The sequence below is a fragment of the Labrus mixtus genome, chromosome 19 (assembly GCF_963584025.1).
Source record: "Labrus mixtus chromosome 19, fLabMix1.1, whole genome shotgun sequence".
Classification (NCBI taxonomy): domain Eukaryota; kingdom Metazoa; phylum Chordata; class Actinopteri; order Labriformes; family Labridae; genus Labrus; species Labrus mixtus.
Window position 1 is genome coordinate 8,205,001 of NC_083630.1, and position 114,630 is coordinate 8,319,630.

The window sequence follows — 114,630 nt, forward strand, 5'->3', positions numbered from 1 at the left end:
GCCAACAAAGGGCCAATTAGCTAATTCAAAATTAACACATTAACAATTTTATTGCCCAGAGATTTCAAACACTTTTGTTGTGTAAAATTAGAAATAGGTGATATGTATGTGTTATGAACTACGGCTAATTTTCCTTCACTTCTCTTTCTTCTTTGGCTATGGTTAAAGCACACAGACAGTGTGTTGGCTGATCACGACAGTCAGGAGACTCAGTGAGGTTGAACCCATGAGAAGCAGCAGCAGCCCTCGTGAACTCACTTGTGACAGCCACAATTCTGTTGTTTTTGCCTACATCTATGGCGTCCATGACCTCGTCGGGACTGCACACGAAACGCTCGGTACAACCCTGAGGGCACACACAATCACAAGGAAACACTGTGTTTAAACGACCTGCAGCAGGAGGGACTTACAGAGAGACAGTTATAAGAAGAGGAGACGATGACATGCTGCATCAGAGTAAGCGTATTACTTCATTTTCTATATACTTTTAGTATCTCTCTACAATCCTCTTATATTTCAGATCAAGATGAAGGATCAATCTTTAAATGCAAAGATTGAAAAGTCTTTATAGAGAAGCTTTTGTGAAGTAAAGCCTTATCTCACCCAGCAAATGATTATATCAGTCTCTGATGTTATTTTTGGCTAATGCATTACAAATGTCTGGGACAAACTTGTGACTGTGTGATTGCGCAACTGAATCAAATACAATCATTGTTGCACATTCAAAACATTTAAAAAAAATAAAAACGACTCACCTTCACATAGGGCACCCTGTTTTTATCCTCATGTACAGAAAGGTTGGTCTTTGTTACTGCGGAGGAGACCGAAATAAACATTGTGTCTGAATGGATCACGTTCTTTGCATCATGAATAATTAAAGTTATACAGCATTTGTTCTAAAAACATACAAAGTGCTTTACAGATTACATGTCCTCATATATACACAATATATATTTAAAGAAAACATGCAAATACATTGAAATTAAAAGAAACAATACATTGAAAAAGGAAAACAATTACAATTACAAAGAGATCTTTCAATAAGAATATTTTAAGAAGAGATTTTAATAAAGAGTAAGCAAACAGGATTTCAACACGTAGGTCATTCCAGTGGAAAGAGAGTCTGGACTGCAAAAGCCCGATAGGCCTTCATCTTCAAATGTTCTCTGGGTACAACCAGTAAATCTCGATAAGCCGATCTGAGGGGGGGGGGGCAGGCTCATAAGGGGTTAGTAAAGTTAATGATATGTCTAGGGGCCTGGCCTTGTAGAGCTTTAAAAGTTAGTAATATCATTTTAGAATCAATACAGTAGTTCACAGGAAGCCAATGTAACATGGGGTTATGTGATCATGTTTTCTTGAACCGGTTATCAGTCCAGCAGTAGCTTTTTGAACTTATTGAAGGCAGTGAATGGAAGACTGAGAAATCCCTGAGTAGAGGCCATTTCAAAAGTCCAAATGGGACCAAATAAATACATGGACAACCTTGTGTTAAGTCATTAAAAGATATATAAAAAAATGATTATTTTACCATCCAACAAGTCCCTGATTTTGTCCAAATAGACTTCAAAATATGACACCTGCAAAGGGAAAAAATGAGTTATAAAAAAGCTGTTTGATCATTACTTATTGATATTTAAGAGCATTCGAGCAGCTGATTGACATGTTGACATACTTTGATGTGAAACTCCAGGTTCTCATCCATGGAATAAATGTAGTTGAAGATGTCTTGAACAATTCTTGGGGTGACTCCCATCATGTCTCGGTCGTGGAGTCTCCCCTTTAGTAGACAAAAAGATGAAAAAGTAACAACAATTCGGTTTCAAGTCGATTTGTTGCAGTTTTTTTAAAATGTTTTTTTTATCTCAGGTCAACAGCTGGTTCTTTACATTACCTCCATCGTGTGTGTTTTCCCCGATGAAGTCTGCCCATATGCAAATATTGTCCCATTGTAGCCATCCAAAACATCTGTACACATTCAGACAAAGACCAACAAATCCCATCATATTGAGGATTCAATGAGTAGTTTTAGGTTTCTAATGTTTCAGCCACTCTCACTGCTTCTGTAATTCACTATATATTTTTTTTTTTACCCTTGACGATCTTCTGGGCCACAGCGTTGTAGAACTGCTCCTGAGTTGTGTTGGACTGGAACACACGGTCGAAGTGGTACGGCTTACCCTGTTCAAACGAGTCAGCAGTGATCAGCATCAAACAGAGTAACAGAGGCTAACATCAAACTCCACAACTTAACACATCATCATCATAACTCTACATCATGACTAAAGCTCGATCGATTAATCGGCCAGCCGATAATATCGTCCGATATCAGCATATCAAGAGACCATCGGCTTATGTTATCGCAGATATGCGCCGATATTACCAGATTTATTCACTAGTCAAATAGCATTAAATTTGAGTTTCATTGAATTCATTCATTGCACTACTGGCTTGAGTGTAGAGGTTTGCAAATGATTTCTTATATCAACCATAGGAGTGGCCACAGGGCCTCTTCTACAGGAAGAGTTATCAGCCTGTGACGGTCCATAGACCATGTCAGATAATAAAACTACTGTAAAACTACTTTTAAAAGATTCAGAGTTCTCACTGTCAGAATTTCTCAGCAGCAATTTAAAATATGAAATGTCTAACTAAGTTTTACAACCATGCACTTGATTGACAAACACCAAGTCATGGTTGTGATTGTTTAAGGCTGTACAGATGAGGAATAGAATAGAATATGAACTGCTGCTGCTTCATCCCTTTCATAGACAGTAAGAAGAAATATGCACAACACAGAGACAACTCAACAATGTCAATCTGAACGAGGGGGCTTCATATTTATCTCCCACTGGCAGCATAACATCCAGTAACATCGGCCAATTTGACCCTGTTGACTGACATCGGCACATCAGAAAATAATGTGGCATGAGTCTATGTCAGTAGCCGATGTTTATTTGTTGTGCCAAATTAATTTAATGCTGACATCTAGTACATATGACTACTGATTCAGAGAAGAGTGTACAAGGTCATCAGTGTAAAACGAAGGAAATATTTCAAAAACACTTAATTTTGCGCAAGGAAAAACCCTGTATTGATGCCATTAGCTCTGCAGCATTTGTCTGCGGGTTTCTTTAATTGAAATAAGTTATTCAGTGTGTCACAATGCAGTCCAGATATTTAGTGCATCAGTATGAATATATTACAGAATGTCAGATTATGGAGAAAGCTAGAGCTTTCCCCTAATCTCCAAAGCTTGTCCATCAGAGGTTATGAGTCATTCATAATAAATATGATATATGTTGATAATAAAGAAATATGGGCTGCCTCATGTTTGAAACACTTATGACTTTAATTCACGTGAATCATGAGTCACACAGAGAAAATAACTTGACTCCCTGAGGTTGTGACATGGCACATTAACAAAGATCAAATATTTCATTCACTAACTTTTACAAGTAAAAAAAGACATAAAGAACCCCTTGAACATTTTTTTTACCCCCAAGCCAGGAAAAGTACCTTTCCAATTGCATACTTAAAGGTCCCATATTATGCTTTTTCTGGTTTTATATGCCCTTTAGTGTGTTTTCCAAGTGTCCTGTGCATGTTTAGGCACATCTATGTGCAAAAATTCAAAGTCTTCTCCTACCTCCTCCTGTTAGCTGTAGCATTAGCTGCATGTAACACTCGGTTCTAGCCGCCCTCGATAAAAATGTGTCAGTGTGGCGTCATTGTCAGTGTGAGATCACTGATCTAAGCCCATTAGCTCATTGTGGCAAGCCCTGCAGCTCATGTTGAAATATCTGAGACGCGTGCTGAGCAACTGACCAATAACGACAGAGCGGATCGGCAGACCAATCAGAGCAGACTTGGCCCACGTGGGGTCTAACAGTGGGGGCTCAGCAGAGCGTAGCTGACGGACTCAGAGCGTAGAGGGAGCAAGGAGGAGCAGTACATGAAAACAGACACTTTTTATCGAACTTTAGCTATTGTGAACGTACAAAAGTAGGTACATAGATTAAATATACAAACCCCAAAAAGGGCATAATATGACCTCTTTAATTTATCTTCATTACAAAAAAAAGAGGCAGAGACCCGCTGAAACACTCTCTTTGATATGATCTGAACAGAGTCAGTGCTGAAGGACGTTCACACAAATTCTCATTAAGCAAATGATCATCGGGCGGCCTGTAACTGGGAGTCTGTACCTCTAAACAAAGCAGCCGTTCATGTGTTACATGTTTTCAGTGGTCATGAACATCAGGGGATGTAGTTTGCCATGAAAATGGATCATTTCTACTAATCTGTAAAGCCATTATATCCAACAGGATAAGGCTGATGTAACGCCTTGGAAATTGCATCTATAATTATAAAGACATTTAGCTCATGATAAAAACAGATGGGTGACAGTTTGAAGTTATTAAGGATGCTAAGTGGTAATAATCTGACGAAACATTATGTAACTAAATACAGTGTTAATTTATACCCACCCCAGATGTAGGCTAAAGGCTGTGCTTCCCACCTGGGATTGCAGTAATATCACACCTCACACCAGACCTTGTAATTTGGTCTGCCTCACTCCAGCTCGTGTACATCATCGAGCTTACAGTGTACGAGGTCGTACAAGCAAAATAAACTGAAGTACACTGAGCTGGCAGCCAACGTTCAAGAACGAGGCTGGAAGGCAAAGGTCTGACCGGTTGAAGAAGGCTGCAGAGGGTTTATAGCCACATCAACATCAACATCAAGGCTACTTCTGTTGATGCTAGTGCGAGGAAAGGCCACCAGCCTCCACCTGGGCCCTCAGGTGAGTAGATGGCATAGGGAGTGAGCTCGGGACGCCAGGATTCACTGCTGAACCCTCTGGGACCGGTGTGGGACCTATCAGCGAAACACCGAGGAAGGAGGCACCCACTTCTCAACCCACAGGATGCCATCTCTCACTTCCCCTTGGGGTCCTACGCCCCTCTGTGAGAATCACTGTCTATACACATACGATCATGACACTGTAAACTAGGCTGTATATTGTGATTATATAAAAAAAAAAAATAACATTTGGAATCTGTAACTGTTCATAAATAGTCAGCTAGATATCCTGCCAGTTTCATATTGGAGTAAAAGAGTCAAATAACTGCAGACGCTGCATGAATATAAAGCTGACTGTGATTAAAAAATTACCATAGCCTGTGGGCTTGAAAAGTGAAACCAATGCAGAAGTGCCTTAATCCTGCCTTTTTCATAATAGCCAGCAGAGGACGACTTGCCAAAGAAGGCTGACTGACGAGAAATGAACCTTACATTTTTCATTTAATGACCTCGGTTATATTTTTCTAATGTGTTTACAATCTCAATCTCCGGTTTCAAGTCTGCTTAGATATGATGCATGATGTTAATTATGAAAATGATGGTTCATTTTAGAGTTAAATAGATGATAATGCAGGGTGTGCTTTCAGTGGCTACAGACACACATCACAGCAAGGTGTGAACCAGGACAGAAGCATACATCTGTATCTCATGACCACAGATGTGCTCAAATATTGCTAAAAAAAAAAAAAAACACAAAAAACATTGCGCAGCCAAAGGCCAAACCTGATCTTTTAAAACAGTAATCCATAAACTGATGAGTGACTTCACTGTACATCTACTTCTAAAGTCTATAATTTAAACATACCCAAAAATGATTCACTGCCATAGATCTTTGCTTCTAATGTTTATCAATTACTGATACAGCATTAGAAAGTATCGCGATATCGAGTGTAAGCTTAGCTATCTCCTGATGACCATGAAGGCCGTATCATACGGGTTACAGAATAGCCTGCTCATCAATCATAACATCAGCTGTGTTTCAACAAATAAGCTGCTTTTGTGGTTTTTCTCTTCATTTTTAGACAACTGTTGCTTTTCATTTCGCACCCTTTTCAGGTCTCGCTGGCAAACCTCCTCCCTAATCTTTCAGTTAATGTGCTTTACAGTGGCAATTTTTGTAAGACATCGACTATCGTTTCAGACTCACCCCAGAGCGTTCATCTGTCGTCAAAATGAGCGTTCACTATTAAGATTCAGCATCCAGCCAAAAGAGTTTAACTTCAGCTATCCCCATTACTAAAATATAACATGCTAACCTGTTAGCATGTTATATTTGGTTGGCATTAACATCCATGTCCTGTCGAGGTTAATAAAGTTCAGGGGAAGTTGTTGCAGTAAAAGTTCATTTGAAACAGGTGAAATTTACTCCAAACCAACAGTTTTCGGCCTGACTGATTCGAGTGAAGACGGATTTGATTTTAGTCTTACAATTTTAGCTGATCTTGACAAACTGAGACTGAGATTGAAATAAAACTTTGGTCGGCATTCGAGAGAAGTCCGCGCGTAAAAGCGCACAGGCATGCCGGATAAACTTCGTTACGCACGACTTTATCATACACAAAATTGAGCTAATCAACTACAAATTGAATTTTACTCAAGCAAACAAACGAGGCAAGGAAAATAGTCAAAAGCCAACCTGTTTTGACTCCAATAAGATGCAAAAGCAATACGTTTTTACGGCTTAATTGTTCGTGAAATTGTATATATTTCCTTCGCCTCCTTTATGTGGCGTACTGTTGCAAATTCACATTGATTAAAAAAATAATGATTAAACACATTAAATCATTAAATTTGTATAGATATTTTACTAACTTTCACTTGTTAGAAGAAGTGTCGCGCTGAGTTCAGTTTATCCTCTGTGCTGCTAATGCAGAAACACACTCACCGACATCAGCACGCAATCATCCCCTTGAAACTTGGGGATGTACTTGTCTCCCCGGGCCACTTCCGAGCTGTTTAGCGGCCTAAACCGGCACACCACCTTGATGCAGGTCTCCGCAGGGTCCGCCATCTCTGCGGGAGTGGATGGATGGAGAGCTCCGTCCACCCGTTACAGTCTGAGAAATACAGAAAGCCAAGCAGCAGGGAGCCGAGGGGGAGGGCGCGCCGCTCACTGAGACCTTTCAGCTGACTGGAAACTGTGATAAAGAAGTCCTAAAATATGATTACGGCGAAATTCAATCATTTCCAAGAAATGATTTGGGTGCTTCAGCTTCCAAATGAGTTTCATTAAACGTCAGACCCTTTTAGCTTTACCAGATGAAGTAAAAAATAAAACTTTTATATAACACTGTCTTAGAAATATGTAGGAGCTCTATAGGTGTAATCAAAGACGATGAAGAGCTAGAAAATCATTATTTATGAAGCAAACTACAGAAAGTTGCACTTTGATGCTCAGAATAATAACAAAAAAATCATGATAGGATCTGTGCGGGACTTAACAGCTGTTTGGAGCACATGTCATATGGAGAGGATAGTCACATGATGGGATTTCAGGGCCTGAGAATCAGTATGATAGTGTACTGATGACTGTAGAGGGAGTACTCTTTGCTTGTGGTGTCGAAACCAGCTATGAACTAATTTAATGGAGATTGTATTTATAGACTGATTGTGTGGTTTGTTCTATTTAATGGATAGTCTCAGGAGATAATTGCAGTGATCATTGTTAATTCCACTGAAGGAGAGCAAATGTTTTTGAGGGTAAAATGTGATTGACCCTGCATAGCCAGACTGTATGACGGTGTGGCTTCTTGGAAATTAAAGGTTTATTAAACTTGTGTTAATATTGTGGACATATGAAGATCAAATATTGGAATGAAATAAAACAGTCCCAGGAAAATACATTTTTCTACAGCATTTGTTAAAAGAATGACTTTAAAAAGCCTAATAAAGCTGTCACTTACTTTCTGGATAGACAGAACAAAGTCTTGTCGTTTTCTATAATCCAGGCTGTGGCGCCCCCTTGTGGCTGTAGATTCTTGAACCATTCTGTCAGGTACTTCTCTTTTCTTTTGAGGTTGAGAAAATGACCAAAGCCACTTCACGATCATAGTTTTTGCTATAACACGTCATCAGTGAGCATATTGAAGACTAAATGTATAAAATTATACTGAAATGAAAAATCACAGTTTGTAAGGACGTTACTATAAAGATTTAAATCAGTGGTTAAATTATTACAATAATTATACTTTGACATGAGTGCACTTCTTTGTTGTTATTCAGTCAATGAATCTAATTTGTCATCCATTCTTCTTACATCAGATCTCTATTTGATTCATCAGAAACATGACTATGCATTGTGTAAATAATCACATTTTAATCCACAGGAGGGTGTGAGGATGTGAAGTCTAGCTATTATAGCCTGAGGGAAGCAAAATGCAGTAGAAGGATTTAATTTGCAGTTTCTAGAACAGCCAGCAGGGGGCAGCAGAACCCTTTGAAGATCCTTTTTGCAGCCAAGGAGGCGCTAGGGGAACCTGCAAAGCCTGCAGGAATAAAGTCAAATAACATGAAGCAAAACATCTCTGTACAATAGTATTTAGATGTCTTTCATGACGTTCTTTTTAAATAAATTCATGCAGAGAGATATACCAGACATTGGGATGCAAAAATTGTTATTATAATTCTGTAAAATATCAGCAAAAGGCATTTAATAAACTTCACATAAGAAGAGTCCTTATGGATGAACATGTTTTTTATTCTGACACATGCAGAAGCTGTAATCCATGTAGTAGACACACACACACACACACACACACACACACACACACACACACACACACACACCGTCATCCACACACATCCAATCAATGCTGAGCTCTGCATCGGCAGCGAAACAGCTGAGGCAGGAGAAACAGTCAATCAAAGAAACAAAAATGAAGGGGGTGTTCAACTGAGGCACACCATCACACTTTCCAGCATTAAGAGAACTCAGAGGGGCTTGGCTTTTATTTCTGCATGTTGTCCTCATCAGGCAGAGAATATGTTAGTTATTCCTACAGCGGGCACAGTTTCTAGATTCAGACCCATAAATAGGCATCTGAGAAATCAAGTTACAGTATGTACAGAGGCCCATGAGAAGAGAAGAGAAGAGAAGAGAAGAGACGAGAAGAGACGAGAAGAGAATAGAAGAGAAGAGGAGAGGAGAGAAGAGGAGAGAAGAGGAGAGGAGAGAAGAGAAGAGAAGAGGAGAGGAGAGAAGATGAGAGGAGAGAAGAGGAGAGGAGAGAATAGAAGAGAAGAGGAGAGGAGAGGAGAGAAGAGGAGAGAAGAGAAGAGAAGATGAGAGAAGAGGAGATGAGAGGAGAGAAGAGAAGAGGAGAGGAGAGAATAGAAGAGAAGAGGAGAGAAGAGGAGAGAAGAGAAGAGGAGAGAAGAGGAGAGGAGAGAATAGAAGATGAGAGGAGAGGAGAGGAGAGGAGAGGAGAGGAGAGAAGAGAAGAGGAGAGGAGAGGAGAGGAGAGAAGAGGAGATGAGAGGAGAGGAGAGGAGAGAAGAGGAGAGGAGAGAAGAGAAGAGAAGAGAAGAGGAGAGGAGAGAAGAGGAGAGGAGAGGAGAGAAGAGAAGATGAGAGGAGAGGAGAGGAGAGGATAGAAGAGAAGAGAAGAGAAGAGGAGAGGAGAGAAGAGAAGAGGAGAGGAGAGAAGAGGAGAGAAGAGAAGAGAAGAGGAGAGAAGAGAAGAGGAGAGAATAGAAGAGCAGAGGAGAGAATAGAAGAGAAGAGAAGAGGAGAGGAGAGAAGAGGAGAGGAGAGAAGAGAAGAGCAGAGAAGAGAAGAGGAGAGGAGAGAAGAGCAGAGCAGAGCAGAGGAGAGGAGAGAATAGAAGAGAAGAGAAGGTAGATTTGAGGATGGAGAGATAACATAATGAGAAACTCATCTGGAGAATAACACCAAGAAAAGTGTGAACAGCAGATGAAAAACTACCTTTCTCAACACTGTGAGTAAAACCTCCCAGTTAAGAGTTGACGATTTGGCCAGTCAGTCAGTGAGAGAGAGGCGGGGACATGAAGGAAAAAAATGTGTGAAAAAACAGACGTTGTAGAGGAGTGAGGTTAGTGTGTTACTGTGTGAGTGAGACTCAAAAAAAAAAGAAAAAGACAAGACCTAGTTTTGGCAGCGTGGCTTCCTGTTTCTAAGTAACGGTCTCCGGGGGCAGAAGAAGCGCCTCTCTGAGGACTCCAAAATGAGCAATTTTCAGCCCACCTCCTCTTCCTCCTCCTCCACCTCGACCTCCACCCGAGTCTCTCTCATCCTTTCCTGAGCAGTTTGTTAATGCTGCCAAAGTGAGAACAAGCAATTCATAGTCCCTTCTGTCAGCAAACAACGAAGTCAGAGTGCAGAGCTGGAATACCTCCTGTGTTATTTTTAATGCAGTGAGCTTCTTTTTCCTTTACAGTCCACGAGCAGCACAAATATCAGGATCAGTGGGTCACTCGAGCACACATCTGAAATACATGAAACATGAGTAAACCTACTTCATTGTTCAGAGGCCACTAGTATCACCTGAATACCTTTTAAATAAACAGAAAATATTCAAAAAATAACAGAAAATCAGCCTGAAGAACATTAATTTGTTCTGGACTATTTTTTCAAAATGCATGATGTCTTCATTCATCTCATTAAATATTCAGTGCTTCAGATATTTTCTCATGAGGTTCAGGCTTCTGCAACTCCATGCAGAACAAAATGCTTTCCTTATAAACACTAAAGAATCTTAAGCAGCCTGCCGTCTCCGCCTATAGTTGAATTCCTGCAGCTGCAAAGTCATTCCAATTATCTACACCGTATGGAATGAAAGTCTTGTGGCCTTGTGATGTTGCTTAATTAGAATCAGATGCTAATGACACAGTTAGCCCATGGTCAGCTGGCTGAGGATGTGTCTGCCGAGCTGCTCAATTGTATCTCCATGGAGGAGGGGTGGAGTTAGACAAACCTCCAGTTAGCATAGCTGCACAAACTGAGAGTAAATCCACGTCTCAGAAAGAGGCTGCTTAAGCTTCTGTTATGAGTCACTGTTGGTTCTTAAGCATCTTGCCTCCCCTGGGACACTAAATATAGTTTTTTTAATCTCAGCATGAGACCCAGGGCTGATTTGAAAACACACTGGCTCCGTAGTGAGGATCCTCACACACAAGGGCCAAAAACCTGTGCAGTGCAGCCCTGTGACATAAAACAAGTGCAGTGTTCCAGCCAAAAACATATTCTAGATTATGAAACGAAAAGAGAAGAAACAAGTGCAGGGAATATCATTCAAATATGATGTCATTAAAGGTGAGTTGTTTCCATTAACACTTTACTTTTAGAGTGTTGCTGATGTCTTTCTTTGGGCTGCATGGACTCACTTTCTTATGACGGGGAAAAACAACTCAGACCGTCTAAACACCCAGCAGAACTCATCCAATCATTCCTTATGAAGCATGAGAGCAGAAATGATGCAACAACTATGCATGACAGGGACTTCAGTCATCGCTGCATCGCTACTTCTCTTTGAAAATGTAAAGCACAGAGTGACATATTTTTTAGAATTTCAAAAATGTGTAACCATTTCCAACTTTTGTGAGTTGTTTCCCCAAAACAACCTTGGCACAATTTGGCACTAATGACATATAAAGAGATGTGCTGTTAACCCGGGATAGGGACAAAGTATCCAAAGGGTGTGACGTTTCTCTGCAGCAAACATATCATAGAACACAGAGAAAGAAATCATTTCCAAGTTAAATCATAATTAATGTTACAATTAAAGGTAGCAGTCATTTGAACTTCCAAGTAATTTATTACAAAGGTAAATAAGCTCTTTAAAGGAATGTGCGACTTTTTGATCCAGTAGATGTCGCCCTTGAGCACTAGAATTAAAACCAAAACAAACTGCTGTTTGGAGACACCTCTGTCACAATGAAGCCTCCGCTCTCCTGCAGCGACACACCGCCAACACCTCTACACTCGCGTTGCACGAAGGACTTATCAAATTGGAATGCACCATAATTAAACACTAAGCGCCAGCAGCGGACAGAACTGCCCTCGTCTCGAGCTGCAATGTTGTGTTAGCAGGCTAAAGGTAGCGCTCTTTAGTTAGCTCGTAGCTTCACATAGCATGTACATTTACACGGGATGACCATGACCAAAAAACGCTCAAATAAGCAGTGAGTACAGTATGTTATTCTTATTTTCTCTACACAAACGTGATGCAAATACGGCTCAGACAGCAGTGGATATTCTGGATTGCTATATTTATTTGTAAAATGTTGCACATTCTTCCTTTAAATAAACTACTTCTTCAGAGCTGCCCCATTTCTTCACTGTAGTTTGAATGAACCACATGCTGCTTTCATGGAAACTTAAAAACAAGATATGGTTAAATGAGTGATTTTTTCTGTGCTACCCAGTACATTAAGATGGTATGACCTGTTCTCTGTTCACCACATGGGATTATGCCCGTGGACTAAACCAATCTAAGAGTTTAAAGGGGGATTATTCCTGACAAGCTTTAGAACTCAGCTTTGCATGATATTATCACTGGTATCTATTGAACACATGAGGTAATACACTCACTCTTTATGATATAAACCTTGCCTTATCATATATTCCCTTGATGTGACATTTAGACTGCTACGTGAGATTTAACAGCTAAGGCTAGTCCTGCACAGAGCCATAAATCAGACAGTGATAATACAACTTTTACAGGCCTGGTGGAGGAAGAAAAAAACAATTTAAGATGATTAAACTTAAAAAAACATTTCTTCTCCATCTGTTCTGCAGTGTCTGCCTACATCCAGCGTCTTCTCTGTGTCCTGTGACCGAGGTGTCTTAGAGCTGCCTGCAAATTTGAATCTTGACAATTATTTAGGACCCAACTAAGAAACTTTATCTGAAGCATGTGAAAATAATTACAGAAAAAAACAAATATGAAGTAAATAAGAATAATGGGATGCTAGGAAGCATATCTTCTAGGTGGAAATGAGGAAATTAAATTGTGGAAACATTTAGAGACAGAGGGGGGAAAGTCTATATGCAGATTTGATAAGGCGCTTTGTAAACAAGGGGTCATCATATAACTGGAGTTATCTTAAGAGTCATAGCTTATCTATGCTTACTGCAGCTTATTAAGGCAACACAAGCTGGAGTTTAGATTGTTTTGAAAATGTCCTATTTCTAAACCATGCTGTGACAGATCCAAACAAAAATGAACAATAAAAAAAAAAAGGTTTTCCGACATTACTTTTTATGGGCTGTGAACTGTTGATTTTCATAACCAGAGTTTGCACAAGATGACACTGTTATCTTGGATTGATGATTTATGATGCATCTCAAAAGCAAACAGAAAGCTTTTCATAACAGTGATACAACAAGACCGTTTTTGGTCAGTCATTCAGAATCAGGGAACTAGACGCAGCTACAGTCTGCTGCTTAATCTCTCAAACACACAGCAGCTCAGTCCACAAAACCTCAACAAGCAAACACATAGAATAATAAATACATAAAAACACTCCCTTGGTTTGTACAAATAAAAAGCATACAGCACTGGTTTATTTCTTGAGACAAACGCATGTTGTTGTTTTATAATATTTCCATATGTACATTTTCAGTAGTCGTTACATAGATAGTATTTCAGCACAGTTTAAGAACTTGGAACCACACAGGGGAACAGAGATGCATTTAAAAAAAAAAAAAAAAATCAATTTTTTGGCTTGTAGGTCAGCGCTGTTCTTTCACCCGTGTTCAGTGATAGTAAAGTTCACGTCGAGCTTTGTTTGCAAATACTTTCTGACGGTTTGTTGGAGATTTGCATTGTGAACAACAGGTAATAAAATACAATGCCGAGTTGGACTTTCTGCATCTGTTGACTTTAGACGTAAAATAATATTAACACTGTGCATTACACATCATCAATTATCTCTAAATACACTGTAAAAAAAACCCTCAACTCTAAGCAAGTGTAAGTGTCTCATTTCTAGTCAAAAACTTATACATACACTTATACAGGTCACATTTACCTGACGAGTCCTCTTAAACACCTTACTTCAAGAAATAACCACAAACAAATCAAAACAACAAACATGATCAGGATTTGCTATTCATGAATAAAAGACATCTGCCCAATGGAGAAGGCAAATTTGACTTGTTAAGTTTCTTAAAATGAGATGTTGTATAATTTACTGCAAAAGCCAAAGTATCATCATTAGGTCCTATATTCAAATGTGGAGTTTTACAGCAGAAATAAACATGTTTACTGGGTGGGACGGGCTTCAAGATGTCTTCAAAACAGCTTCAAAATGCTTTCAGAGTGATGTCACAGATAGTGCATCTGTGTTTTATACTGGCACTGATCGAAATTAGGTTTGCTAGCATGTAAGTATGAGTGTTTCCACTTACAGGATACAGTCCTGACTGCTTGTCATTGAAAAGAGAAAGAAACCCACCATGCACCACTCTTTATCAATGGTTAGGAAGTGAATGATTCCTGAATATCGACATCTGAGTCAACTGAGAAATATGTCATTCATGTTACTTATTTGAAGAAACTAAAGTAGTATCTAATAGATACGGTGTTTATCAGGACTTGTCAGGGAAGTATTGATTATAATACGTAAATATGAGATAAATACATGTGCTAAGATTTGAGTTTTTGCAGTGTATCACGATTAAGCTTTCAACATTTTAAACTGTGATGCTTTTGAAAATCCCCTCTTTTGTTCTCAGTTTTGCTCCTGTTGTTCTGCATTGACTTTCTTAAATAATATTTTGTCCTATTTAAAATCCTGTTGCATGTGAGTTAGGCCCTTAAAAGATAAAGGTGGTGATTTTCTATGGTTTTCTTACTTCGGCTTCAAATGTGAATCAGTCCACAGTTTAGAGATGAACTTTTCTGTCTAAGTAGCAAAAGATACTAGTGACAGAGCATTGGTGTGTTTTTAGAATCGATATATTTGTGTTTGTGTTGATGAATAGACATCCAATGATTTTGCTCTTGGAACTCTGTACTGAACGTCTACTGACTCGCTAGGATTGTCTGTTTGTCTTTGTTACTGTGAAGAAGCATTCTGTGGATGTATCACATATTTTATCCTCAAAGGAGCAGCCTGCCTTAGTTTGAAACAAAGTAAACAACATTGGTCTGAGTGAAGAAACATGCACAAACCTGCAGTCCATTAAACCAAAACAATCTGCTGAAATGTGTTAAAATTCTACATCGTTGAGAATTCTCTGCAAATTTCAACCTTTTAGATCCCTTATCATTAAAAACCTTCAATAAGTTACACTTGGCTTGGGGTCAATCAGAATTATTTTTCTTTTTTTGGGCTTTTTGTGCCTTTAAGGGAGAGATAGGACAGTGGATAGAATCAGAAATCAGGGAGAGAGAGAGAGAGAGAGAGTGGGGAATGACATGCAGGAAAGGAGCCACAGGCTGGATTTGAACCTGGGCCGCCCGCTTGGAGCTCAGTGCGCCACCAGCGCCACGGTGTCAATCAGTATTAAGAGATGGATTGCTGTGTTAGCTTTGGTCTTCAGGTGGGTAAATGGGTTTTGGTCACAGTAAGAAAAACATAGAAAAACACTAGCCTTAATATCGCTTACAGAAACGGAAAGGTGTGCTAGTTTATTCCATCACGTACCACACTGCGCAATGAATTTACTGCAGTTTCATAGTCTTACGGTGTGTGTGTGTGTGTGTGTGTGTGTGTGTGAACTGTGACGTGTACTGATAAGCCTGCATTACGGTGCTGCTTAATGTTAAATCAAAAGATGTGACTCTATGAATTGCAACATGCAGATAAAACCTCCACACTGCTCAGCATTTCTTTGCAAATTATTGCACGACTGTATAAATATCCGGACTCAAATGCATCAAATAAATAAGGAACAATCAAGTATTTAGTGCAGCTGATACTGGACTTGGAAGTTGTTGCACAGGCTACTGTTACTGCATAAAGGCATACCTTACTCTCTTTCAACCTTTTACTCCAAGCTGGAAGAGAGACGTACTGCAACCTGGATTATTGCATACATAAACCAGAAGGTTAAACCCTCCAGAAAACCCAAACTGAAGCCAAACTATTGATTTTTTTTCTCTCTCTGGATTCACACATACAGGAAAAAAAAAGCATATTGACCAGACAATACTGGAGCTATCAAGCACACTTAATTCTTTAAACATTCACTTGATAAAAGTAACAAGGATTTCAGATTATAGCAACAATACAGCGGCACAGTTTTAGCTGCGAGGACCGGCGCTCTTCCTCGGCTGTCCTCGTTTGGACCCACAGTGTGAGGTGCTGCCTTCCAGACCAAGTTACACGAGAGAGACGCAGGTAGGAGAGGTGCAATACCGTTTAGATCAAGCAGAACACAGGAGTCATCGCTTCACTCACCGATCTGCTTCAACTGCATGACTAATGTCTTTGTTTAGTATGAATCAGTTTGATTTACCAGTGCATCGACATGAAAGGACGCACGTCTTCAAGAAAAGCTTCCTTATAAATTAAGGTTTCATTATTCATCACTTTGCTTTTTTTTTAGAAACTGAAAGCAGGGTATCAAGAAGTTAGTGGAGTAACCTCTCAGCCTGTAACAGCAACATTAAATATTGAATAGTACTAAATGGAAACAGTGATGAATTGAAGAGCTAAAACTTGTAGCTGCATGAATAAATATCCAACAATACCATGGCCTTTCCAATGCAAACCTCTAGTTTTAAAGGTAACACAGGCCATCAATGAGGTCATCATATCAGCTAGATGCTAACAGTATAGCGACATCCGACTCCGCCTCATGGCCTCGCTGATTAAATAAGCCGGGCTGATCTCCGGTTCCTCTGTCATCACCACAATGTTCTGCCACTCTCCACAATGGTTGGATTTCTTGATGGTATCCACCACGCAGAGAGCGTAAAGACAATCCTCAAAGGTAGCCGCCATCGTCAGAGGCCTCCCGTCCCACGTCCGCCTGTCGTCCTGGTCCTCGAAGGCCTGACGCACAGCCTGGATCATGCGGATGGTTCCCGTTAGATAAGGAGAGGGAATGTCACTGAAGGCCTTCTCCGGTAGGGAAGCCTTTTCCAGAGGTGTGGTGTCCTTGAGCAGGAGTTCAGGACCTCCACCGCTTCCTCCGCCCCCGCTGTTCTTCTGTCCGTAAAGGTCCGTCCCAATGACCGTTAACCTCCCCACCGTCCCCACAACGATTACCTCCTGCCGAAACTCCCCGGGCACGTTGAAGTTGAGTGTGACAGTGCAGCAGGCGCCTCCTTCCAAGACCATCTGGAAGGTGCAGAAGTCGTCACTGGTGATCTGCCGGATGCCTCGGATGTGATCAGTTTGTTTGACAAATGTTTTGAGGAAGCCGTGGACTTTTGCCGCTCGCTGACCGGTCAGGAACGTAAGCAGGTCGATGATGTAGCTGCCGACTGAATGCAGGCCACCGCCTCCCATTAAGTCATCACAGCTCCAGTTGTACTTCTTCCCCAGGAGACTTCCACTGTGGACCTGTAGGACAGAGACAGGTTCAACAAGTTTGGTACTGAATGTGTCTTTTCCTTGACCGATCAAGTCCCTGATTCCAGCTTGCTCTGTAGATGTTGCTTTATTTAAAATAAAAACACCTCAATATTGTTTTTAGTCAACGTAGCTAAAAAGCAGCCGACGTCTCCATTAAAACTTGACAATCATTCATAGTGTTTCTCATACCTGGGCCTCACAGACCAGAAGCTCCCCGACGTACCCTTCCTCCAACAACTCCTTCATTCTAACAAAGGCGGGCAAGAAACGCAGCACATTTCCCATAATGCTCAGCAGCTTTGGGTAATACTGGGCCGCTGACATCATTCTGAAGGCATCCAGAGGCGTCGCTGTCCGATCACAGATGACGTTCTTTCCAATACCTTAGAAGAAAAAAGAGAAGAGATGGATGAGAGTTAGCCAAATGAGCTGCACTGTTTCTGTTTATTTAAGATAAAAAGAGGCGGTAGGGAAGAAAGGAGTCCGAGAAAGAGAAGTAATGTGGTCCGCCTTAGCAACACTCGCAGACATAATATCCTCTTGAGCATGAAAACATCCCCTGAAGAAACAATGCAAAATGTGGCAACTCCCACAGAAGCTGACTCAAGAAGGCCTTTTCTCTGAAGCTTATGCAACAACATAAATGTACTATAGACACCAATGTGCGTAGACTTAAGCTATCAGGGAACATGCACAAGTATGAAACTATTAGGGAGACATCCTATTTATGTCCCTGCAGAGCACATACATTTGAAAACTCTTTCAGGCACAGAATTTGAATTTGGAAGGACCAGAATGTTGGCAGGCAAACAATAAGTTGCAGTAAGACATATGTGATGTCCGGTAAGACTGAGCTTTAGACAAGCTTTACTGCTACTAAAAGAGGCCTGATGGTGAGTAGATAAAAGAGGAACACAGAAGGCAGAGCGGAGACAGAGCCATCAGACACAGTGTGAAACCTAATTAAAATCACTTCCAGCGCAACAAAAGCTCCACTGGTGCCAGAAACACCCAAACACAACAGTGATTAGAGCCTGGACAGTGATGTGAAGAGAGAAGAACAGGAATAGTTTCTTTTCTTTATAGCATTTTCTCTTCACTGGACAGTTGAATGGAAAGAGTCCAACAGGGATAAGTGAATGTCATGCAAATTATTGTTTAATCGATTAGAATCATCATATCATCTTATGTCGCAGTAATTATGTATACTCCTTGGAGTAACATTGATCTAATTACTGATTTATCTGCTGCTTATCATTTTAGTTAAATGATTATTCAGGCTGCATGGATGTGCAATGGTTAGTGCTGTTGCCTCACAGCAAGAAGATCTCTGGTTCAAATCCCAAATCAGGACACCTCCTTTCTGTGTGCAGTTTCTCGCATTGCATGCGTGGGTTTCCTCCGGGCATTATGGCCTCCTCCCACAGTCAAAGTGCATGCTCGTTAGGTTAATTGGAGAGTCTAAAATTGCCGGTTGCCGTGAGTGTGCCTCGTGTGTGCGTGTCTCTGTACGTCAGCACTGTGATTGAATGGTGACCAATCCAGAGCGTACCCCACCTCTCGCCCCAATGACAGCTGGGATCGGCTCCAGCCACCCGTGACCCCAAAAGAATGAGTGGTATAGGTAATGGACAGATTTTTCATTAGAGCAGTAGATTGTGGAAAAGCCCAATCCAATCAGAAGAAAGTTATAGTGTAGGCAACTGAATCAGTAACGGCCTTAAAACGGGGGCATCTCCATCAAGTGGCAACCTCCAGTGTTGGAAATGAAGTGAAAAAAACTGCTGTTCATTAAAGTGTGAACTTGAGGCTGGCTGTAATAGCCAAAGAATCCCAATTTCCCAATTAAAATGCCAATTTTGAAGTGAAGTGTGTGAAGTTATTTCTTAAAAATATTACATATCCAAATCACAAAAAAACAGACTAAGTAGAGAGAATTGATGTGACCACACCTCGCCTCTATGTAAGGAAGTAACCAAGCACTTATTCTCACCACTGATACATGTAAGTATTCTTGTGGCCACTTCCTCCACTGTGAGCTCACAATGTCCACTAATCCCTTTTATGGTCACACATGGCAACAAAAAGTAAATCTGCGCACAGAGTAGGGGCATCACTGCACACACACATTCCTTGAGCCCCTGGAGTGTGAGAAGCAGCATGCTGCTACACTTGCAGCCCAGACTCAGGGTTGTGGTGGGTGGAGGGGCTGTTTTGGAAGTTAAACTTCCCATGCTAATCTGCCATTAGCTTCAATCGACCAAGGCCAGGAAATTAATCCCTCTGACCCAGTTCTGAGGAGCGCCATGGGAGCCCCCACCACCCACCCAACCAACCCGACCCCTGCAGACACAAAGCCATTTTTGCCCCCGTCCCCGTCTTTTTGGCAGAGACATTTACAAACAGATAATGGAAATGTGAATTGTCTTGGGTGAAGCCCCTCTGGGTAAATGCTAAATTCTCTTGAATTAGTTTTTGGCACTAACATTGTGCTCAGTGTCTTTATAGAACAATAGCTTGGCTAGCTAGAATGGCTAAAGGCAGATTTCACTTTCCCACACAATTTTTCTTTATGATTTGGCCAAAATACATAAACGACTCCCCAGCAGGGTCCGACATCAAAATTCAACACTCATACAACATTTAAGCCAGATATAACTGAACTTGAAGTTTCTTTTGCTGTCTATCCAACTCCTGACAGTACTGACATGTCACCTCAGGATCTGAGAGTGACCTTCAAAGACATAAAAAGCAGGACCTCTTAAGATCAATAATGACCTTTAGCTCCTCGCATTCAATGCTTTGAAGGTCGACGCGCAGCCTGTTGACTCATCACAGCTCACAGACTCCGCCTCTCTTAGACGAGGCGAGAGGTTGGATTGTGTTGCCGTGTTTCCAAAAGATTATGGATGCACCTGAGCAGGACTGAAAAACACAACAGCTGCTGAAGCGAGCCTTGGAATCTACACAACGTGGACGTAGTATCAGTGACATCACCCATTGGTCACTGAAGGGGAGTTTTGATGCCCATTGATGGTTGAAGCCACATTGGAAATGCTCACAGGCAAACGGGGGGAGCTAAGTCCGGCTGTAAGCCGCCTGACTAAAGCACCTAATGAACGAGTTAAAGATAATGTACCTTCCATACGATGTGTGCCTATAAAGACAGCACAAGTCAGCTAGTCAGACCAAAACAGTTTTTTGTATCAGGCTGTTAACGTGTTTATTCCTGCTTTTAAAATGTGTTCTTTTTAGGGCGGGGGGCTATTTATGCCTTTATCAGAAAAGACAGGACAGTTGCTAGAGACTGAGATCAAGCAGGAAGAGATTGGGAAATGACATGCAGCAGCGAAGCCACAGGTCGGAAATCGAATCCAGGCTGCCCACTTACGGACGGAACCCTCTGTACATGTGGCGCGCAAACTTACCACAAGGCCACCGGCGCCCCAGAAACGAGCATATTCGAATAGATACGTGTAAAGCCAGTTTCAAGTGGACACTCGAGGAACTGCAGTTTGAAGAAGACAATTTAGCATTTCTCTTTGTCGAGCAATATAAAACCTTAAAGGACAAAAAACATCATATTGAGGATAAATGATCACACCAATATTAAGACTCGTGAGGTTTAATGAGGTGTGAACACATATAGCTTCACAGTTAAAGCCTCACAGTGAGAATGTTGGTTCTACGATCTCTGTGAAAGTTGGGGCAAAGCTGAATCAACTCAAAGGTCCACTTCTCTGCTCCAGTGGGAGAACATTAATGGAGCAGAATAAACCTCCAGCAAAGCAGCTCACTCCTCCAAACATCAATTATTCATGTACAGAAGATATCTAACCAGGAGACGTTAAAGACGAAGAGAGAGAGAAAGATCCTGTGGAAGAAGTGAAATCAATCCTTTATCTATAATGAAAGATGTTACACGGAGATGGAGGTAAAACTGTTCAGCTTAAAAACTTGGCATAGTTTGGTACACGAGTTAGAAAGGTCACTGTTGAGCCCATGATGGGGACAGTAAATGGAAATTTTAATCCAGAAAATTAAGCAGGCAGTTAGCAAAACGGCTCACACACACACTCTGCTCTGCTTTTCAAGAAGATTAGAAGAAGTGCTTCCCTCAGCAGCAGTGATGGCAGCAGCCTGCTCCTCCTCAGGTGCCTCCAGGTGTCTTTGATGCGCAGAATACTGACATCCTGTCGGAGACAATCAGCTCATCTCACAGACTGAAATCACATCTTGTCGTCTCACAGACATACCGCCCCAAAACTCTCTCAAACAAACCCCACTGAGAGGGGTAGACACACGGCTGTGGACCATCACTAACACGAGGCATCATTTCTTAGAAGCAAAAACACTAAGCAGCAGCGGGGTAACATCAACATCTCATCCCTCACTAATACTGTGTGATGTCGTCGAACACACATCCAGCTCATGATCACCTGCTGAAGGGAAAATTCCTTTATCTCATTTAAGAGACCGGAGAATGAGGCGACAACGATAGAGGCAATATAAGTAATTGGATGGAACCGATGATTCACTGAATCTTCACTGAATGTGTCTGCATAGCATTGTGACTTCATCCACAGCATTACGTAATAGCAACTGAACTGTGTATTTATTTCTGCAGCAAGGTCAGATTTATCAGAAAATCTGCTGAATGATGATAGTACAAAACATCCAGGGGGCGCTGTTCTTCAGAGGAAATCAGGTTTAGAAATGGAAAACAGCTACATAAAAAGTCCAATTTGTAAGATATCTACTGAGTTAAATCACAAAATGAGCTTACTATGTGATCAGACATTAAGGAAACATGCTATGTTGAAGTGCTGGCTTCTCTGACGACAATGCAGCAGCCAGTATGTCCTCCTTATGAGTTTAGATTCCAGTGTGGAATGGTTTGTAACCAACATTGTGCAACTTTAAATAAAACATATAAATAATGACAATCTGTGACCTGAAGGGCGGTGAGCACAAGGTGCTCTGACGTTAGCAGTCGCCTCCAGGGACTTAAGGAAACACGTGCTTCTATTTTAGACATTTTCATTATTTCCTGAAGAACAGGTAACACTTCTTCTGAAATAACTCAGAGAAAGGAACAAAGAGAAAGAGGGCGAGAAATATGCGGAGGCAAAGAGAGGCAGAGCGAAAAAGAGCAGCTGCATCTTCACGAGCGAATAAGGCCACCTCTCCCCAGTCCTGCACTCCTCGGGCTCGCTGCCACACACATCATCTGTGCCTCGCTGCATGGCTCCTGTGTACTCTACTGAAAACCAATATTCACTGCAACACAAACACAGGAGGCCCTGCGTTAAAGGAGCGAGATAAGGCTTCAAATGTGTGTGTGTGTGTGTGGCAGAGGGAATGAAATCACTGCAGGAGATTTTGTGTGTTTATTTCTCCAGACGGAGCACAGGAGCAGTAAAACACAGAGGAAGGAAAAAGAGGGAAGAGGCAGCTGTGCAGGAAGGTCGAGTAAGGTGTGAGAGATCGGAGGGCTGACAGACTTCTTCTTGATAGCAAAGCTAACGCGTGACGCATCGTGTAATTACTAATTGTTTATTGTTGCACAGATTTTGACAGGGTGGAAACATGGCATGGTAACCTTGATGCAATAGACCACGCTTGTCTGTCAGATCATAACACAGTTGTTTCCCCACATTTGATGGCCTGCAAGAAATACAACTTGAGCTTTTCAGCCACCTTCTCTATTCGTTTTTCGTTCAGAAGCTACATCATGAATTTCCACATCAGCAAACAACCCCCACGCTTTTCCATGCTACAATTGAGGGAAATCCATAATATTTAATGTGGCGCAACAGCTGGAAATCAGCAGAGTGAACAAAAACAGGTGGATTACGGAGGATGCTGGATGCGTTATCATGACAGCCAACACAATAGGACCTACGCTTAAAGGCGCCAGAAATAGAAAAGCCAGAGGAACCAGTCGGGAGAGATAACCATCTGCCACGCTCCACGCTGTGCACATGCTCCTGCAGGGCGAGGGTCAGGAGGAGGAAGAGTCAAGTCAGGGAGGAGTTTTTTTTTACATTCCTTCATACTGATGACAATGATATGAGAGAGACTGTAAAAACATGATTCGCCTGCAATCATTGAATGGTATCATGCTGTTTTAAAGTACATTGTGACATCTTGTGAGAAAGCAACAAAAACCTGAAACCAAAGCTGGATCAAGCTCCTGTGTCGGGGTTTAATATATTCATATTCAAGCCTTTTAAATACATCCACAACTGTGGATGTATCTGTGCATGTTAAGCTGATGTAATACGTTTTGCCTTGATATGGTTGGTAGATTCTGAGTGATTAATGGGGTCAGGGGGTGAAGTCATTTTGAAAGATTTAGTTTAAAGCTGGACTGAATCCAAACTTTTACATCAATGATGAGCGTGGGAGGACACACACACACACACACAAGGACAGCGGACCTCGAGACCACACGCCTGCCATTTGTAAAGGCGATTGGTGAAGCTATTGCAGGTATTCCGTCAGAGGTATCCCGATCTGGAGTCCTGCTTGGGGAAGTAGCGGTAAAATAATCTTTTTGACACTGCACACTTTAGTGTATTACGACAAATTATTGGTTGCGCAAGCCACCACGCCCCGATTTCTGGGGAAATCGGGCCCAAAATCAGACCTAACATCGTCTTGTGTAGCCAGCCTAAACTGCTACAGCCACAAAGACTTCTCTCTGTGCATTGTTCCCATCAACTCTCTGCAGCATTTCGCATCTTGAAGCTAATTGTTTTGGTTCAACAGGCTGCATCTTTAATGTTTAGGTTCAGCCTAACTGCTTCATCAATCCTCTTCTCAGCAGCATTAAGCGGATGTTTCCAGCTCTCTGCTCACAAACCTGCCAAGACTCAAACAGGAGACACATCAGCTGATGAACACAGTGGAACATTCAGCACCTAAAGAGACTGATATTTTTTTCTCAGGAGTCGGTCGAGACTAAAATATTACAAGCTTGTCCAAATGCTGATAAAAGTTGAATTAATCCTGCTTTAGCCAGATCAAGATCATTTTATGGTTTTTTCAATATATTGAAAACCATAAGATGAGGTTGAAGAACCTTACAGCCAATATGTTTTCATTGCATACAACCTTAAAAATTCCCTTTCACAGGGCCATATTTGAAAAAGGCAGTGCTGACGTTTTTTGACTGTAGACACATACAGTAGTACAGTATGCATGGATGCACCTTCATGTACTTTATGTAATGTTTTCCTGCAGTTGTAAATGAATGAAATCGTTGAAATAGCTCTCTCTCTCTTTCTCTCTCTCTCTCTCTCTGACTGTTTCTCTATGAATAATTGAATATAATACTTTCCACTCCCGCCTTGCAGTGGCTGGAGACAAATGTGCAACAAATCTGTCCATACATTTCCAGGAGATACAAGAAGGAGCACAACAGGCATCAAGTCAATCAGCTGTTCGTTCTAAAGTAGAAAACACTTGCTGTGTCTCCCTAACTAGTATGTCTGTGTTCTTGTTTGTGTATGCTTGGACGTGTGCATGATTTTGTTACACTAGTAATAATCCTGCGTGTGGCAGGGCTGTGACCGGACAAACAGTGAGGCAAGTTGGCCTGAAAGATCACAAAGCATCCCCCATCACTGGAGAACTGAAAAAAAGAAAATTAGCTTTGGTCTATTCGGCCTGTGGAAGAGAATCACACACAAAAGCACACGGGTGCAGTAAAGGTGCAATCAAGAAAGACATTCACACAAAAACTAGAAATGAGGCTGAAACATTCTAACATTGAGAAACAGAATATCCCAAAATAAAAAAATCACAGTGTTTGGTATTTGAATGTCAAATATTGCTTTTGATATACTCTTCAATGAAGGGTTTTTGGTATTAAAATAGAAACACTGGCTATAACGTATACATGCACTGGCTTCAGTGCAGAGGAGCAGACATTTGGAGAGACAGGCCAGGCTCATGTTTCTGATGATTATCCCAAATTAAATTCAGCTTAAAGCAATTACAAAGAGAGACGGGGGTAAAAACAAGGAGACAGACATGTAGAGCTATACGTTCACATCAGCATATATACCTCTTACGCTGGATGTCAATCTGGGAAAACAAGCTTCCTGCTGACTAATTTGCGCTTATTGTGTGCCTTGCATGCATTTCCAGTCTGGAATTAGCATGTAAATAGAAACCTTGATCGCAGTGATTGATGAGCACAGACATGTTTGCCTTTCTCCTGTAGCTGAAGCAAACGCTGTTGTGAAGCAGGAACACACAGTCAGCAGCTGGCCATGTCAGATCAGGACGTTGCAAACCAAACAGGAATATTGTAAAAATTAGGAAGGAAATACACAAATGGCCTTTGTTGTAATGGCTACATTATTTGGTACAGCCCATTTTGAGAGCTCTCAAACGGATGAGGTCGTGGTAATGTGTTTCCTAGCTCTAATATTGCAGTACACAGTCTTCCAAGGTTGCATTTAGGGTTAGTATTTTCTGGAGCAGCTTCAGATCCATTAGTGCACATCATAACTAAGAATGATGTCGAGCATTACTCTCACTCAGCGCTGGGCTTTCCCCGTCTGCTAATGCCCTTGAGTTGTGCGGAGTTTAGCATTCTTAAATGTGTTAAAGTGCTACCATTAACCCCTGCACCAGAGAGGCTCATTGGCCACCATGGAGATGAATCGTAACCAGAGGAGTATCTTTTTGACCATGAGGTTCCTAATGCGTGCACTAAGAGCACATGTTGATGATGTGCATGCACCTGGGAGCTGCTACGTCAGCAAGACACACTGTGAGGAACAATAACACAGAAATAGAAAAATCACTTTAACAGGATTTACTTTGAACACAAAATGTTTGATTTTAGTTAACAACTGTGTTAAGAATAAGTCAATAAAAACTGAAATCTATTCAATGAGTCTTCCTAGAGTAGAGACAGGGCTTTAGGGACAAGCTGCAGGCGGTTTTATCATGACATCATGTTTACTTAAGCCCCAATCACAAGAGACTTGTATTGAGTGGGGACCCCTGGTTACATTTGCGGATGATGTTAATCTTTTGCAAATCTGCCATTTCTGTCATGTGTAATGGATAAATGTCATGATTTGTTCTTTCTTCCGCTTCACCTGTCAGGGTATTACGGAGACAAAATCACAACATGTCAGGGCTTTAAGGCAAGTGTTGCAGTCAGGAACATTTCCTTCTCTATCTCTAAGGTCTACAGTTGTAATGTGGTAGCCTATTTTCATTGTAAAAAAGAAAAAGAATGCAGAGCTCGGACATCAAGTCCTGAAAACAACATCAGTATATTTGAGTAAAACACAGACCTATCTTATCACCCGCAAATGTGCGTCACAAAAAAACACAGACATGAGGGTCAACAACTGGTGTGAGTATGCATGTGTTTGAGTGTGTGTCGGTGAGATGTAAATTAGCTTTAAGCCAACCCTGGTGAAATGTATCAAATGTCACGGTTATGTTTAATATAGCACACAGATTCTGCCTGTAATGAAAAATAAGTAAACAGGGTTATATTGAAAACACATTTTATTGGTCAAAACGAACAAACTACATATAAATCTCCCTCACTTCGAGTGTTACAAAGAAATAAAGACGATTTGGGTTTATTTGTACAGCAGGGTTTCCTCCATAAAATGTCCTCATACTCAAAGTAGAAGTCCAACCAGATTGTGATTGTGTCATATTTCTTATTAGAGGCGCTTTGAGTTGTCAGAAGACAAGAAAAACACTCTTTAACTTATTCCACTTTAAATTTTCAAAATGGAGCCTGCAGCTCTTTTCTACAAACCTCATGCAAACGAGAAGTGTGTGTGTGTGTGTGTGTGTGTGTGTGTGTGTGTGTGTGTGTGTGTGTGTGTGTGTGTGTGTGTGTGTGTGTGTGTGTGTGTGTGTGTGTGTGTGTGTGATCAGACCTCCACCTGCCAACACCAGGATCCTCCAGGAGCTAATTAACTGCAGAGCTGAACTGCTACCCTCCTTTCTTTCTGATCACACTGACACACAAAGCACCCTGATCAGCACACTTCCACTCAGAGCTCTTATGCTAACACACACACACACAAATGAGACTAAAACGTAAGACTCAGACTTTTCCTGTGACATTTGCAATTTAATCTCTGAAGAGTCCGAATCTGTCCCAGTCAGGTAAAAGTTCATACCAAAAAAAAAAGAAGGCTGTCCAGACACACTTCATGTTTTCGTTCCTCTAATCACCAAACGAAGGTGATTTAAAGGGCAGCTCAGCTTGTTCACATTTGAACAAATTTGTTGGTGTTTGTTCTCATGGCTGTGCAAACAGCTGCCAATGCTTCCTCCTGAGTCACAATTATTTCATCAGCGCTGCGGAATACATTTCAGAGCATTACAAGCTGTTTTGAATAGTCCAAAATTAACAGAGCCCGCTTTGTGTGAGCAACTGACCACAAGACTGCTTACATGCCTGAGAGAGCTGCAGTGAATGACACCTACTGAGACTGCCAGCAGTCATCAATAATGTATGGGTAAGTGATTCTTTGCTCCATAGTAACAGAGCTGTGACTGCTCCTAATGATCGGGGGACAGAGTTTGGCCACAGTAAGCTGTATTTTTAGCAGCAGCGAGGGGAGACAGTACTTTCATTTAATCTATTAAGAAAGACGTATAGCTGCTCCTACTGCATGTTTCAATCTCTACAAGTGACCTGGCTTACATGTGATTCTTAACGGTACACAGAAATTAAATTATATATAAGAATGTTAGAATTCCAGGTCTTTTAATTGAATACACTTTCAAAAGGTATTCGTAAAAAGTGTTCATTCTTTTATATGGAAAATCCATTGAGACTGAATTAAAATTCAAGGCAATACGAAAGTGCTTAAGCCTGTAATTCTCTTAATGGCCAATAGAGGGCGACTCCACTTGTTGTGTAATGCAATCTGAAGATCACCTCTCTTCAGCCTCTTCAGGTGATAACGGTCAGAGAGGAAGAGGTTCACGTCTCCCAAAAAAAACAAAGCAAAGTTCGAGCCTCTGGGTGACACATTCCCAAGCTGCAAGGAACTAGTCTTCTGTCAGAGGGCTGTAAACACAGTGCTGAGAACAACAAACCAAGAGGGAGTTTGACTTCACTCACTACTTGGAACGTCATTACTTCATGAAACATTTACATAAGGTTTACCTGAGTTTTGTTAAATGGATTTAAAAAAATGTCCCGTATGTATACCTTTAATACAACACGATGTTCATTTAGCAAACCCTGATCAAATTAAGAGTAGGATGGATGTGAAAGTCGAGCATGCAGGGGGTGGCTACCAACTGTGGTTCTAAGGTTGCCACCACTGTGACTGTGAACCCCGATGCAAGCATCAGTAAGGTCACTACTGGCTTTAAAGAAATGGGGACTGCAGGATTTTTAACTCGAGTAGTCTACAAATCAGTGGTTGATTGCACATTGGCTATGTCCATTATTCACATTATGATATGAATCCTGTATGTTTCACATCTAAAGAGACATGTGAAAAGTCTGCATCCTGACCCTCCCTTTGTAACTTCTTCTGTTTGGGGCGGTGAAGGGCACCTTTGTGTCGCCAAGGCTGCAGAGGAGTGGAAGAAGGAGATGATGGGATGAAGCTCTGCAAGCTAATGAGCAGCACAGAGCTAATAGTTACTGACCTCTCGAGAGCAACGGACTCTTTCCACACACGCAGCTGTGAGCACTAATGCACATCTACACACTGCTCTCGTGACTCCCTGCAACGTGATCATTATTCAGTTGACTCCTAAGCTTATTACCTCGTCACAATGAGCTACCAGAGTGGTTCAGGCAAGTTCAGTTTTCAAGAGCACAGAGACACTAAAGGCGGCTAGGAGATTCAAAAGGATGAGATGATCATGAAGAACCAACACAGACATGAACAGGAGCTGTGCTAACAGACAGCAAGTGTTCATTAATAACCATTAATGATCAGCCGTGTGACTGCAGGCACAAACTAATGTACAGAGACATCTTCAGTAAATTAAGAGGGGGGGGGGGTCCCTCTGAACAGCTGTGAGCCAGTGAGGCTCCATGATTCTCCTACTCACTGTCAGGGACAGAGAGGAGATGGATGAGCATCCCTTTATATTTGATAAAAAGGGAGGAAGAGGGAAGAAAACAAAACGCACTGATGGTTGGTTATAGACTGTTGATGAAACTCCCTGAAAACCCTTTTTATTTAAGGTTGCAGAGTTCAAGAAGTTCATGGAGGGAAACGGATGACCGACTGAATTTGGTGACAGAGCAGAAAGACTTAAGACTTGAGGATTTGGCTGTCGCAGATATTTCTAAACTTAAAGTGTTTGTGTTTAAAAGCAGTTTTCAGCCGTTAGTATTTCTTTCAAACTAGTGATTTATAAAATCAGGTCGCTCTGCTAAAACTTAAAACTTCTCTCGGCGAGAAAAAGTTTACATGGATCTGTTTTGAGCAAAGAATGCTAGCACAAGAAATCAACCATAAACATAAATCACGAGTGTAACTTTATTTTAAACCTTTTTAAATGTGGGTATAAAACTGTCATACATTTAGAAATATGAAGAATTTGAGTTGGTTGTATATCTATTAGGGATGGGTCATGTTTTTTGACAATTTGAATAGTCATCAATTCATATTAAAAATTAAGAACTTCATGCGACTATAATATCATCTTTTAAAAATATGTTTTTAATTGATTTTTTGGATGTAATGAGGTACTAACACCTGGTGGTGGCTGTAGTGTATCTGGAGGCTTTTTGTTTACCGACATTTCATTAAAAACAACAAAAAACACTTGTGCCAGATGTTGGTAAAACAGCTGCTGTGCACTAACCCCTCACCTCAATAAATTATATTTGAGTCAGTTTAACAGAAAAAGTAGCATTTCTATTTTCGACATTAAAAGTCATACCATCGGGATTTATAAATACCCTGGTATGGTAAATACTGTGATACCGCCTAAGCCTGATTCAGAAGCAGAGAAAGATGCAGAGACTATTGCATTCTCTATCTCCTTACGTCTTAATGTGTTTGCGTGCCTGGGGGTGTGTGGGTTGGGGTCAAACAGTCCCTAGTGATTATCAAATAGTGATTCTGCTGGAAATGCCCATCCTCAGTTTGCATGTTAGGAAAAAGTATTTCACTTTAGCTGAATGCATCCAGGTCAGATTACACCTGAGATAGGCTCCATGATTCTCCTACTCACAATTAGTTTTTGGTCTTTGATGTGTCTTCAGCCATTAAACTTAAAAATGACAGTATGGATAAAATGTGTTGATGAAAGATCGTTCTGCAGACATCACGATCCACACACTTCCTCCCAACAAGAATATCTCATAAAAATGTCAAACGTATTCTTGTCAGTCACTGATATCATAGCTGAGGGAAAACAGAGTTTCCTGTCCGCATGCCGCTGCTGGAAACTCTGCTTATTTACAATGTGACACACAACAGTCTGAGGCTCTGAATCACCAACATGAGGCTCAGAGCCACAGAGCTGTCGAATAAGTCAACTGAGATGACCTCAAACAACCACTGACAACGTCCTGTCCTTTGAGACAGCATGACCAGTTGATACCCTGCCTTTTGTTGCTTTTTTTGGCCGTTTGTTTCCTCTACAATTGGATTCTGGAGGCTGTCTCCTGGCTGCTTTGGCTCACTGACAGCAGACAGAGAACAGATACAATGGTGCATTAAGTGCAGCTCTTCTGGAGTGTGAGATAAACAAGGTGGAAAATGCAATGCACGAGCAATGAAGGCAGGAAACCAAAAACCAAGAATCCACAAAAATATCTATAGACATGAAAAGTCAATGAGAGGTATTTCTCTGCAGGACTCAAACCCTGATAGTCTATTATGTGTTATTCTTAGAAGTTTAAGGGTGGTTTATAATAACTGATATGACATAGGGACTTCAACTGTATGCAAAGTCTTCCATTTGCATCTCTCCATGATGATATAACCTTACTCCTCATTATCATTCTGTGACAGAGGCAACATGAACTCAGCTTCATTTCAAGGCTTCTTTTCATAGTGAACTATTTAATTATGAGAAGTCGTTTTTGATCAACATTTTTGCCAATAAAATGCAAGTTCCTGGTTCCTGCAGCGTTGTAAAGAAATAGCCGATGCAGGCCTGCTGAAATCCTCTCATTGAGAACTGTGAAAAATGTATATTTATGGATATGTATGTGTTCAATAATGAGCTGGAGTCAGGACGTGGATAATCTGAGATTAAGCATTAAGGCTGGAAGCAGAGAGAAACTGTTTTAAAAAAGAAGTACTAACACCTCACTTGCTAACATGTTGTACCTCCTTGTGTTTAATCTGTACTCCAGCAGAGATTAAAAAAGACTATTGAAAGAAAGAAGCTGTTTTAAATTCCATGTCATGCTGGTATCTTTTCATTTTCTGCGATGGCTTGCGTTGACAGCGGCAGATCACAGATTTTGATCCCCTGTCTGTGAAGTAAAGGTTGCGCTACACCTTGCAAAATAACTGTGGAGACATCAGGAAGTAGTGCACAGTCATTGCAGTGTACTGGTATTTAACCCTTAGATGCAGCCAAAAATGACCCCGAGAGGATGTTTATTTTGTAATATTTGTAAAAAAAAATATATATATATCAGTTACTTTCCAATGTTAAAAAGTGAAAAATAAAAATAATTCACACATTAAATCTTCTGGTGTGGACCAAAATATAATACTGAATACAATTCAATTCATATTGTCAACCAAAACGACAAACATTGCATATTGACCAATGATTCTAATTTGGGTCATTTTTGACCCACTGTGCCAAAAATGACTTGTGCATCTTTAGAAAAAAAACCTTGCACGTAACAAGGAAACACTAGTAAATACTTATTCCTTTAGTCCGTCTCTATACTGAGATCAGCTAACTGTCTGGACTCCAGCGCAACACTTAAAACTGCACAAATCCATGGCAAAACACTGCTTATGGCAACTCTGAAACTCTAACTCTCACAAGCAGGCAGACAAAGTGGGTGGCTCGCTGGTGAACATACTGTAGTATTTAGCAGCTAAAGAGAGAGAACTTCCTCTCAGGAGTGAGCCACCAAATGCAAAATATGGGTTGAATCTTGATCTCGAAAGATGCAGCTTTTCCTAAAGGTGCTGTTCTATTTAAATATCTTAAAGTCATAATGAGATAAATATTGACCCTCTTATTGCATTAAAAAAAGGAAGCTAATATTCATGTGTCCTGATGTAATCGCAAATATCAGATATTTTCAAATTGGTTCTTTTGCACCTTCTGTGGGAGATAAGTTCTATTAAAAACACAATATTATTCATTTCAGCTGGGAGACGCGACTGCTTTCCTGCTGTTGGCGTTCTTCATCATACCCCTGTTTGTGGTTCGATGACGGGAGTTGAGTCAGTGGAAAACTGCAGGAATATACTCAGCGCTATGATACACAATAACTGAGTCATGTATGAAAACAAGCTGGACACTCTGTGTGGCAAAAAAAAAAAAAAAAAAAGAAGGATGGAAAGAGATCTGAGAGAGTTTGTAACCGGGGACATGAAACCAAGATGATATTTTAGAGAGGTCGAGAGAATGGTGTGTTTGTGTTTTCCTTCTTTCCATTGCTCCATCTTTCACTCAGATGGCAGATTAAATTCCACCGCTGAGCTCTGAGAGAAAGATAAATGTGAAACAGGACTTTTCTGCTGTTGTTGTTAACAGGAAGTGATTGAGTAGAACCCTCAGTGTCACAGAAACACAGTTTTCTAACTTTGACATGCATAACAGGAAGCAGGACACACTTCACTGCGGTGCACTGAAATATATCACTTCCTTTTGAAGCTGCGTGGCTGCAGATCTGTATAACGGCTACATTTTCCGCCTTAAACTTTGATAAAAAGGCTAAAACCTTAGACAATAAGTCCAAATCACACTGTACTACTGTAACAGTGTCGATGCTCTCAGAGGCCCTGACAGACGGCAGCATCGCCCCCCCCCCCCCCCCTGCTCTCAGACCAGCAGCTGCCTCTTGTCCTCAGTCCCTGATGGCCAATTACGGAGCACAGACAAGCCTATTCCCGAACAGTGCACATAAAGGACATCTGAGCGAGCCTATAATGGAACTGCCTCACCTGGGGAATACACAGGAAAAACTGAGGACAGACAATGAAGAGTGAGGTAAAGTTCAGGACACAGCGCACCAGAGGCAGTAACACGCTGGAGAAAATGATCACAAGTGTGTGGCTGCATCGAGAACACAGGAAACACACAGCGTACTGCTTTTTGCACCTGAAAATACTTGACTGATGAGACTGTTGAAACACACCCAATCACTGTCTGTGTGTCTGTTCTGGGTGAGCTCACCGCGGCATGCCAAAACACAAGTACCTGCGTAATCAGCTGTGGTGTTGGGAAATCACTTGAGAAATATTTTCATCTTGCTCGAACACATTAAGGATTTAAGTTACCTCAGCCGCAAGTAAAAACAAGATTTAAAAAAAAAACTGATTATGAAAAGAGGCAACAAAGCTGGCCAACATGAGAACATCTACTACAATACTTTAAAGTAAAAGGCTGAAAAGGAGATTCGGTGTTTGGGCTTTCACGGGCAACCCAGAGAATATAGGTACTGCCTGGGTCTCATATGGATTACATTCATACATTATAAAGCCAGCATGGGGCCCATTAACCCATCTTTGACCATGTGGGGCATCCATGGAAACTGAGAACTAAATTGTCAGCTTGGTGTCCCAGCTGAGGCCCCTTTATGAGTCCAGATGCTAATCATGTGGGCCCCACATGAGCGTGATGGCTGGGATCATGATGATATAAAGTTCACACTGGGTCACTGTTTCGACTAGCACTGTCTTATGCACTGCTTACTAGCGGACTATTTTAGTACGAATAGGAACATGTGATTTTGTACAAGGATGCACTGTCTCTTTTGAACATCAGTATCTGCCAATACTTGCCCTGCCATTCATGGATCCTGTAAAATTTGCCTATCCAGGCTAATCCTGATGAAACTGAGTGCTATTTTTGAACCGTTTTGACTGAGCGCTCATAAAAGGTGTCTTTTGAAAGCTAACTTTTTGCAAAATCATTATAGTGTGCGTACTACTGTCGAATAAGGCAGGCATTCATCACAGACCACAGTCTGTTTGGCCTTAGAAACGCTCTCAGTTTCTGATTGAAGAAGCATATCCAAGTGTTCAGAATTGAATTGGCTACTAGAAATGTCAGTCATCGGCAAAGTCTTGTGCAAATAGCTGGGTTTAGATCAGGTTTAGATACATCAGCATAGGGGCTGACACCTTTCACCTCAGGCTCCCATTGGCCGTTGTAGACTGGGAACAGTGAATGGACGGAACTTATAGGCCAAATGAAGTGTAAATCTAAAGGTCAGAGTGCAGACACATAGAATTAAGGAGTAATGAAAGAAACATTGGTATCAGTAACGGCCCAGTTTTTCACATGACATGGACTTACAGGCAGATAACAGATTAATGTAATATCTCAAAATACAGACGTGGATGCTTCAAAGATTTGGATCTGATAAGCTTAAAAGTATCTGCAATGAATGTTTTTTATAACACACCCTCCCACCAGATCTCAACTTAATTGAAGCAGGACACTTTGGAATAAGTCAGAGGTGGATCAGACTACAAACTAGTAGAGATAGTTACTGTTTCAGAGAGTGATATCATAGAGTCATAAATACTTGATGTGACTTGGCTGAGAGATGAGCTCATCTTTATATTAAACCCAAATTATTCATAGCTTATATTCTTCAAAGGGAGGGTGCAGGGACCATTGGAAATACAGCGCCAACAACTGATGCTCATGCTTCTTATGCCTACGTTATTATCATTTCCCAAACAGATGTGAAGCTCAAACATTTCATTGTCACTCAAAAGCAAAGGTTAACTTTCTTTCCACTTCCCAGTGGCGACACAAAGGCTGAGCAGGTGTAACTCTTGCTATCGGGCTCCTAACATTAAAGGAGTTAGTCACTGGTACAGGTTTACAAATAAAAAATAAATCTGCTAGTTTACAGATAGGCAAGAAAGTCTGTATATTGCTTCTACTGATGAAATGGCTGAAAACATGGTGGACATTGTGGAACCAGCAAATAAAGCCGAAACACTTTGAACACGTTTTCTTTCAGTCGACATTCGGAGGTTTATTAGCTGCTGTGTTGGTTCTTGGTCAAAATGACAAGATGTACCAACAAATAAGAGTCTCAAAGATTGATTTCAGCATTGCACAACACAAAATGAGGTCACGTATATTTAACAGATTAGTGTTCATCCATGCAGACGTGCACTGACGCTGGTGTGGAGGCCTGTGGTGAACCAACACCTCAAACAGTTATTCAAACTCCATGTTGTTGTTTTTTTCATTTTACCTTTTCAACCCTTTTCAATTCATGTGAAAGCATCCACGTTAATATCATGATACGATGAATTCAGTCGTCATTTTGATATTGATGCAGGTTTAGGTTAAGAGCTTTTGTAAATAGCTGGATGATACATTTATTCTGAAAAACAAAAAGCACTTCTGTTAATCAATCAATCTTTATTTGTATAGCGCCAATTCATAACAAAGTGTTAACTTTTCAAAAAGCAGGTAAAAGACCTTACTCATGAGACCCAGCTTAATCCGTCATGAGCTTATATAGCACTTAAGCAAAAGTTACAGTGGCAAGAAAAAACGTCCTTTCAACAGGCAGAAATCTTGGGCTCATGATGAAACAGCCATCTACCACAACTGTGCCGGGCTTACAAATGTAATACATTTTAAGTTATGAGAACTCTATAGTAGAGCATTTTCTGAAAAAAAAAAATAATAATAATAATAATAATGTCCTTTGTTTTCTATTTAAACTATGTTATACAATGTGGATACTTGGAGTTAAAAATCAAAATACATGTTGGATGATTTCATTTTTGTTTCATTTTTGAGTCTATTAATGCGCCCTTATTCTGAAAATGTATTTGCTTTCTAAATGTTTCTTCATTTGAATTATGATGACAATTTAGAAGTGCTATTTTCCAAATTTAGAAGAAAATGTCATCATTGTTTTAATTACGTCATAATATGTCATAATATGTTCATTTGTGCAGATGAAAACTAAAATGCAAGTTAGATGATCTAATATTAATTATATTTATCAGTCAAATAAAGCGCCCTTATTCTGAAAAAGCAATTCTGTTAATGCGTTGTGTTTTGTAAGGTGCTCGTTTACGAACACGTTTGAAGTTTAATTTTCAAATGTGCTTTTTCATTTGAGTCCTGATCACCAGTCGCCTCCATACCTTCGAGCTTCTATGTGGCTGACTGTTTAATCTTAACCTCCCCAGTTAAGGTCAGGCTGGGAACCGTCCATGCATGTCATCCTCTCTTTCTTTCCTCTACTCTACTTTCACCTCTCTCATGTGCACTTCAGAGGTACCATGCAGGAAATGCAGGGGAAAAAAAACTCCTGCACATTTTACAGATTCATCAGAGGAACGACAAAGTCGACATTCCTCTGCTCAAATTTAATAAGAAAAATAAAATCCCTCATAAAGACTCCAATTAAACGATGCAGAAGTATTCTTTATTTAAAGCTGTGACAATCCCTCCCTTTAGATTTATTGGGAAGAACTCCATATGAAAGGCTTGCCCTCTCTCTTGCCCCTGGATTTACTACCACAATGTGATCCCTCATCCAAAGCCTGCACCCCAAGTTCACAGTCGCACAACACTCCCTTATGGGTCCATGTGAATGAAAAGCATCACTTTGAAGGGGCGTGGAGGGGGAGGTCTTCTACTTTTCCCTGTTCTCTCCAGGAATGCTCACTTGTCAGCGCAGCATGGCGGCATGCTGAAAGAGCCCCCACCGTCCACCGTCCATCCATTCATGTGACGCACAAAGGCAATTTCACAGGAAGACAAGCTTTCTCTCTGCTATTCTTCCTCCCCGCTCCTTGTCTTCTCTCCATCCCTTCCTCTCTGTCTCGCTCACTTATTCACTCACACGCTCCCAGGCTGCCATTAGCATACTAATGGACATCCAGGAGAACATGAATGTGCAGACACTGAGAGGGGAAGTCCTGGGAATGGAAGTGTACCTCTCTGTCTGTAAGACTCTTTTCTGGCTGACTGTCTGTCTGAAGCTCTTGTCAGTTTGTCTGAAACAAACCTGCTCGGAAACACAGCTCGACCTGACGGCACCAATCTGTCAGACTGACGCACACAAGGGAAGCCAAATGCAGCTTTCTGTTCAGCTCTGAAAAGTCTGGTTACATGGAGTTGGGTAAATTGGAGTTTAATTGTGGCTGCTCTTCAGGTGTTAAGTGAATGTATTGGGCAAAAGTTGGCTGAGCACTCTTCACTTTAGAAACAGTACCGTGCTTTACAGTTGTGTCACAAAAAAATCTAATGATATTACTTCTTTAAGCAAAAAGGTGCTTTGCAGTAGTTTGCCTATTTCTGCATACTCTAAGAACATCTTATTGTAAGCTGATAATTGTTTATATGTCTTATTTAAGACATGCTATAAAACTTCTGCTTACAAAAAAAATTAAAAGTTTTATTTAAATGTTTTGAATGATCTACATACAGAGGTGAATAAAGAAACAAATATGATACCCATATGGCACAGTATTTAAACATGTTTTAATGGTGATTGTACAATTACTACTTCTACCTGCTGGTGTACTGTCCCTTTAAAAAAAAGTTGAGTGGGCAGCCAGAGAGCTCATCACTGAGTTGCATAAGAGCATCAGTGGTGGGGACATGTATTTATGATGACGTCCGCTTGCCCTTTGCAGGCAGGTTATAATTAGCTCTGCGCCTTTAGGGTGGCCGTGCAGAGCAGGTGTCTGAAAGCTCATCAGAGTGAAGGTGAACCATCGCTACCACCATACATAAAGCCTGCAGAAGTAATGCTGTATATCAAGACCAGTTAGCTTATCTGGGGGATTCTAAAATGTATTTTCCCATAACGACTTCTTGTGAATATATCTTTGGACTTATAAGACATTTTAAAAAAGCTAAATTGTGTTTTTTTCCCCCTTTGGACTAAGTTTTTCTTAGTTTCTTAGCCTTCTATAAAAACTTGTTTCACAGGTTCTGAAGCTGTTGAGACAGACACAGTTCACCTTGTATCGATGTGACCGTTCATCACAGGAGGTTTAATTATGGTGAAGATTAAGTGCTGGGTGTCATAACCTCATTTAAAAGTTTCCATGATGCTCCAGCAGTCAAGATAATGAACTCATACTGAGAAAGCCCTGCCATGAATCAGCCTCTTGACATCTCAACCTATTTTATCTGCTCCATCCATTTAATACCGGCACCAGTTTAATGACATTCTTTGATATTATCTTTCATGTTCCATAACTTAGCGAGGAACCAAGTACGCTGGGTAATACACAATGAATCCACAGCCAGCCGTGAGACAACTTAATGACCTGTTACCTGACTGTGTTCCAGCTATATCCAACATTATCAAGGTAAAGAGAAGTGCTGGTGCTTAAATATTTAGAGCATAAGTTATCCTTGATGCTAACGTAGCTAATGAAAGTGCGGTCCTCCAAAAGGTGCTTGTTTTTTTACCATGGACGGGCTGAAAAGGTTCTTCTGAGGTCACCTGATAAAACGCAACATATGACATAACAAATCACAATGCTGTCATCAATTACACAAGGCGTACTGAGTGAAAAAGTCACATTTTCAGTCTTATATCGGCTCTGCATGTGTTAAGTCCATTTCCCAAATAAACTGTGCTTAACTAAAAGATTAACTATTAGCCTAGCTTGTTGCTAGTTCTGTCTGTTTTTTGTTTTTGGGGGCAAATAGTAAACAGATGGCTTCTCAAAAACAGCTTCCTGATGCCTCTGAAAACCCAGTGGATGAGACAGTGAGAAAAAAATCAGCAAGATAATGTTCATACAGGTTGGAGCGCCAATTGAGGAAGTGCTGCTGCAGGATAGAACAAAAAAAAGAAAACGGTATAAAAAGGTGTTGACGTTCTTCTTGGCGAATTTGGGAGCACGCGTGACAACTTGTGAAGCAATCCAGGGGGTGTAATTCCCCCGATCTGTTCATCTCCTTCGCTCCAAAATATCATTGGACTGTGATGCATAAGATGCTATTTTTAGACTGCACGGTGTGTTTTCACTCGGCAGGGATGAGCAGGCGTTTGGTCGTGCAGCTTTAGTAAATGCTATGATATCTGAGCTGATTCATTTTAGGGCGCACTCACGCTGGGCCCGGTTACCCCCTACCATATGATCCCCCCCCCCCCCCCCCCTCACCAGTCCCATGCCGGCCTGTGCACTCACATTGCTCCAGGCATGAGCAAGGTTACCTCTTGTGCAAACATCACGCCACGATATGACACCCCCATGAGCTTTACGTCACCGTGAAGCGTCTTTAAGTTTACAAGTTGGGCGGTCTCAGACTCAGCACGATGGAGAACAAGAGAGCGAGGACATGACTGCGACTTCACAGACATTGTGTGCCTTTTCTTTTCAGATGTTTCGGTCAGATACGGTTCTCTGACACCTCTGGATTTCTCGATAGTGAAAGGCGCCATCCCGTCCGTGTTGCATTCCCGTGTGTCTGTGCTCGTGGAAGTACACCCGGCATGAGCATGGCTCAGAGCACTCACACAAGTCAAACAAAGTGGAGTTTGGGGTTCAAACATGCTTGGGCACTGTACAGGTTGCCTAGAGTGAGTGCTACCTCTGATAAACTCTCAGGGTTTGGGAAAGCCTTCAGATGTCTCTCTTGGTATCACTTTGTATTTGGTCTATAACTATTTACCCTTCAATATTCCCCCAAAATGTCTGCTCATTAACATTACTCTAAAAAAATACACTAAAACGGAGTGGAATGCAGTCAGACTTCATGTGGGATGAGTCATTATTGTAGTGATGTTTGACCTTCTCTTGCCCTCTGTGGTTTATGATACATTTCTACTGTATGTAAGACCAGAATTGATCTAATTTCCCAATCTCATACATCATTGAACAGAGTGTTGAAGGGGACTTTTACACAACCGTCATGAGCTGTCACTAACTGCTATAAAAAGATTCACTTCCATGCCTGTTGCTCATCACCGTGCAGCTCGCACAGAGCCGCGCTGAAGGCCACCTCCTCCTCCCACCACTTCCTCCTCGCACCGTCAAAACAAACCCCCCCCCCCCCTCCGCACAGGGACTCAGAGTGCACCTGAAACTCTTCAGCGTGTTACGTTTCAGTTCAGCTCTCAGTTTCCCTCCCGGCATCTGGCACAAACACACACATTGCTGCCCTCCCAGCAATGCAGAGAAAAAAACAACACGATGAAAACATATAGAATGATGCCATACAAAATAAAGAGTCTAATTGGTTAACGGGTTGATGGATGGATTTGTTTTAACCAATAATTATCTTTCTTCTCATATGTGATTCTAAGCTGAGTCTTTTTTCCATGTTGATGTCTCGTCTAACTTTATTGTTTTTTTATTAAACATAATATTTTATGATATAATTATGAAAGCTATACCAAGAATGGTCCAAAAATAATCACTTGTGCCAAATATCACAGGAAGTGGAAGTGTCATAAAGGGGACTTCTGGAGTTGTGAGATATGTATATGTAATTCTCCATGTTATTTCTGTATTAGGAGACATGTTCACTTGCTTTAGCATTAAAGATAGACACTTTGGACTTGTGTTTATATGTTGATACCTGAGAGCCTTTTCACTCCCATTCGAGTATAGCCCAAAAACACAAAAACAATACCGTCATCCAATATGTTTGTAAACCAGGGCACTGACGTTCTTGTTTTTCATGTTGTCCACTTTTCTCACATGAATGAGGTGTTATTTTACAAGCCAGAAACTACAGTTTGGATACAATTTGAAAGCAACTCATTTAAGAAACAGAAAATAAAGATGAATAAATATTCAAAACACACTATAATTTGGCAAAGTAGAATCTGCTCTGTTAAAACACAAACTATTTTTAGCTCTGATTAAGTCATCAGTGTGTCTGAATTCCTCAGGCTGCAGTATTTCAGAAAAGCTGATTGAAATGGATACAACAAAAAAACACAACAAGGGAGAATGAATCTCTTTTGGTTAAAAAAAAAAAAAAAAACTGTCTCAAGCTGGAGGCCAAGAAAGCTTCAGGCTGCTCACACAGAGTCTGTCTTTTAAAGCAAAGGGTGTTTGTGTGTTCATGTGTGTGTTTGTGTGTGTGTGTGTGTGTGTGTGTGTGTGTGTGTGTGTGTGTGTGTGTGTGTGTGTGTGTGTGTGTGTGTGTGTGTGTGTGTGTGTGTGTGTGTGTGTGTTTAGCAGCAGACAGTGTGAGTTTCCCTCTGCAGAGAAAGCCTGAGTGACATCAGATGCCTGAGGAATGCCACCGTAATAAGAAAGAGAAAGCAGAAGGAGAGAGACAGAGAGAGAGACTCAGTAAGAAAAGAAGGAGGGATGTGGCAGGACGGGACGGACTGGTTTTGTGTGTAATGAGAACATCCTGGATGGAGGAGACGAGCCCGCTCGGGTTAAACCTGAACAACACACTGAGCATCTCGTTGACCTCTACCAGTGATTCTCCACTTTGTCTTTCTCCTGAATCCCTGTCGTTCACTAAAGCGTTTAGTTAGACTCCCATCAGACCTTTATAGCCTCTTTCAATATATTATACCTCAATTTAGTTTATTAACATATCTTGGCCCTTTAAGTCCACTGACATCTCCTAAGTAATTTGACTACTTTTAAAAAGGTAGTTTGTTTTTTTAGAGGTAGTTTTTTGGTGCCTTTATTTTAGAGACACGATAGTGGATATAGTCAGAAATCTGGGGAGTGGGAGAGTGTGGGACAGAAGCCACAGGTTGGATTCAAACCTGCCCGCATGGAGGACTATGGCCTCCGTACATGGGGAGCGCACACTAACCACTAGGCTACCAGCGCCCCTAGTTGGACTTCTTTGAAGTCATTGAAAATCTCTTTTTCTGGCTTTCTGGTCTATTTTAATCACTTTATACTGTACATCTTTGAAGCTTACTTACACCTCCTTCTTTATTTTTGGATGAATGTTTCAGGTTATGTTTATGAATCCTTCTTTTTTTAAAACCCCTTTTACCGGCATTGTACATCTTTTTTTTTTTGGTCTTCTGACTTCTCTACACAGTTGTTTAACATCTCTTTAAGTCATATGCCAACAGTTTTATGTGAATTGACTTCTATTTTTGGTTATCTTTATTTTCCCTTGAGTCTCTAATTTGATGTCTTTTCATTTATTTGACATCTTAAAGTCCTTTGAAGTCTCCTTTTTGTCATCTCTTTTAAGCTGTTTGACATTTCTTTATGTTTGTGTTATCTTTAGAGTCATTAAAATTCAGTTTTTTAAATCATGCTTTTTATTTAGTAGTTCTTTGTCTCTTTGTGGTTCATTTTGAAATATGTACATGTTCATGCAGTACATTACTTTTTGGCTACCTCACAGGTAAGATGTCAGAATCTTCAAAGTTCCCTGAGACAGTTACATTTCCCCTGCACATTATAAATAGCACTGACTTCAAGGCAGATGATGTACTCAGTTTAACTCAAATTAAGACGGAACAATAAATAACACAATGCAAACTGCTGCTGAATGTGTTTCACATTCCTCTGTTGTAGAAGTCGATCACACTTATCATCTTACAGCTCATGAGGTCAGCAGTCAGCGGGGGAAGATTACAATCAGCCCACACAGCCGACAACAGAAGAGGAAGTCAGCTCTGCATTCTCACACAGCCGGCCGCTCAGTGACCAGTCAGTCCATGGTTGCATAAGACTTCGTCAAGATGTCATACATTATAGTGATGCAACATGCTGAAACATTAGGCTGACGTCAAACAGGGGATAATCCCAGTGGTCATTTCAGCTGATGCTGATTCATTCAATTTATAAAAAAAATACGCCCAAGTGTCCACTCTCAGACAGTTAACCTTTATTAAACTTCCACTGAAAGGTTTCAGAAACATGTACAGATGTAAAAGAGACTCTATGTAACTACTCTATTAAATGTGGATGCATTGTGGCTGTCCTGCGACAACAATATCCCCAAATACCAACTCAGACCCGACTGATGTGGGATTTTTGGGGCCGATACCGAAACCGATATTGGGGAGAAAAAATAATGGGATATAGATATATTGGCCGATATCTTTCTTAGAGCTGTGTTCTATCAGCAGAGACAGATCGATTTAGATAAACACAATGATTGCGTTGAAGTAACAGCGCATGTATGTGCATCACAGCCTGACACTCTGAAGAGTGATAATAACGCTTGTTGTAATTAATAAATCACACTCTGACGGTGACAGACAGAAAAGAGACCTGCTAGTGTTAAACCAACGATACTCAAATGAAATGCTGTTTGACAGGTAAATAAATCTAGTAATATCAGCGCATATCTGCGATCAAATTAGCCGATAGCGATAGTCACTTGATGCCCTAATATCAGCTGGCCAATTAATCAGTCGGGCTCTTATTCATATGCTGAGAAACACTGCCCTGTTTTCTGACACTGCATTGTCTTAATTAGACTGTTTTAATTAGTTTCAGAAGAAGGGCCCTTTAAGGACGCACATTGAAGTAAAACAAGTTTCATTGAACTTACTAATGTACGGAATATGTTGTTTCAAATTTGCGAAAAACCTTGAAGGTTGTACCTGTAAGTCAAAAAGCACTATTCATTGTATACTGAAAATACATATACAGCATGCCTATATCAAACAGAGGTTTGTCGCATTATCCTTGAAGCCAATGCTGAATCAAGAAGAAAAACACTGCATTAGCTAAGATTCAGGGCAGAATCAGTATATTAGGAATGGCCTGAGAAGCAGTCTGTGCAGTCAAAGCTAAGATCTTTTTGGTACACACCCTTTTGTCCTAATCATCGGACCCCGATCACTAGAATTTGCAAACATTGTTTAATGTTTGTCCAACAGAAAGCAGAGAGTGGCTGTGTGAGGGCGGCTGAGGAAGAGAGCTGGGAGGGAAGGAACAGGCTGCGCTCACACAATGAGGCTGTGAGGAAACGAGCTGGGAGGAAAAGAGGGAGAAAGAATGACCGCAGACGAGTATGCAGCGGCTGGTGTGCAGGTTGAGTCAAGTTCACTGGAACATGATGAGTGAGTCTGGCTCGGGATCAGCTTGGCTTGTGCAACTATTACACAAGACTGCTTTATTTTAAGTTTAACAAGCACGAATGTACAGAGTATATATGTTGACATTGATTCTAACACTGTTAAGACAAACACTGTCGACTGTAGTTCAAGCATGTCCCTCTTGTTGGCTCTCGCTGCCACTCCACAGAGAAGCCGCTGAGCAAACAAGGTGTCAGTGTGAGAATGAATGGAGCCACAGAGGCCTTATCTTCATGCGGGATGCCAGCACAGAGGTTACAGCTTTACAATGGAAGTCATGGGCTGCTTTATGGACACTTGTCTACAACCAAAATATGTGGACGGCGTTAAAGACACACCCACATCAATAAGGTCACAGTTTGGGGCCCTTTACATTCAAGCTTAACCCTGCTGATTAAGAGTCTGCAGACACATCATGACATCCAGCTAAAGTCCAAGCTGTTGTATAATAAAACCTACAAAATTCATATCAGCAGATTGAAGTCAACTTGTAAGAGCTACTCTCAGCACTGTCTACTGCACATGTAGCAGAGCGTCACAGCAAAGCACACATGGTTTGCACTCAAAGTTATTTTGGTGTTTCCAGGTTTATACCATTTGCCGATTAATCCGAGGTGTTGCATTGCAGATGTTGCAGCTGTAGTGTTAATCTAATACAGATTCAAAATGTGTTCTTAGAGGTAACTGTCTGTTTCCTGGTTGTTGTATGATTTGTTGTTTGTCATTATTGTCAGGTATTAATTAAGGTTGATCGATCGATTAAAACCCTTGGGAATGGATGATAGTTGTGGCCTGTACTTTCCAGATGCAAGCAGGGCTGCACCTGAACAGGAGTCTGTAGTCTTGCTCTCAATACAAAGACTATTTGTTCTGTTGCCAGCTATTCTTGAATGACAGAAAGTGCATTGGAAACCAATAAGATAAAAATACAATTAGAGACAAATATCAAGAATTCACTGGTCCTCCTCGTAGGTTTCTTAAAACAAGCAATTTAGAAACTTATAATTGGTCAATTATTTGAACACAAACAAATCAGGATATTAGCCAGTTCCGTAAGCAGTGTTAGGCATCTTTGGTCCGTTTGTTTCCCAGTCACAAACCTGACCTATTAGAGCTCCCTGCCAGCTGAGCTCTGCTGCCAAACTGCGGGGGTAAATAAAGCCTGTGTGTGGAGAGTAACAGCTCAGTAGTGCCTGCCACCATTCTTTCGCCCGAGATCTCCAAAATAAGCTGCACTGCTCCAGATCTGAAGTAGAACAACCTCTTTTTGTGGCTCTTCTGTCGGGCCTCTTCTCCTGGGCCCGGCAGTCTCACTAACCCAGGTTAAGTTCAGAGTTTGACCCGGGACTTTGTTTAAAGGGGAAGTCCCTGTTTACTATGATTTAAAGCACATGTCAAAGCTGTTGGTTTTGTTTGCATAGACAGCGAGCTTCTTATAGCACAGTACATCACAAAACAAATATAGTGGATTCATGCACTGATAGTCTTGTTAAGAGGATTTGTAGTGGTGTTAGTCCTGGGACCTTCTCAAGGAACTACAACTGCTGAATTGACTCCACTTTTAGTTAAGCAGTAGCCAAACATTAATCAACTCAGATAGAAGCTTCATCAATAAAAGGGGGGGATGCTGAAAGAAAAATAAATACAACGTGATGCTGCCCTCATCCACAGCAACATAAACTACACTACAACCTCACTGGATTAAAAGTCAGCACAACCAACCAATGCAATGGGCACGTGAAGGCATCAGTGCGTGGATAGTAACCTGTCTTTTCAGCTCGCCACCCACAATCATCCCCCACCCTGCAGGGCCGCAGCATCCCTCCCCTCCTCCCGGCTCCGCAGCAGCAGCAGCAGCAGCACAGGACTCACCCAGTGTTTTGACTGCGATCTGGCGAGTCAGAGGCGGCGGAAGGTTGATGCAGACGAGGTCCACATCCTGATGCAGCAGCACGTCGTCGATCCGGTTGGTGTAAAACGGCACATTCATCTCCTTGGCCAGCTCCTCCGCCTCCTCCTGCGTCCGGCCCCACAGCGCTTTGACGGCGAAGCCCTCGTTCTTCAGCAGCGGGATGATCACCCGGGCGGTCAGGCTGGTGCCGAACACGCCGACCCCAGGAAGCATGGCTCGGGTCAATAAGTCTGATCGTGTTCTGAGTGTTTGTTCTTAAAGCTCCGGATGAAGCCAGACCTGCTGCAGCGGCAGCGGCTGAATGGGAGGGAAGCGGCGGCTGGCACCGTCAGGTTGGCCATCCACCTGCAGCCAAACACCGCCTGTGCTGCATTTCCCCGTCGCTCCGGCTCTGCGATCGGGCATTAAATGTCGCTTGAAAAAAAAAATCCAAAACCTGCTGGAAAAGCAAGCCCTCCTCAGCGTGAATACGGGTAATTCAAATGCACCATTCCGGTCTTTACCTCGTCCTTGTCTGACAGCGAGCAGCGCACGGACTGCGCCAGGCAGTGAAGGGCATGTCACCTCCTCCTCCTCTTCAGGTTTAATGTTCCTCCTCCAGCAGGAGCCTCCCCTCACATGGAAACAGTCACACAGAGCCGGACAGGAGATGTGTCTGCCGGCATGCTCTCACAAACACCGCCGTCTCCCTCCGTGTGCTCCCCGGAGGATCCGCAGCAGCAGCAGCAGCAGCAGCGTTATTATGCTTGAGGCGAAACAGACATGCGCAGTCAAGTCAGAGACAGCGACAGGAAGCGCTTTTAGACGGAGGATTTTCTAAATAAAAGCTTAATTGACGAGAATTGCTACCATAAGCACCCCTTTAGAACTATTGACATAAAGTATAAAAAGAAGAATGAATAAAATTACATCGTAAAATTATTTTTAAAAAAACATTTAGGCTACATGCTCTCTAAGCACAACTAACCTACATGTGTATGCAGGTCTTTGCCTTTATAATAGGCTATAATTTGTCTTTTTTGCTATATTTCTCTTATATTATAATAAAAAGACAGTTCACACACAATACTGAAAACATAAAATAGTCACCTTTAAACAAATGGTGACAACTATAGGCCAACGTCTTAATTTTGACTTTCATCTTCCTGTTTTTAGAAGAACTAGATGTATTTTAAAACCATTATATCTAATTAACCAGGAAGTCCCTTAAGATTAAATACCATTCAAAACAGACCTGGCCAGAGCATCATTAGAGATTTACTAAATAATGTATGAGTGATTCTAAAACGCCCAACATGCAGAAAAAACATCAATAAAACATGTAAAAAAAAAAAACTAAAAAAAACAACAAGCAAACAAAACCAAGTCCAGTTTATGAAAAAGCGTGTTTACTGTTCAAAAACAGTTTTTAAATCAGAGCTCTGAACTCTCTCAGGGAGCTCCATTTAATGATAATGTGTCATTATTCAATCTATTATTGAACTAGTATCTCTGAACACTGTGAGTCATCTTCTGTGCTCTACTCTCTACCCTGTTACATTCTTATCAATGTAAGAAGAAGTAGTAGAAGTAGTGGCAGCCATGTAGGAGTACGATTATTATACTTTTATTTTTATAATACAATCTGGTACAAGTTCCGGTCTGAGCCTGTCTGTCCTCATGTAACTTGACGAGTCTCTTTAACCCTCTCGTTCCTGTTTAACCCTTCAGCTCCTGGACAGAATGAGGAAGTGTGGCCGGCTGATCTGAGGGGACTGTTCGCTATCCTGGAGTCTTTATTCAACAAGAAACGAATTAACAATATTAAAAGAGTGGTGACAATGAAGGTGACGTGACTGACTTCATTTTATCCTCTCTTTTTTTTTTTTTTGCTGTAATGTTAACAATCATAGGAATATTTTTGTTTGTATCCTATTTGAATTCTTCTACAAATCTAGAGTCATTATTTCTTAAGGTGCCAGTTCAGATTTTGGTTCCAGAAGTCCAAAACTGACATCTTATCGAATTAGAAAAAGGTTATTTTGTACTTTATATTTTGCATCAGGTATCAGTCATCATATTGGTACACACTGTGTTGTCCTTGTTTCTTCCTTGATATTGAGTGTTTTCTGTTTTTCTCATTGGCCAAGCTTCATACTACCAACAAAAAGCTCTGTATCAGGACGCAACAAGACAGAAACTGTGGATGCAAACAACAATGAAGTCATGATGGAGCTGAGCTTCTTTGCAGTCTGCAGAAAGGATCAGAAACCTTTGAAGTAGAGAGAGGATTTAAATATTACCACGGTCGATTCCACAGTGTGCTGCTCTCCTCCTCGCCCTCTCACATCTCTCTTTTCCTCTGGGGTTCAACGAGCAGGCACCTCATTTAGATTACGTCACAGAGGTTAAATTAAAACATATTGACCTGAAATGAATGTAGAGAATATTCAAGCTCTTTACTTTAAATATGCCCTTACATAAATGCATCATTTTCTGCAACCGAAGAGACTCTATTTAGAGAGTCAATCAATGATTATTGCAGACAAACTAGGTCGAACCTGGACGTGGAATGGGCCTGCTTTCTGTATGACAGACAGGTGCCAAACACAGGAGGTTAGTTTGTAGCATTTGGGAGCTTGCAATATGGTACAAGAAGTAAACGTACATGATAAGTCGAGCAGTGGGCGTGTGCTTCTGGGGGAAATGAGCTCAGGATGATGGGCTCAGTTTGAATGTAGTGTTTACAAGCTGCAACGAGAAATGCTTCTGACTCTACCTTTAAAGTTATTCTTCAATACAAGATGCCTTCAAGGAATTTAACAGCAGTTTGAAAGCATTTCTAAACATTTGAATAAGGGAAATATATATTTGAATGCCCTTTATGGATTGCTTATGGACGTAGCCAAAGTGAATTTTAACAAATACAACTAAAAAGGATTAGGCTGAATATTGTCAGCTCTAGCTATAAATAGGAGAACAAAACGTCTGTGGTATTGTTTGAGTAAATCTAAGCTTTAAATTCCTATCTGGCTTTGTTTCATGAGAGGTTTTGTTTGTTTTATAAGAACTATTTTAATGCAGCTTATTCTGAAAATAAAAAATCTAATGTTCTTATATTTTTATTTTATTTGAATGATGTCATGCATACTATACATTTGCATACTTGAAATGAGATGAAAATTAAAACGAACATCCGAAGATTGCATCATGAATTTTATGTATGATTAAAAAAAAAAAGCAACCATATTCTGAAAAGTATTAAAGCATTTCTGTAACTTTCTTTTAATTTTCTACATTTCCTTTTCATTTGACTTCTGATAAACCACTTACTGTCATACAGGTGCTCTCAGTCAAGGCTGGACAACCAAACCAATTACATGCACCTGCAACACAAGCACAAAGAGGGCACAACCAAACAGGCCAGAGGGCCAAAACATCACTTTTACTGTAATTTGTGTTTCTGTATTGTCGATCTGTGTTAAGGTCCCACTTAATCAATACTCAATTGTGCCTTGTGTTTTTGTTTTTTAGGGGAATAAAATCCACCATTCTTTCAGTCATTTTGCTGCTCACCAACACAAAACATCCCTCTCTGCTGACCTGCAGCTGACTGGATCAATCATTTCAGTAGATGGAAAAGCTGAGCGTCATAGCTGAAATCAATACAGGCGCGAGCACTCAGTATTACACTGACATGCTCACATCTCTTAACTGTTTGCTCGTAGTGGCGGTGCTTCTGCTGCAGAGCATCAGTGAGAATATTTCTTTGTGGCTTTTCTATCTTTGTCTCACACACGTTTGTACACTTTCGACACACGTCAGCTCCTGCTGTCAACATACTGCCTCACTTATCGACTGGGTCAACAATGCACAGAGCAAACACGAATGAGACAGCACTTTGGACTGACAGATAGCGCAGAGAAAGTGGTGCAAGGCAACCACAGGCTGCATGAAGTCAAAGGTCAGGGGTGTGCATGTCAGGGAATAACTGTCAGACTGTGTGGCTGTGCAGTTGATTCCCTTCAATCAAAAAAAAAAAAAAGAGCAGCTGAAGCCTTTTGAATATTTGGTAGCACGGTTAAGGTTCAGCCTGGTTAACTTCCTCCTAAAGTTACATCATCACAACTTACCAACAGATACCATTAGCTTTCAAAAGAAGTCAATACTTCAGACTGCACTGTACTTAATGCTTCTGTAATCGGTGCAGGGCAGCAGAGCTAAACTATAATTTCAGTGGACATGAAAAGCATCATGTTCTGACACAGGATCCCTTTCTCTCCCGTCAGGGTCACGCTCTAATTGGATCAGATGTTGGTACACTTTGTTTGTTTGTGTGAGACAGAGCATGTGACCAGTCGGGGTCAGGCCTGTCAGAGCTGGATAGGCGATTGTCCAGTAAGATAGGAGGGGAGTTGCAGATGGGGCAGGAGGAGTGGGCCGACACCTCCCACACCAGAGAGGCTGAATGTTAACCTGACAATACTGCTGGGAAGACGCACAGAGGTGATGTTGAGGAGACGAGTACTGGTCAGTAATGTGTGAAGACAGTCGGAAATCTATCTCTGGAAATCATCTGATATATAAAATGAAACCATACTCGATTTGGATCACAGATAATGCTATTATTAAAGGAAGGCTGCCATCAAGCTGCAGCAGAAAGTAAAATTGAAGGGAAGACAATGCTGCCCTCTGGTGGATACATTTGAGCACTACTCCACTTCAGAGTGCCAGAAAAACTGTATCTGGTTGTTCTGTGGTAGTGTTTAAACTGAAGAGTCATTTTGGTCAGATTTGAGTTTAAACCCTGTCTTCAGGGTCAGGGGTTCCCAAACGTAATGGTGCTAGAGACTGGGGACCCCCCACTGTCCCTGTAGGTGGTTGAAGCATACGTTTTTGGGCACAGGCACTATCCAACCACTGGCATTAACAACACATAAGAACACAACAGCTTTTTAGTAATTTATTGTAATAAATGTTAGAAGCAGATTTAATAAACAGGCTCACAGGTGATGTCTGTTCTTTTTGAGAAGAGCAAAGGACATCTACGTTCAGTGCAGTCATGTCAGTCCATCAGTGTGACTGAGAGTAGAATCAGGACCGAACGCGATTCAGTTTATTTCAGCAATTTTAATAATTATTCAGAGAGGCACAAATACAATTGACAGGGCTACCTTCCTCTACATGTACGCCCGCAAGTGACTTCCTGTTTCCAGCCTGTGAGCTGAGCCGGACAGCAGCAGAAACACTTCACACAACAAAGCTTCAGCCTCGAAACAGTATGCACAAAGACACACACACACACACACAGTTCTGCTGGTCCTCTCACTCTGCAGATGCTCTTTTTTCCTCTCCCTCTCTCTCTCTCCCATGACTCCACATTGAATATCAGTTTAACGACGAGAACTGTGATTGAACAAGCTTTTATTTCTTCAGCCGAGCCTCAGTGACTCCTTGAGGTAGATAACTTTCTCCAGTCACTCAAACATTAGAGATGTTAAACACACACTGCTGACGATCCAACTTTACCTCTAGAAACATCTGTTTTTCTGCACGTTTGCTTTCGAGTTTCATGTATGCAATGTTTCCTTCATGCACTGTTACTTCTATTTAGCTCAGTGACCAAATTAAAAGCATCAAAAAAAGTATTTAATATTTTATCTTTACAATTATAAATGTTTCAAACTTTGTAAAACTAAGCAATTTATTATTTATTCATACCGAATTATGTCTTTTCTCTGGTGGCTAAAATATAAAACTGAACAACTGAAATAGTTTGAACTTCATAAATCCACAGAATCATTGAAACATTTATTTTTTTGTCCCCTGGTTGCATCATTCAGGTCTTCATACTCCCAGTCCAGGGCGGCATGGTCTCCTGAGGGGTTTTTTCAGTCCTGTGTGTTGCATATGATGTGTTTCTGATGAGTTGGAACAAAAACACAACTACTTGACAGATGCTGCCGCTTCTCACACATACCGCCTCTCTCTGCCTCGGTCCATACAAATCACACTTACAAATGAACACTTAAAGTAAAAGAAGATCAATTATAATGTAACAAACACTACACGGACCAGAACTAGGTAGTAACATAGGCATACATTAACAACTGAACCAAACACAACACAATAAAACACAGGTGTTGCATAACTGACAATGTGAAATGTCTCATTCCTCTGCAAAGAAGTGCAGGAAAGTAGGACTTTACTGCTTTACAAAATACTGCTCAGCTAATGTGAAAAGAAACTGTGGAGGTACACATGAAAACATTTTTGTTTGTTTGCCGCATTTAGCCGAGTTAGGTGGATTGAAATGCCCGAGAAATTGCAACGTTTTTATTTATTTATCAAATCTAGCTTTGAGATTGATTCTGACCAGGCCGAGGAGCTCCGTCATTTCAAACAATTTATTGCACTTTTTCTATTTTTTTTAGAATTTCAAAAGACTGAAGATTGCCATCGTAAAAAGCAGAAGCGACTGCGTGACCCTGCTTTAAGATGCATTAACAATACTTCCACAGTTTCTTTAAATTTTGGCACTTTTTTTTCTCTTACACACGCTCGTTATGATGACTCAGGGACTCAAAGCCTAAAGAGACTGTCTGCTAAAACATTATAAAAGAAACATTGAAACATGAGTATTGAATAGTGTGAATGTACTTGCTGTCTGCACCCTTTATCACGAGCTGGTTTATCAGAATGTCACTCCATTAGCAGAGTAGAATGTAGTGGTGGATTGACCAGTACAAAGTGTCACTGTAAACCAGTATACAATGAATTAAGTGCTGAGAGATGGGTAGTGCAAAGTCAACAGTGCTGGAGCTACGTCCATATGAGAAGAGTTACACTAACATGAGTCCATTTGTTCTTTACAAAGTCTTCTTTGTTAGATGCCTACAATTCTGTAGGCCGAGATTTAATGTGCTAATTATCCAATGTACTATTTAATGAATCTACCTCGTGCTGTCAAACAGCGCATGGATAAAAAATCTATTCCCAACCGAGCACTACTTTTCACGCCTTAAATATGTATACATGTGCATTTCATATGTTTTTCCGTAAAGCTTATGAAGAGTCCTTGAATATTAACTATGGCTATTTTTCCTATGAAAACATGAGAGTTCTCTGACATGGGAAATGTAGACCAACGGTAAAAGTTTCAGTACCCGATAAATGAAATGTTCCCACCAACACACAGGAAGGTTATCCAATAACAGGCGCATCTTTACCTTCGTCCTTCACTAAATGATTGACAAGGCGAACGACCACAGAATGTTAAAACTACAAAAATGCTGCTATGTGAGGACCATTCATCTAACACTAACCTTACAGCCTTACCAGGATGTTTCAGTAGCGCCTGATCACACGGGTCACCTTACCTGGAGTTCAAACAGAAACCAGTATCTTAAAAGTTATGTTTAAAGCATTAAGTACAAATGGTGATCCAGACCGCAGAGATCCCCAAACTATATGTAAAACTTCAGCATGTGCTGTCAGAGTAACTCGTCCTCCCTGTGCTTGTTTTTTTTCTTTTCAGGTCCAGAGTCGAGTACATCATCAGATAACATGAAATGACTACGAGGTTCAAATCAACAGCACGCTTTTCTTATCATTACACAGTGAGCGTCAGTAACTTGACAACATCGACACAAGAGGGAAAGAATATGAAATGTAACAGAACGGAACCTTTTCAAATGAACAATATAAAGTGTCTCTATGCTCTATCTTCCATGTGCAGGGTAAGGGTGGCCCATCGTGGACACACACACTGCACTCGTACTCTCAGCCAGTCAACTCATTTAAAGCTAACTGTTTCCTTCATCCTGAGGTCCTTCAAACCATCTGTCAGTCACAAGTGGTCCCGCCTTCCAACAATCTCTGCTCTTCATTAAAAAAAAAACCTAAAATCAGGCTTCTTTCCAGAAAAAAAATGCCCAGTGACCAGTATCCATGGCAACAGCCAATGAGTGCAGGGTTGGGCACGAGAGTATATTATGTTTAAGAGTAGATGGTGATGACTTCCCGTCCGCCGCCTCGCACCAGAAGGACCCGGTTCAGACCCTCGAGGAGAACCTCCAGGAACTCCATGTCTGAGAATCAGCAGTCAGGGAAGAAAACACAGAGAGACACAAACACGGAGCAGAACAGAGATTACTCCCCCACTTTACCCTATTCATTGTTTGTAACAGAGGAAGTCAAATCTGCAGTCATTTATTTAATGAAGTAACGCCTTCTTTACACTTCAGCATTTTAAATGTTAGGCTGTCATTTCCCCTTTAGGTGTTTATTTCCATTGCTGGAGAGTTTCAGGCGTTTTAATTTGGCTGCTCTTGTCACAGAACCAAATGTAAGTTTGGAAACTTTCACTGAATGAAAGGAGCGAGTGAGCCATGTTAAGCAAGGCAGTATGCAAAATCTGTGCCAAAAAGGACTTTGTGAAACAGGGCAATAAATGGAATATTAAATCTCGTCTAACAACCTCTTAACCACGCATTTGAAGTGTAATTCTGTAGGTTTATCCCTACCAGCACCACTACACCTTTCATATTCCATCTTGTTCTCTCAGTTCTGTGAGATACATGTTCTAAAATATCGTTTTAAGCTCCCTAAAGGATACAGTTCTCGTCTCCTCCTCTGTTCTTGGGCGGTCCCGGCATGTTGAGCAGAACCAGGTGAGCGCCCTGCGACTTGTTCACCACCATCTCGTTCATCTTGACGGCTGTGTGCATCCGACGGACATTTGACTGGTTCCTAGTTTGACAAGAAGGTCACAGGGAGAAAGTACAGCACTGAAGTAATCATCACTAACCAGACTTCACCAAACCTAAGCCTAAATGTCATTAGTAATCAAACTAAGAGCAGCGATGCTATAACAGGAAGAGAAGAATTCTAATATTATACTCATTTTGCAATTAAACCATTTCTCCATGAATATCAAGAGATTTTAAAATAGATAAACCAAGAATCTCCAAGAATACAGAGGGCCTTTTACAAACAGTAGTCATAGAAAATACATGACGTTTCCTCTTCTTTAAATGAATAAAGCTTTTATTAACTATAAAGCCACTTCTGTTGTTAACTCGCTTATAGAAGGGGAAAGCTACATTGTAAGCTGCTTAGAAATTAAAGCATAATTCTAACATTTCCAGAGAAAACTCCTTAACCAGTATTACACATAACAAACCACAAGGTCAAGCTCAAAAACACACAAATGAAACAAGCAAGGCACGGTTTAGAAGCTGAATTCACAATGAAGAGGCAGCATTTTAAGAAGAGAAGAGACGAGCAGTATAACAGCGTGAGATTCAGAAATATGTCACTTATTATCGGGTAGTGTATCATGGTCGACTGAACAAACTAATGCTAGGACTCTAATTAATATTATTGTGATTTATAACAAATGTCAAATGTAGCGTCGTCACTCTCCTTTGTCTTTAAATGTTGCCTCTTCATAATGTTAGATCACAAAAACAGTAAAGCAACACATCCACTGCCAAAAGCCAAATGACATGGCGGTTAAACAAAATGTTGCTTTCCATTCTACTGGATAAGAAAATCAGTTATGTTTCATATCAAATCCAAAATGAGTATTTTCTGTTGATAATCACTCATACGGGGAATGGAAAGCACATTTTTTTGCACATTTTTTTGCATGCACTAAATATTGTCATACATTTTCATCCGCTTTTAACCGACAGAGACCAACATGCTCTTGCTGATGCTGACAAAGGAAATCCATGCACATTAGGGCACACACACAAAATCATGCAAACACAAACACACACACACACACACACACACAGACACACACACACACACACACACACACACAGACACACACAGACACACACAGACACACACACACACACAGATACGAGCTGGAGGACACTGAACAAAGCTACAGTCAACACAGCAGCAGAACACAAATACAGCCTAGAGCAAAGTGAATGCAACTTACAGACTCTCCCACTCTCTAGAAGGAGGAAAATGGAACAGAACAACAGAAACAAGCTTAGATGCTTTCTACATCAGCTCGCCAGCCCAATCCACCACACTGCATGCTTCAAACTGTCCCAAACGGCTCGTCCTGACACCCAAAGGTGCGCAACACAAAACCCAGGAGAGAAAAAAAGGAGCCGTTTGATGTGAGGCGTTTGTCAGAAAAGATGCCTCCATTTCTTCTTGTCCTGTGAGAGCGACTTCAATGACAATCTTTATGAGCCAATTCATGAGGACTGGAACACCTTACAGACTAATAGTATGGACAGTATTGGATGATGAAGAGTTAGTCTTAACAGCAAAATGGTGTGCGTGTGGTCTGCGTGGTCTGGCCATGCACTAAGACCGAAAGGCCTGGAAGTGTACACACATGCGCGCACACACCAAATGCAGCCTGAATGCACACACCATGCAGATAGTTGTCCCATTTCACCCTGTCAGCCTCAATACAGCTACTTCTACTTCATCTAAACATGCTGTCCTCCTGCACTGAGGCTCTGGCACCATCCTGTAAGTATTTATCAGTACTGTATGTGCTGTTGTTGACTCTTAAAATCCTTTGTATACACTATCTTGAAAACGTGTGAAAAGCTATTCAAAATGGTGCAAACGTCTCTCACTAAGTGCATGCAAACAACAATAACAGTATTTTTCTTTAATTCAGGAATAGATTTTGAAATGGGATTCCTGTATTTTTAACCTGAGCCCTATTTTTCTTGTACATAGTTTGGGGCCTAAAGGACTCTTAAGTACAAAAGAATTTGGAATGAAATATTTAGATTGCTTCTGTCGGCAGCTAAACACAAAGGGAAACACTAGAAACATTAGTTTTTGATGGCAAATGTTTGTTTTTTGCCACTGACTGCTTAAAGTTTGTTACTTGTGGAGTCAAACGTTTGACAGAAAGAATCATTACAGTTAGAGAACATTTGGATAAGGGAAGTTTAAAACAAGCTTTAAAAAAAACCAGACAAGAAACAAGCTCATTTTGAAGCCTCCAGACTCCACTGACAAATAAAAATACTTTCATTTCACAAAACATGGAAGTTGTTGGTCTACTCCTGCCTCTTCCAGTCAGTAATTTTGTTTTCTTGTGTGATTTTGGTGTGTTAGATGGTTAACTATGATCCAACACAACACAATAACACAAACAAAACAAGTCAGGTGAAGACCAGCAGACCCTTGTGTTCTGTGAGGAAAATTTACTGATTTTGCGATCTAGGCTGCTAGAGCTGTGTTGCTTGCAGCTGATGAATTAAGACAATAAGAAATAATCTATTTCTGTAGCAATTCTATCTGTAACTTTGACGGACACTCAGAATAGCAATACGAGCCTTCCACAGACAAAATCCAGCACGTATAGGAGACACACTTTGTATCTGGTGCATGTGTCTTACAGATTACACAGCTGCCATTACAGGCTGTCTCAAGGCTGCAGGCTGAAGCAATCTACTGGAGCAATCACTAAGTTGTTTGTACACATTAGACATTTGGACACTAACATACTGCATAATGTGATATTTCAAGATATAGAAAGAGCACCAATAAGGTTTTTCATAATCAGAATTGGGTATGCGGTCTGCTTTTAGGGTAGTATTTAGACGAATGTGTACCGGTACTTACGGCTTCATGTTAAACAGGTCGCGCACAGCCACATTGGCGTTCATTTCACGGTTACGGTTACGCTCTGTGAAGAGCTTGTCCTTGGTCCAGGTCATGTGAACCCGCTCAGGCCCAGTGTCGGCCTTGTCGTTTATGGCAGCGTGAGATGCAGTGTTTCTGTCATGGATGAGCTGAGCCTGTAAAGAATAGAAACAAAAAAAAAGAAGATGAAACACAAAAAAACTGAATGAAATTATCGACTTTAAATAGGAAAGGTTGGTGGAAAAAACAGAAACCATGTTGGTGGAGTCCAAAATGGTAAAAGAAAAAAATAAGAGTCTGGAGAGAGGAAGGCAATGATAAAGTAAGGAGTGATAAAGAGGAAAATAAATGGTGCTTCTCCACTGAGAAAATCATGAAGTACAAACAAACAAGAATGGACGACTTTTCTTTTACTAGTTGATAGAAGTTGTACAAACAAAGCTAGAGAGTAAGAGGGATAATATACCTTTAAAGGTCACATATTATGCTAAATAGACTTTAGACTTTCAGAAAATGTTTGCTCAAACAGGCTGTTTGTCTGTTTTGTCTTAGTCTTTGCTTATTTTGTATTTATTATTTAATGTTAAATGTTTGTACATAGAGAGCACAGTTCACCAAAGCCCTGTGTGTAAGCATACCAGGCCAATAAAGCTGATTCTGAGATCTCCCCTTTATGACATCACAAAGGGCAGTAACCCCTCCCCCAGGTGGGTGACACTCCCACATCTAGGTGTTTGTTCTGCCCTCTGAGTCTGCCTTCTCACTGTACACAATAGGGCATGGTGCAAGAAAGGTCTAGCCACATCCGGAGAGGGGGCGTGGTCAGACACAGCTCATTTACATTTAAAGCTAAAGACACAGAAACAGCCTGTTCTGAGCAGAAAATAGAGGGGTTTATAGACATGATCAAATACAGGATCAGAGTGGATTTTTATCAAGAAACTTCACAAACATGTTTTGGGGAGCTCTGAGACTTATTTAAACTGGTTGAAAAGGAGAATAAAATGTGACCTTTAAACTATATCGACATCACACATGGGTAACAAAATAAATGTAGAAAATGCTAAAGAGCCCAGCAATGGTTGAAATACAACATTTATCTATGACTAAAGAGTACAGTGCAGTAAAAATGAAAACAAACCAGACTGGGAAGATTTGGTGTGAAGACAGGAATGTTATATATACACTGTATATGGAAAGATGCTTTCCAAAGATTATTAAACATCCTTGAAATATGTTACTCTAAGCCCGACTGTATGCCTATGATGCAAGTAGTGCAGGGACTATAAAGCACATCAGAGGAAAATCTAAATAAAGCATTGTTATTTAAATATAATCTGATTTGATAACATTTGACAGCACATATGTTCACTTCTGTTCCTGTGTCTTCACTACAGAGAACAATGTCAATAGCCATATAACAAGAGAGAATAACAAAAGGATAACAATGCATTATGAGTCTCATCATGAAGATAAGGATTGTGGCCTCTGGATTTATTAGTTCATGCTCATACATGATAAAGAGATAATGCACCTTCATAAAACAACATGCTGACTATTTCATTTATTGAAGGCTTCTTGATATATATTTAATTCTGAATATCCATTTCGACCCGGGAGGCATGTTGTTTTCAATGAATGAACACGGACTACAGGTAGGAATGGCAGGAGGGTGGGAAAGGTCAACATGAAAATGATTTTGGTCCGGCTAAAACAAATGTAGAGAGTACAGTACTGTCAAGTCTGAATGTTGAATAGAAACATGTGAATAATCTTATAGCAGCCCGGTAAAGCAGTAAATGAATGGCACATGTCAAGACTTTGTGGATATATCAATCAAATGAGTATGAATGAACCATTGACAGTATATAAAGGGGAAAACCCAATGTTAGCATGCTAGCATTAGCATTCAGCTAAAAAACAAAGCTTAGTGACTTGTATCCTGCAGCGCAAGCAAAGCTGAAAATATTGTTAAAAGCTTTTAAAGTTGTTAATTCTGAGGATGCTTACAAACAGACACTATTTTCAAGTTTCTGAGACAATACCGTTTGCTCTTTACATTATTTCGGGGGAGGTTGGGGCGGAGGCGGGATCATGGAAGTAATGGGAAGTTGGGCAGCAGTTCCAGGGAGCATCTGGCTGGTATTCACAAAGCAGCTCTTTAAGACTGTTAGTAGCGCTACTGTAAGGCTGGTCTGGACTTGTGGTTAACTTTTCAGATGCAGGAGATGGATGCTATTAGAGACAATGAATAAGCTTCTTTCTCTGGGGTACTTATTAGCATGAAATATTTCCTAGAACGTCGAATGACTCCTCTCTTTCCTCACAAAGCTACAATAACTGTCTTGTCCTCCTGTGGTGATTGTGATTTCACACTGCAGTCTGCAGTCTATGGAGATCAATTTTGTTTTTTACCTTTGCTGGGGATGTTCTAGAGCAGCTCTGGTTCAGATGTAACATGCACAGCACTGAGCTTTAAAACAACACTACATGAACATGGTAAATAAGCCATGATCTGAGGGTATGGTCAAGCCGTCTGATATACATTTAAAAAAGCAGAATGATTTATCTAGAATAGAGTAAATCATTACAGCAAATCACACCATTTTCTACATTGTAACGGTTTCCTTTAAGAACCTTGTGAGATAAACAGATAAGATCATCTGTATTTATTTCTTTTAAAACGAATAGGAAACAACTTGATCTTTTCCTTAAACTCAAATATTCTTGATCGCCTCTCCTACTCTCAGGGAATAAAAACACCTCTTACTGCAAACATCTGGTAAATCTGCAGTCAAGTCACATTTTCTGAGTCCAGATTTTTAACCACATGATATTAAAAGTCACTAAAACTGCAGCCAAAGATCCAGCTTTGTGAAGACGGGCCCGTGAGTCTAACATTACGGGAAAGTGGTTTGACACATTTGGCTACCTCGTCCTCCTGAGTGTCCTCCATCTGTGAGGACTGCCGGCTGAGGTCGGTACTCTCGGTAGCGTCCTGGTTCTTCCTCCGGATCGAGCTACGTGATTCGTCAGTGATACTCTGAATCTGAGCGGTGTTGATGGCCAAGAGAAGCGGTGGCAGATGAACAAGGAAAGGGGCCAATCGTCATTTACCTTAGCATTAGGCCAAGTTTGACTAAATTTCAAATTTTTTTTATTTTGGAAACAAGCTAAAAACTTGTTTTAAATTCTGTATAGACGGACTGGTGTGTTTTTAAAACTACGTTGATGTACAGTTACAGGATGCAAAATGTAAAGACTTTTCAGAAACATAAAAGCTTTCTTTTTGAGGGTGATCGCATTAGTATCATATCTAGGACATAGTATAAGAATACTGCATTCTCTTTGATTGATTAAGAATGCATGTACAGAGACAGAGTGACTGTTGGAGCAGTGTTGTGTTCACACAGACGTCATGCACATTACCTCTCTCTCTCTTTCAGTTCTGGAAAGTTGCATCTGTTTTAGCATCTGAGACCTCTGCTCCATTACCAGCGTCTTCTCATAGGTGAAGGCTGAGATGTCATTATCATGCTGCACAAATGAAGACAGAGCATTGGTACAGTTTACGACAACAGGGAACTTATTAAAAACCGCAGCCAATCCTTAAGCTCTCCAGTTTGCTGAGCTGCTATCTTCACTGCTTGTTGTTGTTTTTAACTTGGTAAACATTAGCTGTATTATCAGCCCAACTTCAAAAGAGTGTTGCTTTTCTACCATTACAGGATGTAATGCATCAAACAAAGCCTCACCATCTCCACTACTTCCACTTCTGCATCCAGTCGCAGGTGGTAAAGGAACATCTGGAGATCTTTCTTCATCTGGATGCTGTTGTCATCCATCTGAGCCACAGTGAAGATACGCATCTTACACTTCCTCCACACCTGGAGAAGGTGAGAGCAAAGTTATTATTGAAGGAGATACAGTTTATGGAAACACATGTAAGTCCATCTGTAAGGGTTAGAAATTAGGAATAGTGATTGAAAGCAGGACAAGGATACGGTAACATCGTCACATAGAGGGAAATTTCCAGAGAGGATATATATCACAAGGAAGGGGGCAGTAAAAATGTGAAATATTATTCTTTAAAAATTGGAGTGCAAACTAGTCGTGTAACGAGGTGATGCCTGAGAGTGCTGTCTGCACTGAGTTGCATCTTTTTTGAGTTTCTTTTCCACTGAGTTCACAGCAGAGAGAAGTTGGACAAATACTTTAACTGTGACATCCTCAATCAATAAGAGAAGTTAATATAGCTGGTCCTGAGTATTCAACATGAGGGTGGGCAGAGAATTGTATTCAGTCAATCCTTCACTGAAAGTGTACACACACACACACACACACACACACACACACACACACACACACACACACACACACACACACACACACACACACACACACACACACACACACACACACACACACACACACACACACACACACACACACACACACACACACACACTAACCTTGTGCTGTCGCAGCAAGAAGGGCAGCAGCATCAACATGCCTCCATCGTGAACCACCCACCACACGTCGATGGTGCCCTCACCCAAACGTTCCTGGTTGGTGGGGAAACTGTCCACATTCTTCGCCACGAGCAAGGCATGATGGGCAGCTGTGGTCTCCCGCACCGTCTCTGAAGGGACAAAGGAAACAGATTATTTTAGAAGACTAATGGCCGACTAATCAGAAAATATTGTATATTGTATTGTACAAACAAGTTGTTGTCATGTCATAGAAAAGACAGACAACAGTTGTGCTAATATTCATTCATTCTTATACATTTAATAAATGTTTATACACTCATGTTTATTTCATACATCCCTCACTCTGTACCTATGAAGTTCTTCCATGACTGCGGGTCATTGGACTGCCTCCAGGTCCCGGGCCAGGCCATGAGGACTGTGTTGTGCTTCATGCCTCCCAGCCCTGCAGACTGGATGAGGTGCGAGAAGCCATCTCGGAGGTTTGAAGATACCACAACATGGCAGAAACCTTTTGTTCTCTCTGCTGACATAGCAGACTTGATGTTCTGGATGGAGAAATAAAAGAAAAGGAATGGAAGATATATAAATGATAAAGCATTGCTTATTTAGAGAAAACTATATTTTTACTAAAGAGCAAGGACTCCCTTCTTAGTTCCTATAATACTGATCCTAACCCCTCCCTCAAAATCACACTCAGCACTCTCATTAGTATCCACTCAGGACAAGTCCTTATGGTGGCTCTAAACAGTGCCCATGAATACCTCAGTCTGTGTAATCTGGAATTTATTTTCTGCACATGATTGATTTAGCAGAAAAAGTAATCCTATGATTGAAAAGCTTTTGAGGACAGAGTCAAATCAGGTTGCAAGAACAATGTATTGCTCAATTTAACCACTAGATGGCAGAGTTCTCCTTAATGCTTATCATGCCTGTAATTATTGGCATGAAGAGACAAGTCAAATCACTCAGTTAACACTTGCTATTGTGCTTTAAAAATGTATTTAAATTACAATACATGAGATAGTATAGACAAATGATACTTTATACAGTAACTGTGACAATAAAATCCAGCTTTTTATGGACATAAGCTGTTTGAAAAGTGCTGAGTTTTCAAATACAGCAACAGATATGACAAAATATTAAGACTTGCATTTCTAGTTTGGTTTTTTTTGGCCTGTCCTTGAGGGTGAATATACATATTTTTACTTTACCTGCTCAGCCTTCTTGGCCTCGGCATCTTTGGTGAGATAAGTTCCCTCTAAAACATTTCCCACTATTGTCAGGCCTTTCCCTGCCTTCAGCTGAGTGGTCAACGACAGCAGACGAGGGTGTTTGACTCCCTGATCCGAGTCCACGTTCAGGAGCACCAACACCTGAGGCCTGGGTACATCATGAGAAAAAAACATATTAGGGACAATGTCAGACTGAACTTCTTTGCAACGCTGTGAGGGATACAAGAGGTTGATTCATCTTTCAAGATCAAGAACAGCAACAGATATTCTGGTTTTAAAAAAATGTTAAAAGACAGAAGACAGAAGTGCATTCAACACAATCATTCAGGGCAAACGTGACTGATCAAAGTATCAGTAACAGTAAAAGCCCCAAAATGAAAAAAATGGGAGCACTGATAGCCTAGCAGTTATGTCATATGCCCCGTGTACAGAGGCTATAGTCCTGGTTGCAGCACCTGTGGGTTCCAATCAGACCTCGGCCCTTTGCTCTCTCCTCCCAACATTTCATGTCTCTCTGCAGCTGTCCTATTCAATAAAAGAAAAAATGCCCCAAAAATAACTTTATAAAAAGAAAGAAAAAACCTTAAAAAAACAGAAATGTCTCTTTCATTGGAGTTGTATAGGGACCTACAGTCTAACAGTAAATTAACAGAGGAGGCCGGGAATAAAGTCATCCCTTCAAGAACCATCGGTATAACTGGAACTATGAGTATCCAAGCTGAATGTGCCAAGAAATTAAATGAAACTTGTTTAGATTTTGGAAAGGCAGTTTTGCAAGGTCAACCAGAGCATGCCTCTAAACAGAATCAACCTTTTCTGTCAGATTAGTTAGAGGACCAAGAGATTAATCAAAGGTCTATTCTTATCTGTCTTTCGTCCACTCAAAACAGTGACAGGTGCTGCAAGCCAACTGTAACCACATCTGTATGAAGCACTCTCTCTCTCTCTCTCTCTCTCTCTCTCTCACACACAAACATTTAACTCTAACTATATTCTGTGCTGTACCTCCAGTTCTTTGTGTGCGGTGGCGCCTCCTCGAGACGTATAAGGGCAAAGCGTGCTGCATTGAGGGACAGGCCACGGATGCCATCTCCCCACTCCTTCTCTGCCCTGAAATCAACAAGTGAGTGACATTGAAATACTCAACACAAAGCAAACCCACTGCTAGTGCATGGGTAACTTACTGTTTTAGTTTACACGCTAACGTGGTGTGTGTTTTTTCAAAGGACTTTTTGGCCATTATGATGATTCAGTCTGATTACTTTGGGTCTGTTGGAGCATTTGCAATTTAAGAATATAAAGAGAAAACAATATTTAAGTACAAGAACCCTTTTTCAGTGCATGACAGCATTATAATCTGAGAGCCTCTCAGTCCTTACGTGTTATGTGTTCCTTTAACGATATAGTGGATAAACCTAAAATGCATACTTGGACATCCTAAACATGAAGGGGGTTTCCTTAATCCAAGTTAGATTTGTTATTGTTTCTAAACAGCAGCTCTGATATTACATTCCTATGCAGTTTGCATTTAAAGCTTTTAAATTTGGTAACACAATGTATCATAAAAAAGTATTTTTGTTTCAGTTTCCTCCCCGTCACAGTTTTCCAGCCCAAGGAACAGAAGGACAGCATTCAAAGATTTTCTTACCCTCTGTATTCAATGTACTTGTAGATGCAGCTTGCAATGACCATGGCCACAATCGCATAATACCAGGAGCAAATGAACATGAGAGAAAGACATAAGCTCATTCCCAGAAAGGAGAGAGCCCTGTGGGAGAAAATGTAGAATTTACCACATAATGCATACCTCTCTATTTACAGTACAGAGCAACAGTTTTAGGTTTTTCTGCAAATTCATACAAACAGTCTAACTGGAAACCTGGTCAAAGAGAACAGCTGAGAGGCTTAGAAGTCAAATAAAATCATGAAATCCACTGCTAACAATAGGTCCGTCCTCTTTTGTCCTCGGCTTTTGTCATGGTAGTAATCTCAGTAAAGGTCATCATCACACCAAACAAACTGAGCAGGTGTGTGTGGGGTTGTTAAGAGCTTTTGTTCTTGTGATTCTTTGCATTATTAACAAGGGAGGCCGCCATCATCTAATCAGTGGGGTCTTTGAAAATTAAAACAAGCCAGACTGGTTGATGAACTGCAAAGTTTAAAGCCCTCAGTCGGACCATTCCGAGTCTGCTTCTTTGGGAGGTAAATAAAGTGGTTGTGCTACAGATAGACAATAAAGTAACAAGCTTGAATAATTTGTAACCAACCAGTGATAGTATTTAAAGCGTGGTCTCCAGTTAGGCGTCCGCAGCAGGGTCTGAAGAGCACAGGCCAGGTTGACAAACAAGTAGCACATGAGGAAAAACCTGTGCAGGCAAGACAACAAGCAAAAAAAAGAGAAAAGAAATACAGCTTTCAGATCATCTAAATCTCTACTTTATGAAGTACTGTAAGCAGCTTTAAGACGGGAAATACTTGAGGGATTAAAGACTTCATCTTTTGATCTGATTTCATGGAAAGACAGCTTGCAATAATGCTATGAAAAATAGATACTGACATGGAGAGAATAGGTGCCACAGCGTCCAGGGAGGCGATGAGGATGCCGATCTCGCAGATCCCAGCAGTGAGCAGCAGAGCCCAGGTGGGTTCTCCGTTAGCTTTCCCATGACCAAACACCTAGCAAACATAGTAACACGTGAAGACAGAAGGCCAGCAAATGATTGAGAGGACAGCTTTGACTGTGTTTTAGACTATAGGTGTCAAACCTGTAAGAAAGGGACAATGCCATCTCGTGCAATGGCCTGCAGCAGTCGAGGGGCGCCAGTCAAACTCTGCAGCCCGGCCCCGCAGCAGGAGAAGAACGAGCCAATTACAATAACCCATGGTGAGGGCCATGACAGAGTGCCTATAACAAGGTTCCCTTTCACAGAGTCACCAAATCTGCAACACAAAAACAATCACATACATTCTCATAGGATTAGACAGTACTTCACATGACTCATAAAGAGAGATAAAAAGGTGTCTGAGAGGGCACAGTGGTCCATTCACATCACATAATTGCAAGACATTTGCAAGGGTCACAGTTATGAGGGCACACAGTGATCAGATTCATCTGCCCTTAAGAGATGAGAATTCAACAGATAGGAGAGGGAATGTAACCAAACTACTGTATATTCATCCCAATGTCTTTCATAGAGACTCCTTTAAAAGCAACATTTAGTCCATTTAGCAAATGTAAAACAACATGTGCTCTGTGCTAAACTCTTACTTGTCTCGAAGAAGAACTCCATCAATGCAAGCACCAAAAAGCACCACACAGGTGACGTCTGCAAAGCACTGTTAAGGAAAGTAAAGGGAATTGATACAAAAGTAAAATCTCTTCCTTTTCATGTTGCAGAAAACCTTTTGTAAACTGCGCACAATAACAACAAATTACTTGTAGGGAGCAGCTTTGTTGTGTTGGGCTCTTTAGCAGGATTTAGTTCTTGTTCCAACTGCACCAACAATCAAACCTTTTTGCAAGCGTCAACTCCTGTTACTAAGAAGATCTGAAATCAGTGTCCCAAAAAGTGAAAGGATACAGATGAAGGATGTCGTAGCAATAGCCATAATGGTTCCGATGGGGATGGACTTCTGGGCATCCCGCAAGTCCCCTGAGCGGTTTGAACCAGCCATAATACCTGAATGGAAAGAATCAAACACAATGAAAGTTATAAAACAAATACATTCTTCATGACCGTGTGTGTTGCCTTTTTCTGATTATCTCACCAGTGACTGATGGGAAGTAGATGCCGACCAGCAGTGTGAAGAAGGTGGCGATGTCATTGACTACATAGGGCATGTAGATGTCCTGGGAAGTGTCACCTACTGGATCAGAGTCCAACTTCTTAGATTCCACCTTCATACCTATTGGGCCATACTCTGACCACATATTTTCTACAAGACAGAGACGCAGAAAAGGAGAAATTAGGCTACAAACAACAAAGGCCATGCACCAAATAAAAAAAACAATTTGAAGAGCTTTATGTACAGTAATTATCAAACAGAAAACAAATGGGACTAGTTTTACAGAAGCCTTTTTCACATATGCACTCCGGATAATATCTAGATAATTTCAGGAGGACTGCTCCAGAGATTCTCCTCACCTAGCTGTTCACATATGCTCCTCACAGCGGGGGACTATCCCTGTAAGGGGGGGGGGAGATTTCCTGAGGTAACACGTGACGTAAAAAAACAACGCGGAAGTAGCGGCCGTAGCAACAGAGTCCGCTACACGACATTATAATGACAATATTTGACTTTATATCAATGCTATGTGTAGTCCAATGACAACATCCACAAAAGAGTGGAGAACAACAAACTGAGGAACAGAAAACAGAGATATGGAGATCGTAGTGGTCGCGTGCAGACACTTTATGCACCGTGCGGCAGTCACTGTATATAAACGTCACTGGGGTCCCATTGGCTCTAGGTGAGCTCGAGGTGAATTCTCTGGAGTATATGCTGCTGCATTCTCACATCAGCTCACACGGAATTTCTGAAGATAAAATACTAGGGGTCCGGCAGGATAAACTCCGGGTAAAATCCGTGCGAAAAATGCGCCTGTTTGCGTTCACATATAGCCTGAAGTCCCTCCGGGTAGCCTAATCTCCAGAGTTTTTCAGGAGACTTTTGTATGTGTGAAAAGGGTGAGAGATTGACACTTGGATGATGTAAGAGCAGAGAAGTCATGTCACTCTATGTGTTATCAAAGTGTTACTGCTTGCAGTTGTTTGCCCAATAAACACTCAAGTTGTTGTTTACATACATCAGTTCTTCCCCAGTTTTGTGCAACACTCCAGTGATATACTGGTTTGCAGTGGGAGTGGGTGGCGGAAGAAGAATGAATGGTTTGTACTGAAAAAGCATGGGTAGTTCAAGACAAATCACAGCACAGTTTCCAACAGTAAGAGCAGTCAGATGGACCCCTGAATAGAAACAATGCAGAACCAATTTGAATCTGAAAGGATGGAAAAATATCTACATTTATTCTTTAAAGATTTTTTTAGGGAATGATATGCGGGGAAAGGAGCCACAGGTCGAGTCATGCACGAGCCCACACTCAAAACATGAGCTGAGGTCCGCTTCTAGACCAATGGCGCTTGTGCATGTAAGTGAGGGGCGTGGCTTTTAAGGGAGCATAGAGGGGAGGGGGTGGGTGCAGATGGAGCACTGAGGGAATGCTACTTTTAAAATCATGCTAGTTTTGGAAAATTACCAACCCTGCCTTTAAATGAAATTGTTTATAATTATTCCTTGTATTGCACTTAAATTATGAAGAATGATGGTTAAGTGGGTATTAGTGAGTGAGGCAGAGACTAAAAGGGTTTTAATTGAAAAAGTTCAAAGTATTATTAAGAAAATATGCCAGGGAGCTTGTTTATATTTAAGTACATTTGCAGACTGCTGCTAAAAGAGTTGCAGACTGCTCCAACCTGAGATGACTCCGCTCTTCAGTCCAGGGATGCCCTGCATCAAGGTCAAGTTGTTGTTGTCAAAGTAGTCGTTGCAGGTGGCGTTGAGCTCAGGTCCTTTACAGAACAGCTGCCACAGCTTGGTGGAGACAGTCAAATTGTCTATGACTTCTGTCTTCAGACAACTGTCAAAGTTGTGATTCTGCAGAGTGCGATTCCCCAACATGCAAACACTGTGTGCAGGAAGAGAGGATGACAATGAGTCCTTTTAAAAGACATGCTTTACTATATAAAAAGAAGAAAACTTATGCATATAGAAATGGCAACAGTACGTATCATCATACGAATCAATTAATCATGGGAGGCTTTGGTGTAGGAGACTCACGGAAAGTCTGGCGGCTCAAAGATGGTTTTGATGACACCAGCGTAGATGGAGAGGATGGAGAGAATGACACAGGCCAGGAAGACTAGAGCCAGCTTGTTGACATATTTCACTCCTACAAAGACGACTATGGACATCAGTGCTAGGCAACATGTGCCATAAACACGCATGTTATTAAGCAGGGCCTCCACCTCATCCTCCTTTTTCTCAGCCACAAAGATGGCTGCTTTAGGCACAATGTATGTCTGCACGGGGGGAGAAGGGTCGGGAGGAAAATACAGAAAGAAAAAGAAACACAGAATATCAGAGTTTATTATTCACTTGTTATATTTCAAGTTATATCCGTGCCCCTTAAAATGAAATATGATACAAGGTACGGGATGGATAATATCTGAATAAAGCCATGTTAAATATGTGGTGGGCACATAGTGTTCACTCACCAGCAGAATCTCTATCGTACCCAGGATGTACATGGAGCCAGCAAAGGTTGTTCCAAGGTAAAAGCAAAGGCCTACAGCTCCACCAAACTCAGGGCCCAGAGATCTTGAAATCATATAATAGGAGCCTCCAGCTGGGAGAAAAGGGAGGCAGAGAGGGAACGAGTTTAACAAGGTAAAGGAAAACTATCTCCTCTTAAGTCAGCTTTATTTTTTATACGATAAAAAGTTGAGCTTGCAGATTTTCTAATTGCAGCGTTGAACAAACAAAATATGGTTGTCAAGGTTTTTGTCTGAAATATATGGCTGAAATTCTCAGTTAGTCCGCCATAAATTACCATAAAATCAACAAACAAGGGGAGAAAAGCAAGATTATATTTCGATACAAAAATCTAATTTTACTCAGAAAGTTATCCAATTTCAATCTCGGAATCAATTATCTGTTGACTAATGACAATTTAGACAGTACGGGGCCAGTACGTTTGTGCCTCTGGTTTACCGAGGAGATGTCAGAATAACTAATATCAGATCTCCCAACAACAGACCACTTGAGCTGTGAGAGTAAAGTTGTAATGGAGAGACAACATCTAGGACCAGATTGTTTTATGAACGCTTATTCAGATATCGGTGAAACACAAAACTTCACTGTCAACAGAAACTAGGACAACTCTAACACCATCTATTCTGTCCCTCACCTTAAGGTTGTGCATTCAAATTCAGATATCTACTTTCAAGATGAATCAAATAGCATTACACACCAGTTGCAGCATGTACCCATGAGCCTATGATTTCCCTTAACATTATTTTTAGGGCCCGACCGATATGGGATTTTTGGGGCAGATAGCGATATTAGGGAGAGAAAAAAATCCAATACTGATATATCGGCTGATATCTTTCCTTAATCTGAAATCTTTACAGATAGATACAGCACAAACATTTATTGCGTTGATCCTTCAAACGGCGCTATAATAAACTTGTGAAAAAGATATATAATGAAGACAAAATTATTTTACTGTTGAACAAAAGCTTTTATTGGCCAGAATAACAGCACACTGAATTATGAATATAAATATAAATAAATGATAAACTTAAATTGAATAAATCTATTTATATAAAATTAACCAATACCAATAGTCAGTGGATATACAAATATCCACCGATATTATCGGCCGACCGATTAATCGCCAGGCTTTAATTATTTCATCCCCATAACAAAACAAAAACAAAAAGATGCTAGGACAGAGCTGGAGTCTTTTAATAACAATACATCCCTAATTAAAGTTTGTATATGTCTCAGTACCAAAGCGACTTACCTGGCACGACACCATTAGTAGCAATCGCACTCATGGATATAGCTGTCAGCATGGTCTATAGAGAAAAGACATAAGGAACAACAACATCAGAATAAAACTCACATTTCAGAACCTGACACAGTTAATATCCAATCAAATGTTCGCTATGGTTAACTTTCAGTGTTGTATTATTTTTAATGAGGGATTTAGTGACATAGCTTTAAACTATTTCAAACCAAGCTCAAAGTTCTATATAAATCTCCTTGCCCTTTTATGCAACCTAACATTATTAGTCTCTAGGAAATTTCAAGATTTTCTAAATAATAGAACTCAAAGCACTTAATCCAGCATGTAGCCTGTTAAATCACTTCTTAGCAGCTAATGCTCTGAATCTTGTGGATTGGTAATGGATACGAGCTTTTCTGTGAAATCAGTCATTGTGGCGGAGGATATTTACATCAGCTGTTACCTAATAGTGCCTCCGGATGAGGGAGAGGACACAGCAGAGAGAAGGGCAGAGGGACAAGATAAGAGGAACAAAGAACATCGAAGAATAGAGGGAAAGTTAACATTTTTAGAGACAAAGGGAATGAAGAAAGGAAGCGTGAAGGTGGGAGAAAACAGGTCCAGGTCAAGAGGATGAGTGGGGGGGGGGGGGGGTTAGGGGGTAGGTACAAGGACACGACTAAGATAAACCTCATGGTCTTTGCTGGGTGTCCGGTTTAAAGTGGCAGATGAGCTGGAGTAAAGCCAATTAGCTGACAGTTTTACTTCCTGCTTCCACTGAAACCCTAAGTAGCTGTGAACTTGCATGTCTTGACCACAGATGAACACAACAGGCGGCAAGAACTCCCTGTAGAAACCTACTTCCTCAAACTTAACTGAATTTGTTGCTCTGATTCATTCCTGTGTATAACAGTTTTAGAAGTTATATTTCAGCTGCAAACAGAGCGGCATGGAGCTCCTAGACATTAATATGAAAATGTAATTCAAAGTTATAAGTAGGCTATTCATAATTTGACAACTGAAAGGCTCTGGTGCCTTTTCAGTCTCTGTTGAAGGATGAAGGCTTACATCAGTAAAAAGTAATTATTTACTTTAATGACAATATGGCAAACCATACAGAACACATGAAGTGTTTGTCGGTGTCTCTCCCTCCTCCCCTCTCCAATCAGTAAGTGTACAGCCTGGTTCAAAATGAATATGTTTGGAATAGCAAGTCTGTATTGGTACACGCTGTATAGAGCGTCAAATGTCTGTTTTCATTATATTTAGGCTAAGAGTTTTGCATTTTAAAGGGGCGTGGCTGATCTGACTGACAGGTGGGCACGTCGCAGCTTCAGCCCCACCTCTTTGCCTCTTGCTAAGTTGCCTGAAAGTTAGTTTGAGATAGTATTTACAATATGGCACCCGCCATCGTTAGGCCTTATAACTATGCTTAAGGAACCAGTGGGTGATGTCACAGTATCGTTGGCAGCTTTTTTTTCTTCTTTAAAGCATGACAGCAGGAAAGAAGCATGGAACTATGAGAATAAGTACAACAGGAGTGAATCAAAACGGTTCCAAATTTACATCCAACAAATTAGGTTGAGGTTATTTTTTTAGACTTTTCTGATGTCATCTCTGGAGCAAACTAACCATGACCTATAAACTGTTGGCTGATGTGGAACCCACAGTGCAAAGTCAGATCTGGTCTAAGCAGTGAAAAATGAACATTAATCTGTTTGGCTAAGCTTGGCTCTCTTATTATGTAACAGCGATGACGCAGTGGACGGTTAACACAGCAAGATGCACTTAAGCTAGATTGTAATATATGAAATGGAGTCCCCATCTTTGTGGGCACGCCGTCATGTCATCTATAATCTGACATCACGTTTTCATTCATTTTAATTTAAAATACAACATGTTGCAATTAATAAAAATATAAATACAATTCTGAGATTTAAATATTCTCATAGTTACAAGAGAATGGGAATAACAATGAGGAGTGTTGACTTTGAAGAGTGTGGAGTTGTCAATCCTCGCCATACTGTTATTGTAACATGGTAGTGAACACGTTGATCATATTAAAACATTAGCACATTTCATTATGAGTCTGTACTCAAGGTTTTTTTTTGGTACTTTTCCTGATTGAACTGGATTAATCCATTGTCTGTGGTGGGATAGTTAAATATAGCCATTGTGTGGGTGTGTAGGTCGCGATGTTTCTGACACTTTGCAGAGGGAAGGGGATTAGACGTCAAGCTGCTTGGTACTATTAGAAGCTAGGAGTGTATGCGAAATGGAGAGCCACATCGGCTAAATATAGGTGGGATCAGTGGCCACTAAATGAACCTGCTGGTCATTACTGCTGTCAATCAAACATTCTCAAGTCTGCTTTTAAAAGTTGAGGCAGCGTCTGCCGCAGAAGTCAATATAACACTCCAGCACATGGACACATCTACTCTCTCATGTGATTATGTTTTCATGATGCATTAAGAGGCTGGATGTGTACATTTAGTCACTCTTACATCATTTTGCACGACGTAAATGCTTTGATGGCTTAACTCTGAAAGTCATTAAATGGACAGATATGTCAATAGTGAGAGCGTCTCCTTTTAGTTTTTACTCATCTTTCATTAATCTACGTTTCAACACTGAACAATGAAGTGGAGAGATGTTACAGCTGTACGGTCCTCCAGTGCCTACACAAGTATTGATGCTTTTTGTGATGTAATCTCTTGGGAGTATTTTTGCATGCCTCTCATCTCTAGAATCAACACAACCTCGGCTACATGGTTATGTAAGCAAAGAACACATAGCAATTGATTGAAGGATTTCAATTGTGTAATACATAGAAAAAACAAAAGCACAAACAATTTCTGAATGCAGCAGCATGATACAATATTTATAAACACGTCATGACTTCTTGAAAGTCTGCTCCTTATATTCTGTTTTGGAGATGTGCCTTTATTAATGAGCAGAGTGCAAAGGAATCTTATAGTTGCCACTAAAAAAAACTTTGCCTTCATTGATGTTGTTTCTGGAGCAAAGAATCCCCTACCCAGTAACACAGCCCTTTTGAAATGACACCAAAGACGATATGATGCCATACAGGTTTGAGTCTCTGCTGCAAAAAGAACAAAGATCCCAGCTATTTTGATTCAAACAAAACGTATTCCCTCATGAGTTCATTTTATATGACGATCCCTTCACTTCCACTGTAAAGGCTAAGATGAATGAGGCATGACAACTAAAAAGAAGCAACATGTTAAAAATGAGGTTCCAGTACTCACACAAGAGCAGCACAGGCAGACAATAGCCAGAGACTCCAGGATGCCGGCAGTGCCAACTATCCAGGTAAGACGCAGGAACAGGATGACCCCCAAAATATTCTGGAGGCAGGGGAGGTAAACACCCATGAAGGTTCCCATCTGAGGGCTCTGCAGAGAGGAGGTGAGATGGGAGAGGCTTATCAGATAGGAAATAATGCAGTGTTAGCAACAAAACAAAGCCCAGAGCAAACAAGACAGAAGTGTATAAAAAAGGAAATAGAGTTGGAAATAGAGGCATTGACAGGAAAAGAGAGAGGAGTGTATACAAATGAATTCATCTTAAAACGTAAACAAACAAAATAAACTAATCCCACACTGTAATTGTGAAACAAATCTGCGACATGTTTGCAGTTTGTGCTCAATGTTTTGTTTTTGTAAATTTCGCTGACTTTGTCTGCGATTAAAACATAATCCATTTACTGTAAAGAACAAAAACAGCATATACACCTCTAATCTATCCATGAACAAAGAAAAGCATTTATTGCTTCCATCCAAAAGATTGCAATCCTTGCAGAAAAATGCAACATCGTAACAGCACTTCAGAAGGCAGAGGCAACATTTTGACAAAACGCACAAACTACTGAATATATCACCTCTGATGAACAAGAAGCTACCTTTGTCCACACCTATCCCAGACGTACAGCACCACTCTCACTGATTCAGACAGAAAGGGGCAGCATTGATGTCATCTTTACATCCTTACAGAGGTTACAGAAGTATCTATCTGTTGCATGACAGCACTAGTGCAACTTTTATATTTTATTTTCTAAAGAACCAAATGAGGAAAAAGAGATAATGAAGAGGAGAAAAAGAACAACACTCAGGCATGAGCTGATTTATAAGAAGGAGACAGTAGCTGATGGACTGTCGGGATTGCTGGCTTTAATACATTTATATAATGGACTTTAACCACTGCTCTCTGGTTTAACCAACGGGTTCAAAAGGTCACCAAGGTCAACACGGAAACAGCATCCTAATGCATGTATGCTTAGTAGAGGAAGCTGAAATCAAGTAGAAACCCATTCAAATGGAATCTGTCTCCTCTGGGACAAAGGGATGTTAGTGAACTAAATGATATATGTATGACATGTTCTGTGACATGTTTTTTTACTTATGGTTTATTCTGTCCATTTTGTTATTGTCCACTGACAATAACAAGCCTAATAACATACATCAGAAATGTTGAATAAAGAGGCCATGAACCAAGCCTTTCAAAACTGATAAAAGAAAGTGAAATAAATACCGGTAATCAATTAATAAAAAAAAACAAAAAACTGTTCTCTATATGAAATATTGACTTAAAAAAATAGTTTTTGACCTTGTCTACAGATGATTTTTTAAAAGCATAATTTCTAATTAAAAATGGACCTTGAATGGTCCTATTGTTTCGTCTTACAAGAACAAAAACTAAACAAACCAAAACTCATTATGTTCCCAAAGAAACAGATTCACTACAGAAGGCACAGTACAGTTCAGGGAAAGATGTGAAGAAAAATATAACCAACGAGTTAAAAATGAAACGTAACATTTGAATCTTACTAGTCCTGAAATACCTTCAAAAGGTTTTGATACAGTTTAAAGGTAAACATTAAAGTAAAGCCAGCTAAACTTTAGCATACTCCCCTAAAAGATTTCAGTAAAACACAAAAGAGCAGAGCTTCATCGGTCAGAGACCTGTTATGTAACCAAAGGTCAAAGGGTTTAAAACAACAACTGTTCAACTGTAGTGTACCAAACTGTACTGCAATGACACAACTCCACCTTAATCACACAGTTTTAGAGCGGGCTCTCTGCTGTACCTTAACAGCTTTCTTCTTGGGCCCTTCATCATCATCAGCCTCTTCGTGCTCCTGGGCCCCCTGGGTGAGGTTGGTGTAGTTGGCCAGTTTGTTGAGGAGAGATGACACCATTGGGTTGCTGTCCATCTCCTCCTGCGATAGAAAATGATTTTATTTCAACATGGTGACAAAGAACAGGATCAAAAAAGAGTATTATGTTAAACTGTTCGGTTGGTTTGAACGCCATGTTTTTTGATTTAGCAATAACTGCATAATAATAAAAAGCTGCAGCCATAGCAGCAACAGCTACTCTAGAGAAATGATTTACTACAGTTATGGTTCCAGTGAAATTCAAAACCCAAATCTCCATAACAATTTAACAACGATCACTAGTATCTGTAATACAATACACTGTAAACACATTGGGTAAGATGGTGATTCTCAATATAAACAATTAGATTCTTAATTATTTAAGATATGTCCCCAAATTACAGCTGACTCTTGCCTTTGACTTCTATTCAAACATTAAACTGTGATGAGTCACAATTCAGAAACAACCGAATAAACATTTGAATATCTCTTTATTATATTTAAGTTTACACTTTCAAATGACTAAACTCTGTCAAATTTAAAGATTGATTACTTTGATTTGACTTAACCTCCAATCTGAAATATATTTCCACTACTCTTAACACATTTTAACGTATTTAATTGTAGATATTTGATATCTGTAAATATATAATATTCCTAAGTTATTGTAATTTCTACTGATAAAAGAGAGAGGAAAAAAACTTGATTTGTAGTAACATTAAAGATATATGTGAGCCTTTTTGACTTCTAAAAAATCTGAAAAATATTTGTAATATAATAATTTGGATCATAATGTCTTTTTTAGGGGGCACAGGATAGCCTAGCGGTTATGTTGCCCACCCCATGTACACGGGCTATTGCCTCCTGCAGCGGCCATTGGTTCAAATCCAACCTCAGCCCTTTGCTTCACATTATCCCCCTCTCTCTCTTCGTCCTATCTTATTCAGTAGAAAATGGTCATATACATATGTCTATATATCTATATATATATATATTTTTTTTTTTTTACTTCTGAAAACTAAATGGCTACTGATCATGGCTGTTGATCAGAAGCTAAAAATACTTCATAGTATTATAATGTGTCTTTTGAAAATCTTTACAGCTCATTTGTTAGACTATTTCAAGATCAAATGAAGTTTGTCAAAGTATTTTTCTGTTTTATATTCATAAAAAGAACAAAGTCTCCCAGTTAGTTTAAAAATGAACAGTGCAATATTTAACTGTTCAAAGCCTCTCAGAATTGCCTGGCTGGGTTGGCTTCACATAGAGTCAGTAAAACTGAAGTCACAGAGTCTAACTGATCCTAAAGAACGACCAGAGACCACAGAGCCACAAGGTCTGCCAATTGAAAGAGCAAAGCGCCTGGCAGCGGTTCAGCAGAATGGACTTCTTGGAATGAGGCAGCTTTAATGGCAAATAAACTCTTTGATTGACACATTGTTGAGCTCAGACAAGTATTCATTTAGTTCCTATCTATTTCATTTCTGCCACAGTTAACCCTGAAAATAAAGCTCACTATGCATTAATGAAAGGCTTGAGCTCTATCGGCTGAGTGTATTTCAAAATAAGAGGAACAGTTATGTTTACACAAAGAGCGTAGTCATATTTCTCTAGTAGCTACCCCTCATTTTACTGAAAGAATTTGCCAGATTAAATCACAGCTTCACGTGCCCTGCTTCCTGTCTATAAGAGCTATATCAAGATTATAAAAGAACTGGTTGGTTACCTCAAAAAGGGCCATGTTGGTGCCATCGTAGCTGTTGCCTTTGTCATTGTCTGTGTTGTTGATAAAGGGACTGTTCTCCTTTGGGACGCCATCACCTGCAGAAACACAGCACAGTGTTAGTCTTTACAACAGACACACTGTAGGTTTAGAAAAGCAAAATATCTGTGGGGGCTGGTTAGGAAACACCTACCACTGTTTCAATATCAGCCATATGTTCAAAAACCTTTTACCTTTTCTCTCTACAGCTCTATTGTTTAATATCAAAAAGCATTTTTTGCATCTGATTTGTATTTCATCGTCGTAGCTGCAGAGCATCACGTTTAGCCTTACAATAATGAACCATGTTTCTTTGACGACTAAATTCAAATTCCTATTGTGCTGTTTAGCCTGACAGTGCGGACAAAAAGGTTGGGACAATATTTTTCCAATCCCTGGTCAAATCAAACATCAATAAAAACACTCAAAAAGAAATGTTAACAAATGGATTAGGCTTTATTAAGCCATTAGATAATATGATCTGTATTCATTTCTGTATTGTGAGCTGTACAGATTTACAGGATAGATGCACAACATCTCCTCTTTGTTTGTTACCAACATATTTTGGCACAAAAAAATATGCATCGAAATTTTGACTGTAAAACATCAAAATCATTTATTATAATTAATTCCTTTGAGAGTAGTTAACAAGCCATTACCACAGTGTGAGAGTTAACAGTAGAGTTTCGATGGCGTCGAAGGACACAGCCCGGTCCCAAAGCCACTTTGGAGACTGTGCCCACAACCAAGTGCACCATTGGTTTCAGATTGACACGATTAATTATTAAAACACGACTGGGACCTCTGTTAACATGCATCAATGATTCAAATGTAAACTTTAGCATCTACAAACTGGGTTGGATGATCTTTCATTAAGTAAGAGAAATAGAGCCGCACAATCTTCTAAAAATAAAAGAACACTTTAGAACACTTTTGATTAGCAAACCATAGCTCCCGTGCTTGGCTGCCAAATCTTCCATCTTTTAATGTGAATGTGCTGAATTCTTGATGAGACATGATAAAGGTTGTTTTTTTTTTGTGTGCTTTGAATATGTAAGTTTGGGCTGCCCTTTATGCTAACACAGTTCCAGTCAGATCTGACAGTGACTTATAAACATGAACTGTCAGCTGAACTTCACACTCACACACAGTACAGAGGACAGAGTGTCCACTTTCCCAACCACAGCCGAGGTCGCAGCGTTATTCTACATCCCATTCAGAAACCGAGCCGTCTTCAGAGACAGCATTCTGTCACCAAACTGTGAACCGCGTTGTGTCTTTGCTGCTGAGGCGGCAAACATACACAAAAATGCACCGAGCAAATGTTTGCACCGAGACAGTTTAGTGTGTGGAGGTTAAGATACCCGACATGCTGCAGTCAAGTCCAAGTACAAACAATGAGGCTCCCCTTTTCTCCATTATATCAATGATTTAAAAAAACATCTATTGGTTAAATCCTCATGATATAATGTCATACTGCATCGACTGAGAGGACACAAAAACATCTATTTGATTTGTTTTAGGGAAAGGAAAAAATACCAGAACCAAGCAAGAGGAAGATCAATTCATTTATATAATATAATCAGATTTGTAGGACTTCCCCCATTCACCCTAATGGTATAAAATACATCAACATAATAAAACCTTCTCGAAGCTATGATTCTGAGGAAAGAAAAACAGCTGTGCTGCCGTAAACCTTAGCAAAATAAACACAAAATATGTAATATGAAGACAATAAAACACTTTAAATCAAAGACTGTTAAACAAACATGAAACAAATAAAGATGGAAATCAAAAGGAAGGCTGACTATAAGTGACTAGAAAGAATCACCGGGAGAGAAGCTGCAAAGAACTAACACGAGGATGTTAAAAGTCAACAAGCGTTCATCAGTATTCAGAATTAAAAGCTGTGATTCCTATATCCAGTTGTTAGCATTAAATATATGTAATAATTTACATGTTTATCTCCTATAACTTTATAATACTTCAGGATTTTGAGGTAAGAAGGTCCAGAAGGTTACAGAAGAAAGAAGGGCTGAATTCCTCGAATCAATCGAGCACCTTCATTTCTAAAATGGCCTCTAGGCTTTGTTAAGATCCAGATTACTATACAGTGTTCAGTCGAAAGTCACCATATTCTTGTGCAGTCGTTTATTTCTGCAGAGCGCGATCATCTGTATGTGTTTCACTGTCCTGTACAACGTCTGTGCTCGGCTCTCGTGTTACTATCGAGAGTGAGTTTCCTTCTCTGACACACTCACACTGACTGACACACACAGACCTTTATGGTTTATCTCAGACGCAGCGCCAGGGTATTGATCTTTGCTGAGCCTGGGGAAGTTACAACTCTTTCCTTTTCTCATACAATATTCTATTGGATTCTATTAAAGATATTTCTCTAAACGCTTACAATATCGATACAGCTTTTATTCCCCCGATGACTTTAAATAACATAATAGACAAATGCGCATAAAGCACTCGTGATGGTCTTGACCAATACATTCATTTTTCACAACACAGATCATTATTCTGTTAGAATAATAAGAAAGTCCCCTCTTTCTGATCATTCTGATTGATTAGTATTGTCCCCTCTGTCCCATAAACCGAGCACTCTGTCCTCCTGCTTCTGGACAAAGTAACATGACATGCTTGGAAGCACGTTGGTTCAACAAGCAGGGCTGAGTCCAGACCTTTTAGACCTGGGCGGCCCAGTCCCTGGGGCCCCGGCTTATGCAGGGGTGGCATGAAGATTTTGACCAAACAGAAAAAAGGCCTCATCATTTATATACCCTTGTTAAAGAAATATCAAATGCAAATATTAACAAAAATTAACAGGAAAAATCTCTTTGTTTTGTTGAAGTAAAATGTGTTCACTGCTCGTGTGATTTAAATTTAATTGCTGTGAGTAGGATCAAGATTGTGAATCATTTCCATTAGCCGCTGTAATGAACTTCAATTATATTTTTTAGGCCCAGTAATAAGACAATATGAAATAATCCTGTATACGTCCCACAACAGGAGAATTTGCATTTTTACAGCAGTAAAGGCAAAAATACAGAAACATTTGAAATAAAACAATAAAAAGATCTGTAAAAAATGCAAGAAAACAACTTGTTTTTCAAAAGGGGAAACTAAGTTAGGTGTGTTTTGTTTTCACTTTTGTATATTACTATTGCTCTTAAATAAAGAAAGTGATTAAATGGGGAAAAAAATGGCTGACTAAGCATTACTTACTGGATTACTTGATTAACCACCATCAGTTTTCTAATGATGTAGTTATGATTGAGTACACATTTCAGTTCAGCTCTAGTATGCACTGTGAGGAAAAGAAAATGTTATAGATATCCTTTTCAATCCTCAATTAAATAATGGACACGTGGAAATTCAGTTTTGCTTGGCGATGAAGGCTCTGAAGGATGCTCAATGGGTTAGCTTAGCAGCATGCCACAACTTTCCAGGGAGCGCAGTGCTAAACCCCCACCGCCCCCCCCACAAGGGTGAATCAAAGGCTTGAAAGGCCTGAGGCTGAAAGGAGACGGCTGAACTGGTGGAGGCAAAGCATTTGCTGTGCAGCTATTGTTGTAGCAGAGATCAGTGAGACAGAAGTTGTGTTTAAATGGATTGCCTTGATGTGAGAATGAGCTGTGATTGGTGTGTGAGAGTGATTACAAGCAATGATTCAATCAGCTAGCAGTCAGCTGATTACAGCTGGGTTGTACTTCCATGCCCTGCATTAACTAATGCAAACCATTCAATAGACAACACCTCACCTGCACTTCAGATTAGGGCTTATTTAATTCAACATTCATGCTAAGGTTTTTATCTTATTTCTGTTCAAATATAAAGAATGGTTTGGATCCTTTAAAAAACTTTTATCAGAAATCTAGAGCAACAATTTTTAGAAAGTACTCGGATGTAGGGAGTGAGTTTAGTCTTTTGGTTTGAAGCAGTCTGTCCCTGTGATAAACACCGCGGTGCCTCAAGTAGATCTTAAAATAAAAAAACAATAACTTAGTTAAATTATTTAACTAAATTAAACGGAGAAAGTAACTGTAAGATTACATACATACAAAAATCTAATTGAATTGAGAGGTTCATGACAATTACCAGCCCCAGTGGAATTGTCTGCTGTGAACTCTGGCCACTGTGAGGATTTCATGGGTAACTTTTACTGCCTGATCCAGCTGCAGAGGGAATAAGAGGCTTGCAGCGTGGCTTAGCCGGGTGGTAATCACAGGGAAAGTCACTATGTCCTTGTGCTGTGTAGCTCTTTAAAACACAGTTTGAGTGGGATAGCAGAGCGTTTTATAAGAGGGCAGAGTCTTTCAATAAGCTGGGATCACAAGGAATTCATTTTAATATAATGTCCACACTGGGGGAATACGGCTAAGTGTGAATATAACCTGTCAGTCACTGCTTAGTTAGGATGCTACATTACACACCACAGGTAATCATTGTCTTAAATGACACCGGCCAAATCCTCTTTGAGACCCGGGGGCAGGCTAAAACTGGCAGGACTGTTTCCAAATTAGGTGTGGTTTGAGCTTTTAGAAAGTGCCCATGTCAATCAGTAAGTGAACAGAATCAATGAAAACACTCAGGGTGGATTTGTTACACCTGCCGTAATAGAACATTTTGTTAACACAATGATGAAAAAACTAAAGCTGGTTTCAGTGTTAACAAAATTAAAAAGTATGTCGAATTCAATTCTGTCTGTTGATTCCAGCGAGGAACATTTGAGAAGTTGCACCTCTCTTTTATGTTTTATGTCATGGAAAACTTTATCTTTTCGAAATGAACAAAGCAATTTATAGTTGTTACTCTGAACTACTTTAACTTGTGCCGAATCTTTATTTGGCAAACATTTCTGGTATTTTATGGGCTTAATGATGAATAGAGTGATCAAAACTATAGTTGGCTATTTGATTTAGTTTAAAAAAAAAACCAGATGGTTAGAGTACGGTATAGAAAAAAAAAAGATTTTGTACTTGATCCTTATAAGGTGATTATTGTGAAATTGTAATGTTATCACAATCCTTTTTGTTTCTAAAGGGGGAACTAATCATTTATGGCAACCTTAAGTAAATTAAGATATGTTTGTAGTTGCTTTACAGAAGCAAAGCTTGGGCCGATTGGACTGAAGGAACACAGATCTTTCTACAAAGCAAAAAACAACCAGCAGCAAATACAGCAGCAAACTAATGAAATGTGAAAATCCTTACACCGGTCATGAGCCTGAACATTTTTGTTGAATTATAATTTATCTTTTTGCCCAATGTGGAAAAAATAGACATCACTGCACGGTAGCTTTCTGACAGTCAGTGAAATCTACAACCTTATCATCCCTCTTTAAGCTATTAATTCCAAAAATGGCAGATGTGTGGCAACAAATTTTGTCCCACCTTCCATGTCATCAAATCCTCCGCTGACCTCAAGTTGCACTCACACATCAACAACCCAAAGTAGGCAAAGGTGCCAGATGCCATGAATCCTCATACTTGGGAGCCTTAAAAACTGAAATGACCGCAGTCATTTCGGAAGATTATGTACTTAAGAAGAACATAAAGACAGAGAACAATGGGGGGATGCATTAATAGATGAAGATGACCCATGTGTGCACATGTTACGGTGCACAACTCATCCTGACAATGGTGAGTACATGTCAATACGTGTGTAAACGTGAGTGTGTGCTGTAGAGAATGGTCCTGTGGGACATGTTCCAGATTCATGTACAGTAACAGTGACAAGGCTGTGGCCCAGTTAGCAGATGTTAGCCTCTGTGCACAGTACACACGTTGGCTTATTGGACTAATTCACTCTTTTCCTGGAAATTCATATTCATCCTCACATGAAATGGGAGTTATTAATATCCTGGGGCAACACAAAGGTGCAGGAGGAGTGACCTTCAACTGAAACCTTGATTAGCTTTCTTGGATATTGCTAAACAGTAAAATAATAATAATAATAATAATAATACTGGTTGGAGTTTGTTGTGAGCTTAAAAGCTGAAAACTATAACTCATGTGTTTTGATGTAGGGAGTAAAGGTTAATATCATGCCAAGCAAAAATAATTTCTACAACCCTGTTCAGCTCTGCATCCCCCCCTGACCCCTGAGAAAAAAACAGCTCCATTATGATGACTACCCCCATACTGCGGAGAAGAGATGAGAAGCAGCTCTTTGACATCATTACCCATACTGCAGTGCGCAAACTCCCAACATCAGCTTTGTCTCATTTCAGTTCAAGAATGAGGAAATTGCAGAGTACACAAACATTTACAAACTTGTAAATGTGGGCAAATATGCAGCTGGAGACACGAGCGTTTCATTCAAGATGGGAGCTGGGCAGAGTGTGAGTTCGAGTGAAACTGGGGTACTGAATCTCTATGTAAATGGTGCCAGACTAAAACCATTCCAAAGGCAAACCAACTACCAGAGTTCTGTTTCAGTTGAGGAGCGCCGGTTTTTAAGTCACACAGCCCTAAATTTACGTCAGGCAATCGTGAAAGTTTGTTGTGGAAAGAATTAAATTTTTCTTAAGAGTCAATGATTTAATCATCACTGGAAAAGAACCTGAGTCAACTCTATTTTTTTCTTGACTACAGATCTGCTTTTTTCCTCCTTTTGCTTCATCATTGTAAACAGTGCAACTGCAACACAGGATAATTGGTGCAGTAGGCTTCATAAACGGTGTTATAGTGACCCTTCAGTCTTACTCTATTTGAGGTTTCTACTTGGAGTCAAATTATTGGCGGACAAAGGATGTCAGTCGCATGACAATTACCTGACACTGTATTTACAGTATAAGCTGCTCAACATGTTTTTAGGTCATGATTCCTTCCGCAACTTTAATTCACATGGTTGTTACCGCAAAATAATTATCCGCAGATGTATCCTCCTCATTAAAAAAAAAATGATCTGGTTCTAAAAACAATAACTCAATGTTGCACTTTCATGTTAAATATCTGTCACTCCTGATGCTCTACAGTGGAGTTAAGAGTCTGTGAACAGAGCAACATATAACTTTAAATCTGTAGCTTGTACACCTTTTCAATCAGTTTTCTGGAAAAAGTTCTAATAATTTATGCAACTCGTCCATTATTTTTTTGCATTTTTAAAAATTAATTATTTTAGTCTGACTGAATACTGAATGCAGTTAAACCACTTATCTGTATAAAATAAAAGTGGAGCAAGGGAGAAGGGTGAAATCTCTAGTGTAACTGGTGATGAATGATTGCAGGTGTATTTTTAATGTGTGCACTGTGTGTGTGTGTGTGTGTGTGTGTGTGTACATGTTCTAGTTGTGCAGGTGGTGAGCAGAGTCTCCCTGTGCTATAGCGCATTAGGTGACCCCTAAAAGCATGACATTGCCAGAGGGTGTACAGTATAAAAGTGACCACATACAAACGAAAACAGATTGAAGTAATCTCTCTGATAAAAACACAAACATCCTCTTCTCCAATAATTCCAAACTTTAGTGTGGATCATACCATGGATGTATTATTAAGTTTGATATGTTTTTGTTACTCAGCCTCTAATTTTACCCAGCGGGCACTTTGTGACTATCCACAGAGGAAAAGTCCTGACCGTTTCTAATAGAAGTTTTGATCTGAGGTTTTTCATTTGTAAAAAGGCTAATGCCTGCACTTCTTATTGGACTGAGTCTGTGAAATCTTTGGGTCACTTATCAAGGTCCCCGAAAAAAAACACATTTTGCTAAAAGCAAAATTACAACAGCCATGCAAGGTGCCAAGCAAAACTAAATTCAGTTATCTCGGAGACAATTCAGTTATACTATTGTAGATGACAAGTTTTTTATATGATAAAAGTTTGACCAAATTTAGGAAGAAAGTCCAAGGCAATTAAACAATTCAATTAAAGAGTGTCCAACATATAGATGGAATGTTTCAAGAACAGCGCACACACCAAATCAGAAGCAAATACAGTATATCAGCATGCCTGACAACTATGTAGGAGATTTACCAGAATAAAAACATAATTTAGCTCATTTATGATTCATCATTTGTTAATGTATTTGAGCTCTCTGCATCTGACTTCTTGAACTCTTAAAACTAGGATAGGCAGCCTCGCTAAACTAGCAAGACTAGGTTAGACTTGATTAGCAAAAGCACCGAGCAAAATGTCAAAGCAACAATCCCCAAACACATGAACCTGCACTGCCTCCTTAAGTATGGTGCACGACAAGTGTAGATGGGAGAGTTGGTGAGAGGAGCCATCAAATCACTTAATTTTGTCCAACAGACATGAGAGTGAGACTGACATAGAAAGGGACCAAAAGGGACGTCTAGTGGTTATGTCGCGCGCCCATGTACAGAGGCTATAGTCCTCGTCGTAGCAACAGTCGATTTCAACCCAAGCTCGGCCCTGTGTTGTATTTTATCTCCAACTCTTTGCTCCAAACATTTCCTGTCTCTCTTCAGATGTCCTATCTAATAAAGAGACAAAATGGCCCAAAGAATAACTTAAGATAATAAATGGACTGAAACATACTGACTAAAAGGAACGATAAATACCTTTCTGATTTATTCAGGTTTTGCTTTGAACATAGCCAGGAAACAAATAGAAACATACCTCTACTTCAATCAGCCTTCTCTGTTGTAGTAGCTAATCACTGGAATGGTCTACCCACTGAACTGAAAATGCAACACAGTTTTAAAGTTTTTAACAAAAGGTATTAAATCATGGCTGAAGGAGAAACAAAATTGTTCCCACACGTGAACATACATGAGATCACAAATGTGTGTTGTATAATTTTGCTGCCTTCTCTTGGTAATTGTATTTTGTCCCTGTAGCATTCATAACTGCACTGTATATATAATTGAACTGTTTTCATTTTCTTCTCCGTTTTATTATGTCTTTATTTCTGTTATTCCTAAAAGCCTCCCTTGGACAGGTGTTACAAATAAGCAGTGCATCTGGGACTTGTGCATGGTTAGATATTACAGCGCTAATCTTACTGTATGTCCATGGCAAACAAATAAATAATTAAAACAAATAATTTAACTTTAAAGATGCAAGTACCAGATTTCCCAATGTGCAACTTTTGGTCAAAGTCATGATGTGATTGCAGGACAAAGCAGTTACAAGTGCAGATGGTTGTGAAAATCCTCACTGCTGCTGACACATGTTTAACTGACCCATCATCTGATAGTTTAAGAGCAGTCTTTTACATCACAGTCAGCGCTGTTACATAAGGGAGTGGGATTCCCTGACCCCGCCTCAGCACTCTGCAAAATACAAAATCATTCATCAGGACAGATGTCAGTCTGTCATTTGCTGCGGTAAAATACTGGACGTCACATATTTAAACAATTTTCTTTCCCCTTTTTTTCCCTAAATATTGGGTGTTTGCGAGCATATCTCAGCCGACAGATTTTCCTAGAAGCTCGGGCTGAAGTCAGACCTCATCAGCACACTACCCACTGATTGGTGTCACAAGCAGGTACAGATACATGGGGATGCGCTAATGGTTCGGCCCAGCTTCTCTGGTCACTGTGGTAATAAATGACCATGCATCCTATTTATAACCACTAAGCTGCACTCTGTGACGACGCTGTAAGCTGCCTAGCACTACCGGAGTTAGCCCATGGCTCATTGTACCAAGAAAAAAAAGAGGGAGGGAGTGGGACAGAAAGTGCAAGCCAAAAATCAGTTACTTTAGCTCAAGGTTAGCTTAAAAAGAAACGTTATCAGCTTTAAGATCAGGAGTAGCGGTGAACAAAAAAACAAACTGACTTGCCTGTACTTGTATCTCTCTAATAACAGAAAAGCACAAACCATACATATATTTTTAGGGTAATTTTCTAAACTTAAATTGTCCGATTTCTCATGCTTGCCCAGTGATCATTAGAGAAAAGGGTATCATGACTTTTACTCTATGAATCACTGAAAACATATCACCACAAATATGTTTGCTTTCAATACTATGTCATCATTTTTTGACAATAAATGTGAATAAGCGGCACAACCAAAAAATTCCTCCTAACCCATTTGTCTTTAGTGGAACAACTAATCTTGCGGAGAATCATCACACAAGACAACAACTGACTTGCTTGACTTCAGGTGTGCTGCAGAAAACTCTTCAATGATACAAGCATCTTTAAAAAGAGTCTTTAAAAGACAAAAACCTAAAGCATGTAACAAAATATTCTCAACAACATCTCAGTTAATAACCTTGAAAAAAGAGGATGCAAGTAAAAACTTAATTGACAAAAACTTACCCTTCCGTCGAGAGCCTCCCCTCTGCTCCATTATGAGGAGCGGGGCTAAAAAAGGGGGTGGAAGGGAGGGGGTCCTAGTAGTGGTCCCTGGGGAGCTCCAGTAATGGGGTTCCAAAGAACAGAGACACAGCTAGTGAGGTGCAGACGTCAGGAATGCTGCCTGTGCTGCCTGGATAATGTGAGGATCAGCTATTTCTGTGACAGCGTGTGGGTGTGTGTGTGTCTGTAAAAAAAAAGTGGCCTGTGACGACGATGTCAGCGACATCAGCCATGCATCACAAAGCACACCCACCCTCCCACCGTCAAACCTGTGTGCACTAAAACACACACACACACACACACACACACACACACACACACACACACACACACATCTCCCTGTCCTCAGCCTCCCTGATCTTCTGATCCCTGCTGGGCGCACAAACACACATGTTTGAAAACACATGCACAAAGGGGGAGGAGCAAAGAAAGCAGAAAACAGTAGTAGACAGGCAGTCAGCTTTAGCATTGGAGTGAAGAAGAATGGATGGAGGGATGTTCATAGAAATGTATGACAAACTGGAGAGATGATTCAGATCGAGGACTGAAAAAAATCAGTAAAGTCAATAAAAATATTGACTTGTTTGTCATCTAGAGCACATTTGTTAGCTTTAGGCGCTTTAGCGAGCAGAGAAAACATTTACCATCCCAAGTAAAAACTGTGCAGTACATCATTTTGAATCAATAAATGTACTATTTTAAACTGCAGGTGCTGCCTGAGTGAGCAGTTCCATTTCCAATCCGACCTCCTGACTGACCTCCAGGGTGTCATAGGTGGAGATGGTCAATCGATCAGCAGAGCACAGGGAGCAAGTACCCCTAGGTAAGCATAATGTATTTTACTGGACACTGCAATGGAGCAATGCAATCACAGATATGGTACAATAATTTAAATGTAAAAAGGCAGGAACAACATCATTATAATAAGACTGGGTAACCCACATAAAACCTGTGGATAAAGCTGAAACTGGATTTTTTTTTTGTATTGCTTGTTTGTCAGTAATCAGGAATATTTATGTGATAATTCAATTGATAGTTGTCTATAAAATATCACAATTTCCAATAAATGTCAGTAAATTTTTCTGAAGACCAAAATCACATCTTTAAAGTTAAACTTTGAGGCGTATATTTATTTTCTTTACCATATTAAATCACTTTTTAAGAAGTAAAAGGAGAACTCTGTGGGTTATTGGGCACCTGTAAAAGTCCTTGTATGACTTTGAAACAAAAGGCTTTGATTTAAATTACAGAGTATGCTTGACTGATAATCCACAATCTTATTGCCAGCTAAATATTTGGAATCAAGGATAAATGCTTTTATGATAAATTGATTACAAATAAAAAAAATCATAGATTTGTAATTGTTCTTTTGAACATAGAGGCAACATTTATCCCCAGTACCCGAACTGTAAGATCCTGAAAGTAACAAAAGTGAGTAACAACCACTGACTTACATGGATGTAGTCTCAGAGACGTCAAACTTTGGTTTCCGTAGTGAACTTCTAAAGCCAAACAATGGTGGGCACCACAATGCTGTCTCAAACTAAAAAACACAGTTTATTGGAATAAAACATTTAATGAATGAATAAATTAAATGTTTTTTCTTTTAAATAATTCAATTTTATTAGGAGCTGAATATCCATTTCTGATTTGTTCATCAATAAAGTATGTTAGCAATCAGATAAACTCAATATACATAATCAATTTCCATAATTTGAAGATTTTTTTTTTTTTTATATTGTCAGAAAAAAAACAGATTCATGTACCATCCTTTAGGTTTGTTTTGTGTACCCCTGACATAAACTCATGTGAGAATGGCTAAGTGATTGCTGGCTTTGTCAAAGGCTCACAGAAAGGCATCAAAAAGGCAGATCCAGCTCTGCCCAGCCGTTACCCCATAGCTTGAAACTCTGCTGTCTACCTTTGTCATGGCTTCTCGATAATCTGGCCGTCTACAAGCATGTGAAGTGGGCACTAATCACTTAACCAGATCAGGCTAATCCTGAACTTTTTATAAAACCCAGGAGCTCGCTCTCTGCCACAGTCCTCTGTTCGTCCACTGGTTGCTTTTCAGGCAGGTGAGTGTCCTTCGAAAGCCGAATACTGGCATGCATTCAAAAGAGGTGAGCAAAGTGTTGCTCTGGAGCAGCCTATATGTGGAGACTCCTATCACTAAGTTCCTTATAATTACTTACTCAACGAGGGCATGGGCATTTTGGGAGAATACTGAGTGCAATCTACAATTACTAATTCTATGACTCAATATTTACTGGGGAAAAAAGATGATGACTACTTGAATTAGAAAATGTTAATGTCCACCGTGCTTAGCTGCCATATTAAGACACAACTGAACATCCGCTGGCAGCATCATTAGATTGACAGATGTGTCAAGGCAAAGCTTAAAGAGGGGCTATCAAATCACAGAGTAAGAAGGATTTAGTAGTATCAAGCCCCACATGGTTTGATGTCAGATGGCTGCTGTTAAGAGTTATCTTGTGTGTGTATGTCTGTGTGTGTGTTTGTGTGTGCCCAAGTGTCTGTGTGTTGCACTTATGTTCTAAGCCTTTAAACCCTTCAGGTAAACAACACTGCTGGTTATGCAACACTCAGCCTAGGCGGGAGAGGCAGAGGACAGAGAAAGGGGGGTTACTGATGGTGTTGTAGTGTCCATAAAGGGTTGAGGGTTTATTGGCAAGTGTAAAATATCCAAACTATGACAAAGAATATCATCCATTGTTTATTTGACAGACACAACTTAAATAACTGTTTGTCAAAAACAATTTAAATTGTGCATGAACGAAGAGGAAAATATGAGCCTTGTTGACAAAGCAATTTTCAGGAATCATTTTCTAAAAAGTATATTTTTCAATTAATCCAGAATAAAGAAAATAAATTAACTTTTTTAGATGATTTTGTTGGCCCGTGTAGATAAAGTGGTACCTCATATCTCTTCTCTATCCTCTCTTATACATACTCAAGTCTTATTATAAAGAACAATCTCCTATACTGGCTTTGAACTGTCACACCCCACTCATTTAAAATCTGTTCATTTAAAAAAGTAAACTCTTCAAAAGACTTTCCCATTCCCCTGAAGGAAAAGTGCCATGTTTGTTTTACCTATCCAAAATACATTTCATAGAGTCCTTCAATGGTTTTCCTCTGAGGAAAAACAGGACAAACACACACGCACATACACACGGAAAAGTAGGTCCACTCTTGTCCAGATGGTGTCACTATCTCACAGTTTGATACACAGCTAAACAACCCTCCATCACAATATAAAACAATGTGTGGTTGTAATTCTCATGGTAAAATCAAATAGTTTATCCTCAATAAAACCAGACCCCTCTTTATTCCCTTACTAAATATTCATAGGGTCTAAAAAGGCAATTTAGAGGGATATGATGGGCTTTATAAACCAGATGTTGGATGCTTTTCCAGATGTTCACAGTATTACCAACATCTGGTTCCTGGACTATGAGTTACAATGTCATATAGAGGGAGATATTTATATAAAAGTAGACAAGGAGCATTATTCATTACTTTAAAAAATGCTCTTTATGTTATAGCCAGTTCTACCCTTGAAACTAATTTCTTACGGAAGCTGATCCAGTTAGACTGCTAGTCAATGTGCAGCTATCATTTTGCTGTAAGGGCTGCGAATCTTCTGAATAGCATAGAAATACAGAGCAGAATACACACTGCCTTCTTTAGAAACTTACATGACTTTTCTTAATTATTGTTTCTAGAATTTTTCCAATTTTCTTTGAAAATCTCCACTAATGCATGTCACAGGTCCTGTTTGTGCATGTGTGTATTTTGGGCCTGTGTGCGAGTAGCATGTCTCTAAACTAGTAAAGTGCCAAATGTGGCCCATTTTGTGTACTTCTCTATGGTTTGTCTTGTAAGTATAACCCAGAGTATCAGGTACAGACGTGGCTTTTCTCAGTCCTAGTCTTCATAAAAAAAACTGTTTTCATGCAGATGTAGTGATATTATGACATAACTCAGTGCATCACTGACTCCCTACATTCCTGAAGAAACTAGATCTTCTCTCGCTTTTCCCCTCCCCTGCATATGGTCTTTCCTTTCTAAAAACACATTCACAGTCCTCTTTAATTTATTCATCTAAACACTGCAAATATAGTTCATTGTTTAAACTGAATGCATATATTCAGACTCAGAGAGCTGTTTGTTTTTGAATGCACGCAAAATATATGTGCAACAATTGCAAAAAGGTTTATTTAGGAGCTTTATTTTATCAATGTGTTCATGACCCAAATACATTATGTTGCAAATATTGATGCTGAATAAGCACGTCTGATGGGATTGCTGTGCTGCAGATGGAACAAGCAGAACTAAGTGACAAGGCCAACACAAACACACACTGAGAATTGAGCAACATTGTGCGCTAAGGACACATGACCTAAAACAGAGGTACACAACTACCTCAAGAGGTCCTGACGGGAAGAAACTAAGAGCCAAACAAGGTCTGTACCAGTGTTTTTAAGAGCTATCATACCACTGAAATCTGAGAAATTAACTGCCTAAGAGCAGGGTTTCACTTACAGTAAGAAGTCCTTCAAAGAGGAAAATAATGTGTGTGCTCAATTTGGACACATTAAAATCTAAATGATCATATGGAACTACCCAAAACAGAATTATTTAGAGACATGATCACAGGTCATTATGTTCCCACAGTCAAAGAGCCCTCCCTGAATCATTGGAGCTTTTGAAAAGCTCCCCTCTGGAACAATGTTGCTTTATCTTAACCAGGGCAGGCTTATGCAACCTAAGAAAGAGTATATGCACAAGGATTCAGTGCGAGGTTTATAGGAATATGACAAGAACCGTCTTCTAAAACCAACATTCAAAGATGGATTAAGTTGAAGATACTATCAGGCGTAAAAAAATTTTAAAAAAATGTTTTGCCAGTTTTGATACAAGTAAGACAGTTAATCAGCCAATCAGGCAGCTCTTACATCAGGGGCCACACAAATGTACAGCCAGATGACTCCTAATATCTACAGCCAGATTTCTGTTTCACCCTGCCGTCTCTATGGTACGCTTTTGTGACTAACTTAAGTGCAGGTCAGGTGTGAATGACTTCTTCTCATCAGGATTTCTCTGTTACACATCGTAGATGAGTCAGAAAATGGATGTTAATATCCCTGCTTTCTCCTTGAATTGGAAGTTTCTTAGGGAAAAGTGGCTTCTCCTTCTTCTTATGGACAGTCTATGGTCAGTCTACATTCAAGACTGCTTAGACTGCTATCATGCTGTTTTTTGACCCTTCATTTACAGACAATGTGCAAAAGTAGAGCAGGTGGAGAGTTAACTATAGTAAGAGAAAGGAGAGAGAAAAGAGAAGGAGAAACACACAAACACACAACCACAAACAGAAATCGGCTTTAACCAGAACCAGACCTGCCAGGGTAATAAACAAGAAACACATGTCTAGGGTAGATGCACATTTGGTTCAATAACCTGCTTTTTTCTGTGCAAACAACACTGGAATAAAGCCATTTTTTACTTTTGCATTAAGCTTGGAAAACAATTTAGATATATAAGTGGGTAAAAAAAACACACACTAACAATTACACTACAACTGCCATGTACTAAGTCTCTGTCTTTTACAAAGGCATGTACTGTATGTGTTGCAAAATTAAAATGGAGCAAGACACACATACAATAAGTTTGCAACAAAACTGTGTTTTCATTCCTGTAACAGTTACCTCCCACAGAATTTTTGAGCAATATGAAGGCTCCTGCTATCACACCTTACTACTCCCTCCGCTCCCAAGGAGAGAAACGCATCATCTCCCTGTGTAGCACATTTTCTGTGGGAGATATGTCTACCCTAAGGAGCAGAGAATAATAACCACACATAAATATGTCAGCAGGAGGTGACATGAACGGAAAACAAGCCTTAATATTTAAAAAAAACATTGTAAAAATAAAAGTTTCATGTGTCTTAGTGGTATAGTTGGTCGACATTCAATCGGTAGGTTTGGCGGTTCATTCACAGCTCCTGCAGTTCTGAGGGTAAAAAAAGCTGTTGTCAAAAGCTGAGTCAAGCTCTTTCTGCTTTCATTTAGAGTGAAACAAATAGCCCTAAATTACCAGAGGTATTATGCTGGCATGCACAGCCTTGCTTAGTTGTTTGAACACCTGTTTTCTTCCATCCATAATAACGCTACATAACGATGACACAATGAAATAGGCTCGCAACAAAGTTTTTCTACACGTCAACACCAAACCAACTGACTGTTTTCTCAAAATCTAGTGGACATTCTGTATGAAAAGGGAAGTGTGTCATAGAATAATGAAAAACAGCAACAGTTCAGGCATTTTGTGCAGCCTACCCAGGAAGTTTGAACCTATTTCCTGGTAGAAAATCACAAACTGTGTGAGATGGAAGAAGAAGGAAAGAGGTTTGACATTATCTGCTTGTGACAAAATATTTCAAAAGATAGAACACCTTTAACATTCTTCAAGAGAATAATCCTTTTTAAGTGGAATTAAGAAAAGGGAGACAGTGTATACAACCAGAAAGGTTGTTTGGGACAAAGGGAGTCCAGAGTGAGTGAGATAACTGGAGAACATTACATTAGAGCATGGGGGTGGGGTCCTACCACCCCCCACTCAGCCAACGGGAAGCGAGCCAGCAGGATAATCAATAACAGTGACTGCTATATGACTCGGTCCTCCCTTCTAACATGCTTATGAGCCAAAAGCACTTATGCTATCAAGGATCCTCCCTATAATCCCTGGACCATTCTCCCCTCCCAGTCCAGCCCAGCCTTTGGGTTTAACTTGCACACATGGTAGCCATTGTGTTCTCACTAGAATGTGTACAAGTCAGGTACTGTACACAGTAACCTCTCTTCTTTCTGTTTTGTATTCATTGTAGATACAGATGGTACAAGTGAATTTCCTCCTTAAAGCATTATCAGTCCAAAGACAAATAAAGTGTGTGGTCCTGATGCTTCTTCAGAACCTCATTTTGTGGACAAAGCTCCAGTGCATGCCCTATGCGACGTGTCATCCTTTGTTTTCCCACTATTGTTTTTGAGACAGCCATTGTCAGAGACAAATGGTTGCATGTGCATAAACATCCACACTGTGAAACCAAAGCACTCTGTAGTATGATATCCTGCATCATGACAATATTCCATTCTCTCTCTCTCTCTCTCTCTCCCAGAGTCAGTAAAAAAAATCAGACCCAGCATGAAGCCTAATTGCAGCTCCAAAAGCAGGAATTTACAGCTATGTGAAGTGCTGTAAAAGCAGCGCCTTCACTAACAACACTCTGGCACAATATGAAGTTGCAGACAGGAGTTTGTTAAATATGAACTCCTTGACTTCACCCTGACGAATTTTCTAAAAAGAACAAGGAGCTTTAAAATGCTGCCCTTATTTAGGTTTGCTGACAAGTTGACATAAGGATTTGAGAACATTTTGTTCTGTTTCCAAATCTCATACCTTAAATTGATGAACAAATTCAGACAGACTGACTGCTGCAAGATAAATTCTGGATGTCAGGTAAAATTCATTCAGATTTAAGGGGCAAAGTTGAGCTAACTGTGATCAGGACCACAAAGCTGACCCCTTACCAACTGTTAGCTCAATAGATACCAGCTTAAGACATGCTTACATTTCACTGCACATCTGTATGAGCATGTGACAAATAAAGATCTTGAATCTTGAATCTTCACAAAGTACAGTGCTGCTTTTATATTCACCACAAAGAGATAGTTACTGAACCTTAAATGCAAGTGCTGTTTATCATTATGTAATTTGAATCCACCTTCAAAAACACTGCAATGTATTTAGCAATTCAAATAATGTATCACATGCAAGGATTTTATTTTTTCAACAGGTCTTGATTCCTTGATCAGACTTCAAGAAACAAATAGTGTTATGATGTCGGATGTTACAAATACAAATGCATATAAAACTGTTTTGATTGCATAACAAAAGATTCACTACATATGTATTGTTTTTTTCATAATATGAGAGTTTTGCTTTTATTTTGCAGCAAAAACTGCAGTACACTGACTTTCACCACATTTTTGCCAATACATAGGCCGACAAGGCACTGTGTAAACATTTAGTTTTCCTGTTGTTCATTACACACCAAAGTTCACTGCAAGGTCTTCAGAGAGTGAGTCACGTCGGAGGTTGCATGTCAAAGGTAGTCAACGCTGAGAGATGTTAGGAGATGTAAATGCGAGGCTGTCCTAATTAGAGCGTGTGTGTTGTCTTGTGTTTGTTGCATCAATGCTTGGAAACCTGGCAGTGTAATGAATAAGACCAAAAGTATACCAGAGTATAAAAAGAACAAATTAAAGTTGTGAGACGGTACACACTGGGGAATATACAAGAACTAAAATAAGACTTGACGTTAAAGGGAAATGGGAATAATGATTCATCGAGCAAAGAAATGCTGTCATGGAACAAATCTCACGTCAAACTCTGGTAAGTGGATGGCATGTGAGGAAATATGTCATCTCGCACAGTTACTGGAAAAGAAACGGACCTTGCCTAAAATTCCCTGTGCTACCTACACATTACCCACCCACAAACCCAACCCATAAACAGGTTTTTGGAAAAATACAGGCAACAGTAACCCATGAAATGAAGCCATATTATCAACTTAAACTGCACACTGTAAGCCAAGTCTTGAGCTTTCCAGGACAACTTTTCCATCTCCTCTGTCTCAACAGCAAAGATGAGTTTCTGTCGAGTCTTTAAAAGACATGTACTCTACAAGTTACATAATAATTACACATTTCTTAACCGTTTGTCAACCACAAAACAGAGCTGCAAAAAAAAAACAACCCATCTGATCTTACCTGTGGCATCCTCCTCTTCCTCTTTCAGAACATTATTGTCATCCACATCATCTTCCTCATCCGTCTGTTTTGCCTTTTTTCCGTTGTCCTTTACTGGGACCACGGTAAAGTTGGTGGGCATATTTACACCATGTGCTTCCCCTCAGTGTCTCTCTGTTTGTCCCACTCTTATCTCTTCCTCCCTTCTCCTCCCTCTCTGGTCTGCTGCTTCTCTCTCTCTTTCTGTCTCCGTCCAACAGCTGTCACTACTCTCTTCTTTCTTGCTCTCCTGCTCCGTCCGTTGTTGTTTTTTTCTCTCTCCAGACTTTCTGCCCTCGTGCAGTTTACTCTCCAGGGCAGAAGTTGAGTCTGACTTCACATTTTTTTGTTCCTATCGTTAAGATTCAGCTGTACACCCATGTGACCCCAACCCCCATATCCAAATAAGGAACAGTAGGACTGCCCCGCCCAGTGGGGGCAGAGCACTCAAACACACACTTTCAGAAAACATGACATGCGTTTCTGCTCATGAGTGTGTGACGGCATACATCAGACTGTTTTTGTGCCTGCAGGGCAGATCTTCTGACCAGGAATGTTGCTCTCTAACTCGCAACAAAAGCCGGCAATGCCCGCCTTTGTTCTCGTGAGGAGGATATCCAGAGCTGCTCCACTGAGGAAAGTTTGCACACGCACATGCACACGCACACACACACACAGATGCACAAATATAGGTTTCCTCACTTCCTATGCAGTGCCATTTGATCCTATGTGCTTGGTCAGAAGAGGCAGAGAAGATTTAAAGACGTATACTCGCAGTCTCAACACACATGTACATCTGGTTATCTTTGTATGTTACTGGCGTAAAGAGGGGGATGGGGGACCAAAGAAGGTACAGCATGGGAAGGAGGGAGATTCAATGTGTGTATGAAGTGTCAACTTCATGCTCTTATCTCTTAAGAGCAAGACTGGAAACAAGAGGTGCAGTGTTGAAAACAGCGACAAATACTTGGCAGAGAAGTATGGGAGAAAAAATGTTCAGAGTAACTACTGACTACTATCAAATCTGTTCACCAATATTTAAGTGTCTGATATGAGCTAATCAGAATTGGTGTACATATTTTCCTATATGTGCACACATTAAAACCTTTTTTTCCCCCAAACCAAAACCGCACAAAACAATGCAATGGTGGATTTTGAAATGGCGTCATCGCATGGTTAGTCATTAGAACGCTCCAAATTCACACTGCAGCACTAAAGTAATATTTAGTGATTAGTAATTGTGAGTTCCTTTTCTTAGTCATATCAGTACAACATTGGTGCAAAATTAAGAAAAGGTTTTATGTTTATTCTAATTTCAAAAAGTCACTATATCAGTTACCATGTCAGCACATTTTGTGCCTGGTTAAATATATAATATTGCACTCTCAAAAATTCAGTCAGGCTCTAGTCCATCATCATGGTGTATGTTCATTACATGAGGACATTTTTACTGGAATACATTTTATATCAATGCTATGTATTCTGTGCGTCACTATCATTTAACTACAGCAGTGCTCATAGTCGAAACCATCAGCAGACGTAACGGCTGATCCAAAAACAATGATTCATTTCCTCAGGATAAGATTGCATTGAAAGTGATAGGAAGCATTTCTCGTCCTGCCCAAACACCCCTGTGTGATAGGAAAAGAGAAGTAACACTTGAAAAAAGCCACAGCAGTGAATGCAGATGACCTGGTCTTTCATTAGACTACAGCTCTGGAGACTCATTCTTAACATCTGGAGACCCTTCCAGAACAAGTTCCCTCTCTCCTTCCTTTCATTTCCCATCATGAGGAGTAACACAGTCAACAAAAGGGTGGGGCCTGCAGGAAATGTGAAGGATAGGAGGTGGAGCAGAAGGCGAGAGACTCAAAGAGACACAGATGGGCAGGCAGAGTGACCAGCTTACAGGAAAACATTGCCTTTTCTTTCTAGCACTGCACTTACACAATGCTCAGTTCATTCCTGATGACTGGGCCACAGAAACAAAACTCCATGTACATATGAGACTTTGCAGTTCAAATGTATTTAGTGTTTGATTTCAGACACATCTTACAGAAGATTCAAACATTTAAAATGGAAGTATTTCACCAAGGCTGCTGTTTGGTTGACAGTGTCTAAAAAAATATTAAGACCAAGAGGGGCCATTTCAGGGGTATTTTAGGGGGCTTTATCTGTTGTATCAAATATGTGCATAACATTTATTTATCTTTCTTTTTTTTTTACTTTATGAAGAACATTAAGATATCTACTCAAATATTGTCCAGGCAAATCAATTCAATCTTTTTCAATACACAACAAGGGTAAGTGGTCTAGACAATAAAGGAATTCTATTTTATTCTAAAAGTGTTTTGCTGGAGCGTCAATGCAAAAGGATCAACCATACTGTAAAAGTCCCATTAGTAAAATGTGTAGATTCTCAGAATTCCATTAGTAAAGTGTGTTTGCCATCTAATCAGATATTTTAGAATCACTTTGTCCTATCCTCGTTCTACTGAGACGGTGGGCCAGGTTTCAATCAAACATCATAATTCCAGTAAGTGGCTTCGGTAGCAAATATGGCACTAGCACCAAGTACATCCAAATCAAATAATCAGTGAATTAGTCAAGTGACGTATATTCTGTCTGAAACGTCAACTCAGTGCTCACAGAATATTATGATGCTGCTTAGGTAACAGAGAGGGCACTTATCTACTCCCTGCTTGGTGGATGAGTAGTGATTTAACTGGTATCTGCTAATTAAGATACCAGACAGTCAGACTGCTTCTCAGGGACAGTCAGTGCATCCAGGCCAGCAGGACAATGTCCCTTTCATGAGAGCTTTCAAATCATTGCACACTGGAAATCTGACTGGCATGTTATAACAAAGACTTTCTATCAAAGATTTTCACCTTGTAATGCCTGATGCAATATCTAAAACCCCCCCAAAAAAGAACCAAAGTCTTCTTCTTAAGACGTAAGAGGGTACTCTTACGGGCTCGAGACTAAAAATGTGCTTTAGACTAACAGGAATCTTTTGTTGGATGACAAAGGAATGAAAGGGTTTTATTGATGAATTTATAAGCTATGTGTTTATCGGTACACAGCAAATTATTGCTTAAAACATTTAATAGGGAACCCAGCACTCATTACAGCAGCCGATCTTCTGACACAATAATGTTATGGACTCTGATTGTCATGTCAAGCTCACTAGTTAAATGCATGCACAAATAGCTAAAATGTACTAGCTAAATTAAAGAAAAGGAAATGATGAAAATAATAGTTGAGATTAGTGCTGCACTATGACGCAAAGGCATCACTTAGGTGAACATAAAAGTGGCACTAAGTGAAGATGCAACTTTTATGGGGGATAGATTCACTTCAGGACGGTTCAGGGAGGATGGCAAAAGAGCAAGTCTGGTGCCCTGATCTAAATGTGTTTTAGAAACACACTATTAGAACTTGCAAAGACAGGATAGCTTGCAGGGTCACTATTACCTCTGATTCCTTTTCAGAATATGTCCGGTCCTGCTATAGAGGAAGTTTTCTAAAGAGAAAATCAACAATGGAGCTAGCAAGCTGATAACGAGGCATTTCCCTGTCCCCTACTTCAAACTTTCCATGGGTCACCAGAGCTAACCACAGGCTCTCAAAAACTGTTCTTACAGCAAGTGAGCATCCATCTATTGTGTCACATTTAGTCTGAACACAGTGAAAGCAGCCCTTGTGTCTGTGCAGTGGCTTGTATCTCCACAGAGTTCCCTTCATGTTTACTGTCTGGCTTTTCTGCTTGCTGTTGGGTTCTGAAGAGAAGGCACTAATTGGTTGTTGACAATGTTTACATACTTTCATTTCACTATTTGCCCGATGAAAACGTTCAATAATATTAGCTACAATAAATGATTATCAGGAAAGACAATAGATAGATTGACTTAAGACCAATCAGGCTGAGCTTTACAAACTTGAACACAATCATCAGACTGACAGGAGTGTGCCTCAACTCAAGCAAAACTTTCATGGTAACTGTTGAAAAAAAATCACACAACATCGTTTAGGTTTAAGGGCAAACGTCTATGTCCAGGTACACTTCTTTTAAAAGATCTAACATGTCAAATCAGAAAAAACTACACGTCCAGATTGCTGTTAATGACTGAAGACATATTTCCAAGGAACTACTCAACCAGAATAACCTTCCGCATTGGCTTTATTGTTCAACACCGGAGGTTGCCACTTGGTTAAACCTAAGATTTCAGAAATCGGTCCAAAATATAAAAAAGACTAAGGGTCCATTGCTCGATTGATAATAGTTTGTCTCTAAAAGCCAAATGCCAGGTTTTGTGTTTTCCTTTACAGAGAGTCAATACATTCATAATAAAGATGAGAAACAATAGCAATAGCATCATAATCTGTCAAATCTATCTGAGCATGTTGTGACTGTGACTGATCAGGTTCAGTGTGTCAACTGTTGGCTTCATGATAATCATAGAAACACAAAACAGTACCATGACTGAGCACAATCTTGAGAAAAGCCCTGCAGGCCAACATGTATGTTCAAATGAAGAGGGACTTACTGTTCAGTCATCGCTCCTACTATTGTACTAAACCAACATAAACAGCTGTGTATTACCGAACTTCACAAAGGGCATTGGTTCAATCTAATTTTGTACAGGACGAGTAAATTATGTATACACAGTCCTGCTTGTCTGCTCCAAAAAGAGTGATGAATTTCAACCCCAAGGTTCTAGTGAGCTGAACCTCTTAACAGGCTCAGATTTCTATTCCAAAAGTAGAAGTATTGATTGACTCTGCAGGGTAAGATCGGAGGAGATTGGCTTTGCAACAGATACACCAAGCACAGCTCAAGGACACAAATCAGGGCGTGGAGAGGAGATTAGGAGTCAATTAATATGCCGATTATCTGAAAGGATAATCCATGATCAAACTGTACCTCCCAATTTACTGACATGTCTAAAAGAAGAATCATTTTAAGATGTTTTTTTGCAAATTGTTGATCTTGACATTTTTAGGAAATAGATACTTGTCTTTTTGTTCTGCAGGTCTAGGGTGAAGCAAACCGTCAATACACTCTGGCAGCAGCAAGGGAAGCAAAGCACGTAAATCTGAACATCTCTGACATAACATCTGTTCAGCGCAAAGGCTGTAAGCAATGCACAGAATCATCAGCAATAACTAATAGTGCCATCTGGTGGTGTAAGTATGAAGTACTGCCTTTTGGGGTATCTAATGAATGACACTGTGTATAACTGTAAAACAATAAAAACAGCATAATTCCCAGTGTTAGCCAACAAAGCAGAACACAATGAATTGTAGAAGCCATGTGACTTTGTGTCATGGTTTTTGTCACATGGCATTTTTCCTTGTATTACTTCCTCCTTGAAACTGCATTGAATGACTTCTGAAAGAGGTCATGGGGGATGGGAAAAAGGAAACTATTTACAGTACACTGTCAAAAATGAGTTGGAAAATGGCAGAAAATTCAAGATCATTTCCTCCATGTTAAATCATTTTTATGGGGATTTCAAATTCCCAAGGTCATGCAGACATACAGAACATGTTCTTTGATTTTTTAATCAAACTTAACAGTACGATTTTAAATAGTATAAAAACAATAACAATAACACAACATTTATTTCAGCTCTGTGTCATTTGGAAAAGCATAGGCTCGATGTTATTGTGTCAAATATTCAGCTCACACTTGTCTCCTGAATTGTACCCACAGTTGGAGTAAATTAGATTATAGGATTGTCAATAATAACCTAAAATTGTCAAATAGTAAAATAAATTAACAGGCTGAGTCTATGTACATCATATCTCTTGTTGTTAACAGCTTGAGAAGAACAAATAAAAGGTCTTTCTTTGACTTGTTTACTGGCATTACATTTTTACAAATTTTCTCTAAACAGGCAGTTCATGGTCGAAGCCTTCTAATGACACTCTGATGCCCCCATTTGATCATATCAGGAAGTACACCAGTTACCAACCTTGGTCATAATGAAACTTCACTGAAAAATATTAAAGGAACAGCTATATTTAAAAAAGTTTTTATGATTGATTACCAAAACAGGATGTCCTAAACAAAATAAGAGTATGGTTGTATTAGTCAAATGTACAGAGGACATTCAGTAACCACGGTCCTAACAGATAATACCATAATCCAACTTCACAAAGTCTTAAGTTTTATATTAAACCTGTTGTGCTACTGAACAAAATTTTTTATTTTTGAAGTATACATTTTTTAATAAATAGTTTAAAATCTTTTAAACAGGCTTAAACAAAATCAACCAAGTATCCCCAAACAATAAAGTCCTGCAATATCTAAAGAAGCCTGTCTAACCAGGTGCTGCCTGGCAAATGGAAATGTCATTTTTTACAAGCACTAACTCAAATGAAAAAAAGGGAGAACTATGTCAGCCAATATATTCAGTCAGACTTTCCTAATATCTGAGTGTGAAGCTTTGAGTTTTCTCTCTGAAACATTTCCATGACTTAATTTTATTAGTCTGCAAAGGAAATCATGGCAAGACCTAGCTGCAGCATGCAGACCCTAGACTTTAACGGTACATCATTTCTACAGCAAAATCCATCTAGTCACAATCTGTCATTCACAGTAATACTAAAGAGCCATCTCTGATTGGTTTGAGGTAGTTTTAAAGTCTGTAATGAAATAAGTGCAAACATGAAGAGCCAGGCCTCAACATTCTCGGGTAACAGCACACTTGCCTGCCGGTCATCCATTTAACCTTGTGTTTGATCCAACAGGCTCAGGTGACACTTTCTTTTCTTTGGAGGTTAAGGCGTTTCCCTCTTACGTTCTAATTAACTTCAGTAAATGTTATGGCTACAGTAAAACTACCACAGTGTTTACACTTTAGAAGTACTTCAAATTACCTAAATAGGGGTGAAAAAAAACAAATGAATAAACAAATAATCACATGTTTAAATACTTTGTAATATTCTGATTACATGCTCAATCTTTTCCTTTCTGACAGAATCTAGAACTATTTAACAAACTAATGACAAAAAAATATCTTCTTATCCAAAATGTATGATGACTTTGAGAAACAAGTGGATGCCAACACATACATGTAAGTGTCCAATGAAAGAAAAAAACATCATCAGTTCATGCATATTGTTATTGTTGTTCTTGTTCTCTCCCTGCTTCTTCTTCTATCCCATTTTTCAAGCCAAGCACGGTTACGTGGGTGACTGTTCATCAGGAGTCTGGATCTGCTCAAGATTTCTGCCTCTTAAAGGAAGGTTTGGTGCCAATGTAACTTTGCTAAATGCTGCACAGTGCTGTGCTCATGATGGATTAATGTTGGGTCTTTGTTGATAATATAACAAGTAAGATATTGTACCTACTCTTTCTTGTAACACAGATAACACTTGTAATGAATTGGCACTTTACAAATAAAGATTGATTGATGGATTCATCGTTAATATGTGTGTACAGAATCTTTCATGTGAGTTTATTAACCTAAACAAAGTGAGTAGTAAAAAGTTTTTTTTTTCAATGACCTTTATCATGACTTCATGAATTACTTTTAAACTTTTTAATTTCCCAAAGCAACATTTTGGGGAAAAGATCTTTAGTTTCTCTGTTTTCCATAATAATACAGCAGAGGTGCAGCACCATCATGCCAGGGGTTCTCATTCTGTTTTTTAAACTGCAATTTAGTAATTGAATCAATGAAGAAAAGCCACAGATAACTACCATCAGCTTATATTTTATCTTGATCTTGTAATTTCACCTGCATCTGTATCAACAAAACCATTGAGGTCAGGTGTGACTTAAAGGTGAGGTATGAAACCTTACAGCATACTACTCCTCCTCTTCAAATAACAGTTTTTTTGTGCAATATTGAGGCATATGCAGGAGTTTTCAACCAGGCTGTTTCATTTAAACTATGAAGATGTTGTTAGGATTCTCTTTTTAGTTTGACACAAAGGGGACAAGTTAAGAATCAATTAAATCAAACCAAAAAATAAACCATCCACTATCTTTGTTAACTGGAAAGGCCACAACTGAAAGCAGCATACATATTTGTGGTTACACTTGCAGGAACCCTCGTGCTTTTAAATGAGAGTGATACTATGGAACCTGTCCCCGTTTTTGTGTATTGATGTTTTTTTTGTTTTCTTTCTCTTGGTATGCCAGGTAGCTGGATGTTGATATAATCAGGAAAAAAAGCAGAAGTTTACGTCAGTGTTTACTCAGCTAGTTCATTTTAAGACAGGCAGCTCAGGTCAAGTCATGAGAGACGCTGGCATTGATCGAATCTTTGACTGGATCAGTTTCGTCTCTGGCCTTTGACTGTACTGCAGTCATTTAGGCTGCTGGTGACAGGGGTGGGGTTAAGGAGGTTATCCTTAGGCTCCTCATACAGAACAGGCGGAACATGATACTCGCACGTCTCCCTAAACATTTCTGACATATGATACCCACCAACACCACTAATAAGGAACTCCTACTGTACCTACATCTTCTCTCACTATTCAGTTACCTGGGGTTGGTATAATAACATGAATATCTTGATGATACAATGAAAAAATGAAATATCAAATTGCTTTGTTTTTCTGACAGTAAAAGCAAGATTTTGCCTAAACACGATAGAAACATATGGTTATTGTTAAGTCCAACTCACATGCCGCAACATCATTTACTATTTCAAAATTTGAAATGACTGCAACCATCAGCCAAAAGAAACTAACATGACTTTATTTTATAGGGACGCTTTTTTTTGCAAGGCTAATGTACTGGTGGGCTCAATATCATCTGTTTTTTTCCACAGGTCTCGTTTGTCTTTATTTTATTAATAAAGGCATGATTCACAATCCCAACATTTGCTTACTAAGCCGTAAGCGTGCTGCTGACCAAGAGTTGGAAAACCCATGACAAGCAACTCTAAATGTAGAGAACCTCCAGGGGAAAAACAACACTGTGTTTTCCCCCAGTGAGTCTGTTCAATGTCTACTCATCAGCAGTTGCTTTCAGCTGATAGGGAATTATTTCTGTTATCATGAACACATGCATTGTGTGCCTGTATTACCTTTACTTTTATGAATCGAGTAAAAACAGAGATACGAGGAATGTGTTCTCCTTTTTTATGAAGTCTGGTGCATGAAATGTGCCTACCAGCCAACTTTTCTTACCAATGTTCATGTTAGTGCATCTCAATCAGTCATCATATTATTAGTTTTTTATCGACATGTTGCCAAAACCCTATGAATCTTTATTAGAAAATGTTTTTGTCAAAGGATGTATCTTAGAGAGAGCAGTGAAGCTTCTGTGGTGAAATATGGGCCCTTAAGAAAAGAAGCGCAAGTATTTCAGGACTGAAGACTTTGAAACATAGTTCCTTGGGATTGATGATAGTTTAATAAAATGATGCATGTTCTGCAATGACTGAGGTGATCAAGAGTGTATCCCTTAGAGAGGCTATTGCTCAAGTAAAAAAAAATAATTGTTTGAAATAAAAGTTGATGCCAAACTCAATAACAAAAAAACAACAAGCAACAGAAAGAAACAGGTGGAGGACAAGGACCACTTGGACTGTCAGGTGGAAAACTGTTTCCCAGGGCAACCAGAGTCAACAAAGGAAAAATATATTTACTTCAGACGGCAGTGGCATTTGCCTGCTCTACTAACAAAGATGACGGCCCACTGGCATTAAATATTTGTGATTTAAATGTTGAAAGAAAAAATCTTAATTCTGATTTTCAGAGCATTCTTGTTTTTGCAGTTGAATCTGACACACTCACTCTCATGTTTTTCCCAAAACGTGAATCAACAGGTGTGCCAATCAGAAAGGTAAAACTTGCATGACCTTGAAGGGAGGGCACAACACCACTGTTGACCTTCAAAAAGAATTTCCCAATTAAAGAGGTAATAAAAGGGCTTCTTTTAATGATTTAGCGAAGCTGTGTGCATGTTTTGGTATATTTACCAAAAGAGAAGGAAACTTCTGTGAAAACCCTTGTGTCTGACCAAGCAGTGACACGCCCCTTCTCCTGAGTGTGGCGTGTAAACAAGGAGCAACTGGAACAAACATCCCACGCAGCAATGGCATGAAAGGCAGCGCAGTGGGAGGTCACACAGGAGCAGCAGCAGCAGATATAGCGAACGGCACAGCCACAGTTGGTGTCCATGTGCCGACTGCTGGGCTCCAAATAAAGCAGAGGGCAGCACATGATAGCCCAAGGTGCATGCCTTTAAAACATGAATTCCGAGACATGCATGCAAACGTAATGCTGTGTGGTGAGGACATCCTGAAGACTCGTTCATTTACTGTGTACAACCATGAAACTTCATGCTTCACTCTCTGAATTACCTTTAATGGATATTTTTTTAATTTCATTCAGTTTTTTTTTTTTTATCTTAAGGTTCAAACAAAGTAAAAACATAACAACAACCACATGCTGTCACTTAACAACACAACCAAACATACACAAATATGTTGTCTACAAGTGAAAGGGACCTTGACATTCTATGGCACGCACACAGATGGTCTAAAATATACATCAGCACTGTCATATAAAACAACTGGCTCTTGCTGAGTGAAGATTAGAAGCTGTTTTCATCACAAGAGTGTTCATGTTTGATAAATTCATGTGATGCAGTGCAGATGTTGTAAAATCAAGGATAGTGTCAATATCAATCATAATAATCATGATTATGATTTTTGCCATATTGCAGCAGCGCTACTAACAATGATTCAATGAACACAATTCTAAATTAGATTCTCTGCATAATCTCACCATCACATAGCACAACGGAAATCTCAAATGATCTATGCTTAACACAGATGCAGCGGTACTTAACTGAGGACGCAAGTCATTTCCAAAGTGCCTTGGCTGCAACAGGTAGTGTGAGTACAGAGCCTGCTGTGCTGTGAAGAAACCAGCCCCTGTGTTTCTCAACCAGTTTGTGAAAGAAAGATCGACTCTATGCATTCTGTTGCATCGCGCTTAAATCAGACACCTTTTTGGCGGTCATTTCCCGGAAGAACCTCATCTCTCACTGCCAGGTTAATCTCTCATAAATCCAAATATAATCCTTGAGACGCTACATATCCGTGACAAGCTTCTACCCACTGATGCATCCAGAAACCATATTTCATGTACTAATAAAATATTCTTACATCTTTTGGTGGGAAAGTTTTTACTGAGAATATACCCAATACATTGTTTACATTACTCGTATCTACTTAAAGCTTAACTCAAGAGCATGTCTGTTATATTTCTGACAGCCTGTTTATGACCAACACTTCCTCTTTTCAATATATGTTTCTTAATCCCCCTCAAGTTTGTTTTGCAACCTCAATGACAAGGGTATCTCTATTTCCCAGTTCAGCTATAATATAAAAATAATTGATTGGTGTCACATTATATTTCTAAGGAGGGCACAATAAAAGCGCTCCCTAGAAATTGAGTCAGTCACATAATGTCTTGTGATGAGCATAGGGTTAATGCGCTTCTTTAAAACAAACTGTTTAACAATAACTTTATTTTTCTGTTTGTTTCAGAAAACTAGAAGCTGTACGATGACACCATTTTAACCGTCTCTATCTGGACATGTTATCTTGACAAAAATGTTAATGCAAGGCGCAAATGTGTCATGATCTGAATGAGACCTGACTCGCCTCTACACATCCTTAGCTAGTCTTGCTGGCATTGTGTTAAGATCTTTTGTAGGTGTAATCACAAGACGTAAACGTGGCAGTATCGGTGCCCACATCTTCTTTTTGCTCTGACCTGAACTTTGACTGCAAGAATCATTGACGATAAGAAACTAAAAATACAAGTGTAAGGTGAAGGCAAGATCTGGCTGTTTGTTATTCAGGTAACAAATCTGGAAACATATTTTATTTAACAGCAGGTAAAAATGGCTGTGTCGTCTTTTACTTTTTGAAAGTTACTGATTAGAAAGTAAGTAACAAGAGGAAAAAATACTGTCACACATGACAAAACCTATGGACAAAATGAGTGCAACAAAGCATGTGGCACAGTGATCAATCTCAATTATCTTGTTTTCATGATCGGTAAGCCAAAATTGTAATTGAAATTGAAAAATTTCAATTTGATAAATTTCCTAGCCCTACCGTTACAATTCTTGGAGTCACGATTCGATTGAGAATCTATTTTCAATTCAAAACGATTCTGGCATCATGATTTAAAGTCTATTTTTGAATTAGTACATACTTCAGGATCTATCCAATCATCTGTGAGACTGGCTGAATTTCTTGCTGCTCAATCTGGCATTCTACTGAGTTAAAGAGCTAGCTTTATAACTTAACAGGGAGTGACATATTAGCCCCAAAAAAACAAAACAATTTTTGAAAGTTATGAATCTATTTAAAATCTCAGAAGATAAGAATCTCAATTTTTACATATATTGATTTTTTTCCCACCTCTATTACTAAAACACTAAAAAGTGGTGCCTTTGTAATGGAAAGAGAGCCTCGCCATCCATTATCTTAACATCATCCAGATTCATGTGTTTGGATATCAATACCAACATCCATTCATTAAATTTAGCAGAGTAAATAAATTACAACAACACAAGGAGATGTTCCCTTCTATCAGTCATGCATTGATTGCATTACTAAGACTGCAGTCGTACGGGGAACTGAGGAAATTGAAAAAGGAGAGCAAATAAATCACACAAATTAAAGGTCAATATTTCATAATAAGGTACTTAGGTGATGTATGACTCACTGTGTCCAGTTTTCATTATCATCAATAATATGCTCCTGTTTTTTTAAATGCTGGTGTCACTAATACATGCTTAAAACAACAAGAACTATTTATATTAAATACAAGTAAAATCTTAAAGCTGTTAAAGTAAGCTTTCATTCCTTGTGCATAAAGATGTTTTTTGTTTTTTTTGGATTTATTACTTTTTCAATTTATGTTAGTCTGTAAAATGTACCGTAATTACATATATTAATTCTTATCACAATTACCCAGAGTCCAAGGAACAGTCCAAACTTTGAAGATACTCAATTTAGGTTAAAATATACAGACAAATGAGTCTCATCCTTTGAGAAAGACATACAGTCGAGTTTTTTCTGCTCCTTAAAATGGTTGAAGGGTTTCGTCCAAAAAGGGAAAGATTTCCCCATGGGGCTTAGTGACTAAAATGTACTTGTCTCATAGACTGTACATTTTAACAGACACCTTTAGCCTGAGTGATGTCACCCATCTGTTAAGGCAGGGGGCTCCGGAGGATCATCGGCAGCAGCCGTCATGCTCTGAATGCGACCTCAGCCTAACTTTCATTCAACCTAACGGCAGGCTTAGAGCTGGTGCTGAGGCGGGTTTGAAGCCTCTTGACAACCGTTACATCACGCCCACCTGTCAATCATGTCAGCTACGCGCCTAGCTATGGATAACATCTATCGTTTTCTAAATCAAAATGGAGCCGTTTTAAAAAATCTCCCCCCGTACAGTGTGTGCCCATGATGACAATAACTAATCAGACCTATTTTGTTTTTGTACCAAGCTGTAAACATGTTTATTTATGCTGTAAACACAGCTTTTTTGCCTGTTGTGTTTGTGACTTCCAGTGTTCCTGGAGCCAGCCTCAAGCGGACACTCGATGAACTGCAGGATTTTTCACTTCCGCATTGACTTCAATTTTCAAGACCGGAGGTTGCAGCTTGATTTGTCTATCTCAATTGTTATCAAACCCAAATGGAAAGTCTCCTTATTTCTCATCGTGAGAAAAAGCCACTTTTTCTATTGTACTACCACACATTTGAGTATCTTTCTACAATAGCAACATGTCATTAACACTCAGAGGAGATTCAAATGTTTGCTGATAAGAGCTGGAGCACATTATACTCTATCATTGTGTACCTGACGAGCCCAGCCACTTCACACACGCTATTCCAAATGCATTAGCGCATGCTCACGCCCATCTTCTTCTTCATGGTAACTCAATCGGTTTGAGAATGAAATTTAATCTGTGCATGAAAACTGATTGGACGAGTGCCGAAACCTGTCTCTCGTTTTACCTACTTCCTGAGACATATTAAAAAACATTCGCTGTGATTCAAAATATACGTTTTTTGGAGGCCAAAGTCGAAGGTATTAACCCATGTTCATTCAAACAAATTACATTCAAAGGAAACGACAACTAGCAGCTCAGCACAGTTTGACTAAATAGTCTGCGCTCTGACGATCACCAATCAATACACACACTCAGCACACTGGCCTGTGTGCCAGCAGGCAATTATTCCAGCACTTTCTGCACCTCAACCTGTTGCTATAGAAGCACCTTGTTTGTGGGCACCTGGTCGAAACAATGCTCGAAAATAGAGACTTCAGCCACATGATGGCTCAGAGTTAGCAACATAAACAATATGATAACAAAGCAACAGTAAGAATACCATAGAAACATCATGTCTTAAACTAATCCTTTAGATCAGTGGTCCTCAACCGACCTAGTCTCAGGATCCACCAACACCTTCCTAAATGACAAATCCAATTCAACCATCAATTTTGCAGTTTGGAGAGAAGTAACAAAACATCACAAACCATGCCAGTACAACTATTATCTTTGAAAGTAGTCAACAGGTTTGTCTTTATAAGTGGAGTCTTTCGTTTCTTAATGCTGATTCAGTTTTGATGGCTTCATGCTTTCATATGCCAGCACTTCACTGCCCAAAACTCACTACTGTTTATGTTTTCCCTTTTTGCCCTAAATGTAAGAAAACCCATGTTTTTGGTGTCATATTTGCATTTCAGCACGCTAACTGGCATGTCTTACTTTGCTGCTGTATAACTTTGTGAGCTTAAATAGCGTCAGAATAAAATGAATAAGCAAGTTTCTCTTCTCTTTTTTTGAACTCTATTGTTTCAAATTGAGTTATCTCCATTTCAAATCATCATTTCGAAACCTTTAGTGACATCACAACCCTGTCTGGTTGAAAAGAAAACTAACACTTGACTTTGCTTGCACCCTTAATATTAAAAAAAAGAAACTGAAAGAAATGGTTGTTATTTCTGGTTAGGGTACACAGACTGCATATTGACTTGTATTCTCTGACAGGGGTTCCAAGCTTTTCCGATCGCGGCCCCCAAAATAAAAAGGTGCCAGAGACTGGGGACCCACAATGTCCCTGAAGGTGTAGAGCACAAACATGCACTCACAGGCCTATCCAAACCCCGGTAACACAAAAGAACAACACCAAAGAAACAATATAGCCTTGAACCCATACAAGTATGTTATACTAATTTAATATAAGGCTAGAAGCAGAATAAAAGTAGTTTCCATGTCTAGACTTTAACACTGAGTGGACATACAATATTAAATAAACAGACACACAGGTGCAGCAGACGCCTAAATGCCTGCTGTCTTGTGCAAACTTATGTTCAGTATTTAACACATTCATTTGATTTACAACCCCTAATATGGTTTAATTTGAAATTGAACTTAATTTGTATCTTTTTTTTTTTTTTACAATAATGGGTAAAACATAGAATTTTAAATGTGTATTATTTCTCTGGGGGGAGGGCATCTGCTGAGCCCTCTCTTTGGGGTCTCACACTGTTCTGGGAGGTGATGTAAAAATGATGCAATGCTAATTGTCTGTTTTATCAGAAGAAGCATTTTAAGCTAGCGGAAGGTTCGAGAGCACCGTTTGTATGAATCCTTAATTAAAGTGTCAGTGTGTTTTAGTTGGCTGTGGCTGATGAGAAACATTTACAGGCGTAAAAACAACTTTTCTTTTTTTTAACTCACTACCGCTAGGTCTGGGTTACAGGTTCGGTTAATCCTCAAGTAGATTCACAAGATAAGATGTGTAGAGTTTGTAACGGGCTGCTGCCTTACCGTATTTGTTTGGCTCTCTGTTGTACTCCAGGATCGGCACCACAGCGTTAGGGTCCTGAGGATCGAACACAGAGTCCTCCCCCGCCTCCTTTTCCTCAACCGTGTCACCGCTGCTTCTGCTGCCGCCGCCGCCGCCGCCGCCGCCGGGGTCCGGTGCCGGGTCAGAGACAACCCCGTCCGAGTACTCCCCTTCCACGGCGACCCCAACTCCTGCGTCAACCGGGACAACCACAAATCTCTCCCCCATGTCTCTTGCTTCCTCTTCCCCTCAGTTTCCGCACTTCCAGTGAGGAGATAAACACACCGACCGGCTTACCTCAACAGGTCCACGCTCGGTGGGAGCCAACACGCAGTACAGCGTACAACAGAACACACGCTCTCCGGTTGATCACACAATTGATTACAGTACAGACGGACCCGCCCCCGGCCTTCGCTCATTGGCTGAGAGTACCAAAGCGCGATGTCAATCATCCCAAGAGGTGTATCGAATTGGTGGGAAGTTTTATGAACTGTGGAATGAGCAAATTATTGTAATCTTGATAATGTCATTGATAATTTATTCTCTTTGAGACTAATGAAAATGCAATTTTGTTTCAAAAGAAAAAGAAAAAAACATTATCTCTGCACATCTCTCTTAAAATATCAAGAGCTGCAACAAACCTTTAACATTAGGCTATTGATTAATCTGTAGATTATTCACGGTGAATCAATAAATCTTTAATTTTTACATTTAATCTCAGAAAATTGGAACTAAATAGCCTATATGAATTCCCAGAGCACAATGTGTTGTCTTCAAACTGCTTCTTTGTGAGAGACAGTCACAAGGTGCTAACACACAGACGTTGAAAAAGCTTTAAAAAAATGAATCTATTATCAAATAGTCTGTGATTAACTATGTATGAATACCCCATTTGATCAATCTCAACTCTACATCATATAATACATATAATTAACGGTGTATTTTAATCATTACATTTGAGGCTTTTCAAGCTTTGCTCTGTGCTTTTAAAATGAGGTGGACCAACTGCAGGCAGCTCAACAGACTACTCCTTAAAATAGTGCATGAGAGCATGTGTGAACTCTGCTGTCACAATTGAGCACATGTACTGGCATGTCACAGTAAACTTATTACAAGCTTCTTTTATGGTCTTAAAATGGTGGGGTAATTAACACTCACTCTTTACATCCTCTGCTATCAATAGCCTGCATCACAAACACAATAAATAATTCTATTTTGAAAAGCAGTGATGCTTTAGTCATTTGCCAGCACCCCGCCATAATAACTCCGGTATGTTATCGCTTAGAATAAATGGTTCTCCGCCACATGGGTGCAGGATGACTGCTT

The 114,630-nt window shown here is 39.9% G+C and overlaps 3 protein-coding genes across 9 annotated transcripts in view; all 3 read right to left on the reverse strand.

The window, feature by feature from the left end:
* The window catches only part of LOC132994354 (kinesin-1 heavy chain-like), a 24,259-nt gene extending 17,191 nt beyond the window's left edge, over positions 1 to 7,068 (reverse strand). Inside the window, exons 1-7 of the mRNA XM_061064667.1 lie at positions 6,752 to 7,068; positions 2,094 to 2,181; positions 1,895 to 1,968; positions 1,676 to 1,780; positions 1,532 to 1,580; positions 756 to 811; positions 259 to 346 (exon numbers count right to left, since the gene is read on the reverse strand). Of these exons, the coding sequence (XP_060920650.1) occupies positions 259 to 346; positions 756 to 811; positions 1,532 to 1,580; positions 1,676 to 1,780; positions 1,895 to 1,968; positions 2,094 to 2,181; positions 6,752 to 6,877 (586 nt within the window). The 5' untranslated portion in view covers positions 6,878 to 7,068. The remainder of the gene's footprint in view (positions 1 to 258; positions 347 to 755; positions 812 to 1,531; positions 1,581 to 1,675; positions 1,781 to 1,894; positions 1,969 to 2,093; positions 2,182 to 6,751) is intronic.
* A 6,286-nt stretch (positions 7,069 to 13,354) lies between these two features.
* gfod1 (glucose-fructose oxidoreductase domain containing 1) lies at positions 13,355 to 47,216 on the reverse strand. The gene is made up of 3 exons (XM_061063952.1): positions 46,397 to 47,216; positions 17,545 to 17,738; positions 13,355 to 17,343 (listed from the first exon to the last, which is right to left on the reverse strand). The coding sequence occupies exons 1-3, from the start codon at positions 46,647 to 46,649 to the stop codon at positions 16,603 to 16,605; spliced, it is 1,188 nt and encodes a 395-aa protein (XP_060919935.1). The 5' UTR covers positions 46,650 to 47,216; the 3' UTR covers positions 13,355 to 16,602.
* A 5,615-nt stretch (positions 47,217 to 52,831) lies between these two features.
* Positions 52,832 to 113,636, reverse strand: slc12a7b (solute carrier family 12 member 7b). 7 transcript variants are annotated; one of them, XM_061064742.1, is made up of 26 exons: positions 113,286 to 113,636; positions 78,256 to 78,350; positions 76,461 to 76,592; positions 74,623 to 74,769; positions 71,369 to 71,423; positions 70,059 to 70,189; positions 69,622 to 69,863; positions 69,258 to 69,469; positions 67,552 to 67,719; positions 67,365 to 67,463; positions 67,052 to 67,109; positions 66,549 to 66,723; positions 66,341 to 66,459; positions 66,051 to 66,149; positions 65,432 to 65,551; positions 64,789 to 64,893; positions 63,763 to 63,931; positions 62,901 to 63,096; positions 62,531 to 62,700; positions 61,814 to 61,945; positions 61,488 to 61,595; positions 60,991 to 61,107; positions 58,038 to 58,213; positions 56,374 to 56,388; positions 55,033 to 55,166; positions 52,832 to 54,505 (listed from the first exon to the last, which is right to left on the reverse strand). In XM_061064742.1, the coding sequence occupies exons 1-26, from the start codon at positions 113,530 to 113,532 to the stop codon at positions 54,414 to 54,416; spliced, it is 3,513 nt and encodes a 1,170-aa protein (XP_060920725.1). In that variant the 5' UTR covers positions 113,533 to 113,636; the 3' UTR covers positions 52,832 to 54,413. The 7 variants fall into 7 exon arrangements, with proteins under 7 accessions (XP_060920725.1, XP_060920728.1, XP_060920730.1 ...); XM_061064745.1 differs by lacking the exon at positions 113,286 to 113,636 and adding an exon at positions 97,430 to 98,091; XM_061064747.1 differs by lacking the exon at positions 113,286 to 113,636 and adding an exon at positions 88,533 to 88,845.
* Between the last annotated feature and the right edge of the window lie 994 nt (positions 113,637 to 114,630).

What these genes read in the sequence shown, in the direction of transcription:
- slc12a7b (XM_061064742.1), bottom strand. Translation starts at nt 113,532, where the DNA reads ATGGGGGAGAGATTTGTGGTTGTCCCGGTTGACGCAGGAGTTGGGGTC. An exon ending in CGCTTTAAATACTATCACTG is followed by an intron (nt 65,552 to 66,050) that starts GTTGGTTACAAA and finishes TTTCTCCCACAG; the next exon opens with GGCTCTCTCCTTTCTGGGAA. An exon ending in CCGCACACAAAGAACTGGAG is followed by an intron (nt 63,932 to 64,788) that starts GTACAGCACAGA and finishes TGATGTACCCAG; the next exon opens with GCCTCAGGTGTTGGTGCTCC.
- gfod1 (XM_061063952.1), bottom strand. Translation starts at nt 46,649, where the DNA reads ATGCTTCCTGGGGTCGGCGTGTTCGGCACCAGCCTGACCGCCCGGGTG. An exon ending in GATCGCAGTCAAAACACTGG is followed by an intron (nt 17,739 to 46,396) that starts GTGAGTCCTGTG and finishes TTTTCTTCTAAG; the next exon opens with GTATTGGAAAGAACGTCATC. An exon ending in TTCTGGTCTGTGAGGCCCAG is followed by an intron (nt 17,344 to 17,544) that starts GTATGAGAAACA and finishes TCTGTCCTACAG; the next exon opens with GTCCACAGTGGAAGTCTCCT.